The 144,179-nt window shown below is 42.5% G+C and overlaps 3 protein-coding genes, 1 long non-coding RNA gene and 2 pseudogenes across 6 annotated transcripts; 5 read left to right on the top strand and 1 right to left on the bottom strand.

Moving 5' to 3' along the window:
* The first annotated feature begins 50,875 nt into the window (after positions 1-50,875).
* Positions 50,876-98,577, top strand: LOC139382229 (NTPase KAP family P-loop domain-containing protein 1-like; annotated as a pseudogene).
* A 15-nt stretch (positions 98,578-98,592) lies between these two features.
* LOC139382728 (biogenesis of lysosome-related organelles complex 1 subunit 3-like) lies at positions 98,593-100,975 on the bottom strand. Its single transcript, XM_071126833.1, has 2 exons — positions 100,930-100,975; positions 98,593-100,572 (listed from the first exon to the last, which is right to left on the bottom strand). The coding sequence occupies exon 2, from the start codon at positions 100,557-100,559 to the stop codon at positions 99,960-99,962; it is 600 nt and encodes a 199-aa protein (XP_070982934.1). The 5' UTR covers positions 100,560-100,572; positions 100,930-100,975; the 3' UTR covers positions 98,593-99,959.
* Positions 100,976-101,256: 281 nt separating this feature from the next.
* LOC139382575 (uncharacterized) lies at positions 101,257-106,504 on the top strand. Of its 2 annotated transcripts, none has more exons than XM_071126693.1 (4): positions 101,257-101,446; positions 102,344-102,813; positions 102,930-103,196; positions 103,405-106,504. In XM_071126693.1, the coding sequence occupies exons 2-4, from the start codon at positions 102,402-102,404 to the stop codon at positions 103,923-103,925; spliced, it is 1,200 nt and encodes a 399-aa protein (XP_070982794.1). In that variant the 5' UTR covers positions 101,257-101,446; positions 102,344-102,401; the 3' UTR covers positions 103,926-106,504. The 2 variants fall into 2 exon arrangements, with proteins under 2 accessions (XP_070982794.1, XP_070982795.1); XM_071126694.1 differs by having other exon boundaries at positions 101,392-101,474; positions 103,405-105,156.
* Positions 106,505-108,158: 1,654 nt separating this feature from the next.
* On the top strand, positions 108,159-108,578 carry LOC139382228 (RRP15-like protein pseudogene; annotated as a pseudogene).
* A 983-nt stretch (positions 108,579-109,561) lies between these two features.
* LOC139382805 (uncharacterized) lies at positions 109,562-118,376 on the top strand. The gene is made up of 5 exons (XR_011628663.1): positions 109,562-109,652; positions 109,909-110,000; positions 110,148-110,215; positions 116,307-116,485; positions 116,660-118,376. It is a non-coding gene; the product is annotated as an uncharacterized lncRNA (long non-coding RNA).
* A 7,079-nt stretch (positions 118,377-125,455) lies between these two features.
* Positions 125,456-128,771, top strand: LOC139382804 (mRNA decay activator protein ZFP36-like). Of its 2 annotated transcripts, none has more exons than XM_071127021.1 (2): positions 125,456-125,600; positions 126,478-128,771. In XM_071127021.1, the coding sequence occupies exons 1-2, from the start codon at positions 125,529-125,531 to the stop codon at positions 127,606-127,608; spliced, it is 1,203 nt and encodes a 400-aa protein (XP_070983122.1). In that variant the 5' UTR covers positions 125,456-125,528; the 3' UTR covers positions 127,609-128,771. The 2 variants fall into 2 exon arrangements, with proteins under 2 accessions (XP_070983122.1, XP_070983123.1); XM_071127022.1 differs by having other exon boundaries at positions 125,470-125,600; positions 126,481-128,771.
* Positions 128,772-144,179: the final 15,408 nt, after the last annotated feature.

Raw genomic sequence — 144,179 nt, 5'->3', positions numbered from 1 at the left:
TGAAGGTAAAGGGAAATGTCCATATTATTTGGATAATAGAGTTTCTTCTATTGTCCGTGTATTCAACGAAGTAGGCACTTGTTATTGTAATGGTGAAATCGTTTTCACACTACATTGCCTCGGCACATTGATTATTGAATGCCAAGGAGGCAGACATATTTCAAGTGGCTTCAGACAGTCAGTGCATAGCTCAAACACAGACATCTCTCACCCCCCCATGTTATGTCAATCATTTGATTCAAAGAGTTTGCTAAAGTACCCTTTCAGCATAAACACTGCTAACATAAACACAGACCATTCTGTTTCAATAGAAAAATCTAATGTCTACCCTGCTGAGCAATCGTTCACGAGCTCGAGACCTTTCACTTGCCAAATTCTTATCGTTTCTATCCTCTCATACCACAATACAGCGCCCACACAAAATGAGCAAGTTTGTCTGTAGAGCCAAGCTAAAACAATTGAACAGGCCTGGGACAATAACAATGTATATAATGAAAATAGGCATGCATGCCTGATACGTGCGGAAATCTTTGAGGTTACGACTATAGATTTTTTTAAAGCTTTTTTCCGGGTCATTCTGCAATACTGTTGAACAAATATTGACTGGGTCTGATAAATTATTGGTTCAGTACTGGGCATTAACACGGGATTGTGCCAATGATTCATTGAATTTAAATAGGAAAACTCACAACATATTCATTTATCGGTATTGCTTCCTCTAATATTGTGTCACGTTCTGTATCTCCGTTAGCGAGATATAGTATGCACAAGTCTGTAGTGTTCAAAATCATCTTAATGGTTAAGACACTCAAAAAACACCCACCTCTATGTCTACCAGTCTGGGATAATGATAGGTGAAGTCAACAGATGGACTGCATTCTGAAAAATCCAGGAGCTGCAATAACTAGGTGTGCTCAGTATGATAGTGAATTTAGCACATCTCCTCGGAGGGAGCTGAACAATCCAAAGTGATGCTGAGTTGATGTTGAGCTTTTTGACCTGTGACCTGAGGCCATGTTGACACACTGGCCAGATACTGGAGTTATCAGCACAGCAGCCTGTGCTTTGTGCTAGAGAGCCGTCAGCGTGAGAGCAGGCTCTGTTGCTGAGTGTTTACCCGACTTAGCAGTGCTCCAAAGCACCCATGTCTCACCCTGTGATTAAGAACAGTCTGGATGCAACGTAAACCACTTACCCCAGTCACATATCAACCCTCAATATTGCAGGCTGTCACCGTCTCAAGGCAGAGAGAGGGTTGGCATTAAAACAATGGCTACATTAGTATTTACATGAGAGATCAAATGTTATTTTGTGAGGATTTTTTTGTTTATTTTTTTTATCAAAAAGGTTGTGTTCATAGTCACATTGTTATGTGAAGGAGAAATATGTAATGGTCCCCTAGTAGGTAGTGCTATGGCCAACCATGCATCTCCTCCTTTGCCCCATCAGTCTCTTTCTGAGGCACTGACTATTTAAGGGGATTGTACAGTGACTAAAGCCTTTAAAAGAGAGAGAGAGGCCTGGTATGGCACAGTGCATGGGGCTAGATTAATGCTTAGTCATGGCCCAGTGGCAGTGAGAGGATCCTTTTATAAATGTCCCTGGGACTAGGCGTGAACACTTGCCAGACTCTGTGTGTGTGTTTGTGTGCGTGTGCATGTGTCTCTCTCCCTGTGTGTGTGTGTGTGTTGCTGTAAAACAAGACAAGAAACCAATCTGGAGGAAACAGAGAAGTACTTGATGACCCAGACAGGTGGTGCTCTTTAGCTCTGCTTTGACCTGATGGTTCATTTCCAGTAGCCTGGACCATTATGTAGTTCCCCTGTGTCAGTGTCTGATGGGCAACCACACATCTCTTTCTTTATGACTGCGGCATGCAGTATCTGACTCCCCCAAGGCCCCTTTTTAAGTGAAGCTCTTTCACAGCGCCTAAGCCACAATCTGAGTGCTGATGCAACTTATATAAAGTACAGTATATCTGAGAAATCCACTTGGTAACAAGGAATCACACGTTTAGAAGCTACCAACCGAATGAAGCTGTATGAAACCTAAAGATAGTTTGCTTCGGCTATATTTTAAAATGCAGCTTGAGAACAGCTGTTTATTTCTATAGTTTTTCCTCACTTTATTTGGTTATTCATTACCCAAAGTCTCTTCAGACATGCATTTCTACCTCATAGGAACTATTCATTTCAGCTGAACTATGCATTATGTTAGGACTATACTGAATCATGTTGCCCTTTCCAAAAACGGACTATATTTATGGAAAATACTACACAGGCAACATTCTCCACAGAGACATAAAGTGAGGCCTTGTCCTTTCTCTCTTGTTAGTGTGGAGTTAATGGCATGTGCCTCCACTGCCTCTGGCATTTCACATGGTTCAAACTGCATTGATGAATGAGTAGCAATCAATGTGAGGTCCGCTCTCCACATCAGCCAAACAAACGATAACAGACATGAACACAACACTATCAATATCCATTTACTGTGATTTCGTCAACCTTGGATTTTGACCGGGCACACATAGACCGGAACACATACACTACCATTCAAAAGTTTGGCGTCACTTAGAAATGTCCTTATTTTTGAAAGAAAATTAACATTTTGTCCATTAAAATAACAAGAAATTGATCAGAAATACAGTATAGACATTGTTAATGTTGTAAATGACTATGTAGCTGGTAACTGCTGATTTTTTTAAATGGAATATCTACATAGGTGTACAGATGCTCATTCTCAGCAACCATCACTACTGTGTTCCAATGGCACATTGTGTTAGCTAATCCAAGTTGATCATTTTTAAAGGCTAATTAATCATTAGAAAACCCTTTTGCAATTATGTTAGCACAGCTGAAAACTGTTGATCTGATTAAAGAAGCAATAAAACTTGCCGTCTTTAGACTAGTTGAATATCTGGAGCATCAGTATTTGTGGGTTCGATTACAGGCTCAAAATGGCCAGAAACAAAGACTTTCTTCTGAAACTCGTCAGTCTATTCTTGTTCTGAGAAATGAAGGCTATTTCATGCAAGAAATTGGCAAGAAACTGAAGATCTGGTAAAACGCTGTGCACAGAACCGCCCAAACGGGCTCTAACCAGAATAGAAAGAGAAGTGGGAGGCCCCGGTGCATATGTTACGTTCCCCAGTTTCTGTCTTGTAGTTTGTGTATTTGAGTGTGTTTCAGGAGATGGCTTCCTGAAATCCCCCAGCAGCTGATTGGTCGACTCCACGATTAATTGGAGAGCTGACCCCGCCTCCTCGTCAGGACGCAGCTGTCTCCAATTTCCAATGCCTTCTGAAGCTATAAAAGCCAGTGTTCTGTTGTTCAGGGGAGCGATTGATTGTGATAAAGAACATTGCTGAGAGAGGAGGTTGATGGCTATGGGATATAGCATGTTGGTCGTTGGTATGTACTATGTTAGTTGTTGTTGGTAGCAGCTTTGGTGTGTTTTTTTTTTGTTTGTCAGAGCTTCTTTAATGGCCTGAGATAGTTTATTCTCAGTTTTGTTGTGAAGTGGATTGTTTAATATTCTGTTTAATTTGTTCCCAGGGGGGAAGGCACCTAGGGAGTGCTTAGGCAAGAGGCCCGCGGGCATACATATACCCGTAGTATATTCACTGTCTAGGCACACTAGGTAAGACCTGGGCGGACCACCACCTTGTATTTTGATTAACGCACCAGGTGGTGCTAAGTTAGATAAGTAGTGGGTAGGCAGGTAAGATAGGAGATAGGAGAGCTTTGACATTTACTCTCTTTGCTTTGGTTCCGTCCAGCCCCTTTTCCCCATATTACCGTGTGAATGAAGAAATTCCTAGTAAGCGGTAAATTCTGCCTTTTGTCATCCTTACTCACACCTACAGTCCATACCTCTTTCGCTTCACGGAGAGTTGAGTTGTAGCAGGGTGTTAAGTTCCCTCTTCATAGAGGTGTGCGTAAGAGCAAAAAAGAGCAAGAGGACAAGTACATTAGTGTCTAGTTTAAGAAACAGACGCCTCACAAGTCTGGCAGCTTCATTAAATAGTACCCGCAAAACACCAGTCTCAACGTCAACAGTGATGAGGCGACTCCGGGATGCTGGCCTTCTAGGCAGAGTTCCTCTGTCCAGTGACTGTTATTTTGCCCATCTAAATATTTTATTTGTATTGGCCAGTCTGAGATATGGCTTTTTCTTTGCAACTGAGGCAACTCCGGCCAGCATCCCTGAGTCGCCTTTTCACTGTTGAAGTTGAGACTGGTGTTTTGCGGGTACTATTTAATGAAGCTCCCAGTTGAGGACTTGTAACAACGTTTACACTGTATTTCAGATCAATTTGGTGTAATTGTAATGGACAAAAAAAATGTTGTGCCTTTCTTTAAAAATCATGGACATTTCTAAGTGACCCTAAACTTTTGAACGTAGGGTAGACCTTTCACTTATCCCACACCGAAAAGATACTTCAGAGTGAATGCACACAATCCGTGAATCTGGGATGAACGGCACACTGCTCTCCATTTTCCAGCCAGTCCAACACATTTGGTGGGGAAATGTATGCAGGGGGAACAGCCAGAGAGCAGCGGGAGAGCTTGCACCTTCCCAGATGATTATCCACATGGCCTCCCAACACACAGAGAGGGCGTGCTAACAGGAGGAGAAGTAGTCTGTTCGGGGCTAAACCCCTAACCCTCATAATGGTATTTACCTCCTTCCCCTCTGCTTTACGTCCCACCACGTCTGAAGGGAGATGAAGACATGGATAATTACCACCATTTTAACTGATTTCAGAAGCCAACAAAAGTAATCAGCCGGGTTTCAGACTCTGTGGTTATCAAAGGTGTTCAATTGGGCCGAGTCTTTACTAGGATGAATCTGTGTTCTCACAATGTGTGTGTGTGTGTTTCTGAGTGTAAAAGGAGGATACAAGAATCTGTGTGTGTGCGTGCCAGCACAAGTGTGATTGAGTGCAGAGGATAAGGAGAAACCAGCTCTTTAATTGGCAACCTAATTGATGTGATTTTTGCAATTCTAAGGCAAAGGAATGTGGCCATGGGCAAGAAAAATCTTCCTCAGGCTTCAGGAAGAAAAAAAAATCCATCATAGAATGGATTGCTATGAGAGATGCAGCGGAGAGAGTGCTGTTTCTTGATGATAAGGCTGGCCTTGTAATCCTTTGCAATAACACTCACCATTAGAACGGAACAACATCAGCCTCATATGAAAACAGTTTACCAGGGATTTTTGCTATCCTCCATTTAAATGATAAACCTAGTGTCTGGTAACAAATGAAGAGTAAAGGGCAGAGCTGCTGTGTTTACCTCTGGCCTTCCAGTCGAGTTCAATTCAGTAAAATAACGTGGAAATATGACAGCGAGAGGGGAATTATGACTAAATCTGCCCCCAGAAATCATGAAAAGTTTTAGTCCACTGCGTTTAGTGGATACGTTTGCTAACAGTCTACATTTAAGTCACCGGACCAAAGCTCGTAGCGACACGCAGACTTCCAAAAATCAGATTGCTTTTGAGTAAGCATACTGTAAGCAGTTTCTAATCTACACCCTTTAAATGTGCACTCAGATCCCTCCATACTAGATGGAAATTCACCAAATGATACATGTCTTTTGACATTGCTAAACTGCATCAAGGTTGCAATTTTATGTGAATAGCTATTGTGTGGGCATCACAAAAACATCCAAACCTTATGGAGACAGAACTGGGTAAATCTGTATAAATCGTGTGCGTAGCTGCACACACACACACACACACACGCATACACTGCTATTAAAGGTAACTTTACAAATCAAATCAATCATGTGCCGAATACAACAGGTGAAATGCTTACTTACGAGCCCTTAACCAACAATGCAGTTTTAAGAAAAATAAGAGTGAAGAAAAAATCTTTACTAAATAAAGTAAAGTAAATAATAAAATAGCAATAATAAAACAACAACAATGAGGCTATATACAGGGGGTACCGGTAGCTAGTCAATGTGTGGGGATACCGGTTAGTCGAGGTAATTGAGGTAATATATACATGTAGGTAGGGTTAAAGTGACTATGCATAGATAACAAACAATGAGTAGCAGTAAATAGTCCGGGGTGGCATTTGATTAGCTGTTCAGTGGTTTTATGGCTTGGGGGTAGAAGCTGTTCATAAGCCTTTTAGACCTAAACTTGGAGCTCCGTTACCGTTGAGGGAGAGGTTGTTGTCCTGGCATCACACTTCCAGGTCTCTGACCTCCTCCCTATAGGCTGTCTCATCATTGTCGGTGATCAGGCCTACCACTGTTGTTTCGTCGGAAAACTTAATGATGGTGTTGGAGTCGTGCTTGGCCATGCAGTCATGGGTGAACAGGGAGTACAGGAGGGGACTTAGCACTCACCCCTGAGGGGGTCCCGTATTGAGGATCAGTGTGGCAGATGTATTGTTGCCGACCCTTACCACCTAGGGGCGGCCCGTCAGGAAGTCCAGGATCCAGTTGCAAAGGGAGGTGTTTAGTCTGAGGGTCCTTAACTTACTGATGAGCTTTGAGGGCCCTATTGTCACGCCCTGACCTTAGAGATCCTTTTAATTCTCTATTTGTTAAGGTCAGGATGTGACTAGGGTGGGCAATCTATGTTTTCTATTTCTTTGTTGGCCGGTTATGGTTCCCAATCAGAGGCACCTGTCTTTCGTTGTCTCTGATTGTGGATCATGCTTAAGCAGCCTTTTTCCACCTGTAGTTTGTGGGATCTTGTTTTGTGTAGCTGCCTGTGAGCAGCCCAGAACGTCACGTTTCATTTTCTTCTGTATTGCTTTTGGTGAGTTGCATATTTATTAAACAACTCTAACAAACAACTCTAAGTACGCTGCGCCTTGGTCCATTCATTCAGACGGTGGGGACAGAAGATCCCACCACCCACGGACCAAGCAGCGTGGAGGAGGAGCATGGAGGAGCAGGGATCCTGGGCCTGGGAGGAAAGCCAGGAGTGGAGGATATCCTGGACGTGGGACGAAATCATGGCAGGAGACAGAAGCCTGTCATGGAAGCAGGCGGAGGCAGCGAAGGAGCAACAACAATGACACCGGGGTTCGCGGCCACGACGGAAGCCCAAGAGGCAGCCTCAAAACAAATTGGGGGTGGCACACAGGTTGGCCGGCGGAGCCGAGGTGTGAACTAGAGCCAGTCCACACGGGGTGGTCGGCGGAGCCGAGGGTTGAACCAGGGCCAGTCTGGGAGAGGAAGGTGAACTTGGAGGGGAGTGCAGGGAGGGAATCAGAGACAGTTAAGGAGTTGATGAGGAAATTGGAGGAGAGTGTTATGAGAGAGCTGTTGTGTTGGTGCATGAGGCACAACATTCGCCCTAAGGAGCGTGTCCTCAGTTTAATGCCACCTTAGTCAGCTCTCCATACTCGTCCTGAGGAGCGTGCTAGCCGTCTGGTGAAGACTGTGCCGGCCCCACGCACCAGGTCTTCAGTACGCCTCTCCAGCCCTGCACGTCCTGTGTCAGCTCTCCGCACTCGCTATGAGGAGCGTGTTATCGTTCTGGTACAATGTGTGCCGGTTCTACGTACCGTGTCTCCAGTGCGCCTCCACAGGCCAGTATGTCCTGTGCCAGCTCCCCGCACTTGCCGTGCGAAGGTTGTCATCTGTCCATGACACTTTGTGCCAGCTCTACGCTCCAGACCTCCAGTGCGTCTCCCCAGCCCAGTACGTCCTGTGCCAGCTCCACGCACCAGGTCTCCTGCGACGGTCTGCATCCGGAACCTCCAGCGACGGTTCCCGTTCCGGAGCCTCCTGCGAGGGTTCCCGGTCCGGAGCCTCCTGCGAGGGTTCCCGGTCCGGAGCCTCCTGCGAGGGTTCCCGGTCTGGAGCCTCCTGCGACAGTTCCCGGTCCGGAGCCTCCTGCGAGGGTTCCCGGTCCGGAGCCTCCGGCGACGGTTCCCTGTCCGGTTCCTCCGGCGACGATCTACGGTCCGCACCGGAGCCGCTACCGAGGGCAGATGCCCACCCGGACCCTCCCCTATAGGTTCAGGTTTGCGGCCGGAGTCCGCACCTTTGGGGGGGGGAGGGTACTGTAACTGGAATTACTGTACTAGGTCAGGGTGTGACTAGGGTGGGAAATCTATGTTTTCAATTTCTTTGTTTACCTGGTATGGGTCACAATCAGAGGCAGCTGTCTATCGTTGTCTCTGATTGGGGATCATATTTAGGCAGCCTTTTCCCACCTGTTGTTTGTGGGATCTTGTTTTTGTGTAGCTGCCTGTGAGCAGCCCAGAACGTCACGTTTCGTTTTCTTCTGTTTGTTTTTGGTGAGTTGTATATTTATTAAACATGTGGAACTCTAAGTACGCTGCGCCAACTATGGTGTTGAACGCTGAGCTCTAGTTAATGAACATCATTCTCACGTAGGTGTTCCTTTTGTCCAGGTGTGAAAGGGCAGTGTTGAGTGCCTAGAGATTACGTCATCTGTGGATCTGTTGGGGCGGAATGCAAATTAGAGTGGGTCTAGTGTTTATGGGATGATGGTGTTGATGTGAGCCATGCCTTTCAAAGCACTTCATGGCTACAGACATGAGTGCTACGGGGCAGTAGTCTTTTAGACAGGTTACCTTGGTGTTCTAGGGCACAGGGACTATGCTGGTCTGCTTCAAGCATGGAGGTATTACAGACTCGGCCAAGGAGAGGTTGAAAAGGTCAGTGAAGACACTTGCCAGTTGGTCAGCACGTTTTTGGAGTATACGTCCTGGTAATCAGCCTGGCCTGCAGCCTTGTGAATGTTGACCTGTTTAAAGGTCTTACTCACATCGGCTACGGCGAGCGTGGTCAGACAGTCGTCCGGGTCAGCTGGTGTTCTCATGCATGCTTCATTGTAGCTTGCCTTGAAGCGCATATTGAGTAAGTCATAATATGAGACAGTAATATTAGATAAAACTTCACATTTATATCCCAACATGGATGATCCAGTCCTACTCAACGAGTGTATACACCTCATATAATATTTAAATTATTTTCAACCTCGCTTATAAAGAGAATGGAATAATAATTAAGATAATGAACATTATAAATCCTCCTGATTCCAGTCAACCACATTAGAAGCAATGCTAGGCTAGTAACACTAGAAGAAATGCTAGGCTAGTATTGTCTTTGGGTTTGTCACTTCCTCACACTCCCTCTTTGATGAACCACTTCCAGGCCACACAACACCTGGTCCATCAATCTGACTCTTGTGGGGAGAGAGGAGGATCAGAGCGGACGTCACAGTGCCCGTGTTGCTAGGCTAGTATTGTCTTTGGGTTCGTCACTTCCTCACACTCCCTCTTTGATGAACCACTTCCAGGCCACACAACACCTGGTCCATCAATCTGACTCTTGTGGGGAGAGAGGAGGATCAGAGCGGACGTCACAGTGCCCGTGTTGTGCCCTCCTTCCTCCACAGACACACAGGAGGTTATTTTCTGTTAGCTTGCCCAGGGCAGGCTCCACGATTCCACTGACAGCACTACAAATCAATACTCCAATAGCTACCTTCATGTCTTTGTCTGCCGAACGTCCGTATCTGATTCCCCACCGCATGGGATGTTTCATGTGAAATAACTCATAATAATTACTTCTTCTCTGTGCTCAGAGGAGTAACATGGTTGTTATGCTTGCGGTGATGTGTGGGGAGATAGAGGGGCGTCGCACTATGGAAGTGAAGGCATGCTGTGTTTGCCTGCCTCTGCCTTAGTTCCATCACCACTACATGTCTCTGCTGCTTGAAAATGCTTTATCTTTCTCTCCTCCTGTCTACCTATTCTCTGTTTCAGTATTTATGACGTGCTGCAGGCGGCTAGAGCTTCTACACGTTGGCGTGTCAAAAAAAAACAGGACCTGCTAGAGTGAATGAAAATGTTCTAAAAGAAAGGTTACTTTGTTGGTCGTCATTTGTAACACTTGGGTAATTGCAGCAGAAGTGGCACAAAACACTGAGATCATAGTGACCCACTGGGCTGTTTATTAGTCACACTTACACTGAGTGTACAAAACATTAGGAACACCTTCCTAATATTGAGTTGCACCCTTTTTGCCCTCAGAACAGCCTCAATTTGTCGGGGCATGGACTCTACAAGGTGTCTAAATTGTTCCACAGGGATGCTGGCCTCAATGCTTCCCACAGTTGTGTCAAGTTGGCTGGATGTCCTTTGGGTGGTGGACCATTGTTGATACACACAGTGAAATATAGAGCATGAAAAACCAAGCAGTGTTGCAGTTCTTGACACACTCTAAAACCGGTGCACCTGTCACCTACTACCATACCCAGTTCAAATACATTTAAATATTTTATCTTGCCCATTCACACTCTGAATGGCACACATACAGAATCCATGTCTCCATGTCCCTTAAATTGAGACATTGGATTAAAAATCCTTCTTCAAACATTCTCCTCCCCTTTATCTACACTGATTGAAGTTGAATTATCAGGTGACATCAATAAGGGATCAAAACTTACACCTGAATTCACCTTGTCAGTCTATGTCATGGAAAAATCAGGAGTTCCTAATGTTTTGTACACTAAGTGTATATGGTCTTGACATTTTAAGTCCACCCTAGTGCCGTGTTGCACCCTATTCTCCTCATATGGGTAGAGATTAATCCCATGGTGCCGCATACACGCACTGCACCACAGATGCCTTTCAACTAAACATGCTAGAACCAAAAGGTTGGATTACCTTCAGAACAGGAAGCGGCTCATATATTAGCTCATATATGTGTTTCCAGGGTGTCTGATACGGATGCAACAGTACAAGCTATACAGAAAATAACTCACTTTGGAATAAAGAACCAATCTGCACACTCTTCCTCTCTCCAAATGACAGTAGCCAACAGTGATATAGACTTTAACTACAACAATACTTTATTCCGAGAAACGGTGATAACAGGGGAAGTCAAAAGTAGTTTGTGTTGTTGTTTTATTTTTCAAAGGTACCCCCAAGGACATCAGCATGCTGGCCAGCCAGGTGCCTTGTTTATCTACTTGTGTCACATAGCTTGTTTCCTACTGAATGACTCCCATTGTTAGGCTTGCTTGAGAAGGTTCCTGACCCGTGTGACCACACACACAGTGAGCTTTCTCTCTCAGTTAGGGAAGAAGAGACACAAACAAAACAGAATCAAACATTTGAGGCTGGGGCTAGGCATTGCTTATGGTCCCCGGGTTCATGCAGTATTCGGTTTGCTCTGCCGTGTAAGTCACCACTGGGTTCTGAGTCCCGTCCAAACAGAGTAGAATGAGACAAAGTGTTACATTATCTACACCCTGGGAAAGTCTGGGGACGATATCTTATTCAGGCAAGGGGTAGAAACAGGAATTGGATTCACATTTCTTGTTGACTTCAGAAAGCAGAGTGTCTATAACTCTACCATTTGAAAGTTTCATCAGAGGAAAAGGAATCAAACATGTCTCTCTCCTTCTGAACAGCTTATGACTACAGACATTCTCTGTTATATAATCACCTGATGTCTTTGCCGTGTGCGTGTGCGCGTGTGTGAGAGAGAAAGAGAGAAAAGGAGAAAGAGAGAGAAACGGGCAGAGAGAGAGCGACAGAGAGAGTGAGAGTGATAGAAAGAGAGACTGTAAAGTGCTGGACTGGCTGCTGTCCATGGTGCTGGAAGCAGTGGTGCACCAACTGTAGTTGGTGCAGTAAAGGTCTAATAAAATGGCTTCTGCTCTGTTACCCTCCACACTGACGTGTCTACTTCTCCATGGCTCACTGGCACTCACACCACAGCCACCCATTCGTGTTAACTACTCAGGGTGGGCTGACTGCCTCTGGGTCACTGTGGCCACACAACACCAGGTTACTCCCTGTGCGTTCTTTTAAAGACATTAGACACACTGAAATATCACTCTGTAGAGGTTTGTTTTAGGGGTTTGGCATTTGTCATGACAACACTAATAAAAAGTGACTCTTCATGACTCTTCTGTGAAGATCGGAAGGATCAGGTTACAGTGGGTCTGCTCCATAGCACCCTCTGTCTCCCACAGAGGGGGAGAGGGGTAAAGTTGGCTGTTTTACGACAGTCATAAGTACCTACAGGAACTCTCTTTCTCCCACTGTGCAGACATGGAAGTTAAAAATCGCTTTGTTACAACAGAGAGATTTTGTAGTACTGTGACATCCAAGAATGGATAAAGAAACAATATTTCTGTAATCTGAACAGTTGGAATGGTCCGTGGATACTTAAAGAACAATTATGTTCTTAATGATTAGTTGTTGTTTTGAGATCTCATTTAAGATGGCATACACTTTTGTAATTAGGCACATGAAAGTTCACATGTTCGAGAAGGCATTTCCTGTGAGGTAGTGACTCACGACATACTCCTAGTTTCCTGAAATGGGTCACATATGTGAGAATCTGTTTTGTTGGTAACATATCATTTTAAGGGGTCTTTATAACAGTGTACTTACACTGTGATAAGTATTGTAGTTAATTGCAATAACTCATAGTTACACTGCAATTACAATATGTAACTGGTGGTAATTGCAGTCTGTAATTACAGAGGTGTAACAAGAAAGTCTTGTCACCATGCTCGTTACAAATGGGCAAGTTTCCACTAAATTCACCAATTTAGTGTTTATTTGGCTTTCAGCTGCATCTGATTTAGTAATAACTGTCACAAGGTTGTAATCTCTTGTGGAGATATGCATTGGGTGTCTGAGATTACAAAGGTTGGAGGCTCAATAGGCTCTAATTACCTACCCGTGAATGCCACTCTTCAAAATCTCCACTCAATGTTGTTGCTACTGTAGTACTTGCCCCCAAAAAGTGTATATTCTGGGTTAACTTGGTTGAGTATTCAAAAACAGATCAGATATAAGTAAACCTCACTGACTCGGGTCTACCATACAGGTGTTATCCCAGGTTATATATATATAATTCAACATGCACATTACCCATTGTGGCAACCTGAATCTCCTTGCCATCCATGTGAAAAGATAAACCCACAAGTGCACCACAGAGTATGTGAAATAACTGCTTAAGTACAATTAAATAGCTAGGTGTTACACAGGATTTAGCTAGTTAATCAAGTGTATATTGAGGGGTACTTACTTCTGAAAGGGGTACTTACTTCTGACAATCTAATCGTCAGCTTCTGAAAGCGCCACCCAAGTGAGAAATACACCACAGGGCACATCTGTAAAATCTGCATAAGTACAAGGTTGATGCTACTTTTTCCACAGGATTTAGCTACTTACAGTGAAGTGTAGCTAGCTATGAGCACAATTTATATAATTACTTATTACTCATTACCAATTGAAAATGCCTACAAACAAAAGGTAAGCTTCTAATTTAGTCAACTTTATTGCAACATGTAAAAAGACCTTTCACGTCTTACAAAATATTAAGGATTTTTATTGCTAGATTAAGAATTTGATTAATTAGATTAAACACAAAGATATAGGCCTACTCAGTAACATAAAACTAACAATTATTGTGGTGACTTCAATCTGTAATTCTTGTATTCTTGCCTTTTTGTCATTACAATAACAATGGAAATAACCAACTCTGTGTCTGACTCTGTCTTCATCTGTTTCTTTCTTCTAAGCAATTCCCATCCTAGAGTCTGAGACCTTGTGGGAATCTGTGGTAGAGAAGAAGAATCTATCACAATTTAGCATAGACACTCTACATTACCGATAGTTATTATCATCATGATTTCTATTGTTGTATCTCTTCATTCAAAGACTCAATCACGGACACTCTTACTGACAGTTGTGGCTGCTTTGCTTAATGTATTGTTGTCTCTACCTTCTTGCCCTTTGTGCTGTTGTCTGTGCCCAATAATGTTTATACCATGTTTTGTGTTGCTACCGGGTTGTTGTCATGTTGTGTTGCTACCATGCTGTGTGGTCATGTGTTGCTGCCTTGCTATGTTGTTGTCTTAGGTCTCTCTTTATGTAGTGTTGTGCTGTCTCTTGTTGTTATGTGATTTTCTGCGGGAGACACCATGTGACCACATGCTATATATGGTCACTTACAGCCATTCTTCAATGGAAATGCCTAAAAAGACATCACAATGCTATAGACACCTTGGGGAATACGTGGACAACGTAAGCTCATTCGTAGCTTATTCACAGCCATATAAGGAGTCATTGGCATGAGGCAGTTTCAAAAAATGCGGCACTTCCTGGTTAGATTTTTATCTGGGTTTCGCCTGTAACATCAGTTCTGTGGCACTCACAGACAATATCTTTGCAGTTTTGGAAACGTTGGAGTGTTTTCTTTCCAAAGCTGTCAATTATATGCATATTCGAGCATCTTTTCGTGACAAAATATCTTGTTTAAAACGGGAACGTTTTTCATCCAAAATGTTTAATAGCGCCCCCTAATGCATAACTCATTTTAACTGACTTGCCTAGTTGTTGTAGCTAGTTGTTTTATTATCCAGCTAGCAATAGTAGTGCTAATAAGTTAGCTAGTGCTTAGCTAAATTGAAAAGGAACTAATGTTACTTATGACACCAATGATATACATACAGTAAACGCTGGATTCCGGATGCTATGTATTGGCCATTGAGAGTATTTGAAGCCCCCGATCGGCCATATTGTCACTTACCAGCAATAGCAGTCCTCCATAGGAATGAATGGAATTTGTATTATGACCGTTTTAAGTGCATTTATAAACTATTATTCAACCAAGCACCAATGACTCACAATTTTAACCACAACTTTCTATTAATGTGTCTAAAACTGTTTAATTGATGGTTAACCTAATTTATCCATTGTCAAATGCACCGGTAAATTATTTTACAATTTAAAGTATTTATTATGTGAATTGTTTGTTAACCTGTTTTTTGGTTTGTGCAGGCTGAATTGGGGTGCGTTGGGATGCTATCGGAAGCTTTAACATTCATATCAAGCATGGTTACAAGCATTTGTTACATTCCTGTAATTACAGACTGCAATTACAAATAATTACAATACTTGTTAGTGTAATTACAAATGAAAGTATACTGTAATAAGGACCTCTTAAAATTAAGTGTTAACCATTTTTATTTTCAAATAGTATTTTTATTTAGTTTTGAGACTTTTGTGTGTGAAAATGTATTTAGCTAATACTTCAGATGCTAGCAAGGGCTCCATGTCTATTGTGGTTCATGCTGGAATTGTTATTTTTATCTCAAGCACAGAACATGTTCTTCACCCATTCAGTTATTACACTCAGATGATGGCCTTGGGTATTACTTCATACTCATTATTATCCATATCATTAGAACTTTACACGATAATGTGTTGCAGTGTTGTTCATAAACCTTGTTCCAAGGCCACCTCTATGTTCGATCTCTGTTGAACCTTGTTTCACGGCCACCTCTGTGTTCTATCTGTTTCAATGTTATCATCTCCATTTCAGTGAATTATCTATTGCTGTTGTTTGTAGACGATGGGGACATGTTTTTTCAAATACAAAACAAAAACATTGTTAACACCTAGACTGACCAGGTGAATTCAGTTTAAATCTAATTATCCTTTATTGATGTCACTTGTTAAATCTACTTCAATCAGTGTAGATGAAGGGGAGGAGACAGGTTAAAGAAGGCTTTTTATGTCTTGAGACAACTGAGACATGGATTGTGTGCCATTCAGTGGGTGAATGGGCAAGACAAAAGATTGAAGTTCCTATGGTAGTAGGTATCAGGCCACCGGTTTATGTCAAGATAAGCAACAGTATTTCTATATGTTGTAATAGTTTATATAATATCATAGAATAATATAATACAATGGGTTCTGTCAACAAAATAATTTACAAAAGTAAGAACCAATAATGAAATCATTATAATTAGTAAACTCTTCCAGTATTGTGTGCATCTGTCTGAAAACTAGCTGCCAATTTTTCCTTTCCACAAGTGCATTGTTGCCTGAGAGAAGGAACCTTCACTCCTCTCCCCCAATGTGCTTTGAGAGAGGTGAGGAATGGAGGAAACACGGGGAGAATCTGAATTGCATTTTCCTCACATCTTCTCTTCTCACCTCCTTCTCAAAACCCATTGGATAATAAGGTGAGATTAGAATGACCTCTAACCTTCTCATTCAATGAGTTTTCAGAAGGAGATGAGGAAAGAGAATGTGAGAAATCATGGAAAATCTATTGAGATTCTCCCAAGAACAGAGGAAAAAAAGATTTGACCGCTATTAAAGCACCTAAGAAGTCTTTTACTTGTATTTTTAAATCATCCCTGTATGTAAAAAAAAATCACTGTTTATGAAAATAACTCAAAAATATATTTTTGTTTAATTTACTGTATTTCCCTGAAATGTTCAGTCTGATTGTGTGGGAGTAAGAAAACTTGAAAACTTTGAATATATCTACAGCCTAGATGGCTGATATGATGGTCTAGAGCCCACCCCCTTACCCAGATGAACAGTCTATTCTTTAAAAATATATACATTTTACCCCCTTTTCGTGGTATCCAATTGTTAGTAATTACTGTCTTGTCTCATCGCTACAACTCAAAAAGCCATGCGTCATCCGAAACACAACCCAACCAAGCCGCACTGCTTTTTAACACAGCGCCCATCCAACCACACCAATGTGTTGGAGGAAACACCATGCACCTTGGTTAACGCGCACTGCGCCCGGCCCGCCACAGGAGTCGCTGGTGCGCGATGAGACAAGGATATCCCTACCGGCCAAACCCTACCTAACCCGGAAGACGCTAGGCCAATTGTGCGTTGCCCCACAGACCTCCTGCAGCTGGCTGCGACAGAGCCTGGGCGCGAACCCAGATACAGACCACTGCGCCACCCGGGAGGCCCCGTCATTGGTCTATTCTAATTAGATCACATTGTGACATCATGATTTGGGACGAAAGTTCCATCCCACCTGAACAGGCTGAAATTCCAGGCATTTTTTTCCAAACAGCTCTAACACCTAAAGGGCATTATCATCATTATGTGATTTCTACCTCATAGTAGAGCTGGGACAATACCTGTATCGCAATACTCATTAGTACCATGGCAAGAAAACAAAACACTTAATTGATTTAACTTTTTCGGTAAACATATTGGAAACTAACATCATTAAGTGTGTCAATTTGCTGCTATAACAGCCTCCGCTCTTCTGGGAATGCTTTCCACTAGATATTGGAACATTGCTGCGGGGACTTGCTTCCATTCAGCCACAAGAGCATTAGTGAGGTCGGGCACTGATGTTGGGCGATTAGGCCTGGCACACACTCGGCGTTCCAATTCATTCCAAAGGTGTTTGACATGGTTGAGGTCAGGGCTCTGTGCAGGCCAGTCAAGTTCAGGCCAAACACAGAAATAGAAAATCATAGAAAAACTAACATAGACAACCCACCCAACTCCCTGACCATACTAAAACAAAAGACAAAACAAAGGAACTAAGGTCAGAACGTGACACTGCTTCAAATCATCCCACTGATCCTCAATGATATTCAGGTCTGGGGACTGGGATGGCCATTCCAGAACATTGTACTTGTTCCTCTACATAAATGCCCGGGTAGATTTTGAGCAGTGTTTTGGGTCGTTGTCTTGTTGAAATATCCAGCCCCGACCAAATAACTCAATCTTTGTTTCATCAGTCCACAGCACCTTATTCCAAAATGAAGCTGGCTTGTCCAAATGTGCGTTTGCATACCTCAAGTGACTCTGTTTGTGGCGTGTGTGCAGAAAAGGCTTCTTCCGCATCACTCTCCCATTCAGCTTCTCCTTGTGCAAAGTGCACTGAATTGTTGAACGATGCACAGTGACACCATCTGCAGCAAGATGATGTTGTAGGTCTTTGGAGGTGGTCTGTGGGCTGTTTTTGACCGTTCTCACCATCCTTCGCCTTTGCCTCTCGAATATTTTACTTGGCCTGCCACTTCTGGCCTTAACAAGAACTGTGCCTGTGGTCTTCCATTTCCTCACTATGTTCCTCACAGTGGACACTGACAGCTTAAATGTCTGTGATAGCTTTTTGTAGCCTTCCTCTAAACCATAATGTTGAACAATCTTTGTTTTCATGTCATTTGAGAGTTGTTTTGAGGCCCCCATGTTGCCACTCTTCAGAGGAGAGTCAAAGAGAACAACAACTTGCAATCGGCCACCTTAAATACCTTTTCTCATGATTGGATGCACTTGTCTATGAAGTTCAAGGCTTAATGAGCTCACCAAACCAATTGTGTGTTCCAATTAATCAGTGCTAAGTAGTTACAGGTATTCAAATCAACAGAATGACAAGGGTGCCCACATTTTTGCATAGCCTATTTTTCACATCTGATTTAATTTCATACAACTTAATATTGCTACACTAAAATCTTTGTCTGGACAATACCCCAATACTCAGCTTTTATTAGAAAATGAATGGCATGCCACTGTGATCATTTTCTGTGACGACAGAGTAAATTATTATGCAACCTCAGCTGGGTGCCCAAACTTTTTCATACGACTGTAGCTCTCGCCTCACATATCCTGGTTGAATGGTTGATTCCTCTTCCACCTTTGGTAAAAAGGGGCGTTCCGTCATGCTGACAAGCTCTCTGACCTTCCACGGAGCGTGGCTACTTAATGTGCAAGGATATGATTAGAAGTTCTCTTATGACTCCTAAAATCACATTCCTATATTAACAAAAATACATTCATAATTGTTCATATCATTTGCACAACGTATTGGATGGAAACTTGACAGTTAAGGGGGTTTCCTTTCCAAATTATGTGACCATACAGTTTTTAATAACATCACGACATTAGTTTTCTACATCTCCCCAATGACAATTTCCCACATTCCCATGTTAGAATTATTGTTCCATTATCCACTTTTGGACGTTAGTGTTTAGGGCGGGCAAAAGTGTCTGTGAACAAAGACATTCCTTTGATTGATACTGAAGAGCAAGCGAGAGCACTCTTTGGCTTAATTTACAATGAGTGTGAGAATGAGTGTGAGCTGTCAACCCGGCAGCTCCCTCCTCCCCCCCTTTATGGGTGGGAGAGGGACTGGTTATTGTCGGCCATTGCCATGCTGATCTGACCCATTATGATCCTCACAGTACAGTCATGACATCTTAGGGTGGAAATCACAGCGTTTTAACTACTTTGCAGATATGAAAACAAAAATAGATATATGTATAAACTTCCCAGTTCGTGCTCCAAATCAAATTTTATAAGAGGCTTTAAAAAATCTTAAAGTTTCTATTTGACTCAAAATTCCACAACGTACACTAAGGTATTGTTGTCAGAATAGATGGATGCAGTTCAATGCATGATTCATATGTACTGAATAAAATGTATAAACTCAACATGCAACAATTTTACTGACTTACAGTTCCTATAAGGAAATAAGTCAATTTAAATTCATTTATTAGGCCCTAATCTATAGATTTCACATGACTGGGAATACAAAATATGCATCTATTGGTCACAGATACCCAAAAAATAAATACATAGGGGTGTGAATCAGAAAATCACCATTTGCCTCATGCAGTGCTACACATCTCATATAGTTGATCAGGCTGTTGATTGTGGCCCGTAGAATGTTGTCCCACTCCTCTTCAATGGTTGTGCGAAGTTGCTGGATATTTGGAACATGTCATACACGTCAATCCAGAGAATCCCAAACATGTTCAGTGTGTGACATGTCTGGTTAGTATCCAGGCCATGGAAGAACTGGGACATTTTCAGCTTCCAGGAATTGTGTACGTATCCTTGCAACATGGGGCCGAGCATTGTCATGCTGAAACATGATGTGATGGCGGCTGATGAATGGCACAACAATGGGCATCAGGATCTAGTCACGGTATCTCTGTCCATTCAAATTGCCATCGATAAAATGCAATTGTGATCGTTGTCCATAGCTTATGCCTGCCCATACCATAACCCCACCATGGGGCACTCTGTTCACAGTGTTGACATCAGCGCTCACCCACATGATACCATACACGTGGTCTGCGGTTGTGAGGCCGATTGGACATAAGCTATGTCCAAGCTCTAAAATGACATTGGAAGCGACTTATGATAGAGAAATTAGCATTACATTATCTGGCAGCAGCCAATTGCATGCTCCCTCAAAACTTGAGACATCTGTGGCATTGTGTTGTATGACAAAACTGCACATTTTGGCTTTTATTGTTCTCAGCACAAGGTGTTACCTGTGTAATGATCATGCTGTCTAATCTGCTTCTTGATATATCACACCTGTCAGGTGGAAAAATGCTCACTAACAGGGATGTAAACTAATTTGTGCAAAAAATGAGAATCTTTTTGTTTGTATGTGTCACGGCCGTCTTTGGAATGAGACCAAGGTGCAACGTGGTGAGCATACATTTTCTTTTATTTGTTCAAATGTCACTAACAAAACAAGGAATAACAAAAACGACCGTGAAGCTTACAAAGGCTATAGTGCCCCTAACAAAGACAACTTCCCACAATGACAGAAGGGAAAAAGGTTGCCTAAGTATGATTCCCAATCAGAGACAACGATAGACAGCTGTCCCTGATTGGGAACCATACCCGGTAAGGTCAGGGCGTGACAGTATGGAACATTTCTGGAATATTTCATTTCAGCTCGTGAAACATGGGACCAACACTTTACATGTTGCATTTATATTTTTGTTCAGTGATAAATCACCAATACATTTCTTGGGAGTCCAAAAAATGTTGCTATCAGGTTGTAAATCACAGCTGGCCTAGTACATTGTTTACTGCCTCCACCCGTTCGGGAAGCACTGTTTCAGTTTTAAAGACTGAGAGTTTCACTACAATCAAACTAACAAGGGAAATGATCAAGTCAGTCATAATGTGGCTAATAGATGTATCTATTTATGAATGTCTTTATTTGGCTAGCTAAAAACATGGAGCCTAACATTAGATGCTAGCTACTGAAAGGCATGCCATGTGATTGGAGAAGTGGGTGAGTGACCAACTTTTCCCCCCTGATATAATTTTCTACAGCGAGATGCAGGTGTCATTTGGTTAGCTAGCAAAAAATGTGAATTGCTTAGCTAGCTAGCTATGCTGAACTTGAACGACTGTTCTCCAGTTATATTTCTTGTGTTCATAAATTCATTCTGGCTATCTCAAATCAAATTGTATTAGTCACATGCGCCGAATACGAAAACATGTGTAGACCATACAGTGAAATGCTTACTTACAAGCCCTTAACAATGCAGTTTAAAATATGAATAAGAATAAGAAATTAAAGTAACAAGAAGTTAACCTTCCTGCTCTGTTCCAGTTGAATTGGACCGATTTTACAAATTTTCTCTCTGAAAAATGTAGTTAATTTAATGTGATTGTCATAAGGTTCTATGACTTCGTCCACACAGGGCATCTGAACACACAAAACACATTTTGATGATTTTCATTACATTTTGGGTGTTTTATTTAACTTTTGTATACCTGTGGTGTTCCCAGTCAAAAATGACCGGTCATTAGAAATGAATGGGTGAGACTACAATTAGTGTATAAAATTGAGTTCAGGCACATACCCATTCATCAGATGGACACGCTTCCTCTCCCAGACCCCACACGCGCACGCGCACACGCACACACACACACACACACACACACACCTCACTCCCCTTCTTGGCTTCCATGACAACCCCCACAGGAACCTTTCCCCAATTGAATCTTTCCCCCACGGGAAACACACCTTTTGGCATTCTCACAAACAATCGCAACATTGTTTCAATAATATATAGAACTTTTCTAGCAGCTTTGGTATATAAAGCTTTTTTGAGGCCTTGCTCACAATTCATTCTATGGCAGCACAATGACCAAACGATATACTGTATGTGAGGCTCTTGATCATATCTTTGATCGTGATACTGGTGAGGAGGAGAGAGTCCTTGTTATTCTTTGACACAAAGTAGTCTGTGATAAATAGCACAATATTTCATCTGAGTATTTGGTATAGTCAAAATATTCCATACATTGTGCTTTTTTACTCGAAAACAAATTGTATGAGCTCAGGTCAATGAGGCCTACAGGACATAAATAGCAAACAGAAGTTCAAAACTTGTAATATACACAATAACTTAAGTTGATAAAAAGATCTAACACAACATTAGATTATAATATATGTATTATTATGGATTTATAATCAGCGATAATGGAGCGGTCATTTTGGACCGGGAACACAGAATTAATTAACATGAAACGACACACAACAGGGAGGTTAAAGTGCAGCAGTAAAATAACAATAGCGAGACTATATACAGGGGGTACCGGTTAGTTGAGGTAATATGTACATGTAGGTAGAGTTAAGTGACTATGGATAGATAATAACAGGGAGTAGCAGCGGCATAAAAGGTTGGGGGCAATGCAAATAGTCTGGGTTGCCGTTTGATTAGCTGTTCAGGAGTCTTTTTGCTTGGGGGTAGAAGCTATTGAGAAGCCTCTTGGACCTAGACTTGGTGCTCTGGTACCGCATGCCGTGCGATAGCAGAGAGAACAGTCCATGACTAGGGTGGCTGGAGTCTCTGGTAAAATAAAGTTTCCTCAACCCCAAGGCTGAAGCGGGCCCCCAACCAGCATGCTGTATATTTAGCATCTTGCTTGCGCTAGCACTCCATATTATTATGGGGAAGGCCAATCTGTACAACAACCACCTCCTGGCTGTCATACCTAAAACACTGTCAAAACATGAAAAATACAATTTATTTATGCTTCGATTCAGAATCCCAATTTCTATTTATTTTTAACCGATACAGGATCGATGTCCCGACCTGGGGACGGTTGAGCTAACGTAGGCTAATGTGAATAGCATGAGCTTGTAAGAAACAAAAAAAGTTCCCAGGACGTAGACATATCTGATATGGGCAGAAAACTTCAATTCGTGTTAATCTAACTGCACTGTCCAATTTACAGTAGCTATTACAGTGAAAGAATACCATACTATTGTTTGAGCAGAGTGAACTTCAGAATGTATGAATAAACCAATTAGGCACATTTGGGCAGTCTTGATACAACATTTTAATAAATATGCAATGGTTCATGGGATCAGTCTAAAACTCTGCACACACACAGCTGCCATCTAGAGGCCAAATCCTTTATTGCACCTGGGCAAGAATAATTCATTATGGCCTTTCTCTTGCGTTTCAAATATGATGGCACAATTTTTGGTATTATCTTTTACCAGATCTAATGTGTTATATTCTTCTACATTAATTTCACATTTCCACAAACTTGTTTCTTTTCAAACAGTGTTTCCTTTCAAATGGTATCAAGAATATGCATATCCTTGCTTCAGCTACAGGCAGTTAAATTTGGGTATGTCATTTTAGGCAAACATTTTAAAAAGGTGCAGATCCTTTAAACGATCAAGCAAACAAGCCTTACAAATTGCATGATATAGAGCTTTGAGCAAGAGACAAAACCAAAGGCAAAATGTCCTCTTATCCGTCAGCCTCAGATACTATAATCTCATTTTCATTTGCTCTGCCCTCTAAATGGTTCCGCAGTTGTTATTTTTTCCTTTTTACCTAAAACTCAATGGCAAAGAACATTATGAAGTAATTTACTGAATTGGAGGGTGAAAACAGTAAGCAAAGGATTGTGCGGTTTTGTTTTTCTGGGTTCTTTCCCCCCACCTTATCCCTCTTTTTCTGCAGCGCTGGAGACAGAAATGGGCAAAGATAGCACTAATCCTTTAATTCCGGGATCCTTAGAGTCAACCTACATCACTTACTGTGTAGCGTATTCCTAGTCTCTCGTTGCTATACCTCCTTGAGTGTGCGCTATACACAAAATCGGCATACATCAACATATTTTAATGTGGTTTAAAATCAGCGATTTCCCAGCCATCCTCACACACTGTTGCACCTACGACACTAATCTTGTGAGCACCTTTGGAGTTCTGCCCAAGGAAGGCATTTTCCAACCCCTATTTAGCGGATTTATGCCATGGAACTTCCCCAGGCTTCCCGTTTTAGGGAAGCCTAGTTAGCTACGAGGCAAGCGTCACCCATACAGTCTCACACACACAGTGGTGTGCTAACTGAGCCGGCCCTCCTCTGGCTGTGCCCCTTGGTGGCATGTTAGCCAGCATGCCCCTGGGTGGCATGTTAGCCAGCACTCCCCCAGCTCTTTGTTTCCAACATCATCTCGAGTTGGACCCCCAGATCGGGCTGTGTAAACAGCGGTTTAATCAGATGTCTAATCAAAGAGACATTTAATCAAATGTTTTGGCCCTGGGTTTGTTAACCCGTTATTGGCTATTAAGGAGGACGGATAAGGAAGTTCAAGAGCACAAAGTAAACAAGTCGATAACATGAAAGGTATTAGTATAGGAGTTGTTGCAGATCGGGTGGGAGGAGGGCTAAAGCATTCTACAAGTTCCATCATGCACAAAGTATCAAACAACTACCATCCTTCCTGTTATACATAGCTATATATTCCATCCAAATACAGTAGAGTATATTCAGTATATTTATTTGGGAGAAGCCAGGAACAGGGGGCTTTTTTTTCCAATTAAACACTGGGTCTATAAATAGATTTCCACGAGAAGATCAATGTTCACTATACAGGATGCATCATTCAAGGTAGTTCTGGGGTTATTAGATACATCAATCGAACAACAACAAAATCAGTAAGACCAATTCAGTGATATTTGACCTAATACCCTCTATCCATATAATTTAAACTGTGCTGGGTTTTAGCAGGGCTCTAAATGATGATGTCACTGGAGACTGGGAGAGTGAGACCTGATCAATAAATAAAAGTGGTGGTTTGTGTTCTACTTTTTCAAGTTCTGAATTTGGCTGTCTCCAGACTGACTGATCTGGTGTGCTAGAGACATTGAGATTCAGATAACATCCACCGCTAATTGTAAGTAATCTCAGATGAATAGACCATCTGCCCTGCACCAACTGCTTCTGAGAAAAGATCCAACAAGCCAAACTTTGTCTCAATCGCTGCCCTGTTGCAACGAGAGGGTATGCCTTGAATTCAAAATGGCACTATTTCCGGACAAACAGGACTTCCGGGAGGCAGCTGGTTTGGCAACCGAGGCATCAAAAGTAAGAAGGCTACCTTTTTCTAGCGCAGTCTAGATTACTGATCTCAGAAAATGGTGATTTAAGTGCCAGAAAGACTTTCCAACGCAATGACACTTTGATACCTCTTTCCCTTAAACTGATATAGATAAATGTGCAATAACACAATATATCCACATATAAATAGCCCCTTAGGGCCATCTGTATTCAGTAGTCAAGGGATACAATTCTGAGAAAGAACCCAATGACTCATTTCAAGGTATACAACTGAAAGATAGAGACCCGCACACGGTCAAAAAAAAAGGAATACATACTGTACTTAACAGAGGCTTGAATGCAAAATAAGATGTTGATTAGAACATCATGGTGCCCCCCCCCCAAAAAAAATGTAGCATATTCTGTATAATATGTAGATCATGTGACATACTGTATGCAATTATTATTGAAATAGAAGCCTGGTGTGTGTGCCGGCTTTTACACCGAGGATGGCCTAAGGCAGAAATGTTTGTGTTCTGTTCATTCATGCACGTCCTTGCACCATGATTTTTGGGGGGATTACGATTAGATACGAGCTAGTTACGGCTAGCTTTAACTGTAAGTTGATCTATTAAAAAATGACATATCAAACAGGTATTTCAGTAGGTGACAAATTGTACATTTCAGCCCCCCCAAAAAAAAAGTGGTAGGGGAGAGATTGCGATCACTTCTCTTAGCTCCAGGGTGGTGGAAGGGGGGATATTATCATCCTCTGAGGTGCCCGCTGGATGTCCCCTTCTCTGAGCACAGGGAACAACAGAGGCGATATGAAAGGTAAGAGGAGGGCGAGAGTCTGATTTAAACCCCGACAAGAAATCCTGCGGAGGCTGTGATAAGCAGAACCTTGCAGGTCACTGAATGCACGACCAAACCCTCTACTATCCCTCTTCCCTACCCATCAATATCCTTTCACTGGAATCTGTGGAAACCAGCGACTTTGCCTGTCATTCTGCTGTCTGAAGATTATGCCCAGATGGATTCAGACGTCCTCTGGCTGCTAGCTGCTGGGTGTAAGCTGCTTTCCCTTGGACAAGGAAGTGTTTGTATATATGTAAATAAGCAATGTACAGCTTCATTCAAGGTTTACACTCCCCTACGTATTTATTTGGACAGTGAAGAAATGTATTTACAATAAATGTGACTCCAAAATGACACAATACGTTATTTACCATTTGTCACAACATAATCACATGCATGCATGCTAGGAAAATGGGATAATAAATTATTAATAATAATAATAATTAATAATAATAATAAATATAAAAAAATGAATTACTCTTATTTAACCAGGCAAGTCAGTTAAGAACAAATTCTTATTTTCAATGACAGCCTAGGAACAGTGGGTTAACTGCCTTGTTCAGGGGTAGAACAAGAGATTTTTACCTTGTCAGCTCGGGGATTTGAGCTTGCAACCTTTTAGTTACTAGTCCAACGCTTTATCCACTAGGCTACCTGCCGCCCCAAACACTAAGCTTTTGACTAAATGTAGGACACTGTAAGTGAATTGGTCCAAATACTTATGACACATTCAAATGGGGGTACTAGATACATGAAGTGCAGTCCTTTCTTAAATGGTAAAAAATGATGGAGTATAGGGCCAAATTAAACGTTTCGGCTTCACTGTCCAAAGAAATACAAAGGGGAGTGTAGATACATAATGAAGCTGTAGCGTTTTTAGAATTGTACTTTGTAAGATTTGCACAAACAAACATGAACATGCTTACTCCTTCTGCAACTATTCGGCAGATGGCCAACCAGTTACATTAATGAGGATATTATGGATATTTGGTTCACCCTCACAACCAGCTACTCATATTCTGTAATCTTGCAAAACAGCCCAAAACCTGAAACACAATGTCACCCTCGCTCAGTACACCCACACCTTGCAGTGATTTAGCTTGATGGAGTAAAGTGAGACATGTTGTTGTCCCCTCACAATGAACACTCAACCCTGGAGGCAGGGGACTCACATCTCTATGAATCCAGTCTAGGAATTCCTGTGGGCAGTGTTAGGACGCGGGTGCTCCATGTCTGACACCCCTGACAAGGGCATAAGTGTGTTCACCCTAAAGGAGCACTGCTGTCAAACTAAAAGGTTCAACCCATTGACGAGAGCAGTGGTATTCAAAGTTGGGGTCGCGACCCCTAGTGGGTTATTTGTTGATGTAAAAAAATATAAATGTAACGATTTTAAGGTTGTGTCATTAGATTTGGGGTGCGGTGGGGTCGTTAGAAATTATTTTTTTTGGGGGGGGCTCCGGAAATTCTGCCGGATAAAATGGGATCCCGCTGAAAACGTTTGAATACCACTGGACTAGAGACTGTGTTGCACAGGATGGATAGACAACACACACACACACACACACACACACACACACACACACACAGATGTGACAGTGTAGCCAGGATGTGGCTCCACACACCAGAGATACACTGGCACAGTAAAGCTGACAGGTTGATGTGTCTGGTATCTCCCTGGAGACTGGCCCTGTCACTGTTCTCCAATATGAAAAGGGACGTCTGGCCTTAGAGATAATTGGATCGAGGGTCGTGACAGCATGCAGCCACCGGGGAGCACTCATTGGAATCAGGATTACATGCCTTGGGGAATAGAGAGAGAAGCAACTACCACACACAAACCTGCAAAAACAAATCATTGTTCATAAGACGCCTTCCTACTTCCCTATGCTACCCCCAATCACACCCTCACACTAGATACTGTAAGTGTTAAATAAGTGAGCGTTCTGGTTAAACTTTTGAAACTCGAACTACCTATTATCTAGGAGATGATAGAGATAAGGGTAGATTGTCTCAAGCAGGGCTTTGATGTGAGACAACCAACTGTGCAAATGCAGTAGGCCAAGACCTCAGCAGTGGCAGTATGAGATACCCATCAGCTGGCTGGGGTTTAAGAGGGAGCTAAACTGTGATAAAAGTTAAATGAGACCCTGGAGCTAAACCCTCCTGCAAGTGGCTCCGAAATGTTAAAATTTACTGTGTTTCCCATCCTGTGGGCGATTCACTGTATGGTAGCTCTGTAAAAAACACAACGTATTTTAAGTGTTAGTGTTAAATCAATGGCACATCCCACTTTTTTGTCATGCATTGAATGGTGGTTTATTTCCTAAGTAAACTGGAATAAAAATTGATTTTAGTCAAAGAAGAACAGCCTCGCTCTTGACTTTTTGTGATTTTGTGTTGACGCATACTTTCCTTGAACAGTTCAGACCCATACTTTTCCAAGTAAACCTGCCTTGGAGGCAGGTTTATTTCCCAAAGATGAAATTCGGTTTTCTTTCCACAAATGTGTTGTTGACCTTTCTGCAGCAGTCTCATTATTTTGTTTTATTTTGTGCTTGTGATGATTATACAAGCCTTTTGTCTTCTGGTTTGTTTTCTCCAAGCAGATGGGTCTGAGTGGATCTAAAATATTGCCTTCGTGATCACAATTAGTCTGGCTTTTCCAGTCTTCAGCCGAGTTTATATCAAAGGCTCTGACAATTCTTTCAATATCTTCTCACTAGGAAGGAAAATCACATGACGATGAAACTATCAGGAATCAAGGTAAGACCCAGATGCAGTAACAATGTTTATTATAGCAACCGGGCAGGCAAAGACAGGTCAAGGTAGGCAGGGGTCGAAAATCCAGGGTACAGGGCGGCAGGCGGACACAGGGTCAGGGACAGGCAGAGTTCAGTAATTCAGAGGTGGAGCAAAGGTACAGGATGGCAGGCAGACTCATGGACAGGCAGAGTGGTCAGGCGGGCAGGTGCAGGGTCAGGTCAGGCAAAGGTCAAAACCAGGAGGAATAGGAAAGAGGGGCTTGGAGTCGATAGGCGCTGACAGGAAACCGCTGGTTAGCTTGAATGAACAAGACGAACTGGCAACAAACAGACAGAGAACACAGGTATAAATACACAGGGGATAATTGGGAAGAGGGGCGACACCTGGAGCGGGGTGGAGGCAAGCACAAGGACAGGTGAAACAGATCAGGGTGTGACAGAAACAATTATCCTTTCCATGGAATTCCTTCTGTTTTGATGCCAACTGAAATCTTGTGCTAGCAACCAGAGTGCAATATGTTTGTGCAGTACCATAGACTGCTCCTGTTCTAGTATTATTGTTAATGCATATAATAATGAATATATCACCACATGATTAATATGCAACTACACCGCTGTCTATAACAGTTCAACAAGGTTAACAACAAAATCTACTCATCAACATTTTTATTTAGGATTTTATATCACAAAATATCTAGAGAAAATGTAATGTATTTGTAAACCTTTTCATTATTGATAACTTGTTACCCAAATAAATTATTATTACGATCTAAAATAGGTCAGTCCTAAGTTTCTGCTTGATGGAGATGGAGGGGAGTTGATTGGTTGATGTCCAGCAATCCTTCACAACAGGGATTAAAACCAAGGCAGGAGTTAATTTATTTTATCCCAGCTTTGGAAGATGTACCAAATCTACAAGGAAAGCACATCAGTAACATTAAGCCAGCTGGATCATTTGATTAACTCTTAAGGTTAGAAAGTGGTACATATCCATCTGTACACACTTTCAGATGGCATGCAGTAAATACCTGATTGAATGCTTTCTGGTGTTTTGTACGTGCAGTACGTCAGTGTTTATTGCCGTGTTTAATGCTGCATGTCAACACAATTTGTTTTAAGTTGAACATTTTTGCAGAGTAACAATTGCCTTGGTATTAAGTGACAAGTTTACGTAAAAACAATGGGAGAAACATAATATATTCATGTCCATGTTGACATTTCTAAGATAAATGTTGGATTTCACATCATTAAAGAATATCAAAATGCAAGAAATATTTGTTTTATTCATTTCAAGGATGCAAAGTTTACCTTAATGATCGCCTCTCATGCTGTTTGGGGGAGAATGGAGTGCTTCAGTTATTTTGGCCTTGCAGTGCGTTGTTAAACACAAACTATGTGGGATCAGACATGAATGTGTTTTTTTTTTTCAATAAGTGTTTCTTCTTTCAGAACAAAATAATTTGGATTTAGAACAGAACATGAGTTCTGACACTATGAGTTCAGAGTTCTGTCATTTGTTAACACCCGATGGGGAAACATCAAAGCTTCCTCTGTTCATATTCCCTATTCCTGATTCCCAAACAGTTGCAGGATATATACACTGAACAAAATTATGAACGCAACATGCAACAATTTCTAAGAATTTACTGAGTTACAGTTCATAGAGTTGAAGTCGAAAGTTTACATACACCTAGCTAAATACATTTAAACTCAGTTTTTCACAATTCCATTCCTGACATTTAATCCTACTATAAATGCCCTGTCTGAGGTCAGTTAGGATCACCACCTGCTTTTAAGAATGTGAAATGTCAGAATAATAGTACAGAGAATGATTTACTTCATCTTTTCTTTCTTTCATCACATTCCCAGTGGATCAGAAGTTTACATACACTCAATTAGCATTTGGCATTGCCTTTAAAATTGTTTAACTTGGGTCAAACGTTTCGGGTGGCACTCCACAAGCTTCCCACAATAAGTTAAGGGTGAATTTTGGCCCGTTCCTCCTGACAGAGCTGGTGTGACTGAGTCAGGTTTGTAGGCCTCCTTGCTCGCACACTCTCTTTCAGCTCTGCCCACAAATTTTCTATGGGATTGAAGTCAGGGCTTTGTGATGGCCACTCCAATACCTTGCCTTTGTTGTCCTTATGACATTTTGCCACAACTTTGGAAGTGTGCTTGGGGTCATTGTGCATTTGGAAGACCCATTTGAGACCAAGCGTTAACTTCCTGACTGATGTCTTGAGATGTTGCTTCAATATATCCACATAATTGTCCTCCCTCATGATGCCATCTATTTTGTGAAGTGCACCAGTCCCTCCTGCAGCAATGCACCCCCACAACATGATGCTGCCACCCCCGTGCTTCACGATGAGGATGGTGTTCTTCGGCTTGCAAGTCTCCCCCTTTTTCCTCCAAACATAATGATGGTCATTATGGCCAAACAGTTCTATTTTTGTTTCATCAGAGCAGAGGACATTTCTCCAAAAAGTACGATCTTTGTTCTCATGTGCAGTGGCAAACCGTAGTCTGGCTTATTTAACGTGGTTTTGGAGCAGTGGCTTCTTCCTTGCTGAGCGGCCTTTCCGGTTATGTTGATATAGAACTCGTTTTACTGTGGATATAGATACTTTCCTCCAGCATCTTCACACGGTCCTTTGCTGTTGTTCTGGGATTGATTTGCACTTTTCACACCAAAGTACGTTCATCTCTAGGAGACAGAACGCGTCTCCTTCCTGAGCGGTATGATGACTGCGTGGTCCCATGGTGTTTATACTTGCGTACTATTGTTTGTACAGATGAACGTGGTACCTTCAGGCATTTGGAAATAGCTCCCAATGATGAACCAGATTTTTGGATGGATACAATTTTTTTTCTGAGTTCTTGGCTGATTTCTTTTGATTTTCCCATGATGTGAAGCAAAGAGGCACTGAGTTTGAAGGTAGGCCTTGAAATACATGCTATCATGTAGTTTTGTTTATCAGACTGCACACTTACAAACCATTCCATATGTACAACACCACTCCATATGTGCAGCACCATTCCATATGTACAACAGCATGCGTTGAGGTCTGTGTCGAATCCCTTATGGATCTGCTTCATAGAGATGCTAAGTGACAGCAGAATCCTCCCTAGTTTGCGTTGAGAGGAGAAAATGATTGAGCTGCAGCCTAACATTTGGAGCAAAACATATGGAACGAAAGGATTAGTATAACATTTCTTACCATTGCAATCCTTATCACTGATGCATTTTGCTGATGTCCCTAAAGTATTTTGATCCTTCAATGGGAAAGTGTGTTTATTTATGGGATATAGAGTTGATGGGAACATATTGCTATGTTACAGTCTTATTGAGCTATAGAAAATGGGGACTGGCCATGTGTCCCAGTCTTATTGATTCCAATTAAATAGGGCATTTATTATACGGATTTCTACTGACATCAAGGTTGGAATTAAAATAACGTGTTGAAAATATAATCATGTTCCTGACACAGAATGTCTTACCATAGTTTCGTTCCATATGAATTCAATCACTTTCTGATAGAGGTGCTCAAAGTGGGACGATTCTGCATGTCCCACCCTACCATGAGACGTCTTCATCACTGAAAAATATAAACATTTCAGTTTGATATCTTTTCAAAGCTTACAAACAGGGTTGTCCAATTTTTTTTTAACCTTTAACATCAATTATGAAAAAAAACACGTAAACTCCGATTTGTAAAATGTTCAGATAATAATGTTGTCGCTTAGACCCTATTTTCTATTGTCTTAGGTGTTCGTGTTGCGCCCGTCATCGGTTGAGACACAGCATCCTCTTGAAAACTGGGTGGGTGTCATTTTAATTATAGAAACAGAATTAAGAAAATGGAAATATGCCTTCATTTACCACCAGAAAGATGGCCTCCAGTCCACCAAATAGCAATGTCTATTCTATGACTATGTCTATGATTTCAATAGTTTTGCTATGGAAGATTGACGGTACACTTTAAAACTATGGATATTGCCACTCAAGTCAACATTCTCTGATGTGTGGACCTCCGACCATCTTTCTGGTACCATTTGAAAGTTGACATTTCAATGTTATTGACATTTTAGTTAACTTATCAGCCAAAACATGACACCCACCCTGTATTCAAGAGCATGCTGTGTGTCAACCGATGGTGGACAGAACAGAAACACCTCTGATGATGTAAAATAAGGCTACAACATATGTGAACACAAAAACACACCTCGAGTTTTCGCGTTTTTAGATTACTGATGCGAAAGGTTCAAAAAAATGAAAAAGAAAATGACAACTGTTTTCAAGAAATGGTCGAATAGTTAGAGAAACCTGTTTGTAAGCTTTTGAATGATTGTATATTAAACTCAACCGTTTATCTTTTTCAGTGATGAAGACATGGATATCTCATGTTAGCGTGGGGTATGCAAAATGTGTCAACTATCTCCTGAATATTTTGGCATATAGGTGTCATGTACTGTCATGTTGTGTCTTGTCTCTGTCCTTTCCCTTCACCCTGTCTCCCTCTGCTGGTCGTTGTTAGGTTACCTTTTCTCCCCCAATTTCCACCAGCTGTGCCTTGTCTCCTCCTAACCACCTCGTCACCCCGTTTCCCACCTGTTCCCTTTTTCCCTCTGATTAGGTCCCTATATCTCTCTCTGTTTTTGTTCCTGTCCTTGTCGGATTCTTGTTTGTTGTGTTTCATGCCTGAACCAGACTGTCGTCATGTTTGCTGTAACCTTGTCTTGTCCTGTCGGAATCTGCCGGTCCGTCTGAGCCTACCTATGTTTGGTAATTAAAGAAGCTCTGTTTAAGTTAATTCGCTTTTGGGTCCTCATTCACGCACCGTAACAGAAGAATCCGACCAAGAATGGACCCAGCGACTTCGGATCCTCTCCACTCAGCCGTCGGGATCCAGGGAGCGATGCTAGGCAGACACGAGCAGGAAGTGTCTGCTGCTCGACATGCCGTTGAGACCCTGGCCACCCAAGTCTCCAACCTCACAGAACAGGTTCACCATCTCCGCCTCGATCCACCGGCCACTTCCAGGGCTTTCGAATCTCCGGAGCCCAGAATCAATAACCCGCCGTGTTACTCTGGGGAGCCCACTGAATGTCGCTCGTTCCTCACCCAGTGTGATATTGTGTTTTCTCTCCAGCCCAACACTTACTCCAGGAGCACTGCTCGTGTCGCCTACGTCATATCTCTCCTTATTGGACGGGCTCGTGAGTGGGGCACGGCAATCTGGGAGGCAAGGGCTGAGTGTACTAACCAGTATCAGGACTTTAAGGAGGAGATGATACGGGTTTTTGATCGATCTGTTTTTGGGGAGGAGGCTTCCAGGGCCCTGTCTTCCCTATGTCAAGGCAATCGATCCATAACAGACTACTCTATTGAGTTTCGCACTCTTGCTGTCTCCAGTGGCTGGAACGAGCCGGCCTTGCTCGCTCGTCTTCTGGAGGGTCTCCGCGCAGAGGTAAAGGATGAGATTCTCTCCCGGGAGGTTCCTTCCAGCGTGGATTCCTTGATTGAACTCGCTATTCGCATTGAGCGACGGGTTGATCTTCGTCACCGAGCTCGTGGAAAGGAGCTCGCGCTCTCCGTCGCCCCCCTCTCCGCATCACTACCATCTTCCTCTGCCGGCTCGGGTGCTGAGCCCATGCAGCTGGGAGGTATCCGCATCTCGACTAAGGAGAGGGAACGGAGAATCACCAACCGCCTCTGTCTCTATTGCGGTTCTGCTGGTCATTTTGTCACTTCATGTCCAGTAAAAGCCAGAGCTCATCAGTAAGCGGAGGGCTACTGGTGAGCGCTACTACTCCTGTCTCTCCTTCAAGATCCTGCACTACCTTGTCGGTCCATCTACGCTGGACCGGTTCGTCAGCTTCCTGCAGTGCCTTAATAGACTCTGGGGCGGAGGGCTGTTTTATGGACGAGACCTGGGCTCGGGAACATGACATTCCTCTCAGACAGTTAAAGGAGCCCACGGCCTTGTTCGCCCTGGATGGTAGTCCTCTCCCCAGGATTCAGCGTGAGACGCTACCTTTAACCCTCACTGTTTCTGGTAATCATAGTGAAACCATTTCTTTTTTAATTTTTCGTTCACCTTTTACACCTGTTGTTTTGGGCCATCCCTGGCTAGTTTGTCATAATCCTTCCATTAATTGGTCTAGTAATTCTATCCTCTCCTGGAACGTCTCTTGTCATGTGAAATGTTTAATGTCTGCTATCCCTCCTGTTTCCTCTGTCTCTTCTTCACAGGAGGAGCCTGGTGATTTGACAGGGGTGCCGGAGGAATATCACGATCTGCGCACGGTGTTCAGTCGGTCCAGGGCCACCTCTCTTCCTCCACACCGGTCGTATGATTGTAGTATTGATCTCCTTCCGGGAACCACCCCCCCCCGGGGTAGACTATACTCTCTGTCGGCTCCCGAACGTAAGGCTCTCGAAGATTATTTGTCTGTAGCTCTTGACGCCGGTACCATAGTCCCCTCCTCCTCTCCCGCCGGAGCGGGGTTTTTTTTTGTCAAGAAGAAGGACGGGTCTCTGCGTCCCTGCATAGATTATCGAGGGCTGAATGACATAACAGTGAAGAATCGTTATCCGCTTCCTCTTATGTCTTCAGCCTTCGAGATCCTGCAGGGAGCCAGGTTTTTCACTAAGTTGGACCTTCGTAACGCTTACCATCTCGTGCGCATCAGGGAGGGGGACGAGTGGAAGACGGCGTTTAACACTCCGTTAGGGCACTTTGAATACCGGGTTCTTCCTTTCGGCCTCGCTAACGCTCCAGCTGTCTTTCAGGCATTAGTCAATGATGTCCTGAGAGACATGCTGAACATCTTTGTTTTCGTTTACCTTGACGATATCCTGATTTTTTCACCGTCACTCCAGATTCATGTTCAGCACGTTCGACGTGTCCTCCAGCGCCTTTTAGAGAATTGTCTTTTTGTGAAGGCTGAGAAGTGCACTTTTCATGCCTCCTCCGTCACATTTCTCGGTTCTGTTATTTCCGCTGAAGGCATTAAGATGGATCCCGCTAAAGTCCAAGCTGTCATTGATTGGCCCGTCCCTAAGTCACGCGTCGAGCTGCAGCGCTTTCTCGGCTTCGCGAACTTCTATCGTCGTTTCATCCGTAATTTCGGTCAGGTGGCAGCTCCTCTCACAGCCCTTACTTCTGTCAAGACGTGCTTTGAGTGGTCCGTTTCCGCCCAGAGAGCTTTTGATCTCCTCAAGAATCGTTTTACATCCGCTCCTATCCTTGTTACACCTGACGTCTCTAGACAGTTCGTTGTCGAGGTTGACGCGTCAGAGGTGGGCGTGGGAGCCATTCTTTCTCAGCGCTCCCTCTCTGACGACAAGGTCCACCCATGCGCGTATTTTTCTCATCGCCTGTCGCCGTCGGAACGTAACTATGATGTGGGTAACCGCGAACTGCTCGCCATCCGGTTAGCCCTAGGCGAATGGCGACAGTGGTTGGAGGGGGCGACCGTTCCTTTTGTCGTTTGGACTGACCATAGGAACCTTGAGTACATCCGTTCTGCCAAACGACTTAATGCGCGTCAGGCGCGTTGGGCGCTGTTTTTCGCTCGTTTCGAGTTCGTGATTTCTTATCGTCCGGGCTCTAAGAACACCAAGCCTGATGCTTTGTCTCGTCTCTTCAGTTCTTCAGTAGCCTCCACTGACCCCGAGGGGATTCTCCCTGAGGGGCGTGTTGTCGGGTTGACTGTCTGGGGAATTGAGAGGCAGGTAAAACAAGCGCTCACTCACACTCCGTCGCCGCGCGCTTGTCCTAGGAACCTTCTTTTCGTTCCCGTTCCTACTCGTCTGGCCGTTCTTCAGTGGGCTCACTCTGCCAAGTTAGCCGGCCACCCTGGCGTTCGGGGTACGCTTGCTTCCATTCGCCAGCGTTTTTGGTGGCCCACCCGGGAGCATGACACGCGTCGTTTCGTGGCTGCTTGTTCGGTCTGCGCGCAGACTAAGTCCGGTAACTCTCCTCCTGCCGGCCGTCTCAGGCCGCTTCCTATTCCCTCTCGACCGTGGTCTCACATCGCCTTAGATTTTGTCACCGGACTGCCTTCGTCAGCGGGGAAGACTGTTATTCTTACGGTTGTCGATAGGTTCTCTAAGGCGGCTCATTTCATTCCCCTTGCTAAGCTTCCTTCTGCTAAAGAGACGGCACAAATCATCATCGAGAATGTTTTCAGAATTCATGGCCTTCCGTCAGACGTCGTTTCGGACAGAGGTCCGCAATTCACGTCTCAATTTTGGAGGGAGTTTTGCCGTTTGATTGGGGCTTCCGTCAGTCTCTCTTCCGGCTTTCACCCCCAGTCTAACGGTCAAGCAGAACGGGCCAATCAGACTATTGGTCGCATCTTACGCAGTCTTTCTTTTCGCAACCCTGCGTCTTGGTCAGAACAGCTCCCCTGGGCAGAATACGCCCACAACTCGCTTCCTTCGTCTGCGACCGGGCTATCTCCTTTTCTGAGTAGCCTCGGGTACCAGCCTCCGCTGTTCTCATCTCAGTTCGCCGAGTCCAGCGTCCCCTCCGCTCAGGCTTTTGTCCAACGTTGCGAGCGCACCTGGAAGAGGGTCAGGTCTGCACTTTGCCGTTATAGGACGCAGACTGTGAGGGCTGCTAATAAGCGTAGAACTAAGAGTCCTAGATATTGTCGCGGTCAGAGAGTTTGGCTCTCCACTCAGAACCTTCCCCTTAAGACGGCTTCTCGCAAGTTGACCCCGCGGTTCATTGGTCCGTTCCGTATTTCTCGGGTCATTAATCCTGTCGCAGTTCGACTTCTTCTTCCGCGATACCTTCGTCGCGTCCACCCGGTCTTCCATGTCTCCTGCATCAAGCCCGTCCTTCGCGCCCCCGCTCGTCTCCCCCCCCCCCCCCCATCCTTGTCGAGGGCGCACCCATCTACAGGGTCCGTAGAATTTTGGACATGCGTCCTCGGGGCCGTGGTCACCAGTACCTCGTAGATTGGGAGGGGTACGGTCCTGAGGAGAGGAGTTGGGTTCCCTCTCGGGACGTGCTGGACCGTGCGCTGATCGAGGATTTCCTCCGTTGCCGCCAGGTTTCCTCCTCGAGTGCGCCAGGAGGCGCTCGGTGAGTGGGGGGGTACTGTCATGTACTGTCATGTTGTGTCTTGTCTCTGTCCTTTCCCTTCACCCTGTCTCCCTCTGCTGGTCGTTGTTAGGTTACCTTTTCTCCCCCAATTTCCACCAGCTGTGCCTTGTCTCCTCCTAACCACCTCGTCACCCCGTTTCCCACCTGTTCCCTTTTTCCCTCTGATTAGGTCCCTATATCTCTCTCTGTTTTTGTTCCTGTCCTTGTCGGATTCTTGTTTGTTGTGTTTCATGCCTGAACCAGACTGTCGTCATGTTTGCTGTAACCTTGTCTTGTCCTGTCGGAATCTGCCGGTCCGTCTGAGCCTACCTATGTTTGGTAATTAAAGAAGCTCTGTTTAAGTTAATTCGCTTTTGGGTCCTCATTCACGCACCGTAACAATAGGTCCAAAAGTTACTTTCTGGCCAATTCTACCATGGACAAACACATGGAAGGTTTCGTTCAAATCAAACGGTGTGCAGTCAGAAAGTGATTGAAATGATCTGGGACAACCCCATGCCAAGTGTGTAGTACCAACCCTATGGTAGAGGCCCGAGAGTATAAATATTGTCTGGCTCAAAAGACTACGCCGTCAGCAGTCTGCCCTTTCAGATGTGCTGAGTGTGTTCCCTAGTTAGCAAAGGCAATCCCTGAGAGGTGAAAAGGTTTTTAAATTCCTTTGTGCTTTCCCATTTCCACTTGCAAACTACAGTTTCCAGCTCACGTCATTCAATAAAGAGCTTTGTGATTTCCTTCAGTCACTTGTGCAGAAACATCAGAATATTTAAAAAAAGTTGTTGTATTTAAAAAAGTGTGAAAACTGTCTCACAATCTGAAAATGGCCCTGAGGGTTGGAGAACAGGCATAGAGATTTTTAGAGAATCACTCTGTTTAATATTTTCAGAAGTTAGATAATGTATTCAGGGACAAGAGAGTTGAACGGGATCGTCTCTGACTTTTAACTGCTAAGTCTTCACTTGCGTAACGTGATCGGACTGCAAGTCGAGAGTGTTGTCGGATTGAATTCAAATGATCTTTTACTGCACAGGCTTGTGGATGACTTGCAACCCCTTCGTGTGCTCTCTAGGGAAAAATCCACTACCACTGGGATTGCAAGTCACGACTGGCCGAAAGGATTTTTTTTTTTTTCCTGCACAGCTGACAAGTCAACAGGTTTTTAATGGTATGTGCAACATAGAACAACTTGACTCTTACACTCTCAGAAAAAAAGGTTTAGAATTGTACTTAAAGGTCCAATGCAACTATTTTTTACCTCAACATCAAATTATTTCTAGGTAACAATTAGGTACCTTGCTGCAATTGTTTTCATTAAAATTGTAAAAAAAAAAATTAAAAAGTAGGTTCTTAGCAAAGAGCAATTTCTCAAGCAATAATTTTGCTAGGACAGTCTGGGAGTGGGGAGGGGACAACTAAAAACAAGCTGGTATTGGCAGAGCAGTTTGGAACTCTTTCTTATTGGTCTATTAACTAACTTACCGCCTGGGGATGACACTAGAAAGGACAAAACAGGCAGACATTTCAGGCAGTTCTTTCCCAACAGCTCTTACACTAAAAGGGCATTATCACCATTTTCACAGTATTATTCCAACCTCACTGTGGAAATATACACAGAGTGTACAAAACATTAGGAACACATTCCTTATATTAAGTTGCGCCCCTTTTTATCCCTAAGAACAGCCTCAATTCATCCGGTCATGGACTCACCAAGACGTCGAAATGCTTCCCAAAGTTGTGTCAAGTTGACTGGATGTCCTTTTGGTGGTGGAACATTCTTGACACACATGGGAAACTGTTGAGTGTGAACAAACCGGTGCGCCTGACACCTACTATCATACCCCGTTCAAAGGCACTTAAATATTTTGTCTTGCCCATTCACCCTCATGAATGGCACACATACACAATCCATGTCTCAAATCCTTCTTTAACCTGCCTCATCCCCTTCATCGACACTGTTTGAAGTGGATTTAACAAGTGACATCAATAACGGATCATACTGTAGCTTTCACCTGGATTTCCCTGGTCAGCCTATGTCATGGGAATAGCAAATATTTTGTACACTCAGTGTATATAAAACATAGGAAAATCTCATTTTTGACTGCACTTGGCCTTTTGGGGGTACAAACACTTGTAACTGCAGTGGTACCCTGTAAGGTATGCACATTGTACTTTTAGTTATGGGTACATAATTGCACCCTTGCATTCGGCACCTATAAAGAGCCAACAGTGTATCTTACAGGACTAGATAGTACCTTGCTTACATGTAGTCCACAGGTACAAAAGCTCACCTTTTAGAAACGTTTTTAGGGTACCACCACAGTGACAAAGCTTTTTGTTCCTTTTAAGTGACAAAAATGTACCTCCTAAAATGTTTTTGGGGTGTTGTTTTAATAATACTGTAGGGTGTAAAGTCTTATTTGCATATTTCCCAGAGTGCCTATCAAGTGAATTTTTTGAGTTACCAGTACCACCCATGACTTTGTTTGCTAGTGACAGAGACATGATTATTGCATTCAATTGTTTTAATTAAAAACTTTATGAAAATACATTGCATACAGTATATCATAAGGCCATACTTTATCAGCCTAGTTTTACCCCAATACAGTCACCTGCATTATGTTATGCATGATGCAGGCTTGCGAAGTGATATGTAATTCCTATTGGAATCAAGACAGAGTTAGGATATCCCAAAAATGTAACTTTCATGTATAAAATGAGACTACCTAAACCATCTAAACAGGAACAACCATCTCAGTCCAACTACTAACAGATTGGATTCGCTTCGAAAAAAGTTTTTTTTTTTTTTTTTTTTTTTTTTGTAGCTTAAGATCAATCAATGTGCATGCGGAAACACACATATCGAAACAAACAATTTAAAAAATCAATCTGCAATAGAGCATGCTGGGAAATATGATAATGATGGCCGTGGATTTTGAGAGTGTTTGATGATTGTACTTGTATATTCTAAATATTGTGTACAAAAATGTACCATTATGCTAGATTATACCACATGTACCCTAAAAGGTACCATGTGATATTGTATGTATACCTCTGAAGGTACAGTATATCATGTATGTATTTTTTATTTATTTTTTGTACGCCAAGGAGCAATAGTGTACCATAACTGTACCCTTTTTCTCTGAGAGTGTAGAGGACTCGTTCAAATAAGGAACTTAGTTCAAACACCATAGTTACAGTATACAGTATATACAGTATATACAGTATAATTCAAGTGGCATGAAAGTGACTGGGAATGTGGCCGCAACCCTTGATAAAATAGACCACTTAACAAGAATGTATAAAAAACTTTTCAGCACAGAAAACCTATCACTCTCCCTCAACAGACTCCTTTACCGTCGTGAAACCACGTGGTTTGTCTTAAGTATTACTGATCAGGCAAAAGAGGTAAAAACCAACTACTCTGTTTTTGAATACTATATTGAAGAATGACCTCCATGTTGGTTTCTCAAAGTGTAAGACCTTGCTGTGGCAGTAAGGTGTACATTGATTGATTAGTGACTAACAAAAGTGGATTGAGCTGAACAAACTGGTGTTCTGCAGACTCTGCACACTCACCGCTAGCAAACTGTCTGCTCATGGCGTGTGAAGAAACAGTCTGGGCTCCATGATGTTTGTGACACGGTGTATGAAGGAAATGTAGCATCGATTGTTGGACACATTGGAACAACTGGGAGAGTGTGCCAGGAATCTTGATCGTTAATTAATATATTTTCAAGTGTCCCTACAATCTGAGGACAGAATGTCAGCGTAGGGTCTTACATGTGGAGTGTGTGTGTCAAATCAAATCAACTTGTATTTTTCACATGCTTCGTAAACAACAGGCAGAGACTAACAGTGAAATGTTTACTTACGGGTCCTTCCCAATGATGCGGAGAGAAAGAAAATAAATTATAGAACATAATAAGAAATACACAATGACATAGAGATACCTTGGCTACAAGTATATACACGGGTACATCAACCTAGTCGATGTGCAGGGTTATGAGGTAATTGAGGTAGATACAGCACGTACATATGGCAGTGGAGTCTGCTGAGGGGAGAACGGTGACTGGATGAAGTGATGAAGCAACGGGATAGATAATAAACGGTAGCAGCAGCACATGTGATGAGTCCAAAACGTTTGTGCAAAAAGGGTCAAAGCAGATAGTACCCGGTAGCTATTTAGTTAACTATTTAGCAGTCTAATGGCTTGGGGGTAGAAGCTATTCAGGGTCCTGTCGGCTCCATGCCGTCGTGTGTGTGTGTGTGCGTGCATGTGTGTGTGTGCACATCTACGTGAATGCATGTGTGACTATACATTCACCTACAGACCATCTTCAAGTACAGTCTGGTCTGGAAGACTGAAGATGCCGCCATAGATGGGATCACTTTGATCACTTTGAGATTATATTAAGTGGCCATGGAGCTGCAGAGACTTTAGCAACACATCTCTCTTTTACTGCAAGCCATCTTATTTCCGTTTGAAAAATATTACGATGCTTGGCGAGAAACTCATTGTGAGCCACGGTCAGGGAGAACTGTCGCCTTTTATCAGCTACATATTTATACATCTGGCAGCCAAGGAATTTTAAATTGCAAATGCATTTTAATATCATGATATACATTTCCCTACATTTGTCATCTTGAAATATTGTATGTGAGTTTATCTGTGTTTATGTCTGTGCATTTGATGAATTGCATTTTGGTGCTGGTTAGACAGAATAGATTTTTGTTTGTTGCAGCAAATTGAAAAAAACTTTTCCATGGCTTTGTTTTGAGGGGAAAGGGACATTAGTGAACTATAATGAACCCATAGGTACAGTACCAGTCAAAAGTTTGGACACATCTACTCATTCAACGGTTTTTCTTAACCAAATATCTGTATACCACCCCTACCTTGTCACAACACAACTGATTGGCTCAAACGCATTAACTTTTGGCAAGGCACACCTGTTCATTGAAATGCATTGCAGGTGACTAACTCGTGAAGCTGGTTGAGAGAATGCCAAGAGTGTGCAAAGCTGTTATCAAGGTAAAGGGTGGCTTCTTTGAAGAACCTAAAATATAATATAATAATATATATAATCTAAAGTGTTTTTGTAGTAACCAAATACACTTTTTTGGTTACTACATGATTACATTCATGTTATTTCAGAGTTTTGATGTTTTCACTATTATTCTACAATGTAGAAAATGGTAAAAAATAAAGAAAAACACTTGAATGAGTAGGTGTGTCCAAACGTTTGACTGGATTCAGTTATGCATACTGTATGTGCATTTTCCCTGCACCCGAAGACACATGTTTGATTAATACTAAGCACAAATTAACTTTATTCACACACAGATTACTGATGTATTTTATGCAAGATTCCAAAAGAGTATTCAAGAAGTACAACACGCTCAATGACCACCATCAGAACCCAGCCGTAGATGGCTGTTGTCTGTAGGCGCTGTCTAGTTCACCTATGGTGACTGTTTAGTCAACATTCGCATTCACAAGAATGACACCAAAATAGAGGCAATACTTGGCTAATACGGTTTGACAAGTAGTGTCCTAATAGGTGTTAACCTGTTAATGGGAAATGTCACGACCTTATCATAGTAAGCACAGACTCAAGCTAGTTTACTGGCCAGACACTGGGCAACCTTTGTCAGTAGGAAGCAATTCGTCTTGAGACCATTAGAAGTTACTGGCCGCAGGCGACTACCTATCAAAGAATGTAAATGTCAGTCAATGAGATGAGGGAAGAGAAGCACGGTACCTCAAGTCTCACATACACCAGGGGATGTTAAGCCCTTTGCTCTGTTATATGGGATGAACACTTTAATATTCAATCTGACCGATGCCCTTGCCTGAGGCAGGAATAATACACTGCTTTCAAACATGGCCACCGGTAAGAGGTGAAATGTAATCGCTATTTCTGATGTCAAGCAAGCATTGCAGTTCACTACCCTCTATCCCCTTCCTATTTCATTTTACTTTGCTCACAGCAATATTTTCATCATGTTCTGAAAAATGTCATGTTGAATGTTGTGTCAGTGTATTATTACTATTATTATGGAGTGTTATTTAATTACTTTTGTTATGGTGTAATACACTCTCTGTCTCCATCATGTAATTACATATTAGCATCGCATGAGAGATTTTAGACGTTTATAAGGTCACAAGAGATGAGTTACTTACTCAAAATGAGCATCTGTGGCGCACATGGAAACAACATGTTGCTTTACATTTTGAACGTAGAAACATATTGTGCATCAATCTTATTCGATTTTGCAGAATTATCACAGCCAAAGGAGCATTCATCTCGGAGGCAGGAACATTATGCAGATGTGCGTTGGCAGAATGCAGGGGCTCCTTGCCTGAGTTAAATAGTTCTGTAAAACTACCCACCTATTATACACAGGTCAACAGTACTTGAACTCGAACACTAGTATCTATAATCCTAAAACCTTGGATGTGTGTAGACATCAAACTTGCAAACCCACGCTCGATGAGTATGTCAGCATACGGATAGGTTGACTGGTGTCTGCCAGTCCTATAAAGGGCTTAGACTTTTATTTCATTTTTTTATTAAACAATTTATTAAATCTAAAAACCTAACTCTACACACCATTACACCTTGACTACATATAAGGGTCATGTTCCCTAAATCATTGATGCTGTGCGTTTGGTTAGCTTAGTGAAGGTGTGGGCTCTTGAAACTGCCCTTTACAGCATCTTTTACGTCTTTCTTCCATATCTAATGTCTGTGTTCTCTGAGTCAATGCAGTCAGTACACCTGTGCTTTTCCATTTGAGACTAGGTGTGCCTTCTCAAAGAGCAGTGCCAAGGCAGAAAGAGACTGCCAGAAGAGCATTACAATAATTATGAAATCAATTTATGAACCCAAACGGCAAACCAAACTGCAAAAAAATGCATTCGGAAAGTATTCAGACTCCTTCTCTTTTTCAACATTTTGGTACTGTAACGAAGACGCAGGGAGTCAGGAAGCAGGTGCAGTTGGTGACTTTAATAGGAACGAACATGGAGTAAACGCAAAAACAGGAGTAGCGTCTGAACATGACAAAATTAACAATACTGCCTGATGGGCGATACAACGGTGTGCTTGATAAAGGGAAGTAATCAGGGTAGTGATGAGGTCCAGGTGTGCCTAATGATGGGGCGCAGGTGTGCATAATGAAGGTTGACAGGTGTGCGTAATGATCGGTTGCCAGTTTTGGTGTACAGCAGACTGGCGATGTCGAGCGCCGGAGGGAGGGAGTGGGAGAAGACATGACACCCCTCGATGTCCAGGGGAGGCGGAGGGGTGTCGTGGGGGACGCATCAGTCAAACGACCAGGAACCACCGGCATGAGGAGGGAAATGTGAAAAGAGGGTGAGATCCAGTAGTTAGGGGGCTGTAATCAGTATGTTACCTCATTGACCCTCCGGAGGACTTTGAATTGCCCCACAAACTGGGGGCTCAGCTTCTGACAGGGTGGAGGAGTGACAAAGTTAGTTCTGGGTGAAATCCGCCTAGGGAAGGATCCGGGCTCACTCCCCCTGCCGGTCCTGACAGTGACTCCTATGGAACCTCCCCTGCTTCTGGTTAGTCCTTTCTACTTGCCTTTGGACTGAGACCGGTATCCGGATGTGAGGCTGACTGTGACCCCCAACTTCTCCATAAAGGCTCTCCATACCCACAACATGAATTGTGGACCACGGTCCAAAACAATGTCCCCCGGAAGGCCACAGTGTCGGAAGACCTGCTGGAACAGTGCCTCAGAGAGCGGTAGGGAGACCAGAGAGAGGGAAAAAATGGCAGGATTTTGAGAATCTGTCCACAACAAACATAACAATGGTGAAACCATCAGACGGGGGAAGTTCAGTAACAAAATCTATGGACAGATGGGAAACAGGAGGCAGGGGAAGCGGAAGGAGTTTCCCTGCTGGAGCGTGCCAGGGAGATTTGGATTGGGCAAATACGGAGCAGGAGTTGATAACGTCCTGCACCAAGGTGGGCCACCAGAACTTAACGGCGATGGATTGAGTGGTGTTGGTGATACCTGGGTGTCCAGCAGCAAGGGGTGTGTGTGCTCAGGTCAACAGCCGATCCCTTACCTCCATGGGAACATAGGTGTGCTCCGGAGGGCAGGTAGTAGGTCCCGGTTTACTCTCCTGTTTTGGGATGTAGATGCGGATCGTGGGGGGCAACGATTCGGGAGAGCGGTATAATGGTCGCACTCAGAACAGGAACTTCTCCCGAATCGTGGAGACGAGACACGGCATAAACTTTGATGTTCTTTGAAACCTGGGCGGAATGACAGGGTGAAGTTGAATCTAGTGAAGAAAAGGGTCCACCTTGCTTGGTGCAGGTTCAGTCACCTCACTGTCCGTATGTACTCCAGGTTCCGATGGTCGGTGAGGATGACAAATGAGTCCTTGGTGCCCTCCAGCCAGTGTTTCCACTCCTCTAGTGCCAACTTCACTTCCAGGAGCTCCCAGTTGCCGACATCATAGTTCCTCTCTGCAGGAGGAGGTTTTTTATAGTATGCAAATACATACAAGTCTTGTGGGTGACAGGACAGCCCCACACCCACATCCAGAGGCATCCATCTCCACCACGAGGGGCAGCGTAGGATCTGGATGTTTCAGCCACCGGGCCGGAGGTGAAATGCCCCTTCAAAAGGCCTCATTGGAGGCAGGACTCAACACCAAATTACGGGGACCCTCCACCCTTGAGGAGAGAGGTGAGAGCAGAGGCGATGGAACTGAAGTTTTGAAAGGAAGAGCCGGAAGAAGTTGGCAAACCCCAAAAATCGTTGGAGTCCTTATACGTTGGTTGGGACTGCCCATGACCTGACTGCCTCGACCTTCCTCTCCTCCATAACCACTCCCTGTGGGCTGATCTGGTATCCCAAAAAGGAGACAGCGGCTTGATGGAACTGGCATTTCTACTTTGACATACAGATGGTTCTCCAGGAGGCGTCTCAGGACTACTCATTCACGCATGCCTGGAACACCGATGGAGCATTGACTAAAGGCATCATCAAGTACTCGTAGTGCCCAGACATCGTGCTGAAGGCCGTTTTCCTCCCGGATGTGGATCAAATTGTAGACAAAATGGCGGCCGGCACCAACGGGGGGTAACGGTACTTGGTGGTGATGGAATTGAGACCTCTCTAGTTGATGCACGGATGTGGACCCCCTCCTTCTTGGCCATTAGGAAGAAACCTGCCAACGCAGAAGAGGTGGATGGGCGAATGAAACCCTGGTGGAGAGCCTCCTGGACATACTCCTCCATAGCCTTGGTTTCAGCCAGCGACAGGGGGTAGACGCGGCAGAGTCTGTTAGCAAGTCGATTACACAGTCCCATGGGCGATGAGGGAGACAACCTCACGTAGATCCTGGTAAACCTCCGGGATGTCGGCCTCGAGGGCAACCACAGGACTCCCACACGATGTGGAACCACAGGATAAGGGAAAGCAGGTCTTCCGACATCCGGTTGCCCAGGCAGTAATCTCCACCCTTGACTAGGAGATGGTGGGGTTGTGGTGTTGGAGCCACTGGAGGCCGAGGATGACTGTGTACCGGTGCCTCGATGATGAGAAATGGAAGGCTTTCTTGGTGCAGGGGATCCACAGTGATAGTGATTGGTGCTGTAATGTGTGTTATTGTCCCAAATCCCAGTGGTCGATTATCCGGTGCTTGAACCAGAAACGTAGATGAGAGTGGGTATGAGGTTATGTTCAGGGAGGAGGCAAGGGCCTGTTCAATTAAATTCCCCACTGCACAGGAGTTCACTAGAGCTGTATAAACAACACAAGAGGGACAGACAGCTAGTAAAATCAGTAATGTGGAGTGTGATGTTGACTGAATACTCACACCTACCCCAGGAGATGGACAAGTCTCTGAATGTCCTTGAGTGGCCCAGCCAGAGCCTGGACTTGAACCCGATCTAACATCTCTGGAGAGACCTGAAAATAGCTGTGCAGAGCTTGAGAGGATCTGCAGAGAAAAATGGGGAAAACTCCCCAAATACAGGTGTGCCAAGTTTGTAGCATCATACCCTAGAAGACTCAAGGCTGTAATCGCTGCCAAAGATGCTGCAACAAAGTACTAAATAAAGGGTCTGAATAATTATGCACATGTGATTATTCAGTTTTGTTTATTTATACATTTGCAAAAATGTCTAAAGACCCATTTTTGCTTCGTCATTATTGGGTATTGTGTGCAGATTGATGAGGGGGAATAAGGCTGTAATGTAACAACATGGGGAAAAGTCAAGGGGTCTGAATACTTTCCGAACATTTCCGAATGTATGCGTCATTCTCCCCAAATCAATGATGCTGTGCTTTAACGGCTACAGTGAGCCGGTCCACAGGGAAACATGATTTAACTTTGTGAACTGTTTTGGGTTTTGGTTTGAGTGTTTGGACTTTCTATGTTGGTTTTTAAAGTATCTAAGGAACTGCCCCTTTGGCCAGGGGGATGCTGAGTCAAAAACTGGGAGCCCAAGGGATCACCTTCGATAGCCCCTGGTAAGTATGCCTCAATAAAACATCACACACATCATAGCCAGTATAAATAATTCATCTTAGAATCAGAACGAGGTCCTCATCAGAGTAGAATCCCTCTGCACTTGCACTACAGTGACTTCCAAGGAACCCACACAAACACTTGTAAGCTATCTGAGGGAGGAGACATAAAAAAAATCAGCAATAGTGACATAAAGAATGTAGGTTTTAGGAATTTGTAAAATAATGAGATTGAGTTTATAAACCACACATTTGGAACAGACTCCTCATCGATTACAACAAAGTTTGAAGATTATGTCAATCAGGGATTCTTGAAAGACTGGACAAATATTTTTCTTAATATTAACAGCATTTGAAAAACTATTTTGATAGACCAACGTATCAGCTATCACTCCATGTAAATGAAAAACATTCGAATTCCATTTTTCCATAGATTATAACCAACTGGATTTATGTCAACTCCGCCAGACATCATAAAAGGAATTTGTTTTTTGGATTTATTGTTTAACATGTGTTTAAATGCCTTGATTGTTTAATTCTAACATTATCTTATTTGAATACGTTATATAATACTCCAGGGATTTAGCATTTTGGTATGTTTTTCTAGATTCATAACATAAAACATTTATAAAGCAAATATTATACCTTTGATCCAGCACAGCAAATACTTCAATAGTTTAAGCATATTTTGCAGAACAGTGACTAAAATATTTGTTCAGAATATTGAGAACAACAAAAAAATTCTTAAGAGAGTTAGCCATGATTGACGGAATTGACAAGCCACTGACAGAGTTGACAACAAAAACTCAAAACAGGTTTATTTTTGCCTCTAAAAATAAAAGTGGAACACAAACATTGGTCAAATTTGAAAATCCATTCTATCAGATCTTTCAGCACTCTGACGGGGTCGACATTAGACAAAAATCTGACGGCGCAGACAAAAATAAAATGTTTTCTTCGTCATGCAAGTTGTATATAAAGTACAAATTTAATTTGTCCTCAATTGCTTTATGACTCTATAAAATAAACATTTGCACCAAATTCCATATCCTAATCTATCAGGGAGTTGAGGGTTTATGGTTGTGACCATGGGAATTTCAAAATTGTCCTTCCAGGATTTCGGGGAGATTTTCAGTGATATTTGCAGACAAAAATGCTTGATTTTGCTGTGGCAATTCTGACATTTTTGCATGGCAATATGCAATGATTTTGTCAAATTTTTCTTGAAAATGTGCTAATGGGTGTAAAGGTTTGTTGACGCTTTGTGGCTTGTGGCTTGATTCAAACATATTACTTGGCAAATGTGCACTGATTAGTTGAAATTGCGAGCCCTCTTTTTTTACTGCGGTGATAGATCAGTTTTATGCGATAATATTGCAATGGTTTTATTGTTTTGTGCAGAAATAGTGCGGTGGTTCGTCAAATTTGCCCTGGCATGATATGCAGTGTTGTTGATTTTGCTGAAAATGTTACGATCACAGAGTCTGGTTTGTTTTAATCTATCTTTAGTAGAGAACTTTCCAAACCATGAGTGGTCTTGTTACACTGCATTCAACGAGGACATGAAAAATAGGTCCTTGTGGTGCAGCTGACCTTGCTTACTCCTGATTAGTTTAGGATTTAGACTAATCTGACTGAGTTGATCAAATCTTCAGACACATTTTTAAGGAATCACAGATGAGATAAATATGTTTTTAAAGTCAGAGAGTACTTTTTCAAGAAACTACATAAGATCCCTCTTTTTCAGTTAATATTCCTTATTTCACTTTTTGGGAGGGTTTGTAATTGAGATCCTTTTCTCCTGACAAGGGAATTGTAAATTAATAATATTTAAAATATTTAGAAACTTCAAAAAGCCAATCTTCCGTCGTGTAAAATTCCCCTAAATGTAATTTCTTTAAATCTCAAATAATGGAACAAAATCTTAGTTTCCCTTCCCTGCCGCACAAGGATTGTCCCGACTTTCAAGAATCCCAGAATTTTCCTGCTGAAACCACTTTCAACTTTTTATGTCGATCCTTAGGTACTTTCTTTAATTGTATGTGTTTTATGTGCTTTAGATACTGTCATCAGTGGAGCCGAGGACACTCATATGCCTTGAACACACATTTTGTTTTAGTGAACTTTTACCTTTCACTGTTTTTGACATGGTGTGAAAAGCTTATGGGTCTTGCCTGGAGCTTTTTCTTGTGTAACACAACACAGTGGAGCCTAAAGGTATTTGTGTGACAGAAATGTAACAAACAATATCATACATAATTACTAATATCCTTTATATATTGTCTTGTCTTGCTAAGGTCCTGTGGAAAAACATAAAATCTACTTAAATAAGACAAAATTCTGTTTCAAGAAACAGGTGAGCTGGGGGACTTGTTTGACCGGGATCATTGACAACCAGCAACCCCTGGAAGGTATCTCTGATGATGACCATTTGGACAGTTCAGATGGGGGACCGTTCCAATCCTCATTTGGTACGGCACATTCATTCAACATTTGCCATCCCCAGACTGCAGGGAATATGTAATGTCGTCAGTCATCTCTTGCACTCCCATAATTCAAATGATGTGATGAAGTCAGCCGTTGAAGACACAAAGTTCTCTAATACAGCAACATAATCATCTTCTAGAGGCAGATGATCACCATAGCTCGGAAGGGATAAGATGAGATGAAGGTCAGCCCGCTACATCTGCAGCAGCCAGAATGGAAGATTGTGTCACTAATCCAGGCCAGAGGACTCAGAAGCTGGGCATGCATGAGAAACTGGCCATGGAATTCCATGAGCGCAAACGAATGTATTTAAAAGAAAAGCATGACATGAAGATGCAAATCCCTCACGTTGAGTTGGCTAGGAAGGAGGAGGCGAGGAACATGAAGCAGAGTAGTAAGAGTGTTCTTCTTGAACCAGCACTAGTTCGGGGTCCCAATGTTTCCATTGGTGAATTAAAAACATTTTTGTTACCAATCCATTGCTATGTTTTGCTTCAATCACTTGAGCTATCTTTGTTGTGAGAAGTGCTGCATAGAAAAGCATCTCTGCAGGCTCGTCCATTTCTGTCAATGTCTGCCTCCACCGTGGGAACATCTGGGTCGTCCTCATCTGCAATGCGAGGATCTGAGCAGCCATGCTGTTTGAGGTAATTGTGAAGCACTGCTGTTGCAATTATGGTAATGTAGCATCTTCTTGGTTGAAAGCGCAATGTGTTTCTGAGACACTGGAAACGACTCTTCCATATATCAAACTTGCGCTCCCACTACACCTCCGGTGGGTAAATGAGCCTGGTTGTACCGTTGTTGCTCATGTCCCATTGCATGAAGATGGGGGTTGAACAAGAAGTTGGTCTGTGCGTACCCACTGTCACCAAGTATGTTTCCAGTAGGTTTTCCTCCTTCAAGCTGAGCTTACAAAGAGGAGTTTTGGAAAATCATGTGTTGTACCTTTCTAAAATGCAACAATGTTGGAGAACAGCAAATTGGGAGTACACAAACTTTGTACATTCATTGACAACCAGTTTTTCCCCCTGTACTCCTCAGCATCTGCTGTAGAGGGACACTTGATGGGAATATGACATGCATCTATACAGCCAATGACTCCAGGGAAGTTCCCATACTCATAGAAGTCTAAATTGTCATTGGCTTGGGCAGCAGCATAAGGGAGTTTGATATAATTATCTTTCAGTTCACATATGGGATTGCAGACATTGTGGACTATTCTGCATATAGTCGGTTAATTTACACCACACAAAATCTCCTGTTTGATGATGGAAAGTTCCAGATGCCAAAAACCTCAAGCTGATCAGTACTTGTAGTGAAGGAGGGATGGGATTTCCCCAAAGAGAATCAGATGAAAGCCATGGCTCAAGCAAAACAAATAATGTCAGGTGCATTTTCTTTGTACAAATTGATTCGATCGAAGTCATTCAGTGGGTTGCTCCTGTCTATAACCACCCTTCTGTCTGGTCTTGGTGGTGCTCTTTGATCATAATTTAAATAGTCCAGGTAATCCATTTTCCTACATTGTCATGGTCAACCTGGGGGTCATCATCCAGTTAATCTGAAGTTAAACCTGCCTCTGGCCAGGTTTCATTTAAACCTTGACTATATGAACTCTAATCGTCCTTCTGGAAATCAGACTTTTTAAATCTAGACTAGAGAAGATCCGAGACTATTTTAAACCATGTCTGAGAAATGCAATTTCCGTTAGTCCAGTTTAAAAATGCAATTTAGTCTAGGATTAAGATTAATCTGTGTCCGTGACACAGCCCCGTATTGTCAAAGGCTTAAGCCTGGGATTTCCCCCGAGAACGGACAAAAATGCTATAAATATATGCAAGTCTTAATTATTCATCCAAGTTAAATCACCGCCCCCGCTCCTCATCTGGAATTAATTTGCACCTGCTCTCAGTCCATAAAGTACAAAGCGGGAGGCACACTGCTGAGTGGAATCGCTGATAATATATGGGGCCCAGTCTTCCCTAGGTTCAGCACATAGCACACAGACAGAGACTAAGCTCATCTGCGTTAGGGGAGATGATTATTTGCCTCATCAACTGCAGAGTATTGATGAAATGTGGCGAGAAGTGTGAAGTTGAACCTCAGTTGTCTGTCAGCGAGGATATACTGTACTCCCCATGATACATACAACCCCTCCTGGCAGAGAGGACGGGAGACGGATCTGACATCATGGCTTACTGGGAGATCTAGCACAATGATTAGGCACAGCTGCTGTAGTGCCATCTCACTGGAAAATATACTGTGTCACCGAATTTCCGAGGCGGTGGAGAAGTCTGAAGCATGAAAGTCAGTCAGAGATGATTGTGGCATGCTCCACCCTTTTCAAATGAAGATACTGTCAATTAGTAAGTGTTGCAGACTCATATAACTACAATCCTCAGAAGGAACAGCAGATCTAACTATTTTATCTTGAAAGTATCTGTTGGGTCTACATAGGGGGGTGTCAACCCACTATTTATCGGTAAGATTGGCATGCTCTAAATGCCATGCCCAAACGTTCTTAACATGTCCTCAGCTATACTGTACACAATAGTTTTATGCCTAACCCTAAAAAAAGGGTATAAAAGAAGCTCTAAAACAGATCTAACAGTTGCATTACCAATCACCTCTATCCCCAAAAGCCGTCCAAGTAAATTGTTATCGGTCAGTCTCTTGGTGAGGCCTTGCATGTTAATTCACTCTCACAAAAAGTCCTTATAGAAACCCATGGTCCAGCAATTAGCTGCCACCATGTAATGTAATTGAAGAGCCATACTCCCAAGCCTTGTGTTTCAAATACCAGGTGCCTGGCTTGAATGTTTTCATCATTATGTTATTTATTACCATGGAGAGCTATGGTTATTGGCAGTCATGGGGGTCATTGGTAATTAAGGTTCTGGTGTTGGAATGGCCATTGAGGAAATTGCAATCAAATGCACAAAATACCCATGCATATTTAATCCATTGCTTTCCCTTAGTAATGGCAGGGGATGACAAATAGTCTCAAATCTGCAATGTAATCGTTATCTAGAACATTTATTCTGTGACTTTTTTTGCTATATTCTATAGAAATGTATACATTTTTTTCATTTTCAATGCTGTGCTGGCTCCAGGTAACGCAGATTGTATATTGACTATTAAAAGGCCCAAAAGAGTGGGAATTCGTTTTTTTCTACTGAAAAGAAGATGACCAGAGCTTACCCACGATGTTGAACAATGATTGAAGTCACTAAGTCATAGTTTTAGTCAGAATATGGTATATTTGAGCGTGAAGTGGCAATGCTGTGTGTTTCCGCTATGATGTGACGTACTAATACTTTTCAGTCTACATTTATTTTCAGGGCTGGGTTCTATTAGAAAATTACCACCCACCAGCATGGCATTGTTTAGTAATCAGAAACAACTGCAAAGTTCTTCCTCAGTAAATTGCCGTGTGCGGGTGTGCTGGCAGTATAGCATCAGTTCGGTTGTGCATCAATAATTCAGTGTAGCAAGTTTGTATGAAGGTCTGGTTATTAAATGGGTCAACAGTTTAATCCATTCTCCAGTTCATTAATTTCTTTACAGGTAAATAGCAATATGCTTTAAACCACTCTGGCAACAAACATACTTTTCTGCTGTGTTTCCAATCATCCACATGGCTGGGAGAACCTATTCAAGTAAGTAAATACATTAAAAAAAAAAAATCAAACAATATATTATTAGCTAACTAGCTATAGTGCAGGCTTACTCAAATCAGCTGCTAACATAGCTAGTTAGCTATCTAGCCAACTTTAAAAACTGAATAGCTAGCTAGCTAAATAAATTAAATATAACCAGTTACCTAACTTCAGAATTAGCCAGCTATCTTGATGTATTTTCATTGAAAAAAACTAACTCCAAATGCATTTGTAGGTAGCTAGCTAACAGCCATGGAAGAGGGTGAAAGGATAGCAGCTCCAATTGTCAAAGATAGTAGGCTATTCTGGATAGGGCAAGTACTTTTGTGTAGTTCCAGTCCCTAGAACGAAGTGTGGACAGAGATAATAATAACATAATATTCACTGCCGTCTAATTTGAGTATAATGAAGTCAGTTTCTTGTGATGTTTTCTGTCCTCAGATACAGAGAGCCGTGAAAGCATGGTATGCAGGTGAAGAGGTCCCAATAAAGAGCAGTGGATCTCAGTCCTGGTCCTGCGGATTCAAAGGGGTGCACATTTTTGTTTTTGCCTTAGCAATACACAGCGGATTCAAATGATCAAGTCATCATTAAGCTTCAAGTGGTATTCATGTATTCATTTGTGATGCTATCCTTGATATGATCAAGCTGTGTGTGCACATGCATCTATATATCCAATTGTATCATGATTTGTTAGAAGAGATATTATACTTTAGTAATCCACAATGACCTGGTGATGTAAAAGCCTAATAATGACATTTACCTTCCATATTCCTACAGATACCTTGTGGGGGAATACAGACATGTGTGAAGTCTACCTGTGTACTGCATAACTTCATGAGGATGGACACGAGGACCAGGAGGGGACCTGTAATTCTCCACTGTGTACCAGAGGAGAGGTTTGATGCACTGCAAGATGTTGCAAGGATGGGGGCCAACAACGCAGCATGGCAGGAAATCCGTGTGGAAGTTCTTCACCTCCTACTTCTTCGAAGAGGGTGCTGGTCCCTGGCAACACCATAAACTACACTATGCACAACCAAAAGCTTGTTTAATCGCCACCCACAATGTAATAAGAGTATTCTTTCATTTACTTAGCTATGTCAACTGCAGTTATTCAATTCCCAGTATCTCTCACTTTGATTTTTACTTCTCAGGTGAGGGTGATGTCTGTACAAAAACAAAAGAGGCTCTTTTAGGAGTCACATCTTTTTTCTTTTTTTTTTTTACAATTAGACACCCTACAACCCACACATACACACTTGTGTGTCAGTCTGATTGATGGATTGTGTTATTGAGTAAGCAGGCTCGGGTGTATAACTCTGGCTTCCACCTTCAAAGAATAGGTAAGAGGACCAACCATGGAGAATAGTAAGACACTCAAGTATTTATATTTCTTTAACTACGCTATATTGTTTGTCCTCATGTGTCTGTGCATGTTTAAGTATAAATTACTCTGCAGCCACAGTGTGGACACCAGGTGAGGCCACACACACAGAGGTCTCTTTAACTACCTTATTTTCTCAATAACAGTCTCTCTCCTTCACTTCATCCCTCTCCCCCCTCTCCCCCATTCTTCTGATCAGAGGTGAGAGGTCACTTGGTCGGGTCAACAGGAAGTATTATTAAAGAGACACTTTACATCGAAATACAGATGAAGATGTAGAAGTTAATGATACAAGGTCAGTTTTGTATTTCACTTCCTGATGATTATAATGACTGACAATGATAGAATTAAAAACACACGAGGCTTTTAATCATGCTCTCTCTCCATCTGTCTCTCGTTTGCAGGTATGTTGTGATGTGAGAGAGGATGCCAAGCCCCAGTCCTGTCATCGCCACCTGACCCTCTAAGATTAACCTTGGGCCAACTGGGGGCCCAGGGCTGGTTAGGAGACACTGCTAGAGACACTATTATGTAATCATGATGACCTGAGAGAATATGAAGTTTAGTAGAACTGTAAATCATTAATCATATGCTATCTTCCCTGCTCCTCTGTTCTTATCTTTCCATTTCTGTATTTGACACTCTCTCACACCTCTCTGCCCACCTCCTCTTTCTTCCACTGTTTTTATAGTGCACACCAGATGTGTATTAAAGTATATATTGAACTTAATTTATAATAATACAATTATAATATGTATAATGCATGTATTTTTGTATTTAGAACACTTACATAATGAACTTCTTTCAATAAAGCTTCACATTCACAAAGGTTCACATTCTCTACTGGTTGAAATGAAGTCTCGTTTGATGAAATACTACACCTATCCTGTGTCATCGAATCAATGCAGATGAAGGAAATTAGTTCTATTATATTCCAGAGTTACAATGTGTAACCATTGATGTCCCAGGACCACGATGGGTAAACACTGTTGAAGTGTATAATTGTAATACACACATGCTGACTCAGCATCATTCAAAGACTGGAGTTTGATACTCCTGGCATTAAATATGAATGAAAAAGATTGCCAAAGACATTCCTACATGGACCGCACATTTATTTTGCCAAGGTAAGACTATATGATGAGTGAATATATTCAATGTACAGGCTACAATGTGGGGAACTCATGCTTGGTAATATAACTAACTACATGAATATATGATTTGCTTCCTTGGTACAATAATGTTATATTATATTCTACTCAATCCATAGGCTTCATTGATGCCATTCAGATTGTATTGAAGTCGATACAACCGGCTATGATAGCTGAGGTTCATAGCTAGCTAGCTAATATTGACATTATAATATTGACGTGTAACAGTCATTTTCTGCTATTTCTTGGGGATGAATGATTAACTGGTGGAAGCAATTAAAACCACTGTTCTGAAATAATATTTATACCAAACGTTTTGGGGCCATAGACAGATCGGCTACCTAGCTAGCTACACATCCATAGGCATACAGGTATTTTTATCCTCCACTAAACAATTAGCAATAACATAGTTAACTAGCTAGCTATGTTACTTCAGATGCATTGCAAATACCAGCAAGGCAAGCTTACAAAATTGTACATTCAATTTGCAGTAGCTAGATTCACAACCCCTGTTTCACAAGATGACAGCCTGGTTTGCTGGTTGTCTAAGGAGTTCCTAAAACATTAAACAACACGAATTACAAATTTCATACTCATGTCAAAACACCCATAAAGCTAGCTAGCTAATGCTGGCTAATGTTAGCTAGTCAGCTAGCTTTCTAAAAAGCTATTTTCGTGAATTAACTTTATGAAAGAAAAATGAATAATCGTTTGTATCTACATTAACTAACATATTCCTCTTAACTGCACGTTTTGCATGATTCATTATGACGTTAGAATTACTTGCATTTGCTTCCATCCTGGAATATTTGTGTTCCAGCTTTGGGTTGCATAGCATCAAATTCGTCATATGACGAATATGATTGGTCATTGCCCAGCGCCGCTGGTGACTTGCATAAAGTTTGAAATGCTGAACTTTTTTGCTGCCTCCCACACCACGTTCATGCTGCCCAACGGTCCTCGCCCACTCCGCTTCTCACCACTTTCCTTCCATTGAAAATGAATGGGAAACAGTGTTTCACCCCACGGTGCCGCCCCTAGTGTACATGGGCCGTAAGCCAAATAGGTTTTCACTGAAGCCTACACTTGGCCGTCTAAACCATGGAGCAAATTAAAATAGGGGGTGCAAACTTATGTTTTTGCTCCTCCACTTTACTACACAAAAATTAAGATAAACCATTGGAACATTTTTACAATTTTCACTTATTTTTGAGCTAGTTTGTATTCAAAATAAATATATTACCATTTTATAAATGTTATAATTGCGTGATGATTGCATTTTGAAACCCTGTTCCCCCCATCACCTCAAGATGAATGGTTTTGACCCTTTAAGTCATTGTAGCCTGTACCTTCCCCTGTGAGAACCATGAAGCAAGGGCTGAATTGGCTTTGCTGTACAGTAGCCACTGAATGTAACCTGGTCTCCACGCATTTCAAATTATTCTATACACAAATCTGAGACAACCCATTTAGTATATGTTAGGCGTATGTTGCACGTCATTACTTTACACTTCACATTTGAATGTAAACATTTATTTTTTATCAGAAGGCATTTTTTGGTAGAAATGCCTTCTGGAACATATGAACTTTCATGTGCCTTAATAACAAACTTGTATTCCATCCATAAATATGAATAAAATTGTAAGTTACGATCCTTGTTGGCTTAGCCAAAGAAAAAGTCAGGAACCTTCCCACTAGCCATGATCGGCTGAAATAATGGAAAATTGGACATGCCGGGAGATGAGTTTGGATTGGTCTGCAATGTGAGATGCTCAGTATGTGTTGACAGTCCTTTCTACTGTGCCATTTTTTAAAGATATAACGTTAGCCATCGAGAACTACAAAGGTTTTGCTACTTTTCTCAACAACATTGATGCCCTGAATTTAGCAGGGGCTATCGACAGATCAGTAGGAAAAAGTGATGGGCTGCTTTCTGCACACGCCGCATTCAGTGTGAACCGGAGTGACTTGACATAAAGCTGGCCAAACAAGATGTAGCATCAAACAAAACCGAGTTAGATGTGTCCAGTCTGCTGCAAAGTGTTCATCCGTGTATATAGGTAAGAATCTAGCTACATTTTCCAGATAAAACTTTCAATTTTTTCAGAAAGTATTTTTTATTGCAAATTAAAATGTACTGTTAGTTAGCTAACAAACGTTAGGCTGCTGGTTAGCTAGCCAACGTTACATGTATGATCTGTGTAGTAATATTATTTGAATCAGAAATCCATTTACAATGCTAGTTATAGCCTAATGTTAGCTAGCTATTGAACCTAGTTTGTTAGCTTTAGCTACCAGCAGATTCATACTACAGCTATGACACTGTTTGTTTTAGATGTGGCTGGGGGGTGGTTATAGCATTTCCTTCACATGACCCATCAATTTAGACACGTGTGTTGGGTAAGGGTCATCTGTTTTGATATTGCTTCTATGCAAGTATTATCAATGTACCGTATACACCTTCTGTATCCTGTGCATGTGACAATTCAACTTTGATTTTATTTGATATAGCGTGTGTTTGCCACATGGCGTCACATGTGAATCTTTAAAGAGATGGGTGGGACTAAGGCTTAAGTGGGTCTGAACGATGCTGAATGGGTGTAGACAAAAGCCAAAAGCGTTGGCCTCCCGAGTGGAGCAGCGGTCCAAGGCACTGCATCGCAGGGCTAGAGGCATCACTACAGACCCGGGCTGTATCAAAACTGACCATGATCGGGAGTTTCAGCGTTGGCCCAGAGTCGTCCGGGTTAGGGGAGGGTTTGGCCCGAGTAGGCCATCATTATAAACTAGAATGTTTCTTAACTGACTTGTCTAGATAAAAACATATTTTTTTTTAAGTCAGAGGCGCCATTTTCTCAAAAGTGGGGTTACAAGTTTATCAACTTTCAAAGCAGAATAACATTTACCATTGTTCCTCAACTGCAGTGTATGATATATAATTTTCTAGATCTGAGTCTCTATTTTATCCAATGTAATAAACACTATTTAAAATTTTGCTACATAAGACCGAATCAAGGCGTTCGGTCACATATGTTACAAATTTGCTAAATGTACAGTTGAAGTCAGAAGTTTATATACACTTAGGTTGGAGTCATTAAAACTCATTTTTCAACCACTCCACAAACTTCTTGTTAACAAACCATAGTTTTGGCAAGTCGGTTAGGACATCTACTTTGTGCATGACTGTCACGGCCATCAAAAGAAGTGGACCAAAGTGCAGCGTGGCATACCTTTTCTTTTATTTAAAAATGTCGCGACCCCGACCGACCGACCGACCGACCAACCGAAAGAAAGAAAGAAAGAAAGGGCTACCTAAGTATGATTCCCAATCAGAGAAAATGATAGACAGCTGTCCCTGATTGAGAACAATACCCGGCCAAAACATAGAAATAAAGAAACCTAGAAAACAAAACATAGAATGCCCATCACACCCTGACCTAACCAAATAGAGAAATAAAACGGCTCTCAAAGGTCCGGGCATGACAATGACGCAAGTAATTTTTCCAACAATAGTTCACAAACAGATTATTTCACTTATAATTCACTATATCACAATTCCAGTGGGTCAGAAGTTTATATACACTAAGTTGGCTGTGCCTTTAAACAGCTTAGAAAAATCCAGAAAATTATGTCATGGTTTTAGAAGCTTCTGATTGGCTGGTTGACATCATTTGAGTAAATTGGAGGTGCACCTGTGGATGTATTGCAAGGCCTACCTTCAAACTCACTGCCTCTTTGCTTGACATCATGGGGAAATCAAAAGATATCAGTCAAGACCTCAGAAAAAAATTGTAGCCCTCCACATGTCTGGTTCATCCTTGGGAGCAATTTCCAAATGCCTGAAGGTAGCAGATTCATCTGTACAAACAATAGTACGCAAGTATAAACACCATGGGACCGCGCAGCTGTCATATCGCTCAGGAAGGAGACACATTCTGTCTCTTAGAGATGAACGTACTTTGGTGCGAAAGTGCAAATTAATCCCAGAACAACAGCAAAGGCCTTGTGAAGATGTTGGAGGAAACAGGCACAAAAGTATCTATATCCACAGTAAAACGAGTCCTATATCGACATAACCCGAAAGGCCGCTCAGCAAGGAAGAAGCCACTGCTCCAAAACCGCCTTAAAAAAGCCAGAATAAGGTTTGCCACTGCACATGGGGACAAAGATCGTACTTTTTGGAGAAACGTCCCCTGATCTGATGAAACAAAAACAGAACTGTTTGGCCATAATGACCATCGTTATGTTTGGAGGAAAAAGGGGAAGGCTTGCAAACCGAAGAACACAGGGGTGGCAGCATCATGTTGTGGGGGTGCATTGCTGCAGGAGGGACTGGTGCACTTCACAAAATAGATGGCATCATGAGGGAGGACAATTATGTGGATATATTGAAGCAACATCTCAAGACACCAGTCAAGAAGTTAAAGCTTGGTTGCAAATGGGTCTTCCAAATGGACAATGACCCCAAGCATACTTCCAAAGTTGTGGCAAAATTAATTAAGGACAACAAAGTCAAGGTATTGGAGTGGCCATCACAAAGCCCTGACCTAAATCCTATCGAAAGTGTGTGGTCAGAACAGAAAAAGCATGTGTGAGCAAGGAGGACTACAAACATGACTCAGTTACACCAGCTCTGTCAGGCGGAATTGGCCCAAATTCACCCAACTTATTGTGGGAAGCTTGTGGAAGGCCACCCGAAACGTTTGAGCCAAGTTAAACAATTTAAAGGCAATGCTACCAAATGCTAATTGAGTGTATGTAAACTTCTGACCCACCGGGAAATGTCATGAAAGCAATAACAGCTGACATAAATAATTCTCTCTGCTATTATTCTGACATTTCACATTCTTAAAATAAAGTTGTGATCCTAACTGACATAAGACAGGGAATTCTTACTAGGATTAAATGTCAGGAATTGTGATAAACTGAGTTTAAATGTATCTGGTTTAGGTGTATATAAACTTCCGACTTCAACTGTATGTTACGAATTCTAGCTAGGTGGCTAACGTTAGCTATCTGGCTAACAATAGCTAGGTTAGGGTTTAGGGTTAAGCTTAGGGTTAAGTTTAGGAGTTAGGTTAAAGGTTTAACGTTAGGCTAAGAGTTAGATAAAAGGGTTAAGGTTATGGGAAGGGTTAGGTATAAGGGTTAAGGTTAGGGGAAGGGTTAGCTAAAAGGGTTAAGTTTAGTGGAAGGGTTAGCTAACATGTTAAGTAGTTGTAAAGAAGATAAAAGTAGTATGTAGTTGAAATTGTTTCTAATTTGCTAAAATGCTAAAGTTGTCCATTATGCAAGGTGAACTCGCAACCTTTGGGTTGCTAGATGTTTGCGTTATATGCCCATCCATCAACCACCATACTATCCTTTTTGCCCTAAGTAACCATCCTTGTTATGTAACCCAACCAAACGTAACATATCCTAATAATTTGAATATCCTGGATTCACATTTACTATGTTATGTCTAGTCTATGAAACCAGACTGCACAGCCGAAGACTACCAGCAGCCTACCCACCAAAGGTTACATAGTGTCTATTACAATGTAGAAAAACACGTCTCTTATGAAAGATTACAAAATTTGGGAGATAACAATAGATCACAAAGTCAAAGATACTCGATTGCATCTATGGCAAAGTTTTCCCTATGCTTATGACAAATCCAGAACCAGTTTAGCCAGCTAGATAATCTTTTGAATATGTGGTAGCAAAAAAATAAACACCAACAATAGATAAAAATAGCTAGCTAAGGTTACCATGCTCTCTCGCAATCACCACTGGTTTTATTTGACTGTTCACCGTTTCCTAATTGACATCATTTGGGTTTACTGGCTGAGATACATGATGATCCTGTGATTAAGAAAGGAAACCTTTAATAAGAGATGTTCAATGGCAGATGAACAGATGCTGTTCCGTCAGGTTGCTGAGAAAGCAAAAAAACAGCTGAGTCATTTAACAGACAGGAAAAAGCAAAGCATTAACACACACTGTATATACACTGCTCAAAAAATAAAGGGAGCACTAAAATAACACATCCTAGATCTGAATGAATGAAATATTCTTATTAAATACGTTTTTCTTTACATAGTTGAATGTGCTGACAACAAAATCACACAAAAATTATCAATGGAAATCAAATTTATCAACCCATGGAGGTCTGGATTTGGAGTCACACTCAAAATTAAAGTGGAAAACCACACTACAGGCTGATCCAACTTTGATGTAATGTCCTTAAAACAAGTCAAAATGAGGCTCAGTAGTGTGTGTGGCCTCCACGTGCCTGTATGACCTCCCTACAACGCCTGGGCATGCTGTTGAGGTGGCGGATGGTCTCCTGAGAGATCTCCTCCCAGACCTGGACTAAAGCATCCTCCAACTCCTGGACAGTCTGTGGTGCAACGTGGCGTTGGTGGATTGAGCGAGACATGATGTCCCAGATGTGCTCAATCCGATTCAGGTCTGGGGAACGGGCGGGCCAGTCCATAGCATCAATGCCTTCCTCTTGCAGGAACTGCTGACACACTCCAGCCACATGAGGTCTAGCATTGTCTTGCATTAGGAGGAACCCAGGGCCAACTGCACCAGCATATGGTCTCACAAGGGGTCTGAGGATCTCATCTCGGTACCTAATGGCAGTCAGGCTACCTCTGACGAGCACATGGAGGGCTGTGCGGCCCCCCAAAGAAATGCCACCCCACACCATGACTGACCCACCGCCAAACCGGTCTTGCTGGATGATGTTGCAGGCAGCAGAACGTTCTCCACGGCATCTCCAGACTCTGTCACGTCTGTCACATGCTCAGTGTGAACCTGCTTTCATCTGTGAAGAGCACAGGGCGCCAGTGGCGAATTTTCCAATCTTGGTGTTCTCTGGCAAATGCCAAACGTCCTGCACGGTGTTGGGCTGTAAGCACAACCCCCACCTGTGGACGTCGGGCCCTCATACCACCCTCATGGAGTCTGTTTCTGACCGTTTGAGCAGACACATGCACATTTGTGGCCTGCTGGGGGTCATTTTGCAGGGCTCTGGCAGTGCTCCTCCTGCTCCTCCTTACACAAAGGCGGAGGTAGCAGTCCTGCTGCTGGGTTGTTGCCCTCCTACGGCCTCCTCCACATCTCCTGATGTACTGGCCTGTCTCCTGGTAGCGCCTCCATGCTCTGGACACTACGCTGACAGACACAGCAAACCTTCTTGCCACAGCTCGCATTGATGTGCCATCCTGGATGAGCTGCACTACCTGAGCCACTTGTGTGGGTTGTAGACTCCGTATCATGCTACCACTAGAGTGAAAGAACCGCTAGCATTCAAAAGTGACCTAAACATCAGCCAGGAAGCACAGGAACTGAGAAGTGGTCTGTGGTAACCACCTGCAGAACCACTCCTTTATTGGGGGTGTCTTGCTAATTGCCTATAATTTCCACCTGTTGTCTATTCCATTTGCGCAACAGCATGTGACATTTATTGTCAATCAGTGTTGCTTCCTAAGTGGACAGTTCGATTTCACAGAAGTGTGATTGACTTGGAGTTACATTGTGTTGTTTAAGTGTTCCCTTTGTTTTTTTGAGCAGTGTAGTAAGCGTTCTTTGGGATATGAAGGCCATGAAAAGATGGGCATCAGATCAGAGTTTTTTGGTCACCATCAATTCGAATAGTCAGCCTCAGGAGCAGGGCTGATATGACTTTTTGCAGCCTTTTGACAGCTCCTCTGAAGCCAAAAGCCTGAGCACCAATTTTAATGGAGATCGTGTGGCAGGACTCCACATATCAATTTGGCATATCATTCTACAGTCTAGGTGAAATGGGAGAATGTACTGAAGAATGCATTGCACTTACATCATGGATAATTCTGTATGTTTCTGTTGTTTAAATGTAGTCTACTCCATCAAAACTGTTTATCTATTCCCCAAATGCACCATCCTTTTTACCAAGCACTTTACCCAAGCTTTAAAGACGGGATACTTTTTGGTGTTTTAAAAGCACTTTTAATTATAATTACCCAGAAAAGCCATATTAGACTCCAATCAGTATTCATTGCCCCACTTCAGGACCTCTATCTCTTTGTGTCACAGTCTGGAGAAATGGAGGTCAGAAGGACCTTCCCTCCTAAAGTTCCATAAGAGGTATATTGGGGAAATAGAGACTCTCAGCAGCAATTCTTTGGAAGCTGTAAGTTCAATAGCTACACCCTTTACCCTGTCAACAAGTGACGCCCATGTCCTGAGACAGTGTCCAAAGGCCCCATTTTATATCTCTGCCCCAAATGAGCCCATTATTTGTCATCAGCAGCTCATCCCGAGCTCTCACGCTGCAGAATGGTTCTCTGAAAGACGTTTTAATGGAGAGAATATGACAGGTCCGGACAATGCGCATCCACCAGCCTCATCCACCTCATTACTTAGCGTGTCCATAGTAATAAAGGTCTACCAGGACCGTGTATTTGGAGACCTTTCCTCGCTTTTGACAGTTCATTAGGCACATGCAAACAAATAGCACTGAACAGTGCCTGCTCAAGGTTAATGTGGCCATTTAGTCTGCACTAAGTATGGGCCTGATTAAATTATTGGTGACTTTTCAATCTAATTGTTTTTTTCAGCACCGAGGCCTTATCATTCTTCTGTTCTCCACTGTAATTATATGACAAACTTGTTTATTTCTTACCATACGTTTTCCTATATAAAGATACTGTAGATTAGGTGGGTGAACGGGGTTGGCTTGATGAAATAGTCATTCCAGTAAGGGCATTTAATGCTGAATGCAATGATGTGGGCTGAATACAACTGTTCTACTGCAGTCAATTTCTCAGATAAAGTTAACAGAAAGCACTGCTTTTGTTTTGATAGCCAACAATGAAACGGTCATGTGCAAGTATAGCAGATCAGTACATTTAGATCCAGGGACACAAGAATCAATCAATCAAACCAATCAAATGTATTTATAAAGCCCTTCTTACATCAGCTGATGTCACAAAGTTCTGTACAGAAACCCAGCCTAAAAACCTAAACAGCAAGAATGCAGGTGTAGAAGCACGGTGGCTAGGAAAAACTCCCTAGAAAGACCAGAACCTAGGAAGAAACCTAGAGGAACCAGGCTATGAGGGGTGGCCAGTCCTCTTCTGGCTGTGCCGGGTGGAGATTATAACAGAACGAGAATAGATGACCAGCAGGGTCAAATAATAATAATCACAGTGGTTGTCGAGGATGCAACAGGTCAGCACCTCAGGAGTAAATGTCAGTTGGCTTTTCAGAGCCGATCATTCAGAGTATCTCTACTGCTCCTGCTGTTTCTAGAGAGTTGAAAACAGCGGGGTCTGGGACAGGTAGCACATCCGGTGAACAGGTCAGGGTTCCATAGCCGCAGGCAGAAAAGTTGAAACTGGAGCAGCAGGTGGACTGGGGACAGCAAGTAGTCATCAGGCCAGGTAGTCCTGCGGCATGGTCCTAGGGCTCAGGTCCTATGAGAGAGAGAAAGAAGAAAGAGAGAGAGAGAATTAGAGAGAGCATACATAAATTCACACAGGACACCGGAAAAGAAAGGAAAAATACTCCTGATATAACAGACTGGCCCTAGCACCTCGACACATAAACTACTGCAGCATAAATACTGGAGACTGAGACAGGAGGGGTCGGGAGACACTGTGGCTCCGGCCGACGAAACCCCCGGACAGGGCCAAACAGGCAGGATATAACCCCACCCACTGCCAAAGCACAGCCCCCACACAACTAGAGGGATATCTTCATCCACCAACTTACCATCCTGAGACAAGGCCGAGTATAGCCCACGAAGGTCTACCCCACGGCACAACACAAGGGGGGGGGGCACTGACCCGGGACAGGAAGATCACGTCAGTGACTCAACCCACTCAAGTGACGCACCGCTCCTAGGGATGGCATGGAAGAGCACTAGTAAGCCAGTGACTCAGCCCCTGTAATAGGGTTAGAGGCAGAGAATCCCAGAGGAGAGAAGGGAACCAGCCAGGCAGAGACAGCAAGGGCGGTTCGTTGCTCCAGTGCCATTCCGTTCACCTTCACACTCTTGGGCCAGACTACACTCAATCATAGGACCTACTGAAGAGATGAGTCTTCAATAAAGACTTAAAGGTTGAGACCGAGTCTGTGTCTCTCACATGGATAGGCAGACCATTCCATAAAAATGGAGCTCTATAGGAGAAAGCCCTGCCTCCAGCTGTTTGCTTAGAAATTCTAGGGACAGTAAGGAGGCCTACGTCTTGTGACCATAGCGTACATGTAGGTATGTACAGCAGGTCCAAATCTGAAAAATAGGTAGGAGCAAGACCATGTAATGCTTTGTAGGTTAGCAGGTAAACCTTGAAATCAGCACTTGCCTTAACAGGAAGCCAGTGTAGAGAGGCTAGCACTGGAGTAATATGATCAAATGTATTGGTTCTAGTCAAGATTCTAGCAGCCGTGTTTAGCACTACCTGAAGTTTATTTAGTGCTTTATCCGGTTAGCCGGAAAGTAGAGCATTGCAGTAGTTTAACCTAGAAGTGACAAAAGCATGGAAACATTTTTTTGCATCATTTTTGGACAGAAAGCTTCTGATTTTTGCAATGTTACGTGGATGGAAAAAAGCAGTCCTTGAAACAGTCTTGATATGTTCGTCAAAAGACAGATCAGGGTCCAGAGTAACACTGAGGTCCTTCACAGTTTTATTTGAGACCAATGTACAACTATCAAGATTAATTGTCAGATTCAACAGAAGATCTCTTTGTTTCTTGGGACCTAGAACAAGCATCTCTGTTTTGTCCGAGTTTAAAAGTAGAAAGTTTGCAGCCATCCACTTCCTTATGTCTGAAACACAGGCATCTAGCGGGGTCAATTTTGGGGCTTCACCATGTTTCAATGAAATGTACAGCTGTGTGTCATCCGCATAGCAGTGAAAGTTAATATTATGTTTTCGAATGACATCCCCAAGAGGTAAAATATATAGTGAAAACAATAGTGGTCCTAAAACGGAACCTTGAGGAACACCAACATTTACAGTTGATTTGTCAGAGGACAAACAATTCACAGAGAAAAACTGATATCTTTCCGACAGATAAGGTTTAAACCAGGCCAGAACTTGTTCGTGTAGACCAATTTGCGTTTTCAATCTCTCCAAAAGAATGCAGTGATCGATGGAATCAAAAGCAGCACTAAGGTCTAGGAGCACGAGGACAGATGCAGAGCCTCAGTCTGACGCCATTAAAAGGTCATTTACCACCTTCACAAGTGCAGTCTCAGTGCTATGACGGGGTCTAAAACCAGACTGAAGCATTTCGTATACATTTTTTGTCTTCAGGAAGGCAGTGAGTTGCTGCGCAACAGCTTTTTGAGAGGAATGGGAGATTCGATATAGGCCGATAGTTTTTTTAAATTTTACATGTGGAAAATGTCAAGGGGTGTGTATACTCTCTGAAGGCACGATAGCAATGTTATCGTTACTCATTGTGTATATATTATTTATTTTATTATTATGTATTTAAATGTTATTTTTTCTCTCTCTATTTTCCTTCTCTCTGCATTGTTGGGAAGAGCCCATAAGTAAGCATTTCACTTTTAGTCCACATGCGTTGTTTACAAAGCATGTGATTTGATTTGAGGTGGAACCGCAAAACAAAAATTTCCGCTATTGGTCAGAAATCAAGTCGAAATAGGGCTGACATTGCCTTCTGGTGGGGGGCCTTTAAAGACTTGTTCCTTAGAACTGATAGAGTTATTGATTACTTTCAGTTTAGCTGAGTTTAGGATATGTTTCTTGTCAGATGCCCATCCCTGTTTGTCATTTTTCTTGTTAATACATACATTGTTAATAATACATACATTTTGGTGCCTTATTACCACTTTGCTCTTATCCTCACCCTGGGTATTGCACTGAATCTTCTGGTCTGCCTCAGTGGCCTCCTCCACTGGCTCAGAGTGAAACTTCACAATGAGGTAGGACCATTCTTGAGATTATATGATTATTCGGAGGTCCATTCATTGCTGTTCTGGAAGTTAAGTTGAAGAGTGTTTTTCTGCTGAGTCAGGTATCTACCTACGTAAACGTCCAGCCATATGAACAGATAATGGGTAAATCTGAAATGTATGCAACATTGCGCTACCAGTGTACTTTGCATTTTGTATAGCAAGCATTCATTAAAGCCAACACCATTTGTCAAGTTGCAACAATACCCTAACTATTGTGTGATATAAAATACTAAAAAGCTAGTTTTTCCACACCATTGATCATAAAAAGTACACAGTTTTCAGATGAGTAATATATTGAGTCCAAATGAAGCACTGCAACAGACAAGACTATGATGGTGATCATCTGTTGGTTTACTCAGTGATATTGATTACTCTGGTCTACAGGCCCTCATGGAATTTGGTAGATCAAGAGTACCAGATGCAACCTAAACTATAGATCAAAGCATAAGCACATCAATTCCATAGCTAAGATAATTTGGACGCTATTTGGAGCACCTATAACATCTGCAAGCCTCGTCCCCTCAACACACACAACATAATATAACTACAGGTATTTGTCAATGTACAACATGGTCTCAGATTTTGGCATAACATATATCAATATGTGCAAAACCTTCCAAATGTGGCCTTCCTCTTGTCCCTAGATGTAGTTTGCAGGAATTAGCATGTGTAGAAGTGTCTGAAAAAATGCCAAGCACCGACAGTTAATCTTGTTGATGGCTTCTTCTAGAAATCAATGCACATCTGTAAAGACCATCTGTGTTGGGAGGCTTATACTGTAAATACAAGATAACAAAACCCTCCGTTAGAACAAGGGCCTAGGAGAAGCATCCAGGAAAAGCTGTGGAAATACACACAAGAACCGGTACCTACATATCAGATGGTGTTTTGATAAGGCATGGTGGTTGTTCTGAGTGAAGCCTGTGACATCTTTAGCTGTGATTGTACTGTCTGATTGTGCCCTTGTTTTCTGTGAGAGCAACTATTCTCCTGTGGGCTTAGAGAACATGACACATGCCTTTGTGCTCCTTCTCTAATAGACTTAGTATTACCTTGGGGCTTCAGAGATGTTAGTCTTATTTTAGGTATAAGGGTAGGCTAAGACAGAATGGCACTGTAGTTAATTTCATTGTCTTATCCTCATAATTAAATAGAGAATCAAAATCACAAGATATGCAAACCAATGCAAAAAAGTGAAAGATCATTTATATATAATTGTAATTAGTTGTTATAAAAAATACCTGCATTCAGTGTGCATTTATGGTTATTTATGACTCAGTACTTTATGACATGCTTTAAAGGGATTATTACTTTATCTTGTATTTAAAAGCTAAACCATTTGGATGGTCTGTTTTGTGGGGATACAATGTACATTTGTTTTATTAAGGCCATAATATTCAGGCTTTTAATAGGTGTTGAGTTGCTGGTTATTTGCGTTCCATTCAACAATCTGAAAATATGTTGTGAACTGATGCTTGAGTCTTATTTCATAAAATTTAATATAAACACATAATTTAGGCCTATGTGTGGTTGCCTCAGTCCTACTTAAACAACAACATTAACATCAAACAAGAAAGTGCAATGTACTCATTTTAGTTTTTAGTTCCATATAGCATTGTTCTCTTAGACACGTAATCAGAGTTCACTCTTTAAAGTTTGACAACCATGAAAGTAAAAATTACTGCACAGTTGCAGATTTGAGATACAATGCTGATATGCCACCTAGAAATATTGTTGTGCGTCTGTACACGAGGAGAACCCAGTGCTGCATGAAGTGGTGTAGTATACAGTACATCGTTGTCGTGACTTGACTTTAACATTAATCTGAGGACTGTTATTTATATAATTAACTAACTGTTTAATTGTTACCCAATTAAATGAATCATGTAATTCACTCATTAGGATTTGGGGCACCACGAGAGTGGTTCTTTAAAGAGTTGCCATCTCCCGAATTAAACTCTAAAAGGTCTTTACCTAATCATAACCTCGTATCATATCACCATTCTGAACAGTCGTAACCTCCTTGCATCTGTAAAAATCAGAGGCTTACTTATGATTCAGTACTACACAAATTGGTTATTGGTTTAATTATTTGTTTACTAGCTATTTAAATGGGAACACAGGATAAACACACATACTCCACCGATATTGACTGGAGATACGCTGAAAACAGGTCCCTAGCAGAATGATAACAACATGAATACCTGTTAAAGAAGAGAAGGAGAGGGAGAGAGAGGGACAGAGACACTTAATGTTGCCACATTCAGAAACTACTCTCACCAACAATAACCATATATTTTGCACACGAACAGCCGCTCGCTTTGAGCTAGAAATCATGAATGCATTTACTTGAAATGACTGGGTTCACCTGGGATCTCTCGGTGAATGGGCCAGCCTTGGAAAGTGGGTTGGGCCTTTTCACGGCACACAATTGTTCGAAATGGTTCAAACAACTCTTCTCCTGTTGTCCTACTTCATAGTTGTCTGGTGTCCGGTGACCTGAACAGAACTACAGAGTTGATTTTCCTTCCATTCGCTCTTGAAGTTGTTTCTTCGAAGATAAGCTAGCCAACCAGTGGGGCGATGAGAGTAGCATAATACAATGGTTTGACCAGAGCAACAGGATGGTACTACTTACATTTTCTTTCAAAGATACCTTACTTAGGACACCTAAGAAGTTGTACCAGTGATGGGAGGTGTGTTTATCATCTCCACCTTGTGTTGAGATTCAAAGTTCTAACCATTTTAAACGCGTAGCTGCCGCTTCACTCTTTTTCTAGTTCAATGTGTTAATAATTTCTTAACCCATCATTTATACCTTTTGTTCGAAAGGGGCGGTCTCGGCCGGCTGGCACGCTCCCTGACCTCACTCTGGGGGCGGTGATTACTCACTGTGCAAAGTTATGGAAAACAATTATCTCTTATAACTTCTCAAATCACATCATTCTCTTAACAAAAACACTTTCATCATTTTTCATATTACATGCACAACTGATAGTTTGGAAACTTCATCTATGTCGTGTGTATACTTCCAAGTTACAGTATTTCCTTTATAACATTTTTAATGACATCCCAAAATAGCAAACAAAATGACATTAGTGTTCTGTAGTTCGCCTCTGACCATTCCCCACATTCTACGTTAGAAATAATGTTCCAGCATTCGCTTTTGAATGTGTTAGAGTTTCAGCGGGAAAAGGTCTGTTCAGACAAAACACAGTCCTTTGGTGAATTTGGCGAGCACAGGCCTGGATCTTCTCTCTTGATTTACAACAGGATGTGAGTGTCAATCCCCACCAGTTCTTTCCTCCCTCCTCTACAGGTGAAAGGTGGTCTGATTGAAGTTATTCATTGCAAACCTGACCTGAGCTATTTCGATTCTTGTGGTCAGTCATGATATTACAATGTGTGGCCAATTTAACATATGTGACCAATCAGCTCAAATCGGTCTTATGTATCAAAATTTGAAATTGTGTTTTTTACATTGGATAAAAGTAGAGACCCAGAGCTACAAAATTATATATCATACACTACAACTGAGGAATAATGGGAAAGTAATTCTGCTTTGAATGTTGATAAACTTGTAAACTCACTTTTGAGAAAATGACCTTTGAATGTTTTGGTACTACTACTGGAAAGCCCTTCTTTGTTTACACCCATTAAGCATCGTTCACACCCTCTTAAGCTTTAGCCTCACCCATCTCCTTTAAGGGTTGATCTGAGCGTTCTGTACTAACAACAGCAGTCAAGCACCCAAGCTAACTTGCTAGCTACTTCCAGACACAAATGAGAGAACAGCTCACTGAACTTTACTTGCCCTAGCAGAGCTGGTTAGGCTGTTATGTTATCCAGAGAGTTGGTGACTGCAACTGTGCTGTCAGACTGTCCATTCGTAAATTCAGAGAGTTTCGCTCTCAGAGCATTCAGAGAGCACACTGGTTGCTCTGGCCGATGAGTAGGGTTGATCCAAATGTTCTGACCTCACAACGGCAGTCAAGCACCCAAGCTAAATGGCTAACAATGGCTACCTTGCTAGCTACTTCCAGACACAATCGAGAAAACACCCCACTCTGACCATTTTACCCTAGCAGAGCTGGTTAGGCTGTTTTCATGTTATCCAGAGAGTTGGTGACTGTAACTGGGCTGCTGGCAAAAATTGAATTGCGTTTCTTTGCTGACATTTACCGACAACGGACATATTCAAAGGGTGTTGAGCATTCATAAATTCATCAGTTATTCTGCGCTCTGGCACACAGATGAGAGCGCCCTGAAATCAGAGTAGATGGCCAGACTGAATTTAAGAAAGCACCGAAATGGTTACTTTTGTAGTGGAGTCTTTTGTTAAGACATGTAGCTAGCTAGCTAGGTACTGAACCATAATCTCAACTCATGATGTTACTACCCTGCATGAATCTGCAGGTAGCTAACCAACCAGGTTCAATGTTAGCTAGCTAAATTTAGGCTATAATTAGCCAAGTAAATGGCTCTGAGATAGGAATAAGATTATACACGAAACGCTAGCTAGTGAGCCAGCCAGCTAATGTTAGCTAGCTAACGTTACACTTTAGCTTGAAATGAAACGACTTCCTCTCAAAATTAGAAACATGTCATATCTGAAAATGTAGCTAGCTAGACTATCTTACCCGTATATATCGTGGATGGACGCGTCTCCTGTCAGATGCCATGATTCCCCTTAGTTTGAAGATGTAGTCCAGAGAGGTGTTTTCTCCATCTCCTTAGCTATCATACAGATTTCAAAACTCGGTCCTCCAGAAAGTGGAGAGCAACACTTATGCAGTTTTACTACGCAATACAGTTATATTACCTAGACATATTGACCAGCTAAAATAGACAGAAGCGTAATATATAGCAGACCAATCCAAACTCATCTCTTTGCATGTCCAGCTCACTCATCTCAGCCAATCATGGCTAGCGGGAAGGTTGCCCTTCTTTTTCTGTGGCTAAACCAACTAGGCTCGTAATTTAACAATTGTATTAGTATTTACAGATGGCTTACAAGTTTGTTATTAAGGCACATTTTTGCCAAAAAACACATTTTGATTAAAAAAACTAAGAAAATCTCCTGTGAAGTAGTGACCCGTGACAAACGCCTAGTTTCCTGAAATGGGTCACATATATCAACATGAGGTTAAATCTGAAACATTTAAATCATCAATTCCAATTCTACTGCAAACATTCCAATGTCCGCCAACAGAGTACTCTGCAACCTTAGTAACAGACACACACTCTATTCCAGGGTTCTTCGTAACATGATGGATGTGATTTCCCCCTACTCCAAAGGTAGCGCCCCCAACAGAATGTCTTCATCAGAGACTAACACAAACTCCCCTTTGGCCTCCTCTCTTCAACACAGCCAGGGGGCTCAGATCTGGGATTAGACTCCAGCGCGCCGGGGCTATAAGTGTTTGCATTATCTGGAGGGTTCCGTATGTCACTCAGCTGCTCTGAGAACAGTCCCCTCACCCCCAGGGAGCTGAGCGTGATTAAAACTGAACCTGTCACTGGGGCGGTTCTGCAGGCGGAGGGTGAGGAGGCGAGAATGGGAAGTGTGGTCCCCCCTGGTGGATTACTGATTAGAGAATCATTTTAAGAATTTAAAATGTATATTATTGTTGGAGGCTGCCTCTACTCTGTTGCCTGGCAGCACCGTTTGCAGGAGAGTGCTTCAAAGGGTTTCGCAGCATAGAGGCTTTTGATAAGGGCAGCCCCTGCGCTCGTCTCATCTCAACCGCTCACAGTGTCTCATCCCCCCTTCCCTCTTTCCCTCCCCTAACCCCCTGTAACTGACAGGAAGCTGACCTAATTAAGACAGGCTCCTGCAAAAAAAACTCTCATTCCAACCAGCCTTTGTTTTGGCCTGTAGTTTGACTTTTATTTAGAACCTATTTGTCAGACAATATAGGTAGTGAATGATTAGTGTGCATCATCACGTCCTAATAGAGAATTGCTGGCTTCGTTCTTGTGTCTTTTCAGGTTACGTTAGATCAGGTAGGTTAAACAAGGTTTGGGGTTGTGCAAGGGTGGAGATGGATGGGCGTGTGGGAGGGATGGAGACAATCAAGGGGTATGCGAAGCGGCTTCACTTTTGTGTAAAATGTACATTAACTTTCAAAAGTTTGGGGCCATTTAGAAATTACCTTGTTTTTGAAAGAAAAGCAGTTTTTTTGTCCATTAAAATAACATCAAATTGATCAGAAATACAGTGTAGACATTGTTAATGTTGTAAATCACTATTGCAGCTGGAAACTGACAATTTTATTTATGGAATATCTACATAGGCGTAAAGAGGCTGATTATCAGCAACCATTGCCCCTGTGTTCCAATGGCACGTTGTGTTAGCTAATCCAAGTCGATCATTTTAAAAGGCTAATTGATCATTAGAAAACACTTTTGCAATTATGTTAGCACAGCTGAAAACTGTTGTTCTGATTAAAGAAGCAATAAAACTGGCCTTCTTTAGACGAGTTGAGTATCTGGAGCATCAGCATTTGTGGGTTTGATTACAGGCTCAAACTGGCCAGAAACAAAGAACTTTCTTCTGAAACTCGTCAGTCTATTCTTGTTCCAAGAAATGAAGGCTATTCCATGTGAGAAATTGCCAAGAAACTGAAGATCTCGTACAACACTGCATCCTACTCCCTTCACAGAACAGCGCAAACTGTCTCTAACCAGAATAGAAAGAGGACTGGGAGGCCCCGGTGCACAACTGAGCAAGAGGACAAGTACATTAGAGTGTCTAGTTTGAGAAACAGACGCTTCACAAGTCCTCAACTGGCAGCTTCGTTAAAAAATACCAGCAAAACACCAGTCTCAAAGTCAACAGTGAAAAGGTGACTCCGGGATGCTGGCCTTCTAGGCAGAGTTGCAAAGAAAAAGCCATATCTCAGACTGGCCAATAAAAAGAAAAGATGAAGATGGGCAAAAGAACACAGACACTGGACAGAGGAACTCTCCCTAGAAGGCCAGCATCCCGGAGTCACCTCTTCACTGTTCTTTTCTTTAAAAAACAAGGTCATTTCTATGTGACCCCAAACTTTTGAATGGTACTGTATATAAATAAAAACAAGATCAGGAAGTGGTGGGGGTGACATAATTGACACCACCCTGCCGTGCATCTGGCCCGCCCCATAGCTGTGGTGATAATTAGCAGGTGACTCAACACTACCCTGCGGCGATGACGTGGGACTCACAAGGCGTTGGAGATATGGTGTCAATCTTTCATTTTCCCCTCACTTTAATAGACCTGTAGAAAGTTTCTCAAGACTTTTCTAGACATTAGCAAACTATGCATGTGTCTGCATAGGGAGTCTGTGAGTGACAAAGCCTGAGCCTCGGTGGACTACGCTGAAGTATTTATGTACAGGTGCTGTAGTTCTGAGTCTGCCCCTGGGATAATATTGTTATGTACAGTTTCAGGAAAAGTATGTTTCTCAGGGCCTGGGGGACTAGGGAATGTCAATGAGGAACTGGCAACTTCTCAACATGGAAATTGATCCACAGCTGTAGGTAGTAGACTGAAAGCTCCCAGTTGATCTGGCTCCACATCGTGATTGAGTCTGTGTATGTGCATTTCTGTCACTCGCGTTTCTGCCTTTCCCCCTTTTTCTACCTCCTCCTCTTTCCCGTTTTCCATCGGTTTTCAGGAATCGGTACCATGGCTGGTAATATGTTGAATGATGTAGTTAGTAGTTATATTTCAATACCTCTGTATCTTACTGTGGGGTACCAACTATACATCAGTAAGTCTTGTAAGTCAAGCATGTTTGGGGTTTTAGGCTGGGTTTCTGTATAAGCTCTTCTGATGTATAAACATCTGAGGATATAACAATGGCTTAATAAATACATTTGATCTAATTTTAAATATGTCCCGTTATAACCTCACAGTTCTTTGTTCATGTTGTTTTATTAATTATTCATTTGAGTTCGACCTTTCTCTGCTCATCTTTGAAGAAAGAAATATGTTCTGGTCCATGGAATGTTTTCGTCTTCATTACCTCATACCTCATTGTGGTGTAATTAAGCAGGAGCTTGATACATTCTGTTTAGCCAACAATGCATGGTTATAGTATACTTTGTTATGCTAACAGACCATATCTGGAAGTACAAACATGCTTGCTGCTTTCCCACAGTGCAGATGTGTACACAAGCGCAGGCATATTACCTCTATTGTAGGAGAGTTAATTAGAACGCTTTAGTTCAGAAGCAGTCTCAGCAGTTTGAAGTTGAAAGGAAAACAACACGGCACCAGATTGTATAGAGATCAACGTGTTTTAGTCATGGGTAAACTCATGACTAAAACGCACAACAAAAGCAATAAGGATCACTACTGCAGACTGCATTCTCAAGATAATATACTACAGTCTGAGACAATGTGACAGTGTCAGATATGACAAGCCATCCAATAAGTGACTGATATATGTAAACATGCCATACTCCCGTCAGGGAGGCAGGTAGCCTAGCGGTTAATAGCATTGGGCCAGTAACTGCGGTGTCGCTGGTTTGAATCCCTGAAAAATCTGGCACATAACCCTAATTGCTCCTGTAAGTCTCTCTGGATAAGTGTCTGCTAAATGTAACAATACAATTTCGATAGGCTCCTGTTGAAGAATACAAGGTATAAATGTGTAATCCTACTTTGGCCTGAATATATGAATGACTGACACGGGGCCTCTCTACTGTATACTGTATGTCACCTCCTCTCATGCTTGTTGTCAGCTCAATGAACACCTTGTCTGGCCTCAGCCTGCCATTTCCTGACGTGCTGTTCATTCTAATCATCTAGCCTACACCTCTTCCTCTCTTAAAGGAGGAGAGGAGGTGACACATGAGGATCAGTCAGGCGAGGCAAGGAAGTGAATCCAGATCTACACCAGATGGATCCTGACAGGGGCATCACTGTGCCATCTGCAGAGTCTACAGTATATCTCCATGATGTGACCCGTTTGTGCCGGAGGCAAGGCAGCACAAGCAACAACAAAAAAGGTACTGAAAGGGGAATTCTTCCTTTCAGGAGAATTCTTTACAATACCAAATACGGAAAGGCTACAATTGAAGCTGACCCCTTTAGATGGGTTATAAGTGAGGCTGACACAGGGTTAAATGGGTTTCGGTCACTGGAAATGGCCAGTACAATTGCTGTTTTTGTCCCAGATGTTGAATTCTACCATTTTAATCTGGGAAAGAAATATTAGGCCACCAATGTAAAATCATCAGATATTTTCTTTGTAATACACTGTTTTGTGATGTTATGAAGAGGGACAAATTGTTAATTTCTGAGTCCATTCACTGTATTCAAATAAAACTATGTGATAGAATGGTATTATGGGTTCTTGCTAGCTTTCCAATTGGCAGTACCTTACAATGTCGCAAGGGAATGTTAGAGCATCAGCCATCTGCCATTGAAGTAAGTGTGCCTTCGAGGTTGTGCCTGAAGCCTGCAGAGTACTGACACTTTGCCTCAGTAGCAGCATACCGTGTGGAAGTCTGGCGCCAGAGTCAATGCTGTCTGTACAGTGGAGCTCAGTGCCATAAACCATCACCGTGCCCTATAATGAGGGAAATGGACAGGGGAAATGGACACCTCATTAGTCCACGTCCTGCATCATTAATTTGAGCTTTTTGCCGGACTGAGATGAATATCACGAATTAGCGTCACTAAAGCGTTGCTGTTATTCTCCATCACTGTGTAAACCGGACCCTAATTGAATCTAAAGGGGACTTCTAGGGCCCATTTAATTGCGGGGAGATGTTAAGAGAGTTATCATCAAGCAGGTCTACATTAGTTTTTTTTTTATGTTAGTCTTTTTTCAAAAGAGGGATTAAGCTGAGGCTTACTGTGCCACTGCTTTTACAGTCAAGCGATTTCAGCGCAGGGTGATGAATGACTAGACTGATTTCAATGGCGAGAGGGACCATCACACATGATCAGAATTTATGGGTCTGCATTTTAAATGAGATGTTTTTTCTTCATTTCATTGAGCACACTGCTCCTGTGATTTAAACTCTTGACACATTTCCTGGCATAGAGGATGTACAATTGAACATGTCAATAGGCTTTTGAACGTTGGAGTGCTGAAACATAGTCAAATGAATTGTTGAAAATACGTAGCTCTAAAATGTAAATAATGAGACATGTCACCCAAAAACATGTTTAGATTTATACTGTGTTAAGTTTTATTTTAAACATTTACATTTTTGTCATTTAGCAGACACTCTTATCCCGAGCAATTAGGGTTAAGGACCTTGCTCAAAAGGCACAGACAGATGTTTCACCTAGTCGGCTTGGGGATTCGAACCAGCAACCGTTTGGTTATTGGCCCAATGCTCTTAAATGCTAGGCTACCTGCCGCCCAAGAAACCAAGCAACCACAACCAAGCAACAACATTTTTATTTGGAAATGACAGAGCATAATAAAAGTGAACCAAACACCACATTCTGTTTACGGTTAAGAGAAAAATGAGTAATTTCCTTGAGTTATAATGTGCTGTAAATGTCAAAACCATTATGGCCATTTTACAGTACATTTTCTACAAATAAATAGCAGGTTCCACGCCCCAGGCATGATCGATGGTTTCTCTGTTTAATGCCACACACCAGTGTGAGAAGTATTGAGTACCTGTGTGGGTGTCAGGAAAGACAAAGCTTTCACAGCCAAGACCAAGTGAAACCTTGGCACCAATTGTTCATGAAAGCGGGCGAGTTCATATGGAGCAGACAATCATCTCCATTTCTTTCAAAAAACAAATCAGGAAGGCAGGAACAACCTGTCTTTTGTGTTATAAAAGCTAATGCTTGATTAGCTTTGACACAAATAGCAAGTTTCTATCCAGGTTGGGTTTGGTTTAATATCAGTTTGTGTAGAATGGTTTCTGGCAACATTCAGGAGTCTTCTTTCTGACTCCACTGTCATTGAGTGAAGTCTTTCAGTGAATTCTTCGAAGCTTTGGTTTGTGAGATCCTTTCCTCAGGGTTAGTAGAGCAAACTGCAACTACATGTTGTTATCTAACTTTTATAGGTGCCTTGTCTTAGATTGCAAGGATCTATATAAGGACATGGCTCCATTTCTGAGTATTTTATCAAGAGGCGGGTTGTACAATTCTAATCTGATGCTTATCAATTTCATACAAAGATGTCTGGTTATCTAATGCTATATGAGTGTATATACAGCAGAAGTCTCACACAGATTACATTCCACTTACCACAGATAGAAATCTCAAGAGGCGCTCCTCTTCCTTAAAGCACCGGGTTGTTTCCATGGTGATAGAGCTGTCCCATGAAATCATGGCTGGGTGAAGAAGACAGGTCAATGGGGCCTGTGGCATTTCAACAAGCACCCAGCATCAGTCTCACACACCTGTGCTGCTTGGAGGATGAGTAGGTCACCCAATTGGACAATGACTTGAAGAGGGTTCGCTTTGCATATGCTAGACTAAGTCCTGCAAAGGCCAATAAAGTGAGTTGAACTCCTTTATGTAACATATCAGTGGGGAAATGAGTGTGTCATATTTGCAATGCAAACGCTGTCTTTTGTGCAATGGCATGACAGTATGTTGACCTTGGGTGTCTTTCGTGGGCCACCCAAAAGTACACAGAAAGCCTCTGTGAGGTTTGGTGCAAAGTTAGACAATGCGTTATATCTTTTTTCTCTCTAACCTAAAAATGCTACAATAAAATGGGTGATATATGATTCTCATCTCTCTGTTTTTTGTGTGTCAGTATGCTGCAGGGAAGCCATATTTTTCTCCCTAGCTGTGGTCATTCCAGCTTGGTCAGGTATATTTTCACTGCACTCATCTCCCCTGCCGCAGAGAGTTTCCTTTCGTTTGACCTCTCTGACTCCTCTTTTGCCCCACTGTTGCCATAACAACTGTCCCACTGCGATTACTAGGCATGAGCAAGGTGCCCCGCCTGAGAAGGAGCCAGACGCAGCATCTCCAGACAGAAGTTCCCAGCGAAAGACACGCATCATTTTTATGACTTCTTCTCTTATGGGGATATTCTGGCTTGAGCCCAAGCCAGATGAGGAGTCTAAATTGGAATAAGGGTGTAGCTCAATGTGTCCCCAGGTATAGAGATAATGTGGATGTGATTGATCCTGGCAGTCTTACAAGTCTGCACATATCAAGGTGATGGATTGGCAGCTCTCTGTCATGAGCTTTCCAAACACCATCACATTGGCCATGTAAGCTGACCTCTGTTTAATCGAGTAGCTTGATAGTTCAATTGAGTTTAAACTGGTTTTGTTTTGTATGTGGTGTGAATAGTGCTGACAGTTACTGTGCAGCGGGGTCACGTCACATCCTCTTTGATGTGTCAAGGTAATTGGTTTTCTCCAAATACTTAAGTGGAAAACAAAAAAAATGAGTTTGAAGCATCATAACACCGTGTTACCCGGTATTGAAAGATAAAAGTCAGTCAGAATATGTTTTTGCCAATCTCATATTCAAACACTCACTAAGCACATAATATGTTATGATGCTTATGATACATTTATACGGAGACTTGATTACACACAGGTGGATTGTATTTATCATCATTAGTCATTTAGGTCAACATTGGATCATTCAGAGATCCTCACTGAACTTCTGGAGAGAGTTTGCTGCACTGAAAGTAAAGGGGCTGAATAATTTTGCACGCCCAATTTTTCAGTTTTTGATTTGTTAAAAAAGTTTGAAATATCCAATAAATGTCGTTCCACTTCATGATTGTGTCCCACTTGTTGTTGATTCTTCACAAAAAAATACAGTTTTATATCTTTATGTTTGAAGCCTGAAATATGGCAAAAGGTCGCAAAGTTCAAGGGGGTCGAATACTTTCGCAAGGCACTGTATATCAGTGTCCATTTTCCCCATACGTTTCTAGTCGATAGACCATATAGTTCAAGAGGAAATAACCTAATTAATGAAAAAATAGCATCTAATCAAAAATGGTATTATTATCAATTACCTCTGCAACTCTCCCAACTATTGACATAACCCAGAAATGTTCCATACGCACAAAAAGCTTATTTGTTTCAAATGTTGTGCGCAAATGTATCTATATCCCTGTTAGTGAGCATTTCTCCTTTGCCAAATCATCCATCCACCTGACAGGTGTGGCATATCAAGGAGCTGATTAAACAGCATGATCATTACACAGGTGCACCTTGTGCTGGGGACAATAAAAAGGTCACTCTAAAATGTGCTGTTTTGTCACACAACACAATGCCACAGATGTCTCAAGTTTTGAGGGAGTTTGAAATTTGCATGCTGACTGCAGGATTGTCCACCAGAGTTGTTGCCATTGAATATAATGCTAATTTCTCTACCATAAGCCGCCTCCAACAGGCTTTTAGAGAATTTGGCAGTACATCCAACTGGCCTCACATCCACAGACCACGCATACCACGCCAGCCCAGGACCTCCACATCAGGCTTATTCACCTGCGGGATCGTCTTAGAGCAGCCACCCTGACAGCTGATGAAATTGTGGGTTTGCACAACTGAAGTGTTTCTGCACAAACTGTCTAAGGGAAGCTCATCTGCATGCTTGTTTGGCGTCGTAAACAACTTCAGTGGGCAAATATTCACCTTTGATGGCCGCTGGCACACTGGAGAAGTGTGCTCTTTAAGGATGAATTGCGGGTTCAAGTGTACAGGGCAGGGCAGATGGCAGTTTGCTGATGTGAACAGAGTGCCCGATGGTCAGGTTACGGTATGGGCAGGCATAAGCTACAGATAAAAAACACAATTGCATTTTATTGATGGCAATTTGAATGCACAGAGATACCGTGATGAGATCCTAAGGCCTATTGTTATGCCGTTAATCCGCTGCCATCACATCGTTTCAGAAAGATAATGCGCGGCCCCATGTTGCAAGGATCTGTACACAATTTCTGGAAGCTGAAAATATCCTAGTTTTTCCATGGCCTGCATACACACCAGACATGTCACCCATTGAGCATGTTTGGGATGCTCTGGATCGACGTGTATGACAGCGTGCATCAACCTCGCAGAGCCATTCATGAGGAGTGGGACAACATTTCACAGGCCACAATCAACAGCCTGATCGACTCTATGCGAAGGAGATGTGCCGTGCTGCATGAGGCAAATGGTAGTTTCACCAGATACTGACTGGTTTTCTGATCAATGCACCTACCTTTTTTTTAAGGTATCTGTGACCAACAGATGCATATCTGTATTCCCAATTGACTGATTTCCTTATATGAACTGTAAATCAGGAAAATCATTGAAATTGTTGCATATTACGTTTATATTTTTGTTCAGTGTATTTCACACATGATAAGGCCAAAGAGAGGGCCAGAGATAATTACAGGCACCTATGATAATCTTAAGTACCCAAAAGGGCCACTGGATGTGTTGTGATGGATGACATAAAATCCTTGAAATATACCACAATTCTGGTAGTCTACTGGTAATCTTCCAGTAACATACCCTTCCTTTTCAAATTGCGTCAATATTTATCAGCAATTGCATAACAAGGCAGGATTTCCATGATATTCCGATGAATGTTTATTCAATTCAACGTTCTTACAATATGATTGTATTTCAAAAGCAGCTATTTTGATTTGTAGACCAATGCCACATACTGCACGTTGGAGTTTTGTTAGATGTTTGCCACTGCAGTAAGCATCACGTGGTCATTGGTCAGGATGCTGTTTCAAAGGATTGCATCATACGCTTTGTTCATCAATACTTCATTGTAGTGCATACCTCACCAAACACACCGCTGAGATGGCCCACCAAGAAACCAACCCTGGTTGTCTCTCTGGATAATGCATTACATAACAATGACTTCGATGGGAGATATGCATCATATGATAACTTTCTCCAACAGTGCACTTAAAAGGGCCAATCTGGAGTTGCTGCATACATTTTTGGTATGTTAAATGAATTATATATAGCCATTGATTCTTGAATTCTTGAATTATTAACTTCCGGCGCCGACAGAGATGGCCGCCTCGCTTCGCGTTCCTAGGAAACTATGCAGTTTTTTGTTTTTTTACGTGTTATTTCTTACATTAGTACCCCAGGTCATCTTAGGTTTCATTACATACAGTCGAGAAGAACTACTGAATATAAGATCAGCGTCAACTCACCATCAGTACGAACAAGAATATGTTTTTCGCGACGCGGATCCTGTGTTCTGCCTTACAAACAGGACAACGGAGTGGATCCTATGCAGCGACCCAAAAAAACGCCTCCGAAAGAGAGGGAAACGAGGCGGTCTTCTGGTCAGACTCCGGAGACGGGCACACCGTGCACCACTCCCTAGCATTCTTCTTGCCAATGTCCAGTCTCTTGACAACAAGGTTGATGAAATCCGAGCAAGGGTAGCATTCCAGAGGGACATCAGAGACTGTAACGTCCTTTGCTTCACTGAAACATGGCTCACTGGAGAGACTCTATCCGAAGCGGTGCAGCCAACGGGTTTCTCCACGCATCGCGCTGACAGAAACAAACATCTTTCTGGTAAGAAGAGGGGCGGGGGCGTATGCCTCATGGCCAACGTGACATGGTGTGATGAAATAAACATACAGGAACTCAAATCCTTCTGTTCACCTGATTTAGAATTCCTCACAATCAAATGTAGACCGCATTATCTACCAAGAGAATTCTCTTCGATTATAATCACAGCCGTATATATCCCCCCCAAGCAGACACATCGATGGCTCTGAACGAACTTTATTTAACTCTCTGCAAACTGGAAACGATTTATCCGGAGGCTGCATTCATTGTAGCTGGGGATTTTAACAAGGCTAATCTGAAAACAAGACTCCCAAAATTTTATCAGCATATCGATTGCGCAACCAGGGGTGGAAAGACCTTGGATCATTGTTACTCTAACTTCCGCGACGCATATAAGGCCCTGCCCTGCCCCCTTTTCGGAAAAGCTGACCACGACTCCATTTTGTTGATCCCTGCCTACAGACAGAAACTAAAACAAGAGGCTCCCACGCTGAGGTCTGTCCAACGCTGGTCCGACCAAGCTGACTCCACACTCCAAGACTGCTTCCATCACGTGGACTGGGAGATGTTTCGTATTGCGTCAGATAACAACATTGACGAATACACTGATTCGGTGTGCGAGTTCATTAGAACGTGCGTTGAAGATGTCGTTCCCATAGCAACGATTAAAACATTCCCTAACCAGAAACCGTGGATTGATGGCAGCATTCGTGTGAAACTGAAAGCGCGAACCACTGCTTTTAATCAGGGCAAGGTGTCTGGTAACATGACCGAATACAAACAGTGCAGCTATTCCCTCCGCAAGGCTATCAAACAAGCTAAGCGCCAGTACAGAGACAAAGTAGAATCTCAATTCAACGGCTCAGACACAAAAGGCATGTGGCAGGGTCTACAGTCAATCACGGACTACAGGAAGAAATCCAGCCCAGTCACGGACCAGGATGTCTTGCTCCCAGGCAGACTAAATAACTTTTTTGCCCGCTTTGAGGACAATACAGTGCCACTGACACGGCCTGCAGCGAAAACATGCGGTCTCTCCTTCACTGCAGCCGAGGTGAGTAAGACATTTAAACGTGTTAACCCTCGCAAGGCTGGAGGCCCAGACGGCATCCCCAGCCGCGCCCTCAGAGCATGCACAGACCAGCTGGCCGGTGTGTTTACGGACATATTCAATCAATCCCTATACCAGTCTGCTGTTCCCACATGCTTCAAGAGGGCCACCATTGTTCCTGTTCCCAAGAAAGCTAAGGTAACTGAGCTATACGACTACCGCCCCGTAGCACTCACATCCGTCATCATGAAGTGCTTTGAGAGACTAGTCAAGGACCATATCACCTCCACCCTACCTGACACCCTAGACCCACTCCAATTTGCTTACCGCCCAAATAGGTCCACAGACGATGCAATCTCAACCACACTGCACACTGCCCTAACCCATCTGGACAAAAGGAATACCTATGTGAGAATGCTGTTCATCGACTACAGCTCGACATTCAACACCATAGTACCCTCCAAGCTTGTCATCAAGCTCGAGACCCTGGGTCTCGACCCCGCCCTGTGCAACTGGGTACTGGACTTCCTGACGGGCCGCCCCCAGGTGGTGAGGGTAGGCAACAACATCTCCTCCCCGCTGATCCTCAACACTGGGGCCCCACAAGGGTGCGTTCTGAGCCCTCTCCTGTACTCCCTGTTCACCCACGACTGCGTGGCCACGCACGCCTCCAACTTAATCATCAAGTTTGCGGACGACACAACAGTGGTAGGCTTGATTACCAACAACGACGAGACGGCCTACAGGGAGGAGGTGAGGGCCCTCGGAGTGTGGTGTCAGGAAAATAACCTCACACTCAACGTCAACAAAACTAAGGAGATGATTGTGGACTTCAGGAAACAGCAGAGGGAACACCCCCCTATCCACATCGATGGAACAGTAGTGGAGAGGGTAGCAAGTTTTAAGTTCCTCGGCATACACATCACAGACAAACTGAATTGGTCCACTCACACAGACAGCATCGTGAAGAAGGCGCAGCAGCGCCTCTTCAACCTCAGGAGGCTGAAGAAATTCGGCTTGTCACCAAAAGCACTCACAAACTTCTACAGATGCACAATCGAGAGCATCCTGGCGGGCTGTATCACCGCCTGGTATGGCAACTGCACCGCCCTCAACCGTAAGGCTCTCCAGAGGGTAGTGAGGTCTGCACAACGCATCACCGGGGGCAAACTACCTGCCCTCCAGGACACCTACACCACCCGATGTCACAGGAAGGCAATAAAGATCATCAAGGACATCAACCACCCGAGCCACTGCCTGTTCACCCCGCTATCATCCAGAAGGCGAGGTCAGTACAGGTGCATCAAAGCTGGGACCGAGAGACTGAAAAACAGCTTCTATCTCAAGGCCATCAGACTGTTAAACAGCCACCACTAACACTGAGTGGCTGCTGCCAACACACTGACACTGACTCAACTCCAGCCACTTTAATAATGGGAATTGATGGGAAATGATGTAAATATATCACTAGCCACTTTAAACAATGCTACCTTATATAATGTTACTTACCCTACATTATTCATCTCATATGCATATGTATATACTGTTCTCTATATCATCGACTGTATCCTTATGTAATACATGTATCACTAGCCACTTTAAACTATGCCACTTGTTTACATACTCATCTCATTTGTACATACTGTACTCGATACCATCTACTGTATCTTGCCTATGCTGCTCTGTACCATCACTCATTCATATATCCTTATGTACATATTCTTTATCCCCTTACACTGTGTACAAGACAGTAGTTTTGGAATTGTTAGTTAGATTACTGTTATTACTGCATTGTCGGAACTAGAAGCACAAGCATTTCGCTACACTCGCATTAACATCTGCTAACCATGTGTATGTGACAAATAAAATTTGATTTGATTTGATTTTTGAAGAATACCCCATCAGAATACTCCAAAGTCAATGTCAGCAAACACTTTATAGCTTCAAGACATGGTTAAAACTATCATTTTAATCTCATGGATGGTCAGTCCTTACAGCCATAGCTCTGTGTAGGAATTTGAGAGTGGCTCTATTTCTCAAGCCCCATCCCTCAGCTGTTAACCAAAACAAGTGCCCACTTTGTTATTGTTTGCAATCCGGATTGGCCCTTTAAACTCAAAATCAATCTTATCTTGACCTACCCATTTTCTTACATAACGTGTTATGTGCCGTTGAACATGATATACAGCCGATAAGAGATTGCTTGCTGTAATCGTGATTTATTTCACCACAACTTTGTCCTAGGTTAACCACTTGTATTTGTGTTTGCCATTTGATCCTGTTAAAATAGAGACTGTAATATAGCAGCTCCAAAATACAGTTTTAATGCACTTATACGAAGGCAGTGGAGCTATCACCATGCTTTTCCTATTATAAAGCAGTGCCTGTGTACGTAACCTCCGCATTGGGATTGATTGTGTTTCTAGCTCCCCAGCGGTTCCTGCATGCTAATTGTCACGTCAAGACGGTTACAAAATCCACCATTTCACCAAGTCATGGTTCACTTCAGATTCCCTCCTCTGTACAATGTGGGCACCCATAGCAACAGACCAGAGAAGGCAGTGACAGGTCAAGAGAGCCCCCTACAGGCAAAAGGGAGAATGAGCACACATGTTTCTGAGTGAAATCAGAATCTGACCATGGAGCTGAAGCCTTAACTCCTGATAGGCTAATACTGTAGAGATATGCATTGTCAATCTGAAATGGTTGAGATTGGAAAGCCATACCTTTGCTTATGAGAGGCTGGGTATGTATTTGATAGAATGATTGTACATAAGTTAATTGAGCTATTTGAATGTTATACAGATTGTCTCTTCAATACATGTAGAAACTCTACATGTAATTAAAATTCATAAGAACAGTGTGTTTAGGGGTGATGTAATTCCTATCATGTATAATCCATGCAAATACTATCTTCACATTTTGGATAACACAGTGTGGGTATATGGAGCAGGTTAATCAATTGGCAAATATACTGTAAGCTAGAAGAAATGTATTGGTTGCATCAACGGTCCCCCAGAGATATGTTCAATTGTAGTTCATATTGACCAGGGCAGATGTAGAATCATACATTATAAACAGTATGTACAGTTTATTATACCATACATTTTAACAAGGTTATTGATTGATATTGTCACAATACACAACAACTCCATAATATTTTGCTGAATCACATTGATTGTGAGATCAAGATGGTATGGGAATACAATGCCTCCGTAAAAATGTCCAGCTGTTTAAGCTATTCATGTGACTTGTTTGCATTTGAAAACAAAATGCACAAAATATACAGTTGAAGTCAGAAGTTTACATACACTTAGGTTGGAGTCATTAAAATTCATTTTTCATCCACTCCACAAATGTCTTGTTAGCAAACTATAGTTTTGGCAAGTCAGTTAGGACATCTACTTTGTGCATGACGCAAGTCATTTTTCCAATAATTGTTTACAGACAGATTATTTCACTTATAATTCACTGTATCACAATTCCAGTGGGTCAGAAGTTTACAACAACTAAGTTGACTGTAACTTTAAACAGCTTGGGAAATTCCAGAAAATGATGCCATGGCTTTAGAACCTTCTGATAGGCTAATTGACAATTGTAGGTGTACCTGTGGATGTATTTCAAGGCCTACCTTCAAACTCAGTGGCTCTTTGCTTGACATCATGGAAAAATCAAAAGATATCAGCCAAGACCACAGAAAAAAAAATATAGACCTCCACAAGTCTTGTTCGTCCTTGGGAGCAATTTCCAAATGCCTGAAGGTACTACGTTCATCTGTACAAACAATAGTACGCAACTATAAACACCATGGGACCACGCAGCCGTCATACCGCTCAGGTAGGAGATGTACTTTGGTGCAAAAAGTTAAATCAATCCCAGAACAACAGCAAAGGACCTTGTGAATATGCTGGAGGAAACAGATACAAAATTATCTATATCCACAGTAAAACGAGTCCTATATCGACATAACCTGAAAGGCCGCTCAGCAAGAAAGAAGCCACTGCTCCAAAACCGCCTTAAATAAGCCAGGCTACAGCTTGCAACTGCACATGGGGACAAAGATCGTACTTTTTGGAGAAATGTCCTCTGGTCTGATGAAACAAAAATAGAACTGCATGGCCATAATGACCATCGATATGTTTGGACGAAAAAGGGGGAGGCTTGCAAGCCGAAGAACACCATCCCAACCGTGAAGCACAGGGGTGGCAGCATCATGTTGTGGGGGTGCTTTGCTGCAGGAGGGACTGGTGCACTTCACAAAATAAATGGCAATATGAGGAGCAAAATTATGTGGATATATTAAAGCAACATCCCAAGACATCAGTTAAAGCTTGGTCGCAAATGGGTCTTCCAAATGGACAATGACCCCAAGCATACTTTGCAAGCAAAGTTGTGGCAAAATGGCTTAAGGACAACAAAGTCAAGGCATTGGAGTAGCCATCACAAAGCCCTGACCTCAATTCTAAAGAACGTTTGTGAGCAGAACTGAAAAAGCATGTGTGAGCAAGGAGGCCTACAAACCTGACTCAGTTACACCAGCTCTGTCAGGAGGAATGGGACAAAATTCACTCAACTTATTGTTAAAAGTTAAACCATTTAAAGGCAGTGCTACCAAATACTAATTGAGTGTATGTAAACTTCTGACCCACTGGGAATGTGATGAAAGAAATAAAAGCTGAAATAAATCTCTCTCCACTCTTATTCTGACATTTCACATTCTTAAAATAAAGTGGTGATCCTAACTGACCAAAGACAGGGAATTTTTAATAGGATTAAATGTCAGGAATGATGAAAAGCTGAGTTTAAATGTATTTGGCTAAAGTGTATGTGCCACTAACACACTTTTAAATATATACACTACCGTTAAAAAGTTTGGGGTCACTTAGAAATCTCCTTGTTTTTAAAGATTTTTTTTGTCCATTAATAGAACATGGCAGCTTCATTAAATAGTACCCGCAAAACACCAGTCTCAACGTCAACATTGAAGAGGCGACTTCGGGATGCTGGCCTTTGAGGCAGAGTTCCAATGTCCAGTGTCTTTTGCCCATATTCATCTTTTCTTTTTATTGGCCAGTCTGAGATATGGCTTTTTCTTTGCAACTCTGCCTAGAAGGCCAGCATCCCGGAGTTGCCTCTTCTTTGTTGACGTTGAGATTGGTGTTTTGCAGGTACTATTTAATGAAGCTGCCAGTTGAGGACTTGTGAGGCGTCTGTTTCTCAAACTAGACACTCCAATGTACTTGTCCTCTTGCTAAGGTTGTGCACCGGGGCCTCCCAGTCCTCTTTCTATTCTGGGTAGAGACAGTTTGGGCTGTTCTGTGAAGGGAGTAGTATACAGCGTTGTACGAGATCTTCAGTTTTTTGCCAATTTCTTACATAGAATAGCCTTTATTTCTCAGAACAAGAATAGACTGATGAGTTTCAGAAGAAAGTTATTTGTTTCTTGCCATTTTGAGCCTGTAATCAAACCCACAAATGCTGATGCTCCAGATACTCAACTAGTCTAAAGAAGGCCAGTTTTATTGTTTCTTTAATTACAACAAAAGTTATCAGCTGTGCTAATATAATTGCAAAAGTGTTTTCTAATGATTAATTAGCCTTTGAAAATGAGAAACTTGGATTAGCTAACACAACGTGCCATTGGAACACAGGAGTGATGGTTGCTGATAATGGGCCTCTGTATGCCTATGTATATATTCCATAAAACGTCTGGTGTTTTATAGTCATTTACAAGATTAACAATGTCTACACTGTATTTCTGATCAATGTTATGTTATTTTAAATGGACAAAAATTTGCTTTTAAAAAACAAGGACAAGTGACCATAGTGACCCCAAACTTTTGAATGGTAGTGTACATTCATCTATCGTGCATTAAAAACCTCATTCATTTTCGTTGCATATTTATTTTCTCATTCATTGTTAAAAAAAAAAAAATCTATTTACCAGTGTGATGGCATTGGTGCGACGGCAGATCATGGAGGAACTGTGCTAGGGGCCACACTGCTCGTTAGCAGTCCTCCTATCTGATTCTCATGAACTTTTCTTTCCCCTGCAAAGTGCCAGTAATGGAATTTAAATTCGTTTCCCAGCTGAATTAATTTACCAGCGATGAATGCATACTTCTGAAGGCAATGTTTGCAGATGGAGGCTGGGAACTAGGGTTGTAAAGGGAGTGTATATTATCGGTTTACTTTCCATGTTTACCAGTAAACTTAAAGAATTTTGGTATCTTTCGAGGATTTTATGTAATCTAGCACAGACACCTAGCGACTCTTTTGAGTACTTTAGAGTATCACAGGTGTCTGTAATTATCTCTGACCCTCTCACGTGTAAAATGTATGAAATATTTAAATAAGATTTTTTTAATTTTTATATGGAATGACAAAGCTGTAAAACATTATCCTAAATATAAACCATCAACTTAGTGAATACCATTGGTGTTAATATGAGGGTTTCAATATGACATATTCTTTATATATTTTTTACAAAGTAAATAGTTGGACGAGTTGCAGAGGCAATTGAAAATAATGCCATTGTTGATTAGATGCTTTTTTTCATTAATTTGTTTATTTCCTCTTGAACCATGTGGTTTACACTACCAGTCGAAAGTTTTAGAACACCTACTCATTCAAGGGTTTTTCTTTATTTTTACTATATTCTACATTGCAAAATAGTGAAGACATCAAAACTATGGAACACATATGGAAACAAGGTATAACTGAAAAAGTGTTAAACAAATCAAAATACATTTTAGATTTAAGATTCTTCTAAGTAGCCACCCTTTGCCTCGATGACAGCTTTGCACACTCTTGGTATTATCTCAACCAGCTTCATGAGGTAGTCACCTGGAATGCATTTCAATTAACAGGTGTGCCTTCTTAAAAGTTAATTTGTGGAATTTACTTCCTTCTTAATGCGTTTGAGCCAATCAGTTGTGTTGTGACAAGGTAGGGAGGGAAGATAGCCGTATTTGGTAAAAGACCAAGTCCATATTATGGCAAGAACAGCTCAAATTAGCAAACAGAAACGACAGTCCATCATTACTTTAAGAGATGAAGGTCGGTCAATACAGAACATTTCAAGAAAGTGTATTCAAGGGCAGTAGCAAAAACCATCAAGTGCTATGATGAAGCTGGATCTCATGAGGACTGCCACAGAAATGGAAGACCCAGAGTTACCTCTGCTGCAGAGGATATGTTCATCAGAAATTGCAGCCCAAATAATTGCTTCACAGAGTTCAAGTGACAGACACATCTCAACATCAACTGTTCAGGGGCTTGATTCACTTCATGGTCAAATTTCTGCAAATAAACTACTACTAAAGGACACCAATAAGAAGAAGAGACTTGCTTGGGCCAAGAAACACGAGCAATGGACATTAGACCAGTGGAAATTTGTCTCCAAATTGGAGATTTTTGGTTTCAACCGCCGTGTCTTTTTGAGACGTGGTGTGGGTGAACATATGATCTCTGCATGTGTATTTCTCACCGTAAAGCATGGAGGAGATGGTGTTATGGTGTGGGGGTGCTTTGCTGGTGACACTGTCTGTGATTTATTTAGAATTGAAGGCACACTTAACCAGCATGGCTACCACAGCATTCTGCAGCGATACGACATCCCATCTGGTTTTGGGCTTAGAGGGACTATTATTTGTTTTTCAACAGGACAATGAACCAACACAACTCCAGGCTGTGTAAGGGCTGATACACCAAGAAGGAGAATGAATGAGTGCTGCATCAAATGACCTGGCCTCCACATTCCCCCGACCTCAACCAAATTGAGATGGTTTGGGATGAGTCGAGCCGCAGAGTGAAGGAACAGATATACAACATGAATACTATATATGAATACATGTTTTAAAAGTTATTCAAGTATAAATTACCAAAGTCATGATAGATTGCCATAGATTTTCTGTTAATTACCAAAATTACTGGATTCCGGTAACTTTGGCAAATTACCCATAGCTTTGCTACCCTACTGAGAACACATTGCAGGCATGATGCAACATTTGAACAAGTGTATGTGGAGAAGGGAAATTAAATTGGGCAGCTCAAAGAGCGATGGCATGTTTTTCATCTCACAGATATACCAGAAACCAGTTGATCAAATTTGTCAAAGGCAGTTAGTTGCACGCTGCATAAATTCTCCATACCTACTGTCATATGTTATAGTTTGATATAATTTGTAATGCAATGCATGATAAGTGTGGGCAAATGTATGGGTGTATGGTAAATATACACTCAGTGGACAGTTTATTAGGTACACCCATCTAGTACCAAACCCCCCTTTGCCTCTAGAACAGCCTGAATTATTCGGGCATGGAAACGTAGCTCAATTGGCATCAAGGGACCTAACGTGTGCCAGGAAGACATTCCCCACACCATTACACCACCGCCACCAGCCTGTACCGTTGACAACAGTGGGCCATGGACTCATGCTGCTTATGACAAATCCTGACCCGCCTGTTAGCTTGCATGATTCTTGTCATTCTCCTTTGAACTTGCCATTCTCCTTCTTCCACAGCACTGCTGCTGACTGGATGTTTTTTGAGATACTGGATCCGCTGCACCTGGTACTGACAATCATACCATGCTCAAAGTTGCTTAGGTCACTCGTTTTGCACATTCTAACATTCAAACAAACAGTAACTGAATGCCTCGATGCCTGTCCGCCTGCTTTATATAGCAAGCCATGGCAACATGACTCACTGTCTGTAGGAGCGAACCATTTTCGTGAACCGGGTGGTGTACCTAATAAATTGACATGCAGACCTATGTGTGAAGGTGTCACATGTATCACAATGTACATTCTATATTTGACTCACAGAGTCCAGTGGGCCCCCATAGTGGTCTACAGCCGACAGACATACTGAATTCTGTATCATGATGGAGTTACGAGTCTATGGATTGGGGTACTGGGATTGTGTTCTTGCTTTCATTGGGAAAACACACATAAGGAGATCATACTTTCTGTAATAGGTGGGGTTGGTACCGGGTAGCTCTCACTCGGGAAGCCAACGCCCATTAGACCAAGAGGGAACCCCCGTGGGCAGAGCAATTGGTCTCTGGCAGAGCTATCAAGCGTGACATTTCCATGCATGGTTGACAAGGATAGTGTGCAAATGTCAAAGCTATTTGAAGCTTTGCCAGAGAGTGGATATAATAAGGAAGGACATGAGGATCAGAGAGAGCAAAGCAAAGAGGACCAGTTGACGTCTAGCATTCGTGAAGCACTCCTGTCCCGTTACCTAAGGCCAAGAATCGTATAGATGTATGGTAATTGTTATGAATATTAATGCGTGGGGATGGAGTCATTAATATACCTATTATAAACTTACACATATTGTAATTTCCTTTGTTTAGAATTAAACAGTCAAATATTGCTTTATGGGCCATGGCCATTATCATTCAAAGAATATATTTGAATGTGTATCTATAGGTCTGTAGTAAGACTCAAAACTCAAAGTCATCTGGAAAATTCCACACAATTCTGACTTTCATTCACATATGATCTGATAATGTGTCGGGTATATAGTATGGTAGGTTAAACAGCACTAGTGTTATTGGTTTCTACAGAGGGTCAGTCTGTATGTTGACTTCAATGTAGTGAGACCCACACAGACACGGTAAGACTGAGTTGTACTTTTTTTCAGGGCAAATGTCTAATCCAATGTTAATACATAGATATGGAGGTAATGTTTTGTAAAACTAGCTGATAGGTTTATACTCCATAGAAAGGTCATTGGAAAGTGCTGTCTGGTTTTATTCATTAACCAAATATTGACATTTTATTTGTACTTCTGTTCCAAGACTAAGGCAAAAACAACAAGCAGGTTGATTTGTGTGGGAGGGTGTGTTAACTTTCATTACAGTAAAAATCTGTCATTATATACAGTGGGGCAAAAAAGTATTTAGTCAGCCACCAATTGTGCAAGTTCTCCCACTTAAAAAGATGAGAGAGGCCTGTGATTTTCATCATAGGTACACTTCAACTATGACAGACAAAATGAGAAGAAAATAAATCCAGAAAGTCACATTGTAGGATTTTTAATGAATATATTTGCAAATGATGGTGGAAAATAAGTATTTGGTCAATAACAAAAGTTTCTCAATACTTTGTTATATACCCTTTGTTGGCAATGACAGAGGTCAAACGTTTTCTGTAAGTCTTCACAAGGTTTTCACACACTGTTGCTGGTATTTTGGCCCATTCCTCCATGCAGATCTCCTCTAGAGCAGTGATGTTTTGGGGCTGTTGCTGGGCAACACGGACTTTCAACTCCCTCCAAAGATTTTCTATGGGGTTGAGATCTGGAGACTGGCTAGGCCACTCCAGGACCTTGAAATGCTTCTTACGAAGCCACTCCTTCGTTGCTCGGGCGGTGTGTTTGGGATCATTGTCATGCTGAAAGACCCAGCCACATTTCATGTTCAATGCCCTTGCTGATGGAAGGAAGTTTTCACTCAAAATCTCACGATACATGGCCCCATTCATTCTTTCCTTTACACGGATCAGTCGTCCTGGTCCCTTTGCAGAAAAACAGCCCCAAAGCATGATGTTTCCACCCCCATGCTTCACAGTAGGTATAGTGTTCTTTGGATGCAACTCAGCATTCTTTGTCCTCCAAACACGACAAGTGGAGTTTTTACCAAAAAGTTCTATTTTGGTTTCATCTGACCATATGACATCCTCCCAATCTTCTTCTGGATCATCCAAATGCTCTCTAGCAAACTTCAGACGGGCCTGGACATGTACTGGCTTAAGCAGGGGGACACATCTGGCACTGCAGGATTTGAGTCCCTGGTGACTTTTGGCTAACCCGGAATGTGCTCATTGAAATGCTGAAAAACACCAAATATTTATTGAAAAGCTGTCTTAAATGTTTATGATTCTGTTCATTCCTCTCATTACATTTTGGTCATTTACTCTGCATGACTTTGGCCAGTGTCGGAAAGTCCTGCATTTAACACATTATTGTCGAATAACTAATGAAACATCTCTAAAACAACATCAATACATAACCATCTATAACAAATTCCTATGAAATTACAAAATTCCTGGGGGGGGTAAAAAATTCAGCCAGTATTTTATTGACACTGCAGAATAATAACCAACCGTTACTGATAATTGGAGTTTAGATCGGTTGCAGTGATCATGAATCGAAATTATATTGTCATACCGTACTAATGTTATACCATATGAATGTTATAACCTGTTTTATTCCCTCAGTTTTTACAAAGTATTGGAACCATAGACAAATGGATGGACAAGGTAAGTGGGAAGTTAGTAAATGTATCGGACATTTAGTCATTTAGGGATACAGCTAATAACAGCTTCTATTGATTGCCATGTCTACCTCTACATTGGTCAAACAAAAAGGTGCCCTGTTGGATGATGCCTAGGCATATGGACTGTCCAGGGCATTGATCAAGGTGGCACCTCCGGGCCATCGTAGGTCTGTTCTCCCAGTGCCCCTGCCGCACTGAAACTCTACTGAAGAAGATCAAGAGTAATTTTAACACTTAGGTTGAGGTCACGTGACTTTTTTGGATGTTTTAAAAATCTAATTGTGTTGCTCTTTCTACATTCGCAGTTTACATGAACAGAGAGGCAGTGTGGAGAGACCAGAAGCACAAGCTGAAGAGACCTCCTCCAGCGTGGATTAGCTACTTGGCTCTCCTCCTCTCCATCATCTTCTTCTGTCCCGTGTGGAGGGAGGAAGAGGAGCGCTTCAGTGCCTGGCACTTTGCAGGCAGTGATAAACTCTGGGCTGGGTTGGCGATCCGCCTCTTCAAGGGCATCCAGGATGACTTTGGGGAACTTCCCCTGGGCGTCTATAGAGCCACCCATCATCCCAACTCAAAGAAAGTCACGAGCAAAGGTGATGAGGTCAATTGGAAAGCCATAAAGCTGCTCTGCCTCCCGCTCTGGGTTGTAGTCCGAGTCACTGTAATGTTCAGCATTGGCACATGTACCCTGCTCTACTTATATGGCTTTGAGCTCCAAACAAATGGCACACGCAGTTGGGTCACTGTGCTGGAATCGATGGCCATAGCAACACTGGGGCCTCCCGCAGTCATCGCCCTGAGGACTATTCTGCGGACATCCAAGCACCTGCTCTACACCATGGGCAGCAGCATCCAGCACCAGATGAACAGCTCGGCCGTCAGCGACCAGATGGGCTTCATGAACAAAGTGAGGAAGGAGGTGGGCGTCATGGTGGACTTCACCCACTTCATGGAGGTGTTCGAGGGGAGGAGGATCCGTGTGGTGCTGGAGATCACCCACCTGGACCGCTGCAGCCCAGACAGGGTGGTCCGCACCCTGGAGGCTATGAACGTTCTGCTGGCGGGGGAGAATGTCTCGTCTGTCTCCATCTTAGCTGTGGACCCCGGAGTGGTGGTGGGCTGTGTGGAGAGCACCATGTGGATCTGTGGGCTGACATCCAGCGGGTACGACTTTGTAAACAAGATTGTCACCCTGCCCTTCTCAGTGCCTGAGATGTCCCCAGACTCCAAATGCAGAGCTTTTAAAACCCTCGCTGACAGCTATCTAGAGCCTGACTGGGAATGTTTTAAGAGAGGAAAACAGAGCTGGGAATTTCTCTGCATTTGAAAAAGGCAGGCTTGATGACAGCCTTGTGCCCTTCATTGGAAAGGGCAAAAGTGAGACTGAGCTACTAGAAAATGGCATCCATTGGGAAATCTGGGCCAAGAAAATCAATGAGGCATTACACGCCATATATACCAAATACAGCCCTCATGTTTATCTTATGGGAAACCATGTGCATATGAGAAGGATAATAAACTCTGTAAGGGTGACAGTCATCGTCATGGATGCTGTGAATTACAGGGGCTTCTCCAAAGCTAAAGACCTTGCTGCCTGGGTGGTGATGGCCTGCCGCCTGGGCTGGATCCTGCAATGCTCAGAGGACCGCCAGCAGAGGGCTGACACTGATGGCGCTGATGGTGACATCAACCAGTCCAAGACCTTATGGGAGGTGTTCAGTGAGACCAGTGTGGAGCTCCACATGCTCAGAGATCGTCTGGAGACCGTTCTAGAGCAGGATGGAGACCCGAGCTGTTTGAGAGGTTCCTTAAGGTGGACTTCCAGTTTACTCTGAAGGATGTTGAGAAACAGAACCAAGTCAAATGCCATCTGCGGATTGGAAAAGCTATCAGTATGAGCACAGAGGACACCTGCAAAGAAGGTTAGTTCAAAATAAGAATCTTTATGCTGATTGAATTATTTTATGATCAACACTAGTATATCATGGAGGTCAGTATACAGTGTCATGTATACATACTTATTATGGTATTTACACAACTCATGTGGATAAGTCCATTAGTGCCTTAGAATAATTGCGGAACGTTACACTTTTGTATCAGACAGATCAGTCACAACAGAATCCAATGGCCCCGTAATACGGTTTCACTCAGTTCGCTGCTACAGAGAATCAACTCGATGAAGCGTCTCTGGTTTATGGGCGAAGCAGTGAGATCAGACATGCACTTGTTAAAACAGGGAAAATGCCAAGTCAGTGACCTTGAAATAAGCTGTTTCAGGAGGGTAGTATGCTAATAGCCCTCAGCTCATAAGCATTGCATTCATAGCAGCAGCACTGAAGAGGGGTAGTCCCATGCACGCCATCGCCAATGATGGAACTTCCCACACACCAGAATATTTTCCCATGAACCACCGTTGGCCCATTAGAACAAGTAAATGACGACCAACAATGTCTAATGACACCATTTAACAATATATGTCAATATGTCTCAATGTCATGTCTGCATTGTTCTCTAGGTGGAGAAGCTGAACATTCCAGTGAAATATCAGCAGCTGCAGACAGAGAATCAACTCGAAGGAGCGTCTCTGGTGTATGGGCGCAGCAGTGAGATCAGACATGCCCTTCAGATGACCTTCGGAGAATGGATTACTTTCAGCTCACACTGCCTGGAAGCCAAGCCAGATGCTCAACCTCACGCGACAATAGTGACTCTGCAAAAGCATTGACTGATCAAACACTCTGGATTCAAAATTATCTTTCATTTTAAAACACTTTTTATATATTTGGGAAGACTACACTGTATAGGGATGGAATGCATCTTAAACGTTTTGAAACTGTTCAACGTTCCCTGAAGTAGAAGCCTATTGCAGTTCAATGACTGACTTGTGAATACAGCAATGCACAATGAATGTCCTAGGATTCATTTTGTTCATACATGAGGATTCTGTAGCTACTTCAACTCTAGGCCTCGACAAAATTGACCACAGCAGTCCCATCACTTGCAGTGTTTTGCTTACACCACAAAAGTGGGCGCTTCGGGAAAATACATTGCTTAACGAGACGTTGTGAATGTGACCAGCTAAATACTTTCTGCTATGATCAAGATCAATAAGCATCCTTTGCGATGACCAACTACAATGAATAAGCCATCGGAATGTAAATCAGAACAACATGGAGCAGCAATAGTATAACAGCATGCATCATTTATTCACCTAATGCAAGTGCCTTTTACAAATAACAATACTCCAGCCCGTTGTTTAGCCTACATAAGACATATGAAAGCATTTAACAAGGAACATCATAAGGAAGATCATTGGCCGGGAATAGGGGTAGTGGGAGAGGAGGGGATGGTAATATCGGGGAGAAGGTAACAGCTGGTGATAATGTCCATTTTCTCTGAGACAGACTTGAGGTCCTCCAGAATGAGTCGGATGCTGTGGGAGGCGTTGATGATGCCGTTCTGGGAGACGGTCAGGTGGGTCGTGGCCATGCGGATCTCCTTTGTGGCATTACCATACACCTGTTTGATGGTCTGGGACACATCCGTGCACAGACGTGCATTGCTCTCCTGTAATTTCTGCTGGAGTAAAGTGTTGTAGTAGAGCCCACTGTGTTCGGGCTGAGAAACAACCCTCTCCTCTACCACGGACTGAATGTCAGAGTTGTCTCTGATCACAAGCAGGGGAGTTAAGTCCTTGCGTAATATTTGTGGGTTTTCAGAGCTTGCAGCAGTGACACATTTCCGTGCTTTCTCAACCTCCCCCTCGCTGTCAGTCTCGGATGCTTCCCCTGGTACCTTTTGCCCTCCGGCTGTTGAATGTGGAGAGAGGGAGGTGATGTATACCTCATCATCTGAGTCGGTCTCTGACGCCTCTCCTTGCACCACTATCTGGTATTTGTCACTTGCCATTACACCACACCACCTAAATACACAAGAGAACAGTGAAGGCCTACAATAGGAAGTAGAAACTGCTCTCCATCTTACGGGGAGGCATAGTTTCAATGTTACAGGGGGGCTTGTTCTGATGTTTAATGGAACTGCTATGATGATTCCTGTCTGCCCATTGGAATGTGCCTCCCCCACATTTGAGCGCTAGAGATGATACGCAACGAAATGCATCCCCCACCCCTGTTGAATAACATTATGTTATAGAGTTGAACTCAATTTAACTCATTGACATGTTATGTAAATCAATCTACGTAAAATCAATTCACCAAATCGAATATAGATAGCTAGCCTGCTATTATTCGAAAAATGTATGTAAAACAAATTCTCATACCTCCACAGTCCTGTAAAAAAGGAATCACATGAGCACACGGAAGTAGCCGGAAGTAAACGGGGTTGGCCCAAACTAAGTACTGCACAAATTCACAAATTACAACCAGATGTCAGTTAAATCCGTTCGAATTGAACATTTAGATGATGTGTAGATCTGAGAATTTGCGCAGCTCCTCACACAGACTCACCCGCTTGAGTATGCGGTAAGATTTTAGACCAATCACAGTAGAGATCGAAGGACATGTGACATTGGGAACGTCGATCATAAACAGTCATTGGCCGTGTTCGAGAGCATCAAATTCGTGATGTATCATGGGTAAATAGTGACTGATTGACGGATCTACAAATAATAATGAGTGGTTATTTATGAGGCACGGTGATTTGTAGATCAATCAGTCGGCAGTTTCCTCCACAGTCGGCTGCAATTTCGAACAAGACCATTGATGTCAACAAACCCCATGTGATCGTGCGACGCGAGCAAGCTTCCTCGACGCAGCGTAAAATATATCGAGATGAAGGTATGAAGTGCAATCTGTAGCAGTAACAGTAAGCGCTATTTTATGGTTATTAACTTAGAACAATGGTTTGTGTATGAAAAAAATGTTGGCCGCAGAGTTCTGTAGGAAATTACATTCTTCATCGTCAGCATTCGCCGGTGATGGCCACTGTAACCACCCAGCTGAGTCCACGGCCACTGTCAGCAATTGGCACACACACTGCACCTGTCAACTAGCCAGTGATAGCTAGTTAGGTTGTCAGTGGTCAGACTGTTGATAACCACTTAGTTAGTTTTAAATGAATCTCTGTATGGTGTGGTTGTCAGTAATATCCAGGATCAATTTTATTTCAAGTAATTCACTGTTGTACGAAAAGGGAAGACTATTAGCGTTATACAGTACTCCTGTTTGGCTGCATACATTCACATTGTAAGCGTACTACTGAGCTCATGTCTCATCTGAGTGGAATTGACGTGGGAAAGTCGTGATTTGCTGTTGGGTGAACTTCAAAGGGACTGGAGAAGAAACTGTCACTGTAATCTTGTGTGAATGTTGTAATGAACATCTCTGGAGTGGTTTATGTCACAATTTATTCCTTTCATTTATATCCAGTATCTATTTTGGATGCTGTCATGACTTATTTATTCTCCCATAGTGAGGTTGTCCTATACCTTTGATTAAAAACACCAATGTTCCCTTCTTGAATACAACTTCATTATAATGCAACGTGGATGCTGCTCTTTGATGCATATTGCTACAAAATGTAATTTGAGTAGAAAGTCTTAAAATTTATTTCAGGGTAATTTTATCATAATCATTCGACTACCCCTCAGTCTACCTCTAATGTATAGAAATTACATTAGCCTATGGTGTAGTACTTCAACCTCTCTCCATGTGTTCTTGTTTACTTCCAACCAGGAGGAGCCCAAGGGGCTGCTACCAGCACAGGTACACCCAGTGAGAAGAGGCAGAGACCATGGACCTGAGTGAGAGGAGGCCCAACAAGTGGTGGACAGAGTCAGACACCTTCGCCATGCTGGCCCTCATCGAGCAGCTGGACCTGGTGCATGAGCTGGATAAGAAGCGCCAGCGCAACGACTCGCACTTCCGCCGCCTGCGCTACAGCCTGGCCAAGCGGGACATCCACTTCACTGTCAACCAGATACGCAACCGCTGGAAGAGCCTAAAGCACAAGTACCGCAAGATCAAGACGGCAGGATACCGTAGCCCTGCTGCACGCCTGTCCGCCATCGAGTCATTCCGTTACTTCCGTATGCTGGACCGCATGCTGGCCAGGAGGGCCCGGGTGGGGGCCCCAGAGCAAGGCACTGCAGATGGACACAATATGGTGGTGTTGACCCACTCGGACCTGGAGGATCATACTGATGGTACTACTTTCTGGCTTTAGGATTTTTATACCTTAAATTTTTTCCATTGAAGAATTGTAAAGAAGTGTTTGCTTTGCATTGGCCTGCGCTAATCACTCTTCTCTCTCTCTTCCCAGGTGATGTTGCTCAGCCTGACTCTGTGGCCCCTTGGCAGGAGAGTCTGGCTCCAGCTCTAGAGGGAGAAGGAGACAAGACTAACGCCATCCCAGAAGAGGCCAACATCAGCACTTCGGGCTGGGCCCTGAAGTCAGAAGAGATTATGACTTTGGGTCTATCTGGAGAGTATCTTTACCCAGTGAAGAGTGAGCCACATTCAGTACCCTCTTTACATGATGGGGAGGAAGCTAGTGACCCCACTAGCTGCAGTCCAGAAGAACAAACTGGTGAGTGCTTTTATAACTGATGAGTTTAGAGTGGCTACATGTCCACCTATATTCTATGTCAATAATGTGATCTTTGTAACTAATATCATGTCATGAATATGTTGTAATTTTACTTTGTATTCATGAATTGTTCAGAGCTTTGGATAATAGATATTACAGCAGTAACCTAAAACAAATGCAAGTTGTCCTGCTGTTCATTTCTCTACAGGCACTTGTGAGGACACCAGCACCCTGATCCTCCAGCAGCTCACCATCCTGAACCATCAGCTAGGGGAACAGCTCGCTGAGCAAAGGGCCTTCCACTGCAGCATGCTGGGTATGATGGACCGACAGATAGAGGTCCTGGAGCAGCTCTCTAACTTCTCCACAGACCGCCAGGTCAAGACCGAACCCGACGACAGTGACACTCCTATCAGCCAGCAGGTCCACAACTCCCTGGTGCGCATCCTTAGAGGAGTGGAACAGGTCCAAACCCAGGGACACCAGCCGTGCTCATGCAAGGCCTCCCCCTCACAGCCTACATCTCCCTCCTGGACGGTCTCTCTGTTGGAGATCCACAAAGGATCACCCTCCAGGGATGGAAACTCAACTAGTGACACATCCAACCCTCAGCCCTCAGACCATGGGCGGCCTGAACCTCAAGGACCATCCCCCTCAGAGCAGCTTTCCCCTTCCCAACAGAAGGGTGATCTGCTTAACGGACTCTCAAACAAGTGCCAGCACAAGTGAGTGTTCTTGTAGCTTCATAGTGGAATGTACAGTAGTGGAACGTACAGTGCTCTGACAGAGGAGAGCATACACTCTTAGAAAAAAAGGGTTCCAAAGGGGTTCTTCAGCTGTCCCCATAGGAGAACCCTTTTAGATTCCAGGTAGCACCCTTTTAGGTTCCAGGTAGAACTCTGTGAAAAGGGTTCTCCAATGGGAACAGCCAAAGAACCCTTTTAGGTTGTAGATATAACCTTTTTTTTGGAGAAGAAAAATAATGGGTGCTTACATTTATGAATGAGGGACTTGTCCTTTTGAGAATGTCTTAGAATAAAAAAACATTTTTATTTTTTTTACAACTTCCCTCTTTTGTTTAATTTTGTCATGTCCAAATGTTTTAATGTGCAGAAGTAAATCATCTGATGTTTTAATCATGATAATTTTGACAAACCGTAGCGCAGAGGTTTATTTAATCTAGTCAAGAAGAGAAATTCCAACTTGCCAGTTATCATCCACTGAGACATGCTAGAATCCCCAAATGATGTTGAAATGTATGTTTCCGTACTAGGAAAAAGCACACTTTCATGAGGATGTAATGGTGTTTGATGAACTCATGCAAATGTATGTGGAAGCTGGGAAAGCAAAGGCTTCATCCAAATGTATCCTCTTCCCTAAATGTTCCCTTTCCTAAGCATATAGGATATTTTGTGTAACTACATTTCTACTATGAAAACTTGTTTAGAAAAGGGCCTTTGTCGAACTCGATTTGCACAGCTGTTTGCGTAGTACTGGATACACACGGCTGCTTTAATTTAGGCCTGTTTTACTTTGCTTTAGCTTTGCTGAAGATGAGAGGTACTGTAGTGTGTAAGTGCAATATGGTAATGAAGTCTACATTTTGCAATCTCACAAGAGACTCATTCATCCAACATGTTTATTTAGATTTTGAGATCGCTTCATTTGTGTCCTGGAATTGTATTACCACATATTGGCAGTACTGCAATTAGGCATGTTTTGCTTGTAATGTGTTACCTGGCTGCAATTTAAGACGGACCATGTATTCAAACTCTCAATTTACTTAAAAATAGGGTATCATCAAGATACTGTAGACTCGCACACAGAGAATATTGTTTTGTATTTTTCTCAACTATTTACAAAACTGGAAATGCTGTATTAATACTGAATGCTTATAATTTAACTTAAAGGTCCAATGCAGCTGTTTTTATCTCAAGATTAAATCATTTCTGGGTAACAATTTAGTACCTTACTGTGATTGTTTTAAATTAAAATGGTCAAAAGAAACAGCAATAGCTTCTTAGCAAAGGGCAATTTCTTAAGCAATCATTTTTGCTTGGAATGTCTGGGAGTGGTCTGAGTGGGGAGGGCAAAACTGAAAATTAGATGTTATTGGCAGAGAGGTTTGCATTCAGTACGCTTTTACAATCTGGAACATTCAATTGAATGAAAACGATGCTGTACTGAACGACCAGTCGAAAAACGGGGAGGGGTTGGGGTACGCTGTCAACATGGCCACTGCCCATTAAATACGTCACTCATTGCTTCAAGCCACACCTCACCATACCCACCAAATGGGAACAAACGGTCAAAGTCTGTTCAAGAATGTTTTAGGGAAACGTGTCGTTCAGTACAAGCCGTTCAGCAACTTAGCAAACGTTCAAGTGAACTGAACGCACCTTTAGTCTATGAACTAATTTCAGTGGTGGAAAAAGTACCCAATAAAAGTAAAGATACCTTAACTGAAAATGACTCAAGTGAAAGTCACTCAGTAAAATACTTGAGTAAAAGTCTAAAAGTATTTGGTTTTAAAGTACTTAAGCATCAAAGTAAATGTAATTGCTAAAATATCAAAAAGTTGAAATATTTTCAAATTCCTTATATTATGCAAACCAGACGGCACCATTATCATTTTTTTTTTTACATTTACAGATAGCCAGGGGCACATTCCAACCCTCAGAGTTCATTTACAAACTACGCATTTGCGTTTAGTGAGTCCGCCAGATCAGAGACACTAGCGGTGACCAGGGATGTTCTCTTGATAAGTGTGTTTATTGGACCATGATGGTGTCCTGCTAAGCATTCAAAATGTCATTTTGTGTGTCAGGGAAAATGGATGGTGTAAAAAGCAGTGAAGTAAAAGTTGTCAAAAATATAAATAGTAAAGGACAGATACCTCAAACTACTTAAGTAGTACTTTAAACTATTTTTACTTCAGAACTTTACACCACTGACTAATTTATCGCATGGTGATGTCACCATTGAAGGCCAAAACTCCATCCCACCAAAACAGGCTGAAATTTCAGGCGTCCTTTTCAAAGAGCTATTACACTAAAAGGTCATTATCATAATTTTCTCCATTTCACATTATTATGCCAACCTCAGTGTAGAAATATACGGTGCATTCGTAAAGTATTCAGACCCCTTCCCTTTTTCCACATTTTGTTATGTTACGGCCTTATTTAAAAATTGATCAAATTAATTGTTTTCCTCATCAATCTACACACAATACCACATTATGACAAAGCGAAAACAGGTTTTTAGAAAATGTTGCAAATGTATTACCAATAAAAAACATACCTTATTCACATAAGAATCCACACCCTTTGCTATGAGACTTGAAATTGAGCTCAGGTGCTTCCTGTTTTCATTGATCATCCTTGTGATGTTTCTACAACTTGATTGGTGTCCACCTGTTGTAAATTCAATTGTTTGGAAAGGCACACACATGTCTATATCATGTCCCATAGTTGTCAGAGCAAACCAAGCCATGAGGTTGAAGGAATTGTCCATAGAATACCAGAGACAGGATTGTGTCAAGGCACAGATCTGGGGAAGAATACCAAAAAATGTCTGCAGCATTGAAGGTCCCCAAGAACACAGTGGCCTCCATCATTCTGAAACGGAAGAAGTTTGGAACAACCAAGACTCTTCCTAGAGCTGGCCGCCCGGCCAAATTGAGCAATCGGGGGAGAAAGGCCTTGGTCAGGGAGTTGGCCAAGAACCCGATGGTCACTCTGACAGAGCTCCAGTGCCTCTGGATATGGGAGAACCTTCCAGAAGGACAAACATCTCTAGCACTCCACCAATCAGGCCTTTATGGTAGAGCTGACAGATGGAATCCACTCATCAGTAAAATGCACATGACAGCCCTCTTGGAGTTTGCTCCAAGGCACCTGAAGCTTCTCAGACCATGAGAAACAAGCTTCTCTGGTCTGATGAAACCAAGATTTAACTCTTTGGCCTGAATGCCAAGCGTCATGTCTGGAGGAAACCTGGCACCATTCTGATGGTGAAGCATGGTGGTGGCAGAATCATGCTGTGTGGATGTGTTTCAGAGGCAGGGACTGGGAGACTAGTAAGGATCGAGGGAAAGATGAACGAAGCAAAGTACAGAGAGATCCTTAATGAAAACCTGCTTCAGAGCGCTGAGGACCTTAGGCTGGGGTGAAGGTTCACCATCCAACAGGACAACACCCTAAGCACAATGCAGGAGTGGCTTCAGGACAAGTCTCTGAATGTCTTTGAACGCGATCAAACATCTCTGGAGAGATCTGAAAAATAGCTGTGCAGCAACGCTCCACATCTAACCTGACAGACCTTGAGAGGATCTGCAGAGAAGATTGGGAGAAACTCTCCAAATACAGGTGTGCCATGCTTGTAGCGTCATACCCAAGAAGACGCAAGGCTGTAAATCACTGCCAAAAGTGAGTAAAGGGTCTGAATACTTATGTGAATGTGATATTTCAGTTTTTTGTTTGTAGTAAATTTGCTAAAATATCTAAACTTGTTTTTACTTGGTCAATATCTGGTGTTGTGTGTAGATTAATGACGAAAAAAACGGTTTTATCAATTTTAGAATAAGGCTGTAACGTTACAATATGTGGAAAAAGTCAAGGGGTTTGAATACAATGAATATAAGACACAGGTAAGTCACATGTCTGACCTCACTGGGAATTTAAGACAATTTTCCACCTCTCTCCAAAAGTAATTTTAATACATGACTTCCAGCTTTAATCACAATTTGTATCAAGTCCATTGATATTGAGTTATATAGTGTAACGTATTTGATGCACCTTGACATTAAACCTAGTCCAAATGAGCACAACACAAAGAGGCATACTTATGATAATAGTCTTATTTATGGACTAAACGTCTGTGAACATGTCATTGATACTATTGTAAAGAAGAAGAATAAAGGAGAAGAAGAAACAGACTGATAAAAAGTGAGCATGGGAGATGATGTGTCGAGAGAAACCAGACTTTGTAGAAGACAGAGAGAATGAGAGGAACCTGCAGAGAGTTGCTACCAGGGGAGTAGTACAACTGTTCAACACTGTGAGGAATCACCAGAAAATGGTGGATGAGAAGGTGAAGGAGGCGGGCGGCTCGGAGAGGAAGAAGGCCAAGCTCCTCTCCTCTGTCTCCAAGAAAGACTTCATCAACGTGCTGCGGGGCACAGAGGGGGGCAGCGAGGTCGTCACCAAGACAGAGAGACAGACGACTGGCAGGGAGGCAGAAGAGAAGCCAGCTTGGAGCGTGCTGAGAGACGACTTCATGACAGGAGCCTCCATGAAGGACTGGGACAAGGAGAGCAACGAGGAGGGGGAAGAGGAGGAGGCACCAGGGGGTGCAGAGGACTACAACAGCGAGTCGGACTGAGCAGACAGGCCCATCTGTAGGCAGCCCTACCAGGCCCAAAGACCCCTCTTTTGAATTTTCTATATGGAACCAGGAGCTGAAGAAAGACTGTGGTCAAGGTCCTGTTCTGGCACACAATTATTTGCGGCAGGATCCCTAGTTTGTTTAATGCTGGTGCTCTCTGGCTTGTAAATGTACCACTGAACATTTTTCTGTCCGAACTCTGTTGTATATATACCTTTTTTTTGTTGCATGTCCCTCAATAAAAAGCCAGTTCATAAAAAATAAAAAAAATAAACTATTGCATTTTTAAAAGTGAAGAATTGTACATGGAATGTAATAGAAGGACTGTTTTTTTTATATATTAATTGCAAATCTCATTAGCAGCTTTAGCCATTTTGGAATTAGAAATGCATGTTGCCATGTCCAACGTGGGCCTACTTCAAAAGGAAAATATGATGCACATTTACTTCAAATGCAATTTTTTTTTGCAGGACAATTATTTGTGCGCCCTTTTTCAGACTCAGATATTCCAAGATCTCCAAACTGTTTTGTAGTCTACTCTAATAATGCTAAGCAATACCAGAGGCCTGAATATATTTTTTATCATAGCATTAAAGCGGTAACAAAAGGTAGCCTAAAACGAGAAGATATTCAACAAAACATAAATGGTTTATTTTTACGTTTTGTGAAAATGTGAATTAGAGAGTGAAACATTTGCGTTGGAGAATTAAACCTGTCAATTTAAAAGGAAATGCATTGAGATTATGTGACACTTAAAATATGAATTTGAGAATTTCACATGAATTTGGAAGGGTGTGAGCTGGATGAAGAAAATAACTGTTTGCATTGTTGTCCTAGCTGGTGACTATATTAATAAATTAAGAGTTTCTGATCATTTTTTCTTCTGAAGTTAACACTAAATAAAAATGTTTAGCCTTTTCACTTGTTATCAGTCATCCAAACCAATTATTTGTGTCCTTCGACACGCCTAAGCAAAGTTGTGCCTCCTTCGCAGTTTCCGTAATCAGGAAGTAACGCTTTGTTTACATCGTGGGCAAGTTAGGGGAAAATACCTCAAACCAGAGCTGTACAGTAGGTATTCTGTTGGATTTACATGCGTTACCAATATATGATCATGTTGATTGCACATAGATAGCAAATGATTTTGTAACTTAGAAGAAAGCATTGCCCGCAGTATCAAACACAAATTTAGCTAACGTTAGCTACAGTAGCTGGATGTTGTCCCCAAATGTACCAGGATCATTTAGCTAGCATGTTGTGTTCGTTTGTCAGTCAGCTAGAGAACCTTGCCTAGGTTTTTGTATTAAGAGTAACATTTTAATTTCAGACATGGCCGACGACGTACTCTTTGCGTTCCTCCACCTAGAGATGGTGTCCCATATTTACAAAGACCAAGACTCAAGAGGGGAAATGGACAAGGTAACGTTAGGTTAAGCTCGTAACGTCACACATGACATCCACCCGACATACACATCAACAATTGTTTGAAAGATTGGTCATCATCAAACGGTGTGTTTGTTGTATCCATTATTGTCACGTCGAACTATTTATGTTTTCTTTCCACAGGATAGGGCCTCTTGTGTGTTCACTCTGGAAGGCATGGGCTTCAGAGTAGGACACGGGCTTAGAGAAAGGTAGGACAACAGTTTTCACTATTGCATATGCCCAGTTATACTGTATTTCAGTTTGACCTAAGTTCTACCTTTAAGTACTTTAGTATGAGTTTACCTGACTGAAATGTTGTTACCTAAATGGCATGCTCAATATACAGCACCAGTCAAAAGTTGGAACACACCTACTCATTCCAGGGTTTTTCTTTATTTTTGCTGTTTTCTACCATGCAGAATAATAGTGAAGACATCAAAACTATGAAATAACACACATGGAATCAGGTAGTAACCAAAAAAGTGATTTTCATATTTATCCCATGTCGTTTCATTGGCTCTTTGTTGACTGTAAATGCTAAAGCAACAACACATAGTTGTGGGCAAAATAACTTTTTTTTTGCCACTAGAGGGTAGTCTCTGCAAAATACTCTTCTGACAGCAAGCAGGTGAATTGTGTCAGTGCATTTTCAAAAAAAGAGAGCCCAGTTGAACATTATAGCAGTGATATCCAGCTCTCAAGTTGACTCTGTTATTATCTTGGGATATGATCTGTCTGCCCTACCCTGCATCAAAAGCAATACATTTAAGACCTGGATTGAAGATGATGTTTGTACAAAATGATACTTTAAAGGGGCACTCTGCAGTTGCTACATTTTTGTACTTGTGAATGATATGTACCTATTGATTATTTAAGAATATGATTTATAAATGCCTCAGCGCTTAGTTCAACTGTTGTACCCCTTACAGAACACAAAATATAAGATTATTTTACCCCAATGTTTGTAAATAAAGTAAACTTAAACAAACACTATATAGCCTTAACTTGGTTAAAACTATAATTTGGTATGGTCAGTCCTTGCATCCATAGCTTTATCTATGATTTTCAGAGTGGTTCCATTTCTCCAGCCCATCCCGCAGCTTTTTACCAAAACGGGCTGAGAGTACACATTGTTATTATTACAACTACTGATTGCCGCTTTAAAACACTATTTGATCTAGTTTGGTACTTCCTGAAAACAGGAAGTTACCTCATCTCTTACTGTTCCATGAGAATGTTTTATGGATTGAAATGCATAATTCTGTTCTGTTTACGATCAGTGCCTCAGGCTCTAGAAAGGCTCTGTGTTCAGCTTTCAACATTTCAAAGGGAGAGCCACCTACAGCCAAAAACTCTGTTTTGTATGAAATTGTGCTTACATTTTTTTTAGGCAAGTCAGTATAGAAAAATGATTTACAATGACAGCCTACCCCGGCCAAACCCTAACCCAGACGATGCTGGGCCAATTGTATGCTGCTATATGGGACGCCCAATCACGGCCGGTTGTGATACAGCCTGGAATCGAACCAGAGTCTGTAGTGGCGCCTCTAGCACTGAGATGCAGTGCCACTGCGCCACTCGGGAGCCCCAACAGGACATGATTGATCTATTTGGCACAAAACTTTGTGATGGTCAAAATGGCATATTGTTAAATACAGAGCAACATAATTAGCCTAGGTTAGATAAATCCTCTTCTAGTTTTTTACTTGTCCGGGGACTTTTAAGAAGAAGGAGGATGTATGTAGGCTATGTGACTGGAGTGTGTCCCAGATATCCATTCCCTTGTGATCTTGGCTTCATTTGTTTTGACATCAAGCAGAATATTTTACAGTACAAAGCCTTTAAATATTCAACATGGAAACCTCTCCCTACCTCTGATGATAGGTTTTATACCCTTTTCAAAGACCCTGTCCTCTTCCTGATTTTGACATATCAGTCAAGTCAGGTTTATTAGTGCTCTCTTAAAACCAGCTTTATTAGACTGACACATCTGTTATGTAATTCTCTGTATGATTTTGGCTTTGGTTCACGTTACTTGGAAATGTCTTGCCTTGCCCTTTTTAAGGAAAGGCATTGTTAGGATAAAGGGATTTGTCAGTACCTCCAAAACTTGTATTGCTCCCCTCAACATAGCCAAAGGTCGATCATTCCTTCACCTTAACGCGTCTTAAATCGCCGTATCCAAGCACATAGTCCACCGCGCCACACCGGCGCCTTCGCTTAAACGCCTTTTTTTCCCCTTTGATGGAAAGAAACAAATGCAGAATGCTTTGGCTTTAAACTAAGATACACAAAGGAGAACGTAGGGCAAGACTACCCGGGGTGAGCCATTCACCGGCTCTCTTTGTGGAGAACTTTTACTTTGCCACAGGGAGAAGTAAATAAATGCTCTGAGCCAGATCTCCAGCTGTCTCACTTCTCCTTTCTAAAGCCATAAAAAAAAGAGAGGCTGGAGCGAGGCGGTGTCTACTCCTCCATTCTAAAGCAGAGAATTAACTATGGCCAACTTCAAACGCCCCGTCTGGTCTGAATGTATGTTCAAGTCAACATCCTCCACAGTTCCACCTCTTCATTTCTTGTCCTTCCATTCCTTTATTTTCCTTCTGATGCAGTTCTGTTTTATTTTTTTGAGGGGGGGTTTCCCCAAGCATAACCACCTGTGCTGGAGCACTTTCTTCCCTCAAATGTTTTTTTTTCTTTTCTTTTCTTCCTGTGTTGTGTACTGTTTCTGTTTTATATTTCTACCATATAGAGTTGGTTGTAGTGAATGTATTTCTGTTTTTTTTTTTTTTTTTTTTTCAGGAAACCAGTTCAAAGACCTATGCAATTTTTACTACCATGGTTGTTGTACTATGCATACCTGTACTTTAATAGCTGTTATGGTCTTTAATTGTATGTTTTTTTCCCCTCCAAATAAAGATCATTTTTTGAACTCTTCAATATATTCATCATGCCCACTGTGAAAGAAGTGGCACACTGTCTTGTGATGTAGAAGTTAGACTGATTCAACATGCAGAAAGATAGGAGGCTGGCAGTGAGCCGAGTGTAATACACAGTGACCCTCCATTGTCCGTATGGCATTGTAATATTTTCAGAATTAACTTCTGTAATGTTTGCAACACTGATACCGAACTCTTCTTTTCTGACCATGAAAGGGAGTCCTGAGAGAAGTGCAAGGAAAACCTAAAAAAAAAGAAAGGGAAGATTATATGAATTGCTAAAAATAAAAAAACATTTGCATAAGTCACAGGGACAGAGACGATCTGGCTGACAGATCCTCTTCTCCAAACTCCAGTAAAATGGAGCTGCATGGTGTTCCCAGGCCTTCCCTGCATCGCAATGTAATCAATAAAGTTACAAGAGGGGAAAAGGGGACTCTTTGGTTGTCCCACCAACCCTCCTGCACCCCCCCCCCCCCCCCCCAGACCCAGCCCGTGGAAAACACTCATCATTCTCCTTTTCTCCTTCCTTTCTCCTCCCCCTCCTTCATCAGTAACCTCTTCACACACACACACACACACACACTCATTTATCGTTCGAATTTGGATGATTTCATCTAAGTATGGGAACCGGAGCCCTGAAAACCGTGTGCAGCTGGGGAGTGAATGAGTGAACAACGTACTTCTGACACAAAAGCAGCCCCCCTTCCTACGCCCACTGCCCCATAGCTGCAGGCTTTACTGATTTGTGCTGCTGTCACAAGTTCTCTCAAGATTCCACTCTTTGCTCATGGCAAAAGAGAGATGCAGAGAATACTTTTTTTGTTGATGCTCATAGCTATGTTATTACACATCTCTCTGAATTCAGTGTATTTGTGTCTAATGATATTTCTTAGATTTTCTCTTCCAGTCACTATACTGACAGTAAAACAAGATGAGTTGCATCTTGATTCAATTAATCAACTGTAAATATTTAACTAATACTCATATCAAAATGTTGAAAGCTACATCAGAGAGGCTAATTTTGCAAGAGTAGTTTACGGTATGCAGAAAGATTTTTGTTCTTCAAACAGCTTAACTGTGTTATCCTGTTTGCAGCGTAGAGGGCTATATAACCCCCATCATTGCTCCAGGTTTACCTCAAACTGTTTGACATTTGCGCTCTCCAAATTACTTTCCACCCATTGTTTCTCCAATAAATCTTCCAGAAGGTTGGAATGAGGGAATGGGTGGTGGGTGAGTATGGGGTCCATATCTCCAGGAAAGTAACAATAACTTTTAATTTACCACTCTTTCCTCAAAAGGGAAGATATGACCATTTCTTTGTGGGTGAGAGAGGAAATCTGGCTACAATACCAGGACGTCTGGGGAACTTTTTTCTCTTTTGCCGTTAGTGAAAGGATTATAATTTTTTTTTTGTATGAGCTTGTGGCTAATCACTTCCCCCAGATAAAGCCCCTCTCTTGATTAATAGACAGGCAGAGACCATAGGAGGTTACCAAGAGGTTAGGAAGGCAGGTCTTGGAGGGGGGGGGGGGGGGGGGGTTACCTGAGAAAAGCTTCGGAAAAGGTTGTGTGGGCTGGGGTTAGTGTGGCAGTTCACTAATCAAAGGGTTCTGTTGCCGTTACAAAAACCTGCCCAGCCAAAGCCTGTGTTGTCAGACATCACTTCAGGCTATTCAAATGGGTAGATTGGTCTCTAGATTATTTGGGAATTACATTGCTAAATTCAGTTAAAACAGTATTAACCAATCCCAACACTGATCCCCCCCCCCCCCCCCCCCCACAACAAATCTTGATCACCTGATGCATTTTGGGCCAACCAGTCACATGTAGGCTACTAAACCGACTCAAGCTGATGGGATTGTTTTGCCTTTACACAAGCTGAAAAGCTAATCGTGCCACTGCTAGGAATTGACAGAAAATAGTTGTTTAGAAGCACAATGTTTTCCTGAATCTTAGCTCTCGCACTATAAAGCTGTAGTCTTCGTCGTCATGAGCCACACGGGTTTGTTTACGTTGAACTGGGGTGGGGTCGCGTTAGAATCCCCCGGATTAAAGAGCACCTTTCTTTCAAATAAACCTTATAAGCGCCACTTTCTCAACTCCCGGACTGCCGTCACACACACACACACACCCTCCCTGACCTGACTCCGGTGCCAAGGTAATGCAGGCAGACCTTGTGGGTTTTGGGTTTCACAGAGCTCAGGGCTAACTTAATGGATTGTTTGGACAAATCAGACACTTTCCTTTGTCACACTTATTTTCGTCCTTCAGGAAGACAATGCCCCAAATGCCAATGGCTAAGAAAGCTATGTCCAACTGCTATTTCATTAGAATGCCCATTTGGAACCTTCACAATTAGTTTAGCCTGCATGTATGCTGTGCTGTTGGGGAGGGGTGTCTCAAAGCATTTACAATGGTGACTTTTGAGGTTTGCCATTACTGGCTTCGAGGAGGCTATGTTGTTAACTGTTCGTTAAACACAAAGGCTGACAACAAAACAAACAGTCTACCTCACCATTCCCCACCACAACCTAATGATTTGTCTAATCCTTGGGACCAAATCTATTTACTATACCTACATGACTTGATATAACATTCGTTAAAGCTCTTAGTGGTTGAGAGTAAATTAACAGCTACCTGGACTTTCTGCTTTTCATCCTCTACCTACTTGTCAACACGAATTGAATGTGAGATTGTGTTGTACGTGTACATAGCATTTTAATCAATCACCTCACCAAACCTACATGTACATATTACCTCAATCAATCGCCCCAACTACCTCGTACCCCAGTACACTGACTCGGTACCGGTACTCCTTGCATATGGGGCGGCAGGTAGCCTAGTGGTTAGATCGTTGGACTAGTAACCGAAAGGTTGCAAGATCAGATCCCTAGCTGACAAGGTAAAAATCTGGCGTTCTGCCCCTGAACAAGGCAGTTTAACCCACTGTTCCTAGGCTTTCATTGAAAATAAGAATTTGTTCTTAACTGACTTACCTAGTTAAATAAAGGTAAAAAAAATAAATATTGTCTATAAATAGGCTCGTTATTTTATTGGGTCACTATTTTCTTATCTATTTGTTAATTTTGTTGTTTTTTTAACTGCGTCGCTGGGAAAGGGCTCGTAAGTAAGCATTTCATGGGAAAGTCTACACTTGCTGTATTCGGCACATGTGAAAAATACAATTTGATTTGAAGTACTGTTAGTGTAATAGAATGTACAGGATGTATAGTATACTATATCTGGCCTCAGTGTGTCTGCAGCTTGAAAACATTCTATAGTGTCTTGTTAAATTCTCATTCTATTTGTTGCCTAACTTGCCAGTTCTGACCTACAGTATATTGCTTTTCCACAGGCCATAGCCACCATGGTTCACTGCGACAGGCCCTCACCAGAGTACTCACTGGGTCATGAGGGCTATGGGGGCACATGCTGCCCTCGGGATCAAACCTTTAGGCGGACAGATTAAAAAGGAGAGATTGGGTGGTTCTGCCCTCTCACCTTCCAAACCAGCTCATCATGACAGAAATGCAGGTGTGTGGGCTTGCTCAACCTTTAAAATCAGCAGTTTGATTTAAATCACGAGAATAAATATTTGTGTATAACCACCAAATATGTCATTTTTTCTCTCTCTGCCTAATACAAAGTTATCGCACGGCTGTATGCATTTCATTTGCTTCAACATTGTCATTTGTGTTTTGTTTGCAGAGCAGCAAGACAGACACCTTCCCTGTCTCTTCTCATCTCAGAACGGACACAGTCCTCAGTAGAAAACCACATCCCTTAAACCCATAGAAGAGTTACTCTTGCTTATCCTTCAATGTTTACCTAATGAAATGTCGTGCCAGTGGTAATCCGGGCATTTGTGGCCAGTCGACCCCCATCGAGTCCTTCACAGCTGTCTCACCCTATGTCATCGCTGCTGGGATCCAATGGGCTACCCCCCAAAAATAATGACCCCTTTGTCCAACCCCTTTACCTCCTCCTCTACCCCAACCCTCCCACCTCCACCCATTTGGCCTCTCCCCGGTCACAGAGCATTTGTTTGCCTGTCTTTGGCTCTAATGGATGCCTTATTGCCTTCCATCTCTCTCCCTGACTGGCCTTGTACCTTTGCCCCTTTGTGCGGGAGCACCACAGCACTTTTTTGTGTTTAATTGAATCAACAGAATAGCTGTTACAAGTAACGGAATGGCAGGGTGGGGGAAGTCCAAGGGTGGGGAAGAGGCCACCTGTGCGGTACCTGCTGAGCATGCCTGATGGGTGTCAGGGCCTCTGCGTTGGGCTAAATTAAGCCTGTGTGTATTTTGCTAACTCTAATGGGACCCAGATGGATAGAGGAGGCTGACTGTTTTTCTAGTGTAGGGTGAGCAAGGAGAAAGATCCACTGGTGAACTCATTACCATGACCCGAGTAAGTTTTTTTTTTCCCCCCTTCTGGCCACACTGATTAACCCTGGGTTATGAAGGTAAACAGAAAATATGTGACCGAATTACGATCTGTATTTGTCATTAGGAGTAATTAAGGGATAGAATACAATCGAACAATCTGTTTTTGAGTGTTAATAGAAAGTTTGAACAACTATTGACTTTCCTTTGTGAAAGCAATATTACAACCCTTCAGTAGCAGCACTTCACATTATGCTTTGGGAAATTAAGCATATCATGACATACTCACCAACATGAAATTTGTCCAACAATACGTGCGGCTCCTATAAAAATATTTTTCCCATAGGGTTGGCCTTGCTTGGCTTTAACAGTGAGGGGATACGGAACCAAACAACAATCTCAACAACAGTAGGCCAATAAAGCAACCTAAACAGACATCGACTCAAACAGACACGGCTGAGAGACCATAAAACCATGATTTTCATGAAGGCCTGGCAGAAACCTGGAAGTTGGGAAATGGTTAGCCAGCTAGCGAGCGGCCTGTTGATGCCTAATCATCTCAACATGTTCTGACCCAGAGCCCATCTGCCTTACCTCTGCCTGGGGGGTAGCTGGAGGTTTGGGTGGAGCGCACACCTCCCCCTCCACCACCTCCCTCCTCCCCATCCGCCTCTCTCTCCATACCCTCAGGATTCACAAATCAGCCCAGTAACCAGATTATTTGTCAAGTGGCCTTAAGGAGGAACAAACAACAGAGCCTAAAGAGAGGGTGAGGTGTGGGACTGTTTTAGATTTTGGAGTTGTTCAAATGGTGACCTACGTAGTGCTGGGGGTAGAGCAACACAGGATTGTGGGGGAGGGGATCTGTCTCTTTTTCTAAGCATCCCCTCAGCCATACATTTTGTATATAGGCTTTTTTTAGAAATTGTTATTGCGGGAAAGTAATGCTGACGGAATACAAAAATGTGGTGCTCTGCGGAAAAGTACTAACAAGGAAATTCCCTCGGTCTGAGATGCAGATAAAGAAATATAACTCACTCTGTCTCTCTCACTAATGACTATAATAAATGGTCAAACGTCTTTATGAAAGAACAGTTTGTGTTCTCTCATGGTAGTGTGACATCTGATTCCTGCCCCAGCCCCCATGTGATTGTACCGATAACAGGGAACTCTGAAATGTCATATCACTCTAACCTGGTTTTCTCCCCCATCCATTTCCACTCTGAACCAGCCAAGCCATTTTTCTCCCCCGTGGAAGGACATTATATTCCTAAACAATACCAAGCACTAAGAGGTAGTTTTAGAAAAGCTTTACAATTGGGAGCGATGGGTGATGGGGACCGCACAAAAATGGTGTCCCTGCCGTTTAGGATTAACTTGCATATCTATATCTCATACATTCCATTGGTACATCCGGCATTCTTTCCGGTTGACTGACAGTAATAGTATTCCATTTCAAGACTCATACTAATACCTTATCACAACGGAAATTGATGAACATTTTATGGTAAACAAATCTTTGTAAACCATCTAATCCGTGTTGATTATATTCCTACAAAAAAAGAGAGGAAAAATCCAAGACGCCCAACCAGCTACTTTTACAAAAAAAAAAAAAAAACGGCATTTCATTTGATACAACCCCGTTTCCTTCAGAGGTGAATACAGGTAACTGCCAAAACAAAGGACAAACAAACATAAAATGTCTTAATAGGGCTTTAGGCCACCATGGGTCGCCAGAACAGCTTCAATGCGCCTTGGCATAGATTCTACAAGTGTCTGGAACTCTACTGGAGGGATGTGACGCCATTCTCAAACAAGGAAATAACATCACATGTTATTTTGTTGATGGTGGTGGAAAACGGTGTCTCAGGCGCCGCTCCAGAATCTCCCATAGGTGTCCAATTGGGTTGAGATCTGGTGACTAAACTGACACACACACACACACCCTTTAACCCCACTATGCTTCTTTGAGACCCCTCTTTCAAAGTCTCTGACATTTTTTCTTCTAGCCATGGAAGCCAAAATAATGGGCAACTGGGCATTTTTATGCATGACCCTAAGCATGATGGGATGTTAATTGCACCTCTCTGATTCAGAGGGGTTGGGTTAAATGCGGAAGACACATTTCGGTTGAATGCATATCAGTTGTGCAACTGACTAGGTACCAGGTACCCCCTTTCCCTAATTGACTCGGGAACCACACCTGTGTGGAAGCACCTGCTTTCAATGTACTTTGCATCCCTCAAGTACTCGAAGTGTTTCCTTTATTTTGACAGTTCCCTGTACATTTAGAGTCATTAACGACTTTTGTTCTTTACAATTCTATACCATCTATTTCCCTCATTGAGCATGAGCCTCAGCACGGTACTGTAGCTGGATTATTTACGTTCGAAGAGGAGCCCCTCTACAGAGCAGTGGTGGTGGAGGTGGACTCTTTGTTCACGGGACGGATAATCACAATCACTGTGCTCAGGCATGCACAGCCAGTCGCTCCTCAGCCGGCAGGCCAGCCCTAATTAGAGCAAGTCCTAAAGTTTGTTATGATTGGACGGCCGTGGTGAAAGGGAAGGAGCGGGATACTGAAAGGGAGGGGAGGGGGAGGGGGCTTGTTCACTGCGAGCAGATGTTCAGCAGCATCCAAATAACTCCCGGGGCCTTCAGAAAATCCCTCACCGGCATAGCTGTGCAGCACCCTCGAGCCTCATTCAATGGGGTTTTGTACAGCAGGACGTGTTTTAAAAAAAACTTTCCCTCCCTCCACCCCTTCCTCCCCTCTCCCATCACATTTCCATGCTTTTGAATGGCCATTAAAGACTGGCCATAAAGGGGGCCAGCAGGGGCAGCCTTTGAAAGCGTATCTGCCTGATGTGAGGTAAGATAGGGCCCCCGGCGGGGAGCGGGACAGAGCGGACGGCGTGTGGAACACAAGGGCCTTCCTGTGGGTTCAGCGCTGGAAAATAGAAAACAGGCCCTCTGAGAAATGAAGAAAAGCACCGTCTCCCCTCTCATATCCAAAGATTAAAAGAAAAGATTTTTCCACTCTCACTCTACCTCTCTACCTCCATTCTCCCATGAGTAAGGGGTTTGTGGCTAGGTTGTTGCAGCTGGTGTATGTCAACATATTAAAGCCAAGGCTCAAATGATATACTGACTCCTCACGAGTAAATGAAAATGTCCACAAAAATGAAGAGGTCAGGTCAGTATTGTCACTAAATGATTTTCAGTGATCTAAAAAGCATCACTTGATTAAAACGTTGCTCTAAATGCTCTGAAATCATACTCTATTAGATATTTATACATTTTCCTGCCATTACTGCAGATTGTGTGTTTGTTCCAATGCGTTGTGTGAAAGTGTTTCATGCCCTTTCTGGTCCTTTTGCTATACTAGGCATTTAACAACCGAGCTGACCCCTTGGATCGAGTTGCCAAGTACATGCCATTTGGACCCCTCACCATGACCTGCCATTCCCTAATGCTCTTTCAAAAACTCCACTTTTGTGAAGAGAGCATGCTGAGTAGTTTAAGGCCCAAATGCCTCATGTGGTTTTGCAATTATATCTGGCTAAACAAATCCAGTGAGAAGGACCATCAGAAATCAATCTTCCTCCATCCTCCCTTGTGCTTTATCTCATTGCCTGCACTGGATGGCACATCCTCTAACAACAAACCAGAGTGATTCTTGATAACTCATCCATAACCCCTGGGCAAACTTTGGAGTATTGCCAAACGTTCATTATCTTGTATATGGTTGTGGTTTTCTGGAGACCCGATCTGTTGGTCGAGCCGTTTGTTTGTGTCGGGGTAACCAGACTCCTCTCTGCTCCAGGGCTGTGGCTGATTAAAGTACCCCCCCCACCGCCCACCCACCCACCCATATCCCCTCAGCCTGTTCAGTGTCATACACTCTCATGCTCACAAACATAGACACAAACACACACCAACACCTTGGCAAGAGAGGTTGTGGTGGGGAAGGTTTTTACCTGTCATTCTGTCCTGACAGAGTGAATACCTCCCCTTGGGATGAGAGATTGTTTTGGCTTGTCTTAAGTAGAGGTGTATCACCTGCTATTGGCATCCCCTCAGGATCTCTCTGGCAGTTAACACTATCCACGGTTAACGCTGTGCACTACTCTCTTACAGAAGAATATAGGTCTTTAGACACACTTCTAACATTACAATCCATAAAATACTACAGTTGGTTATCATCAAATCTTTGGCATAGCCATTTACAGTATTTTAACTATCGCTTTGGCTACCTGAGCACAAGCTGGCTCTCCGGTGTTCAGGCACAGATCTATGGTGTCAAACAGTGGACATCAGTGTGTGTGACACGTTATAACACGCAGTGGGGTTCATCACCTGCAAATGAAATCACAACAGATTTGCATTGGAGAGGACAAACAAACGGGGCGACCCGCTGTCACAGGGCTGTGTGCAAATGGCCCAGAGCCGAAGATCACGGGAGCTAGCCTGAAAGAGTAGGCTACAGGTGGTACACCTCTGATTCCAGGCCCAGACTGTTGTTGTTTGTCTCATTAGCAATGAAGTAGGACTATGACTTGAAATAGGCCTCACAGACCAATATGAAGGAGACACATCAAAAGGCCTAGGGACGCACTAGACAGAGCTGCCAGAGTATAGAACTGGTTGAGGGACTGTCATGTCCAACATACTTGGTACAGAATATTCAAGATTTCCAGAAACATACTTAAGTAATAAGGCCCGAGGGGGTATGGTATATGGCCAATAATATACCACGGCTAAGGGCTGTTCTTATGCACGACGCACCGCAGTGGTGTATTGGCTATATACTATACCCCCTCAGGCCTTATTGCATAAGTATGTTCCTGGAAATCTTGAATATTCTGTACCAATTAAGTTGGACATGACAGTCCCTCAGTCAATATACCACGACTAAGGGCTGTATCCAGGCACTCCGTGGTGTGTTGTGCCTAAGAACAACCCTTAGCCATGGTATATTGGCTATATACCAGAAATCCCAGAGGTGCCATTTTACTATTATAAACTGGTTAACAACATAATGACAACAGTAAACAAGTAGCTTTGCGTCATACCTGTGATATATTTAAGCAATAAGGACCGAGGGGTTGTGGTATATGGTCAATACACCACAGCTAAGGGCTGTTCTTAAGCATGATGCAATGTGGAGTGCCTAGATATAGCCTTTAGCCGTGGTATATTGCTGTGGTATAACATGGCTTTCAGCCAATCAGCATTCAGAGTTCGAACCACCCAGTTTATAATGTCTGATATACCACGGCTGTCAGCCAATCAGCATCCATGACCCAAACTTCCCAGTTTATAAAGAGGAAAAACCTGGCCATTTTGCATCACAACTGTGGAAAATATTTTTTAGAGTAGATTAATCATGTGTATTGGTGGGTATTACACTTGAAATATGTTTTATTTAACCTTTATCTAACTAGGCAAGTCAGTGAAAAACACGTTCTTATTTACAATGACGGCCAAACCCTAATCACATCCCACAGGTATGCTCTCTCACACACACACACACACACACCACCATCACTCAGGAGAAGAGTTTTGGGACTGGGCTCTTCAGTACCTCCTGACACTCTTCCCCCTAAAACAATCACACATTACCCCCAATACCCCTCCCCCAGTCCCTTCCAGTCAAACCACTCCCCTTCACATCTTCAATGGGGGAGGAAGGCATTGTTAGCCCAAAAACATCTTACTCATTATGCACTAAAGCCCTATTAACCAAGCTGACCTAAAAGAGGCAAGGATGCACATCCACCTCTTCTCCCGGCCTTCTCTTCCTAGCCACACAAAACTCACCCACTCCCCCTGCTTTTGGACAACATTGCATCAAACATAGAAGCCCTTAATGCTCCGCTTAAACTCACAGATTGATGTTTACCACACTCGAATGGTCTTTAGACCAGACGGTTTGGAGGTCTTGTCTGTGAGGTGTTTGCATTTGTCATGGTCCACATTTGTCATGACATTTGTCATGGTCCACATAATCTATTCTACAGCTAGCACAGTGGTCAGGGCTGTTCCCTCAGGGCTGTTCCTATGTTTTTTGGTCCTCTTTTAATGGAACCCAGAGTCATGGGTTATTTCACTGTGATTATAGAACAGCAACTTCATTTTTTGAACGGTTAAAATATTGCAGAATCACAATTTTCGTCCGTTTCCTATTCTTTGCATTTGGCTCCAGAATTTGAAAACAGTCGTTCTTCTTCGTCTTACCACTTTAATAAAGCATTACATTAAATTATTGTAATGAGGTTTGATTTCTTAATTGTTGTGACATTCATTTTCAGTTTTTACAATTGATACTGGGGGGGGGGGGGGGGGTGGATAGAGGAGCCTGTTTTGAACTCTGCTATAGTTTCCTTCGTCTCACAAAGAGGACCTTTGATTAAAATGTGCTGCTGTTTCGAGAGGGCACAAACCATTGAGCTTTGGGCATAACCAAAACAAAGCTTTTCTTTCGGCATTGTCCTGTGCTCAAGTTATGTTACTGAAAGACCTTAAGTGCATGGACATAAGACCTAAGTCAGCTTGTTCACAAGTGCCCTTTTGTCTCCAAAAGCCCCTTTGGCCTAACTTAACCCTCTGTCTACCCCCTATTCCTCCTCCTCAGTCTGTTCTCCTTTCCCTCAACAAGGTGCGATGCTCATTATAGCAAAAGGGGACCATAATGTGAACTAACAAGTTGTCACTGACTACATACTGAGAGAGATTGGGACAATGGGATAAGACTGCAATTGATAGGGTCCTGCAACAGTTTCTTAGTGTTGAACATCCAAGATCGCATACTATGTGTCTGCCAAACATCCCCAGGACCATCTCCACTCACGCTGCGTCTGGTAGGTTTTTAGTCTGCCGTCCCTGACCGCGCTACCTCTAAACCAACGTCCCCAATGCTGGCTGCATGTGTGACTACGTCCCCCCTGCCTGCCTTCCATCACCTCCAGGCATCATTGGCTTTAATGTCTGTATCTCTGGCCTGAGGGTGAAAACATTCAACACCTTCCACCTCTGAAATCAAAGGCCTTTCTCCAGGAGGCCTGTCGTCTCTGTATGTTTGAGCTCCAGTGGCTGATGCTACTGGAGGGCTCTGCCTGGTCTAGCCAACACTTGTTTATCTGACCAGGACCATAACTCCCCCGTGATCATGACATCAAGGTAATTCAAGATCCTCCTCCATATGGACACACACTCACAACGGGTTTGATGTTTTAATTTGGTGAGCCTTGAGGATGAAACTATATATTGATGTGTAGTATGAGATTTCCATAAGTTAATCATGTGGGTTACAGACTCCACAATTGAGAAGGTTTGTGACTATAGCATGGGGCTCCTGAGTGGCGCAGGGGTCTAAGGCACTGCATCTCAGTGCAAGAGGCGTTACTAAAGTCCCTGGTTTGAATCCAGGCTGTATCACATCCGGCCGTGATTGGGAGTTTCATAGGGCGGTGCACAATTGGCCCAGCGTTGGCCGGGGTAGGCTGTCATTTTAAATAAGAATTTGTTCTTAACTGACTTGCCTAGTTAAATAACGGTTTAAAAAGCATTGCCATGCTGGCCAATGTGGCCATGCATTTGAATGAGCATGTTATGGACACAACTTGTGTTGGATTCATTACATGTGTTCTTGGATGGTATGCAGAATGATGATATTTTACATGAGGTTCTGTTGCTCATTGCAATGCACTGACATTGGTTTGAATTGCTACATTGCTATTGCATCCTATCATCTGCTCATTTACAATTTATGTGAGGAGAAAAGCGCACCAACTTCATCATCTTGTCCAATTTGACCGTAAATAATGATGTGCTTGTGGCTTCTGGCTTCATCAAACTGCAACATATATCTGGCGTCTTCACTCAAAATCCAAACGTATTCACTCAAAATCCAAAATGGATTGTACGGGAGAAATGTTATGTTGTCCAATATTGATGTTCATCAAAATGTTATTTGTTGTTGTGATGTGCTGTTTTGCCTGACTGGTATGCATCCAACTACTCGGCTGCACGGTGGGCCATGCAGAGGGATGCGAGTTGGTGCGGGGGTGTGGCTATCGTATACAGTGTAGCGTTAAAACCACACGTGGACCAACAGTTTGCAGTTCGTACAGGAAACTTTGAAAAGTTTGACAACTGGAGCTAACATACTTCCCCGTGTGTCCAAGATGGAACCCCATCTCAAGAAAATGCCATACGCGCTTAATACATTTCTTGATTTGGAAGAGGTTATGTGCAAGGTAATTTTTATGATTTTTATACCATTAAAAATAGCTACTTAGTTAGCAAGTCTATGTTGCACAAATCAACGGATGCCTTTTAAATTCTCAAAATCCTGCATTCTATATCCATAATTAGTTCAACTTGCCAACCAGTCGATTTCGAATGAATACCGGTAGTGAGTGAATTTGCAATGCTGCATTTTGGAACTGCGTGCGTTAAGAACTTGTTTCACTAGAAATGACTCAAACTGTTGTTGGTTAACGTGTTAACACTAGCTCGATTGCTCTTCAACTAAACATTCGTTTCCAACATACAATTGAAGCTTTCCGTGCACAAGCTAAACGTGGAGCACCGATTTTATCCATGTGTAGATTAACCAACGTGCATTTCAATTAGATTTTGTGCGCGCTTCAAAATGGTATTCGCTAGTTATAGTAACGATATTCTGCTAACTTTCTAACTGAATCCAAGCAACTAGCTAGAGGTAAAAGCAAAACTGAGAAGTTGCATTAGCCTAAGTCACCCACAGTAGCCTTTCTTGCACATTTAACAATTGGCCATTTGCGAAGTAAATCTTACAGCACCTAACTAGATGGTCGACTGAGTTGAACTATGCTGTTTCTTTGGGCATTTGAAAGTATAATCCTTACAAAGTTTAACATGCTAATGTTAGGCCTTTGGACAGAATAGAACAGTCTCAGTTGATTGACTGTGCTAAGTTTCCCTTGGTTTTTGCTATTTCCTGTCATTGTTTTTATGTAGAAGTGGGTCCTCCAGATGAAGTTAACATGAGATGCTGTTCTTGGCTTAACATGGTTTGTTGTCTAAAGAAAACTAGTCATCTTTTTGTTTTGAAAATGTAGATGCATAACTTTTTTCTTACTGTCTATTCAGCAGCTTCTGAGCCTGGACCTCCGGGACGCATCCAAGCAGTCAACATTCCCAGTGAGACCTGTTGGTTACAATAAGCCCTGGACCCCATGTTCCCTCTCTGCATCTAGCTCTGCCCTCTCTACTCACTCCACAGAAAGTGCAACCATGACCTCCAGCCACTGGGGGCAGAACACAGAGGCCTCACTCCCATCAAGATTGAAGATGTCATTCTGGGCTGAGCGCTCGGTCAGCATGGTGGAGCCCAGCACGTGCACCCTAGGCTGGGCCTCTACAGAGCCTAAACAGCCCCCAGCCTCCCCTACTGGTGGCCCTGTCTCTGGGTCTCCCACCTCCTCACGCTATAAGACTGAACTCTGCCGCACCTTTGCTGAGAGTGGCATCTGTAAGTACGGGGGGAAGTGCCAGTTTGCCCACGGCTTTGATGAGATGCGTGACCTCAACAGACACCCCAGGTACAAGACGGAGCCTTGTCGCACCTTCCACACCATTGGCTTCTGTCCTTACGGCATCCGCTGCCACTTTGTTCATAACAATGAGGACGACCTGGGCCCTGGTCCTGCCAGACCTGGGCCTGGTCCTCAAACCCCCCGAACCAGACAACCCCCTCTACTTAGGCAGAGCTTCAGCTTCGGAGGCTTCCCCTCCACCCCTCCACAGCCCCTGGAGCACTCCCTCCCCCACCCCTTCCTCCTTGTGCCTTCAGTCTCCCCTCCCACCCCAGCTGATATAACCGACCTGCTCTCCCACGCCTCCTCTGAGGTGGGCTGTGTCTTTGAGCCGGCCCATGAACTCCAGTCTCAGTTTCTTCCCTCTCCTGACTCAGGCTGTTCCCTCTGTGGGCTGTCCCCTGTGCCTTCCCCCTCCCAGAACCCCTGTACCTTATCAGAGGGCTGCAGCCTGCAGCAGAGCCAGAGTCCCCCCTGTGGGCCTGCTCTCAGGGCCAGGAGCCTCTCCTATACCTCCCTGTCTGACCACGAGGGTGGGTGTGGCAGCTCAGCCAGCAGCCTCAGTGGGTCTGACTCCTCTGGTCCAGATGGGTCTGGTCGGCGGCTGCCTATCTTCAGCCAGCTCTCAGTGCCTGACGAGGGCTTCAGCAGCGAGTTCTGCAGCGGCACTAGCTTTTTCCTCTAGGTAGGACTTGCGTTTTTTTTTTTTTTTTTTTAAGAACCATGACTGCATACTATTGTGTACCTAATGTATTTTTACGGGCAAATGCTTGATGCAGAAATGTGCTTCAGTTAAGCTCAAGTGAAATTAAGCTGTACAATTGAGGTACAAGTTGACAACAAGGCAAGGTGCCAGAGTTGCATTGCACTGACTATTTTGGAGAGAGAAAAATAGTGTAATCAATGTTATTGCCCCAGGAAGTCCTCCATTCCTGTCACCTGCAGTTGTAAGAAGTGAACTAGTCATGTAAATGACAGTTTGAGAAGCAATTGATGAATCTTAGAATGTTAAAAAAAGCCAAAGCCAAAGACACAATGCATCTCTGCCAAGTTAGATTTACCACTATGAATGTTGGTTGACTATTGTGATATTTGTTTTATTGTACACTGTTCTTCTGACTGGGCTTAAGAAATTGACCTTTCCAAAAACCCACTTTAGTTTTTTTTGAATGACTTCAGTGCCTGTAAACTTTTACAGTTTTTTTTTTTTTTTTTTATATGTTGTTGAAAACTGCAATTTTCATTGTTAGTTGGACCTTGGATTTTTTTTTCCTCTCTATTTTAGATCAAAGCTTAAATTGGTTTCCTAACTTTACTTAGCAAGGTGGCTTGTGAGAATGAATAATTGTTTTCTCACTTGTTTCTGTAATCTCTGCAAATGTTTGAAGTTGTATGTAGACGTTCTGAAGACGCACCGAGAGTGTATGTCCCTTGTGTGGTAGATTGCACGTAATCCCCGATGAGCAGAAAAATACATGTGCATGGCAAAGTGATATGATTCAACTGGGTTGCCGTTGGAATCCGATTCTATTGAGTTGGACCTAAACGGCACCTGGTTCAGTAGTTTGAATCGTAGTGTCATTCTAGAAGTCCTTGGGGAGATCTAATGGTAGATGATTTGTATCTGAGATGTTTTGGTAGTTGGTTCTGAGAGTGGGTGCTTTTTTTTTTTTTGCATTCCATTGTATTTAAATACCTTTTTGACCATGTTTCAAGCTTGTTTAGTGATAATGGAGAATCTTTAGTAAATTAAGTTTAATTTATTTTAATGTATTTATAGAACTTTTTGAGTTTGTATTAAGTTTAATATATTTTGTTGTACTGGAAATAAACTTTTTTTAAACATTGTTTAATCTTACATTTAATTGTATTTCCTCTGCCTTCAAGGTGGTTGGGGGAATCTGCCCACAATGGTGGCATCTGTGAAATGCAGCACTACAGTTACAAAGACTGAATTTGTCATGGAGCCGTCGTTGTTTTTGCATAATATTGACCAAATTCCCAAATGAACATCAGCCTCTTCAAATTCTGCTGAGTCGCTCCAAATAACTTGTGTATAGCACACTGAGAAACTTTTGGTTTGTTTGCCGACAGCATCCTGTCGCGCTAACCTAGTTATAACACAGCTACACTGATTTTCTTTGGAACTTTTGTTTCAATGTAAAGCAGCTCAATAGAAACACGACCCACAGATTCATCTGTTGGCTACTGTAACGGGACTACTCTTCTATAGTTAGTCCTTTTGTTATTCAGAGTGTGTGGGGAGTTGTGTGCGTGTGTAGGGTGGGGGGTGGCCAAGCGGATCAGATTTCATATGGAGATAAGATGGCTTTTGTTTCATCCCTAATCTTTACACCCCTCTGCTCACTCCCTGCATAGCAACAAAACTGAATGCCTTCAGATGACAGCTGACGCCTGGCCAAACCACTGCTGTGCCGTTTGCGGGGCTGCTATTTTTAAAGATGACAAAAAGTGAATAGTTGCTCAATGTGAAACAGAGTGACACGCAATCTCTTTACTTGAGTTACGCTTCCTTTTCACAATGACTTTAAATGACCATGTCGAATGATATCCAATAAGTGTTTCCCATCTTTAATAGGTTGATCAGTTGCCCTCTATCTCCAGTGAGCTTCATGGGTCATCGCAACGACAAAAAAGAATCGGAGCACAATAAAAAGTATTTAAAAGTCAACCCACAGCACCGTTAGTGGTTCGCGGTTCAGTAATGAGAAACTGATAGTTCATCATTCCCTTGTCAGCGTGACAATGGGATGGGGTGGCTTCCATTGAGGAAGGCGTAGCCGGGAATGGGTTAAAAATGTTGCCTGTTCTCAATTGTTGGACGGGGGATTCTCCCACGTCGAGCCCAGTGAGTTTGTACAAAGACGGGCGCATTCTCACACAGCCGCGGCTCATCTGGTGGACGGAGCAGATGGCTACGTTCACGGGTAACCACGGGTCAAACATATGCTCCTGGATAGAAAGGAATATATTTTAGAGGGAGGGAGGAGAGGTTAATGTGTCCATGCCTCTCAGCACTAGGTAGGGTGGGGGGAAAAAGTCTAAACATGAATTAATACAGAAAGTTTTCCAGTGGCTCACCCCGAAAGGCCTGGTGTATCCTTGTGGATGCTGCTGTTTTTTTGGTGTTGCTGGGAAAAGTTATTTTCTGTTACTGCTACTTTACTTGTGGTGTTTCATTGCGGGAAAAGCCTCCTGGTCACAATAGTTTGTAACGTTACTCGGCACCCTAATGACATGCTCAGAAAGTGAGCTGAAACGTCTGCATATTTCCAAGCCATGGAAGCGCTTCACCTGTTATATTTTTACTCAAGACTATTTTCCACTGTTCTCAGCATGTCTGTGTTATTTTTAGTGCTGCATTGATATTGATTACTACATTGTTGAGTTCGGAGCTTGCAAGAAAGGCATTTCACTGTACTTTTTAAAATGTATTTTATTCTTCTTTGCACATAAAATAGCAGTAAGGATGTTCGCCACCAGAGGTCAGTAAAAGGCTTGTTTAGTCTGATCTACACTGCTACTGATTCTGCTGTGCCTTGCATCTAGGGGTCAGCATTTACATGTTCACCAATGCAAAGCATACACTTACTGTTGTGTATATATAATTGATATATGATAATTTGCTCACGGCTGGTCGTGGTTCAGTGAACTTTACATGCACACATGGGTATGTTTTTGATTTATGGGGATTTTTGCATATGGATAGTATTTCTGTTATCTCTTGATCTGTTTATGGCACATTCTGAAATTATTTAAATATCTAAAAGGGAATTATTTTAGTAAAGCATGTTGAAAGAATATATAATGTTGAAATTACTCACAACCCAACACTTTTGTACGTGCTCTCTAGAGTCGCACAGTTCCCCTTTATAACAGTACATACGCTCCACCAATGGAATTCACCTTTGGGTAAAGCACGACTGGTACTAAAGCAACACCCGGACTTTTAGCCATATATGTATTTTTTGCTACTTCCTGTCACTTCCCATCACATGATTGGTCAGTATGGTGGCGGTTAATGATCCTCTGAGCCCTGTCCAGTTGGTGCCAGCCTGGCGCTCACAGACCCCATTGCCTTAGTTTCACTTCCTCTTCCTGCTCTGCTCACTTCCCCTCTCGGACACGCACCACAGGCTCACAAAAGAGGAAGTGGCCTAGGTCATCGCCATAGCTCAGTCAAAGATGGTGGATAAATGAAGATAGTTCACTCAGGCCGTATCCCTGCAAAAAAAATGTCAGTTCCTGTCTTCTTAAAGGGTGTCTCTCCCATAGACCCCAAACGCGATAGCAGCTGGGTCTGGTCTACTTAGTTCATTGACTTCCATTGAAACAGAAAAAATGAGGGAGTGGGATATCTCGCTTTGTCTTCCGTCTCTGGCTCAGCTATTTGCAATGTCTTGGTTTTATAGACCAAGAGGATATACAGGCTTCACAGCGAAATGCTGTTTTAGACCATCAGTCAACACACTGTAGTCATGGCTAGAGGTTAGAGTCGTCTATCTCTTTCTGAGTTGTCCTTTTGTGTTATTCCTGTATTCCCAATCAAATACCAGAGGCACCTCCCAAGTTAGTTTGTGTACCAGATGTCAATAAGTGTGGCCTTTTTCTGCACCTTGAAAATAATGTAACTGGGTAGGAACCAAAGTTAGGTCAGTGTTTCCCCTGGGACCCTAATTAGTGGTAAACAAATCATGCCTTAGACCACTTCAGGTGAGAGCTTTCAACTGAATGTCAAATGTAGAGAATGTGTTGATGTACAAGTCCATTATTTGAATGAGGGCAACCATTTGAGAGAGGAAATATTTGGGGTGTGGTCAATTGTACTGAGAAGGTATGGGTTGAATTTGGTTATCAGTGTTTATTTAAGTTTGACAAATTCACAAATGTTTATTTAAAATGTATGCCAATGCAGTCTTTGGAGAGACTCAGGTGGGGGTCCCAGCAGTGGTTTAAATCCAACTTCTCAATATCAAATCATTTTTGGGTAACAATTAAATACCTTACTGTGATTGGTTTCAATTAAAGTGGTAAAAAAAAAGAGCTTCTTAGCAAAGAGCAATTTCTCAAGCAAGAATTTTGCCAGGACTTTCTAGGAGTGTCTGAGTGGGGAGGGGAAACTGAAAACTAGGTGTTATTGACAGAGGTTTGAAACTTTCTTTCTTATTGGTCTAATGGTTAATTTACGTCCTGGTGATGTCACCAGGCAGGCCAAAACTCCACCCCATCAAAACAGGAAGACATTTCCGGCGGCCTTTTCAAACAGCTCTTACACTAAAAAGGCATTATCATGATCTTTTACAATTTCGCAGTATTATTCCAACCTCATAGTGTGGAAATATGTATAAAACACAGGAAATCACGTTTTGGACTGCGCTGGGCCTTTAAAGGGAAACTCCACTCAAAAACCACATTTTCATTTTTTTTTTTCCTTAGTCCACTCTTGATACAGTCCTAAAATGTTTTGCTGTCAAGTTTTCACGATATTGGACTTTCAAGAAGCAAAGTGTCAATGACCACATCACCTTGTCGTGTATTTAAATTGCTATATCATTTACTGTTTATGTTTAAAATGGAGTGGCTAACTGGGTTCTCTCTTCTTTCATCAGAACTTGTCACTGTATTTGGTAACCCAAAGGAAACCTGGTTAAGAACTGTGGAGATGAGATGATGGGCAGTGGCCTGTCATGGAAAAACATCCCAAAAAAGTCAAAATATCAGCAGCAGTGGCGCTTTCTTGTGAAAGCCTTATGTTCTGTATAGGAACGAAGAGGATTAAGGATCTCTACAGATCGGTGTCCCGTCCGCGGGACGGTTGAGCTAACGTAGGCTAATGTGATTAGCATGAGGTTATAAGAAACAAACAAAAATCCCAGTACATAGACATATCTGATGTGTGTAGAAAGCTTAAATTCTTGTTAATCTAACTGCACTGTCCAATTTACTGTAGCTATTACAGTGAAAGAATACCATGCTATTGTTTGAGGAGAGAGCACAATTATGAACTTGAAAATGTATGAATAAACCAATTAGGCACATTTGAGCAGTCTTGATACAACATTTTGAATAGATATGCAAGAGTTCACTGGATCACTCTAAAACTTTGCACATACGGTGCTGCCATCTAGAGGCCAAAGTCTAAATTGCGCCTGGGCTAGAATAATTCATTATGCCCATTCTCTTGCATTTCAAATGTGATGGTACAAAAAAAATACAAAAAAACAGTTATTTTTTTCTTTGTGTTATCTTTTACCAGATCTAATGTGTTTTATTCTCCAACATTTGTTTCACATTTCCACAAACGTCAAAGTGTTTCCTTTCAAATGGTATCAAGAATATGCATATCCTTGCTTCAGGGCCTGAGCTACAGGCAGTTAGATTTGGCTATGTCATTTCAGGCAGAAACATTTTTTTTTTTAAAGGGCCGGATCCTTAAGAGGTAAGTATGTTTCTCGTAATGTTCTCGGGCCTGAAAAAAAATGGAATGTTGAATCTTTCATTGCAAATCCATATTGCTGAATGATTCACAAGACTAAGATTGTTACAATGAGTGTGTTCACTGTAACCAAGTAGAGAGAGCACAAATACTTAAGGAATATAATTTTCAAGGAATATCTTGTCAGTATTCTCAGTTATCTGGTTGACATGGTCATTTATCAAATCAAATCAAATCAAATCAAATTTTATTTGTCACATACACATGGTTAGCAGATGTTTATGCGAGTGTAGCAAAATGCTTGTGCTTCTAGTTCCGACAATGCAGTAGTAACAAGTAATCTAACTAACAATTCCAAAACGACTGTCTTGTACACAGTGTAAGGGGATAAAGAATATGTACATAAGGATATATGAATGAGTGATGGTACAGAGCAGCATAGGCAAGATACCAATATCAGCTGAAGGATCTGGAAAACGGGCCTGTTGATACAGAGAGAAACCTGAAATGTTTTCTCCACAGGACTCGACGATGCTCCACTTTAATAGATAAGTGAGTGAAGCTTCCTGGGTGACGCAAACCTTTTTTTTTTTGCGAACATTTGCAGTTCTGAGAATTTCATGGGACGAAGGGGGTACATGTTGTTGTCAGCAATTACCACTGGGGATACATTAAGTCGTAGTGAATTGAGATCAACCAAATAATGCATTTTTGAGTTAACTTTCCATGTTGTGTTAGTCACGCTCATGTCACTCTCCAATTATTTTATACAGCCACTTTAGCCAGTGTGTGCAAGCACCGCCGGAAATGGCAGCAAACTCACAGCGAGTGAATTAGATTGACTTATTTTGAAACCCAACTGAAGTTCATTCACACGTTCATAGTTTAGTGTACCTACTTTATACTTTGAAAACCACAAATATTTAGCTTTTCAGAGTTTCCTCAAATCAGATGTACACGTACAGTAGTGTACAATACATTCAGAACACCTTCTTAATATTGAGTTGCAACCCCCTTTTGCCCTCAGAACAGCCTCAATTCGTCGGGCCATGGACTCTACAAGGTGTCAAGTGTTCCACAGGGACACTGGTCCATGTTGACTCCAATGCTTCCCACAGTTGTATCAAGTTGGCAGGATGTCCTTTGGGTGGTGAACCATTCCTGATACACACGGGAAACTGTTGAGCGTGGAAAACCCAGCAGCGTTGCAGTTCTTGACACAAACCGGTGTACCTGGCACCTCCTCATCCCACGTTCAAAGGCACTTAAATCTTTTGTCTTGCACATTCCCCCTCTGAATGGCCCACATACACAATCCATGTCTCAATTGTGTCAAGGCCTCAAAATCCTTCTTTAACCTGTCTCCTCCTCTTCATCTACGCTGATTAAAGTGGATCATAGCTTTCACCTGGATTCACCTGGTCAGTCGATGTCAAGGAAAGAGCAGGTGTTCCTAATGTTTTGTACACTCAGTGTAGCGTTCTATTATTGAATGATGTGTATAGCCAAAGGGGGTAGATAGGGTTCAGTGGCTAACCTCTGCTTCAGAGGAGGGTGTTTACTGTAAGATGCAGATTAGGGATAACCAGATCCCTCAGATCCATTCAACGGGCCGGGAATGGTGTGTGAGCCATTCGTCTTGGGTAACAAATTCATGATTTGAAATATCCTCACATTAGGGTCAACCCATGACCTGTGCTGTACTTGAAAACATTCCCAGAATTTACAGGAGTTGACTTTCACCTTGCCCACGTAGTTTGCCCTAAGATATGCAGCTAGGGATAGGTGTGTGTGTGTGTGTGTGTGTGTGTGTGTGTGTGTGTGTGTGTGTGTGTGTGTGTGTGTGTGTGTGTGTGTGTGTGTGTGCGTGCGTGCGTGCGTGCGTGCGTGCGTGCGTGCGTGCGTGCGTGCGTGCGTGCGTGCGTGTATTCTTGCATGAAAGTGTGTGTGTGTGAGGAGATTACGAGAGCTGGGGCTCACAGGGTAGCTCTGTTCTGAATGGCCACCCTTGTGGTTCTCTCATGCTAGCTCCATTTCCCACAGGCCTCTTAGAGTTTACATCACTCTGGTGACGGTGGGGTTGGAGCGGGAGCAGTGGGGAAAGCTCAGCTTTTCTTTCTGTTTTTGTGGCTCTGACTCTTCTTACTACATGTGTGGATTTGTCCCATTGCTGCAGGCACTCTGACAAGAGAAAAAGAAAACACATTTTTGTTCCCTAAATGCTTCTAAAAACACGTGTGGGTTTTGCAACACACGTTGTTGTCAGTTAGATTTATCCCTGAGTCAGTTCGAACTCTCCCATACTGCTTTTTCCCAGTTGTGTAAGATATGTCTGTACACAGTAACCTGGATGTATGTGAGGATTTTGTCAACATGCCCTTTTGTAAAAGGGGTGAATTTCATATTTGGGAGGATGGTACATTTTGTGCCACACTGTTTATATATGAAAAGAGGATAAACAGTTTTGTGAACCTTATCCTCTAGTGTAATTTGTTAGCGTTTATTATAGAGGTGGCCAATGTATTTTGTAAAGCAAGTGGCTGATAGCACAAACTCTGGAAGTTTCCCACTGGGCACAGACGTCAGTTCAACATCTAGATTTGATTTGAATTTGGTTGAGTTGTCAACTAAATTCAATTCAACGTGAAATCAACCAAACATTTCAGGTGAAAAAAAATAGTAAATTCCCTTACGTTGATGAATTTTTGCAAATCCAGTTTTCCACGTTAATCCGGCGTCATCACAATACATTTTTTTATTTAAATGATGTGGAAACAACATTGATTCAACCAGTTTTTACCCAGTGGGTTGTTTGGTTAGAATGTGGCTGTTCATTTTTTCAACTCCAATGATAACAAAAGGTAGGGTGGTTCAAGCCTGAGAACATCTGTGAAATCTTGAAGACATTGCCCAGATATTAGACGTGTGCTTAAACTCTTTTCAAATGTTTCATCCTAGTTTACGCACTGCAGCAAATATGTTTATGAATCGACCAAACTCCTTTATCGGGCAATGTTTGTTACCTTGGAGAAATAAAGTGGCAGCGGTTGGATGTGTGGAAGGGTGAATGTGAGTGTTTTCAGATGTGTGTGTGTGTGTGTGTGTGGACAAATGTGGCTTTAATATTTCAACGTGAAGCCCTTATTTAGAGATGGCAGACCTTTAAAATGGGCTCCTGGACTTACGGTCCTTACATGGCAATCGGAATGACTTGGACGATGATACATTTATGAACTAATAGATAACAAATGTATATCCATTTGGCAGCAACCTTTCATGGTCATGACAGTATGTGATGATGTATTGTGTCAAAAACAATTGTATCTTTGAGACTTCTCCAGCACAGGGAAACCACCTAGTTCATTGCGAAGCTAGCCTGGGTTGTGTAAGCCAGTGATGTAAGTCTAACACTGCTTAGCAAAGGCAATTATGCTTGGCTGGGCAGACGTATTGTTTGGACAGTAGTGTGTCACTGTATAAACTGAAACATGTCAAAGAGTCATTTAGCACTGAGCGCTCTTGCTGATCCGTCTCCTTAGTAGCAGTCTGGGTCATGATGTTTAGTGAGAAAACAGTGATTTTCGAAACAGGAGGGGCACTATCGGTGAAGCTCAGTTGTCTACTGCTGCCATTGCAAACCTGACAGCAAGTCATGGTTTTAGCTAACCCTACTGTAAAATAACAGACCTACAGTGCCTTCGGAAAGTATTCAGACCCCTTGACTTTTCCCCCCACATTTTGTTACGTTACAGCCTTATTTTAAAATGGATGATATATATATATATATATATTTTTTTTAATCCAGCCATACACCATAATGACAAAGTGAAAACATGTAAAAAAAATAAATAATAATTTTGCTATGGGACTTGAAATTAAGCTCAGGTGCATCCTGTTTCCATTGATCATCCTTCAGATTCAATTGATTGGACATGATTTGGAAAGACACACACCTGTCTATATAAGGTCTCACAGTTGACAGTGCATGTCAGAGCAAAAACCAACCATGAGATTGAAATAATTGTCCATAGAGCTCAGAGACAGGATTGTGTCGAGGCACAGATCTGGTGATGGGTACCAAAATAATATCTGCAGCATTGAAGGTCCCCAAGAACACATTGGCCTCCAACATTCTTAAATAGAAGAAGTTTGGAACCACCAATACTTTTCCTACAGCCGGCTGCCTGGCCAAACTGAGAAATTGAGGGAGAAGGGCCTTTGTCAGGGAGGTGACCAAGAATATAATGGCCACTCTGACAGAGCTCTAGAGTTCCTCTGTGGAGATGGGAGAACCTTCCAGAAGGACAACCTTCTCCTCAGCACTCCACCAATCAGGCCTTTACAGTAGAGTGGCCAGACGGAAGTCACTCCTCAGTAAAAGACACATGACAGCCCTCTTGGAGTTTGCCAAAAGGCACGTAAAAGACTCTCAGACAATGAGAAACATAATTCTCTGGTCTGATGAAACCAAGTATGAACTCTTTGGCCTGAATGCCAAGAGTCACGTCTGGAGGAAACCTGGCACCATCCCTACGGGTAAAGCATGGTGGTGGCAGCATCATGCTGTGGGGATGTTTTTCAGCGGCAGGGACTGGGAGACTAGACAGGATCGAGGCAAAGGTGAACAGAGAAAAGTACAGAGAGATCCTTGATGAACCTGCTCCAGAGTGCTCAAGGCTTCAGACTGGGTCGAAGGTTCACCTTCCAGCAGGACAACGACCTAAAGTACACAGCCAAGACAATGCAGGAGTGGCTTCAGGACAAGCCTTTGAATGTCTCCGAGTGGCCCAACCAGTGCCCGGACTCGAATCCTATTGAACATCTTTGGAGAGACCTGAAAATAGCTGTGCAGCAACGCTCCCCATCCAAACTGACAGAGCTTGATAGGATCTGCAGAGAAGAATGGTAGAAACTCTCCAAATACATGTGTGCCAAGCCTGTAGCGTCATACCCAAGAAGACTCAATGCTGTAATCGCTGCCAAAGGTGCTTCAACCAAGTACTGAGTAAAGGGTCTGAATACTTATGTCAATGGGATGTTTAAGATATTTTTTAATACATTTACAAACAATCTAAAAAACAGTTTTTGCTTTGTAATTATGGGGTATTGTGTGTAGTTTGATGAGGAACAAAAACAATTTAATTTCTTTTATGTGTAAAAAGTCAAGAGGTCTGAATACTTTCCGAATGCTCTGTATGTCACAGGTTGTGACAGCGCTTGTGCGTGCGCAACCAGTCTATTATTTACTTTGCAATGTGTTCAATGGGTGTATGCAATGCTGGGTATCCAGGCAACTGTACAAAATATATTGATATACTATCATGTCGGTTAACATCTTTCTCTGTTTGTTTCTCCCCCGAAAGAGGATTTACTATCTTTGTCTCGAGTCCCTCACTAAGTATTGCCATTAACCATGTATTCTCATGTATTATTGAACCAGAATGGACAATTACAATGGAACATCTTTGTAGAGGGAACAGCCTTCAGACATGTGATCATTGTCTCCCCGTACCTAAAATAGGACTGTCTGCCCCATTGGACAAACATCTTAATTTAACAAGATCTTTAGTAACTCTTGGAAAAAAGGGAGCCAATAGCTAATTCAATTAGTATTGAGGGATGTCATCATGTCCTGGCAAATTTGCCATGTGACACGCAAGTAGGCCAAGACTTAAACTGAGTAATTATGTGTTCGCTAACGATAGACATTTGATAAATATCACATAATCACAGTGCAAGAGATACAAAGCAGGAGTGCTGAATAACAAGCTGGAAGCTTAACTTGACTGTCCCACATTTTGAACAATAACCTACAATACACAAAACAGCCAGTGATTATCTTTAATAGTTGATGATGTGTACGGTCTATACTAACAATGGTTTTGTCCTGGTGATTTCTGCATTGAGAACCGAGATACCCAAGTCTATTAATTCCAGGTAAATCCCCCTAACACTCCAACCCCTGTGTGTGTGTCGGGAACATTGTTTTTGGGCTACACTGTTTCCTGTAATCACTTCCTTCAAAAGGTTCCCCTCTCACTGCCAGCTAACAGTTCTCTGGCCTCTAAAGTAACCTTGTGCCCATCGGAACACCACTTTGTCCAATGAATATCTGAATCAGAGATGGATAGTCTCATTGACAGTTGGTGGGATTGAGGGGTTTTGAGCAATATCTTGTCCTCGGGCTTGAGCTCAGGTAAACCGTAAGCAGCTTAGTAAAGAATATATTCCCACTTAACAATTTGAGTGATTACCCGAGGGGTTATCTTAAAATAATATTTTGTCAGAATAAAGAAGTTGCTACAAGAACGCGCTGCAACATCGTCTCGTGTTGAGGTGACTCATTTGTGAAAAGTGCGTGGCACATCTGTTTCTGTTAGTTTCTATAGAATTACAAATCATATTGTGAAATGGGTAAACCATCCATCGAAGCAAGCCCATCCTTCGCCCCTTTTCACTCCTTCCTCTGATTATTTTCCTTGTTCCTGCTGGTTCAAAAGGAGGAGCTTGTCTCCCCAGCAGACCAAAGCATGTCTGTTCCCCTGCTGCACCCTACAGCTCTCCCTCTGTCACCCCCGGGCTGTAGAATGCGTCATTCAGCTTCACACCCAACACAACTCCCATCCTCGCCCCCTGCCAGCTCTACTAGACTGCACTTGATTCCCAGAATGGGTATGAGACTGAGAATATGAAAACCCCCCAAAACATGAGGATGCATGTATTGTGGTGTAACAGTGTTATTACACTGAGTGTACAAAGCATTAGGAACACCTGCTCTTTCCATGACATAGACTGACCAGATGAATCCAGGCGAAAGCTAGGATCCATTATTCATGTCATTAGTTAAATCCACTTCAATCAGTGTAGATGAAGAGGATGAAACAGGTTAAAGAAGGATTTTTAAACCTTGAGACACTTGAGACATGGATTGTGTATGTGTGTCATTCAGAGGGTGAACGGTCAGGACAAAACATTTAAGTGCCTTTGAACTGGTTATGGTAGTAGGTGCCAGGCACACATGTTTGTGTCAAGAACTGCAGCGCTCCTGGGTTTTCCACGCTCAAAGGTTTACCCTGTGTATCAAAAAATGGTCCACCACCCCAAAGGACATCCAGCCAACTTGACGCAGCTGTGGGAAGCATTGGAGTCAACATGGGCCAGCATCCCTGTGTATAATGCTTTTCGACACCTTGTAGAGCCCAGTGAATTCCCCGACATATTGAGGCTGTTCTGAGGGCAAAAGTGGGTGCAACTCAATACTAGGAAGGCGCTCTTAGTTGTTTGTCGTCTTTTCTTAAGGTTCTAGGCATCTTGACTGGATGAGGGCAACAACAAAAAAAAATCATATCTGTTCAACTCTCTTCACAAACGAGCATCATTGGTCATGTCAGTCTTCTCCCTGGCAATAATAGATTTTTCTCACATCTATTGCCCTATGTGTTGCCCAGTCATGTCCTCCAGTATTACCATTGAAAATGAAACGCTTTCACAAAAACAGCTCAATCGTTGTCCCCTGTACTCAGTTCGGCCCACATCAGCAGAGTAACCAAACTCTTCCGTGGACACACAACGGGTAGTAGCAGTTCGACTCGCAATGTCTGGGAGAGGTTGACGTATTGCCAGAACCAATGTTGACGCTGAAAGTGTATCTTGTACTTATCAACACTTGGCAACCCTCACGGTCTCCATGTAAACTTGTTTTACTTTCCTAAGGCTAATGTGGAAGATTGTATCTGTCTGCCTGAATGGCCGCAGGGCAATAGCATTCCAAAATGTGTTACCGTTGTCTTTCTGTTATTTTAACAGGTTGAAACATCGAAACCGTTTCTTTGCAGACACTTTTTTGCCTGAAACTATTTCCCAATATTTTTTTAATTTTATATAACCTTTATTTAACGAGGCAAGTCAGTTTAGAACAAATTCAATGACGGCCTACCCCGACCAAACCCTAACGACGCTGGGCCAACCGTGCGCCGCCCTATGGGACTCCCAATCACGTCCGGTTGTGATACAGCCCAGGATCGAACCAGGGTCTTTAGTGACGCCTCTAGCACTAAGATGCAGACCTCTGCGCCACCCGGTGGCCCAAGATTTTCCAAGATTTAATGCCTTGAACCGAGAAGCTCAGGGGCAAAAAGCGCTAACTCAAGAGGAAATCTCATAAAGTTGTCAGAGACTCCAGTCACCCAAGTCATAGACTGTTTTCTCGGCTACCGCACGGCAAGTGGTACCGGAGCGCCAAGTCTAGGACCAAAAGGCTCCTCAACAGCTTCTACCCCCAAGCTATAAGACTACTGAACATTTAATTAAATGGCCACTGGACTATTTACATGACCCCCCCCCCCCCCCCCATTTGTTTTGTACACTGCTGCTACTCTCTGTTTATTATCTATGCATAGTCACTTCACCCCTAACTACATGTACAAATTACCTCAACTAACCTGTCCCCCTGCACACTGACTAGGTACCGGTACCCAATAGCCTCGTTATTGTGTTACTTTTTATTATTTTACATTTTTTACTTTAGTTTATTTGGTCAATATTTTCTTAACTCTTCATGAACTGCACTGTTGGTTAAGGGCTTGCAAGTAAGCATTTCACGGTAAGGTCTACACTCATTGTATTCATCACATCAAATAAAGTTTGATTTGATTTGAAGTAAAAAGCCCAGACTTGATTATTACATTATACTGAGAATAAGCTATATCTTAGTTCAACATCTACGACAAAAACCACAGCTTATTGAGCAAATCATAAACAGCACGTCAGCATGAGTATCAGTTCCCCTTTTATGGTCGTCAGTAACTACCAGCCGTAGGTTAATCAAGTCTGAAGTTGTCAACAAACACTCACTAAGCTCTGAGGGCTGCATATTTTGGACCCTAGTCCAGTCTGACCGGCAGCTCTGCCAATAAGGTAATATGTAGACCTTCAGTGACTATGAATGGTCCTAATAGGCTTTTCAGTAGACTCTATCATAAAGCCCAACTGAGGGAGAAAAGTGGGGGGTTACGTTGTGAGTGCACAGGTGTCCCATTCCCCAGGAGGATAAGAGTTGCCGGGAGTTGGTGCTCAACTTTTGAAGTGGCCGCTGATACTCTGAGACTAGGCTAGGCAAATAATGAGCCTTGAAGATGGCAATTAAGTCTCAGACACTTTCAAAACACACAAGGGCAGTTATTCTTCCACGGAACAGTTCCAATGTTTCACTGGGTCCTTGACAATCTGTTTAATCAACCAGAGAAATGTAAATTGATACATTCTTGAAGTCCATAGAGATGTTAGGAAATGGTAGATGGAGAGGAAGTTTACTGGAAACAGATGTCTAACATTCCCGGTATGTTTCCATTGTTCTTCCATCCTTTTTTTTAAAAATCTAGCTTCATTTTCCCATGATGGATTATTTTCACTGAGAGAGGAAATCATTTTGCTGTCCTCTGCAGTCGAGTTACCACAGTATTCCTGGGGAGGTCTGCCAGTAATATACCATTCAAAGTGCACTATACATCCCACCCTAACAGAATTCACACACCTGTTCAAATACCCAGCCTGTCCACAAAAGGAGAATTGTCCGCTATCAGTGGTGGAAAAAGTACCCAATTGTCATACTTGAGTAAAAGTATAGATACCTTTTAATAGAACGTTTACTCAGGTAAAAGTGGAAGTCACCCAGTAAAATACTACTTGAGTAAAAGTCTAAAAGTATTTGGTTCTAAAGATACTTCAGTATCAAAAGTAAAAGTATAAATCATTTCAAATTACTTATATTAAGCAAAGCAGACGGAACCGTTTTCTTGTTTTAAAAATGTACGGATAGCCAGGGGCACACCTCAACACTCAGACATAATTTACAAAAGATGCATTTGTGTTTAGTGAGTCAGCCAGATCAGAGGCAGTAGGGATGACCAGAAGATGTTCTCTTGATAAGTGTGTGAATAGGACAATTTTCCTGTCCTGTTAAGCATTCAAAATGTAACAAGTACTTTTGGATGTCATGGAAAATGTAGGGAGTAAAAGTATGTCATTTTCTTTAGGAATATAGTGAAGTAAAAGTGTCCCAAAAATGGGGAAGTACAGATACACCCCCCCCCCCCCCCCAAAAAAAAACTGCTTAAGTAGTACGCACTTTAAAGTGTTTTTACTCAAGTACTTTACACCACTGTCAGCTATCATGTAATTGCAATGTCATGTGCTGTATTTCCAAACACTAACCAGTGCTTATTTTATACCTAACAAAAACACTGAATTGTAATGACCTATTTGAAGTATGACCATTTGTGCTATGCTAAGACAGTTCCTCTCTTGGGGGGGGGGGGGGGTATATGTATTTTGGGGGGAATCGTCACGAACAAGAATGAATGGTTGCCAGTTTCGTTAAATTGACATGACAATAGAAACGTCATAAAGCTGCAGTGAAAGCTTCAGACGCACATTACTATTGAGTATATGCCATCTGATTGTCAAGCTTCATCAGAGGTCCATTCCCACCCACAGGATTCCCATAGTCCATAATAGGGTAAACCTATTTGCTGTTGTTATGCGTGACTATCATTGTGCAACCAACACCTGCAAACGTGCGTGGCTTTGTCAAGGCATTTCTTAACTGACTGTGTGGAGTCAAATTCCCTCAGGACACCATTGTGTACGTGCTATTTCAGTGGATGCTTATTGTGCGAGTGGAAAGAACTCTGGGACAATACTTGAAGGGTTCCCGGTGCAAGATATCTGAGGTCAAGTTGAAAATGGAGCCAGAAATGTGATTTTATTGTGTTTGCCTTTTTTGATATGCACGTCGTAAT

Source organism: Oncorhynchus clarkii, chromosome 24 (genome assembly GCF_045791955.1).
Source record: "Oncorhynchus clarkii lewisi isolate Uvic-CL-2024 chromosome 24, UVic_Ocla_1.0, whole genome shotgun sequence".
NCBI classification, from domain to species: domain Eukaryota; kingdom Metazoa; phylum Chordata; class Actinopteri; order Salmoniformes; family Salmonidae; genus Oncorhynchus; species Oncorhynchus clarkii.
This window is presented reverse-complemented; position numbering and strand designations above follow the sequence as displayed.

Bases quoted from the DNA above. Each gene is read 5' to 3' on its own strand.
- LOC139382575 (XM_071126693.1), top strand. From the start codon at position 102,402: ATGGACCTGAGTGAGAGGAGGCCCAACAAGTGGTGGACAGAGTCAGAC. The intron at 102,814-102,929 runs GTACTACTTTCT...CTCTCTTCCCAG, and splicing joins CCTGGAGGATCATACTGATG to GTGATGTTGCTCAGCCTGAC. The intron at 103,197-103,404 runs GTGAGTGCTTTT...ATTTCTCTACAG, and splicing joins CAGTCCAGAAGAACAAACTG to GCACTTGTGAGGACACCAGC.
- LOC139382804 (XM_071127021.1), top strand. From the start codon at position 125,529: ATGGAACCCCATCTCAAGAAAATGCCATACGCGCTTAATACATTTCTT. The intron at 125,601-126,477 runs GTAATTTTTATG...CTGTCTATTCAG, and splicing joins TGGAAGAGGTTATGTGCAAG to CAGCTTCTGAGCCTGGACCT.
- LOC139382728 (XM_071126833.1), bottom strand. From the start codon at position 100,559: ATGGCAAGTGACAAATACCAGATAGTGGTGCAAGGAGAGGCGTCAGAG.